We start from the raw sequence: 144,179 nt of genomic DNA on the forward strand, positions 1-144,179 counted from the left end.
TAGAACGATAGATATTTGAACTATCGTCGACGTCAAAACCGGAAGTAAAGGGTGTGTCACATCAAATTGCATCACGGAAAAAATGCTGTAGAAATTTAATTTTTAGGAATTATATCTTCAGCTTTCGCTTTAAAATCAGATAAGAGTGTATAGATCACGTTGTCCATGCTTCACTGTCAATTTTTTGTAAATTTGGAAAAATGTCGTCGAACGAAAAAGAGCGTCGTGAATTAATCCTGTACACTCATTTCGAGAATCCGGAGTTGTCACATCGGGACATCGGTAAGATGCTGGGAATCGTCCAATCCACGGTCAGCAGAGTACTAAAACGATACTTCAAGAACCTAACCATCGACCGGAAGGTGAAGAACGGCAAAAATGGATGCTCCGTCAGTGAAAAAGATCACAAGCGCGTAGTTAAGCAGTTTAGACGTGATCCGAGAAGTTCGGTCCGGGTTGTCGCCAATAAGCTGAATTTGTCAAGTTCATTCGTCCAGCGGACCAAGCAGCGGGAGGACCTGCGTACATACAAGGTTCAGAAGGCTCCTAACCGCGACGAAAGGCAAAACATGGTGGGGAAGACGCTAGCCCGGAAGCTGTACACCGAAATGCTGACGAAGCCGCATTGCCTGGTAATGGACGATGAAACCTACGTCAAAGCGGACTTTCGTCAGCAGCCGGGCCTGTTGTTCTTCTCCGCAGAGGACAAATTCAGCGTTCCGGAGGAGATTCGCAAGCAGAAACTATCCAAGTTTGCCAAAAAGTACATGGTGTGGCAAGCGATCTGCTCTTGCGGAAAGCGGAGCGCCCCCTTCGTGATGACCGGCACGGTAAACGGGCAGGTTTACCTTAAGGAGTGCCTACAGAAGCGCTTACTACCACTATTGAAGCAGCACGAGGGCCCGACCATCTTCTGGCCGGACCTCGCTTCGTGCCACTATTCAAAGGACGTGTTGGAGTGGTACGAAGCCAACGGGGTCACCTTCGTGCCAAAGGAAATGAACCCGCCCAACGCGCCGGAGCTTCGCCCAATAGAGAAATATTGGGCGATTATGTAGCAGGCCCTCCGGAAGAACCCAAAAGTTGTCAAATCGGAGGCGGACTTCAAGAGAAAATGGATTTCTGTTCAAAAAAAAAAACTACAACCTGACGTTGTACAGAACCTTATGGACGGGGTAGAGAGGAAGGTACGAGCATACGGGCTTGGGCTCGAAGTATGAATAAAAAGAAAATGCCAAAAGTTGTTTAATAGTTTTTATTTTACTGTCTAAAATTTTCAAAAGGATCGGTCTACTGGGCGAATTTCTACAGCGTTTTTTCCGTGATGCAATTTGATGTGACACACCCTTTAAGTAAAGTAAGGATTTTTTTTTCTTTATTTATTTAAACAGGCTCACGTGGATAAAGAGCCATCATCTAGCAGTACGTTTTTAAACTTAAGTCTATTTATGATTATAACTACATAACTTATTAGCTTTAGTCTAATTAGCCTATAACTACAGAATAATGTTTCATAAAAAGTATAATTTATTCCTTTGTTGCCTCGTCAGTAATTATCCTTGTCTGGAACAGCGCCTAATGTGGGCCGTAAGAACTACATCGCTAGGTGATGTAGCATCGGTATTCTTCGGTATTGAGTGCCTCCTTGTTATGTTTGTAGCTCCTGTAGTGATCCGATCCCAACGGGTACTAAGTTCTGCTTATGTAATAGAAAAGGAAGGAGTATGGGCAAGTGGGGGTAAGAGAAGCGGACTAAATAATTATATTTGCGCTTCTTAGGAAGACGTTTATTGGGAACATAAAATTAAGATCGCCACTAGCTAAGATATCACGAACCGGCAAAGGCTTGTTTTAAGGATTGAATGGCTTGTATACTGCTAAGACTATCCGAGAAAATAATATATGATCAGAGGGTAAGGGATCAATGGTCTTAATTGTGTGATACATTGCAGCCAATTCCACAACATACACTGAAAAAGGGTCTTGAAGTTTATTGAAGCTAGTATGATGTTCATTAATGATACCAAAGCCAGTGGATCCGTTGATTCTCGAATCATCAGTGAAAAACATTCTTGAAGAATAGGGTTATATTGTGAAGCAAAAACACGAGGCATTATCGACGATCAAAGATGATTTGGAATATCTTGAAATCCTTTTTTTCATACAAAGATCGAAATTAACAGAATATCTTCAAAAGTTCGGGAAGCTAACATTATTGAAGATGTCTGCTGAAGGTTTTATTTCTTGAGAAATGTAATGAGAGTATTGATCCACGAATCTCGACCGTTGGTTCAATTAGAGAAGCTTCTTACAGTTTTCAAAGACTAATGGGTAAAGTAAGGGATATCCCAAATATTTTTACGATATTTTTAATATTTTTAAAAAAATTGTTCGGTACAATATTTGGTGTCAAATGGATGATTTGAAATCAAAAAAAATATTTCAATACAACTACACACCGAATTAGTCCTGGAAATTGCGAAATTGTTTAGTATGCGCAGTACCATATTTCTGTTTTCTGATTTGGCAACCTTTACACAAAGACGTAGTTCTAGGGTCGTTACTATTCTAGCTCACCGGGTTTGCTGTCGATGGTCGGACGCCCTCCAAATCGTTTTTCGTTTTCAGAACATCGACACCATTCATGACGAAAAACTTTGGTTTTCCGCCCATATATGCAAATCTCTGCCAGATCAATAGCTCCCGTGCAAATTTATCAGCGAAAACAAACCTACATTTTGCGGAGGTGATATCTCTTGTGCTGTTGTTAGATACAACTTTTGCTCGGAGAGCTGTCCTCAATCAATTCTTACGTTTGGTTCCTTCATCTAAGTGCGAGTATCATTGGTACTTCGTCAGAATTTGGTTGTACAATTTTCGAGCACGTGTTCTGGCTCTGCATACTCGCCTGTTTGATTGCTTGTACACCCAAAATAATATTTTAGCACATTTTTAAACATCCTGACTTATAACATTAACACGTTGAATGCCACGCCAATCACCGGTGACTGACAGAATAACATATGATAATAAAGGTAAATAATATAAGCTCATAAGCATTCCCTTCCGAACAGAAATACCTTCCACTACGATAAGAAACTATGGTCCTAATACGTTTAAAAATGTCCATCCAAACGCTATAAAACCATGGCACTCAACGCGTTCAATGAGCTTAAAAGTAACAAAAAATATGCTGGCCAATACAGCATAACAAGAGACACAGGGGGTCTTCGTAGCCACTTGGTTACGCGTTCGCTTACCAAGCGATCGATCGTGAGTTCAAACTCAGGGCCCTCAATTGACCATCTTTGTGTTGTTATAGAATAACTACGTCCACGCAACCATCAAATCGAAATCGATCCACGGCGGAACAAAGATCGATTCATTCATACAACTGCTCTGCTCTGCAAGAAACATCGGGCTGCTGTTCTATAAATAACTCAACAATGATCAATATCAACTGTCTCCGCTGTCCGGTCTGCTGAACAATGGAAGAACAGAAAGAATCCCCTTACGCCTAAATGGCTACTACTGTGTAATTTACCATAATGTAATGGAACAGAAAACTTAACGCCTAGATGGCTACTACTAACTATTGTGTAATTTACAATTTATAGAAACATAAACATATGTACATGTACACGATTAAAAGCCGGCTCTGTTACAGCTAAAATACTAATGAGCCTAATAAATAAATAAATGGGATAAAAAAAAAACAAGAGACACATTGCAAGTAAGCACGCATTAACCCTTTTCGCATACTTTATCACATACCCGGCCCTTGTCCGAAAAGGATACCGATTTACGTTTATTCTTTCCTTTTTACTCATAGAAAACACATTCCATGCATATTTTGATGAGATCCAACTTCATTTTAATCTCTCTCTCTATATATATATATATATATATATATATATATATATATATATATATATATATATATATATATATATATATATATATATATATATATATATATATAAGTTATAATCACCTAAGGTTCTGAAAGATGGTTGAACAAGAACATGTTGGATGGTTGAGCTCTAGGCTAGAACTACTTTATTTTGACATTGCTCCATATTTTATATCCAGCGAGAACTTGACTAATCTACCCGCTCGACAACACGTGCTCTGTGTTGATGGTTTTGAAGGTTAAGCCTGGTTTCGCTTATAACTACTCCCTCTTCAAGCGAGGAACGTCTCGTTCCGATTTCTGATGTATGCTGCAGATATTATTTCTGTGTGATTTGCCTCTACGCTCAATCCACAGTGTATCTAAACACAGATGCCGATTATACTTCTAGACAGATGTTCCCTCTGCTGTGTGATCTATAGGTTTTTCCTGCTTCAATTGTGCTGTACAGATATTCCCTCTGTCGCACAAATCGTTGGATTTGGAAGAAGGTGACGATTTTCGCCGGGTGCCAATCGTAAGTTTCTCCGGGTATGATAAGATCGATATTCTCGTAAACAGAATGTTGGTCCCGTCGGTTGCTGCCCTCGGTGCCCGTGGGGAACTGCTTCAAATCGCTAATATTCCCTTAGCGACGCTTCCTTCCCTGAAGTTATGCTCACTTTTTTCCGGTCGCGAACAGGCTCCACTCACCAGCACTAGGAATATATATATATATATATATATATATATATATATATATATATATACAAATGGCTTTCTGTCTGTCTGTCTTGCTGTCTTTCTGATACTTATGCACTCGAAAATTACTGAACCGATCGACGTAAAAATTTGTGTAGAGGGCCGGAGATATGCTACGGGGGCTGCCAAACAAATAAAACGCAAATTTCTGCATAATTCGAGACCTAATCAAGCAACGGGAACCGAATTTAGCATGGGGAGGTTTCAGGGGACTAGAAACGTTTCTATGGTGATTCGACACTTCTCCCTCCTCTCTAAGGGGGTGGGGGGAGGACTAAAAACGGATCGCCAAATGTGTTGGTAAGCGCGAAACTCGGGGATCATCCGATCATCCGATTTGAGATGTCTGGACGAAGTTTGCCGGGTCAACTAGTTCATAATAAACTTGATTGTTTCTATCAATTAGATTGTAATCCTCAAACCGCTCTACAATTTGTTCTTTGACACCGAACTTCTATCTATAACATCGTTATACACAATTCCTGGCGAGCATTCAATCAAAATCTTCAAAAATCACGATTTTCACTTCACTGTACTTATAATAACCAATTAAATGAATTGAATTTCACCTTAACATTGAAATATTAGTTTTTCTCTTGAAATATTAGGAATATAAAACAATATTATTTTTCAAACTCTATATAATTGAGTCCAAAATTGTATATAATTGAATTATATATAACAGAGTCCAATCTGTATAAATAAATAAAAACACATTGCATGTGATTTGCATTTTAAGAGTCCAAAATATTTAAATCATTTTGTATGATTTCACGGACGATCCATGCGGTGAAAATGCTCCGGAGACTATGGCTTCTGTTCTGTACGAGTACATGAGATTTTTGGGCGCTTTCCAAATCATCAAACATAATCAATAGTGTGCTGGAGACAATCCGTGAATTTGAAGCTTTTATGATGTATGAAACACTGAAGCCATAATCTTCCAAGCGATTTGATTTTTATACAACATACTTCAGCATGGATTTGGAAGTGGATTCAAATTGAATATTCTCGTATTGTTTCGCTGTTGGTTATGCTTTTCCAAATCAGATTTACCAGTAATGGTTTTTTGTGGATTCCAAACTCCTGGTTTAACAAAATGAAAAAATGCACATATCGTTATTGGCTACCAACCCTTCTTCTATTCTTTGTTTTTAAGAGGCTTTAAACTTTGCAGTTCATTCTCCTATAATCACATACCAACCCTTATGAATTACATATGTAGTACTCAACCTCATAATCATCATGTCTTCTTGTGGAAAAAAGGTACTTCCGACGTAATTCGACCGGAAAATGATACTTTCGTATAGAAGTTTTAAAGTCAACTTGGAACAACGAGACAAAACACAAACAAAACCTGGTGAAACGAAATCTCCGAATGAAGACGGATGTAAGATCTCGTTGAAGATACAACTGTCATTTTCTGCACGCTTGCAAAATTTTAGTCGCCACTAAAAAAGTTTTATACAAAAAAAGGAACTATGATTCGTCAATGAAATAGAATTTCTTTTAGAAATCAGAATAAGTGCTAGAATACGGTAAATAAATCAGGACGCCTCAAAACAATCTCAAAATCAGGACATGTCCTGCTAAATCAGGACATATGGCATCTTTAAGCTTATTATTATTAGGATATTACTACAACATTGCTTTTCAGAACGATAGAACTAGCCATTCATGGAAGATGTAGAGTACTTTTTCGGGAGTTTTCTTCAATTGTATTTAGATGTACTTCTAAAATATGCGTTCAACTTAAGAATTTATTTATTTTATTGAAACACTGATTGTCTAAAATGTTTTTTTATTAAATGGCTTTTTTTTTTAATTCGTTTATTCTTACAGGCTCAGTTACTTAAGTTTAAAGGAGCCGAATTCTTAAATATAATTTTAAAACTATATATATATAAACAATTTTCTTACATCTATGGTTAGTAAGGTGGAAAACCGATTACTCGCGGTGTACTCGAGTTTAGGAGGGTGACATATTTTTAGGAGGATGGGATATAAGGAAATTGTAACAATGTTGATGAACACTCAATTTATAAATCTATTCGTATATCTATAGTGTATTTACATTTCAACTTATTCTACTATTTATAGCAAGGGGACGAATTACCCGCAAAGGAAGGAAAGGAGGGTATAAGGATGTAGGGGCAATCACACACGAAGATCTATAGTATTAAGGAAAACATATATATGGGACATGTAATCAAGGTCTAACCGAGCCAACACATCTCTCACCGGCACATTGGGCTGTCTTCCTCGGGCCCGAAGGGAGTTTTTTAAATTCGATCTGGCGACCAGATACACCTCGCACGACCAAACAATGTGCTCGATGTCGTGATAACCTTGGCCACAAGCGCAGAGATTGCTGCTGGCAAGATTGAAACGGAAGAGTAGTGCATCTAACGAACAGTGATTGGACATGTGTCGGGAGAAGGTGCGAATAAAGTCCCGACTCAAGTCCAGACTTTTGAACCACGGTTTGAGGCTAACCTTAGGGATAATCGAGTGAAACCACCGGCCCAATTCATCTTCATTCCACTTGCGTTGCCAGTTAGCGATGGTATTTTTGCGGACTAAAGAATAAAATTCATTGAAGGCGATTTGACGCTGATAAATATCGCCTTCAATTGCACCTACCTTTGCTATTGAGTCAGCCCTCTCATTACCCGGAATGGAGCAATGTGAAGGGACCCAGATAAAGGTAATGACATAACAGTGTCTGGATAAAGCACTCAAAATTTCTCGTATTCTCTCAAGGAAGTACGGTGAGTGCTTTTCCGGCCTCACTGAACGGATAGCTTCGACAGAGCTAAGACTATCCGTTACAATGTAATAGTGTTCAACAGGTCGTGAGGCGACGCTGTCCAGCGCCCAATGTATTGCTGCCAATTCAGCAATATACACTGAGCAAGGATTCTGAAGACTGTGTGAGGTGCTAAAAAATTCGTTGAACACTCCAAATCCTGTGGACTCGTTTATAGTGGACCCATCAGTAAAGTACATATTATCACAATTGATACCCCCATACTTTTCATCGAAGATCGTTGGAGCGATCCTCGATCGTTGGTAATCTGAATATCCATGGATATCTTGCTTCATGGACAGATCAAAATGCACAGAGGAATTGATGTAGTCAGGGAAACAAACACGGTTGGGAATATACGAAGAAGGATCAACCTGCATGGAGATGAATTCATGATATGAACTCATGAATCCGGAGTGAAAATTTAGCTCGATCAGCTGCTCAAAATTTCCGTTCACCAATGGGTTCATGACCTTACACCGGATGAAGAACCGAAGAGATAATAAATTGAAGCGATCTTTTAGTGGGAGTAGGCCTGCCAAAACCTCGAGACTCATGGTATGCGTTGAGGGCATACATCCCAACGCGATACGGAGACAAAGATACTGAATTCGCTCGAGTTTAATGAGGTGTGTTTTGGCAGCTGATTGAAAACAGAAACTGCCATACTCCATCACTGAGAGAATAGTTGTTCGATACAACATTATAAGATCTTCGGGGTGGGCTCCCCACCAGGTGCCGGTAATTGTACGGAAAAAGTTTATTCTTTGTTGGCATTTTTTACTCAGATACCTAATATGGGCCCCCCAAGTACATTTGGAGTCGAACCAGACCCCAAGATACTTGAATGACATAGCATGAGTGATCGGTTTACCCAAAAGTTGAAGCTTTGGTTTTGCTTGTCTATGCTTCCTAGAAAAAACCACCATCTCTGTTTTTTCCGTGGAGAATTCGATCCCTAGCCCAATGGCCCAGGTTGAAAAATTGTTCAAAGTATCTTGTAAGGGTCCTTGCAGGTCGGATTCGTTTGGTCCTACGACAGACACCACTCCATCATCTGCAAGTTGTCTTAGGCTGCAATTTTGTGTAAGGCAATTGTCAATGTCGCTTACATAGAAGTTGTACAAAAGGGGGCTTAAACATGAGCCCTGGGGGAGGCCCATGTAAGAGACCCGACTTACTGCCGAATCTCCGTGAGAAAAGTTCAAATGTTTCTCACAAAGCAAGTTATATAACATATTATTCAATAGAGGCGGCAGACCCCGAGAGTGTAATTTGTCCGACAAAACCTCTATTGAAACAGAATCGAAGGCCCCCTTTATGTCCAAGAATACTGAAGCCATTTGTTTTTTTTCGGCGTAAGCCATTTGAATTTCTGAAGAAAGCAACGCAAGACAATCATTCGTCCCCTTGCCCCTGCGGAACCCATATTGTGTATCTGAGAGTAGGCCATTCGTTTCAACCCATCGATCAAGGCGAAACAAGATCATTTTCTCCAACAATTTCCGTATACAAGACAGCATTGCTATTGGGCGGTACGAATTGAAGTCGGACGCGGGTTTTCCGGGTTTTTGAATAGCTATAACTCGTACTTGTCTCCAATCATCTGGAACAATATTATTCTCTAGAAACCGATTGAATAAATTCAACAAGCGATGTTTCGCCACATCAGGGAGGTTTTTCAGCAAGTTGAACTTAATTCTATCCGATCCCGGAGCAGAATTGTTACATGAGAGCAGAGCAAGAGAGAATTCTACCATCGAAAACTCGGAATCAAGATCGCACCTACCTTGTGGTATATCTCGAACAATTTTTTGCACAGGAGCGGTATCAGGACAAACCTTCCGTGCAAAATTAAAAATCCATCGATGTGAATATTCTTCGCTTTCATTCGTTGAAGAGCGATTTCTCATGTTTCGAGCCACTTTCCATAATTTTTTCATTGACGTTTCTCGTGACAAACCTCCCACGAAATTTCGCCAATAAGCACGTTTTTTCCCTTTGATTAAGTTTTTAAATTGATCTTCAAGGGCTAAATACGTTTGAAAATTTTCAGGGGTTCCACGTTTCCGAAAAGCTTTAAATGCATTCGATTTTTCTACATAAAGCTTGGAACATTGGCTATCCCACCATAGATTGGGAGGCCTTCGGGAAATGGTGGAACCTGGGATGGGTTTCGTTTGAGCGCGAACCGCGCTGTCATAGATCAAACGAGAAAGGAAGTTATACTCCTCCAATGGAGGTAAACCATCTCTGGAATTGATGGCTAGAGCAATCGCGTCCGCATATTTTTTTCCAGTCAATGTGTCTTGTCATATGCCATGTTTATAGATTCAGAAGAATTCGACCCAATGGTGATGGAAATTTTGATTGGCAAGTGATCACTACCGTTGGGGTTCTGGATTACATTCCACTTGCAATCTAACGATAGTGAATTCGAACAAAGCGAGAGGTCAAGAGCACTTGGTTTAGCAGGAGGTTTAGGAACACGTGTTGTTTCCCCAGTGTTCAAAACGGTCATATTGAAGCTGTTACAAAGGTCATATATCAACGATGAACGATTGTCGTCGTACTGTTCCCCCCAGGCAGTTCCGTGAGAGTTGAAGTCTCCCAAGATCAATCGTGGCTCAGGAAGGAGTGAGCTCATGTCATCAAGTTGTTTGCGGCTAACCGCAGCTCTCGGAGGCCAATACAAGCTGACAATACAGAGGTCTTTGCCTCTGATGTTTGCATGACAAGCAACAGCTTCGATCCCTCCAATAGGTGGAAGGTCAATTCTAAAAAATGAGTGGCACTTATTGATCCCCAAAAGCACCCCTCCGTATCTATCATCACGGTCCAAGCGTATAATATTAAAATCGTGGAAAGAGATATCATCTCGCGAAGAAAGCCAAGTTTCGGACAGAGCAAAAACATCACAATTGTAGTTATGAATTAAAATTTTGAATGTATCCAATTTAGGGATAAGACTACGACAATTCCACTGTAAAACAGTGATATCTCCGACCTCTCTATTTGAATTAGACATCAAGAGAGATTGTTACGGACCCAATTTAGATAGCAAGGCCGGCCAATAAACAAAATAATGTTATTGAAGTGCAAACGAGCGCATAGAAAATTTATAGCCCAATGAATCACCAGATACGGCCATGTGATTCATCCCTTTCTTATTTTTCTTTTCCTTTTGTATAGCTTCAGACAAGCGGTGCATGACGCACCAGAAAGTAGGGACAAATAAATAAACAAATCTGTGACCCGCACGATCCTCTGAATAGATCGTATTACTCATAGTGTAGCGCAGGCATACAAGATAGGAAATCACGTGTTCATTTGAGACCGTGAGCAGGCAGCATAGACAGATAAGGCGCCTGGAATACACAAAGACAACAAGGCACCAGGCGAAAGATTATTGCTGGTAATAAGCCTGGCCTCGCCCATTATCGAATATACGAAGGGCTATAAACAAAAATAACATTTTAAGCCGACGATGAGTAATAAACTTTCTAAATTGTACCCCTCTAGCGAGAGCGACAAAGGTCCGCAGAGATAAGCGGGTAGTAATAACATGTAGGGAAATAGCAGGCAGACAATCGATATGGGCTCGGTTGTCTGAGAAGGAAAGAGAGATCTCTTCTCTCCTTTATAGTTTTAACGCCTAGGAATGAATTCTTGGGTATATATACTGGGGATTCTGGCCTAGGAAGTCAGTTCAATTTCACAGTTCAAATCAAACAGTTCAATTTCACAGTCCAATTGTTGAGTCCATTTCAAAATTCAAATCAAACAGTTCAAATCAAACAGTTCAAATCAGAAGTCTAATTCGTTAGTTCAAAATCAAAGTTCGTAGTTCAAAGTTCAATTCGTGATCCGAAAATCCACCAAGCGTTGACAACCAGGCGTCACGCATCAGAATCCGGATACACCCAAGCATTGGCAACCAGGCGCCACGCTATAAAAGGTATAACCAAAAGGAACAAATCCCAATCCGAAAAGCAGACCATTTGCTTCGCTTCACCGGACCGCACTGGAGCCGGAAGAGGTTGAAGTTTTGTGGCTGCCCTAGCCGGGATTTGTTCACGCAAAGGGGCTTAGCCCATAAGAGACCAACCAAGTCCAGGGAAATAGATCCCTGGCTTTAATAAATTTAAACCGTGATTCTCAGGCCTCAATTGCCGACATCTAGGGAAATAAGTTCCCTAGATTAATCACGAAGCGCTCGAGAGAGGACGAGCGAAAAGTCTTGCCTTCATAGCAAGCATCTAGGGAACTCCAGTTCCTTAGATTATATTTTGGTGGCTCCAGAGAGGAGATTTAAAACTCACACCTTCGCCAAGAAAAGAACCACGATCCCTCGCGCAAGAGGAGTAAATCGGGAGGCTCAGAATCACGCCTTTTTGAAAAGACTAAGAAGTCAAGAATTGAAATTTGAACTCTCGCGCCAGAGAGTGAAATTGAACTCACGTGTATTCAAACGGGAATCACGTTGTAAGAGGAGATAAGACTTGGAACTCAAGCACTCATAGAAATTGATTTGAACACACGTGCATTCAAAAGGGAATCACGTTTATAAGAAAGAGATAAGACTTGAAAATTTAAGCACTCAAAAAAGATCTGAATTGAACTCACGTGTATTCAAGAAGGAATCACGTTAATTAAAATGGCTACATACGCATATAAAGCCAACCCTAATGGGCACTGCCGTCTGTGTACGGACAAAGACAAGAAAGAGGACATGGTCGCATGCGATGAATGCGATCGGTGGTTCCACATTTCATGTGTGGGACTCACATACCTACCCAAGAAAGATGAAAGGTGGGTATGCCCTAAGTGCATGAGCACAGAAAGGGAAATGATGGAACTGAAAGTCAAAGTCAGACAATCAGTTTCCGGAGACAGCTTGCAAGAAATTTTGCAAGAGAACAGAGCAGCAATGGAGGCTCTGGTAAAGTCCATGAGGACAACGAGATTCGAAGCTGAACCAGGTACAAGTTCAGCACACAATAATGACAGCATCGAAGGTCAAAATCAGGAGGCAGAGCCAGAATGGACTGTCTACCTAAAGCGACAAGCACTCATGAGCTTGCCAAAATATGGAGGTGCGGCCAGAGAATGGCCGAAATTTAAAAAGGCCTTTGATGAGACCACAAAACAAGGTCAATTTAACAGGCTTGAAAATTTGAATCGCCTGCAAACAGTGCTGTACGGGAACGCAGAGAGGAGCGTCCGACAGTTAATGATGGATCCAAATAATATGGACCAAATAATTGATAGACTAGAAGATAATTTCGGAAGACCCGAACTAGTCTATAAAGAACTACTAGCCGAACTCACCAATATCAAAAGGGAGAGTCGGAATTTGATTACCGAGATATCCGAAGCACTGGATAATCTCGTCTGTAATGTTTCTCTTATGGATAGAGAAGAATTCCTGATTGACCACCGATTGGTGGAAGAGATCATAAGGAAAATGCCCTACGGTCTACAGGTGAAGTGGACTGAAGAAATGTACGACGGGGCAAAGACTTTAGCTGATCTCAATGAGTGGCTGAAGCCTCATTCGAGAACCAATAGACTGCTGAATGGCACCAGCAGGCCGCAGCCGCGAGAAACAAGCAGACCGCAGCCGCGAGAAATTAACAGATCGCAGCCGCGAGACACGAGGCCTGAGCGTCGATTTAACGTAAATACGCATCAGGAAAATAGATCGACAATAATAAAACGCAATTGTGAAGCATGTCGGGGAAACCACAAACTCCTCGAATGCACCAGATTTAAGGCTATGAAGCCTGAAAAGCGAAATGAATTAGCCTTTAAGGCAAAGGTATGCTTGAGCTGTCTCGCATTTACAAACCATATGATGCGAGACTGCAAAAGAGCAAAACAATGTGGAATTAATGGATGTAAGTTCAAACATCATCCATTAATTCATAAATCTCATGAGAGAGAATCAAGTGATTCAAATCAGTCGGAAGGACAGCATAGTCCAGATACACAAGCAGATGGTGAGATACACAATCACCAACAACTAACAAAATCCAACGTATTCTACCAAATAGTTCCTGTGACGTTGAAAAATAATGACAAAATCATCAACACGTTCGCTTTCTTGGATGCGGGGTCATCACTCTCTCTAATAGACGAGGAGATTGCGAACAAGTTAGGGCTCAACGGAAGAATTGATCCGTTAATGCTAAAGTGGACGCAGAACGTCACGAGAAACGAACAAAACAGCCGTAGAGTTCAGGTACGAATCAACGGCAACAATGAAAAAGAATACGTCATGAAAGGAGTGAGAACGATAAAGAATCTCCAACTCCCAGAGCAAAGCTTCAACAAGGAGGTGATGGAGAAAAGGTATCCATACCTCAAGAATCTGCCGTTGAGCAGTTACAGCAGTATACGCCCGACGATATTAATTGGACTGAGTCACAGTCACTTGTTAATTCCATTCGAAAGGCGAATGAGAAAACCGAACGAGCCCACAGCGCTACGAACCAAACTTGGATGGTTCATGTTCGGCAACATATCGTCCAATGTGCAAGGCGGACACATCATGGTCATTCAGCAAGAAGATGAAATGAACAAGGCTTTGCAGAAATATTTCTCCACCGAAGACTTCGGCGTTAAGGTAGTCAAGAATCTACCAAAATCAGCTGAAGAAGAAAAGGCTGAACAAATTCTAAGAAGTACTATGAAATACAAGGATGGTAGATACGAAGTTGGACTTCTATGGAAAGATGAGGAAACGAAATTTCCAAATAGCTACAACAATGCAGCAAAGAGGCTGACAACGAGTGAGAGAACGTTAAAAAAAGACCCAGAGTTGAAAAAATGGGCAATAGAAACATTTGCGGATTACGAGAAGAAAGGCTACATCCGCAAACTGTCAGAGGAAGAAATTATGAAGCCGATATCAAGAGTGTATTATCTTCCACACTTTATTGTGCACAACAAAAATAAGTTGCCACCTAAACCAAGGTTGGTTTTCGATGCGGCGGCAAAGACACAAGGTGTATCGTTCAACACGGAACTGTTATCAGGGCCGGATGCTACTACGTCATTGTTCGGTGTTTTAGTAAGATTCCGAGAAGGAGCAATTGCTGTATGTGGAGACATCAAAGAGATGTTCCACCAAGTACGAATCCGAGCTGAAGATCAACACGCTCAGAGATTCTTATGGAGAGATTGTGATAGCAGTAAGAAACCTGATGTATACGTAATGCAGGTGATGACATTCGGATCAACCTGTTCACCGTCATGTGCACAAGCGGTTAAAAACCACAACGCAGAAAAATTCAGAAAATATTGTCCAGTGGCGACTGAAGCAATCATCAAGCAACACTACGTCGACGATTATTTGGATAGTTTCGAAGAGCTTGATAAGGCAGCAGAGATAGTACTACATGTTATGAAAATTCACGATCACGCGGGTTTCCACATCAGAAACTTTGTGTCAAACAGCAGAGAACTTCTGCAAAGTTTACCCTCGGAACGTGTACAAATTTCCGGAATCAAAATGTTCGAAGAAAAGAATTCAATGACAGAAAAGGTACTTGATGTATATTGGAACACCACGTCTGACACACTCGGCTATCAAATCAAATTAGACAAGCTAGGAAGTGATGTTACACAAATGCTACGTTTACCAACAAAGAGAGAGGTACTAGCTTTCGTGATGAGTGTCTACGATCCACTTGGACTCATCTCAAATATAACTGTGCATGGAAGAATCCTCATGCAAAGGCTGCACATAGAAAATATAGATTGGGATGACGAAATTCCCGAGAAGTTGCAGTCAGACTGGCAACACTGGTTAGAAATTATTGAATCTGCTGATAGCGTAACGATACCAAGATACATCCTCGAAGAAAGAACAGGTGAAGTAGAACTACACACCTTTGTAGATGCTTCTGAGAAAGCATTTTGTGCATGTGTGTACGTAAGAAGTATATCTGGAAACACACCACACGTAAGACTTCTATCAGCAAAGTCTAGAGTAGCACCAGTCAAACCATTGAGCATACCACGCCTAGAGCTACAAGCGGCCGTGTTAGGAAGCCGATTAACCAAAACGATAATAGATGAAACGAGGTTGAAAATCGTCAGCAAAACATTTTGGAGTGATTCACAGACCGTATTGTCATGGATCAAGAGTCCAAAACGAAGAAGCGTATTTGTGATGCATCGAGTAGGTGAAATCCTGGAAGATAACAGGAAAAATGAATGGCGATGGGTGCCAACAGATGAAAATCCAGCCGATGAAGGCACAAAGGAAAAGCTAGGAAAATCACAATGGTTTGAGGGACCTGATTTCCTAAAGCTCTCAGAATCGTCATGGCCTTCCATTGAAGAGAAGGAAACAGACGAAGAGTTGAGAGAAACAGTGCTAGTTCACGAAGAACTAAGCAAACTTAGTTTCATCGATAAGTACAAGGAATACTCAGATTGGTGGAAATTGGTGAAGAACCTTTGTGTATTAAACAGGACAAAGGAAAGATTACGTCGTGGATATATTCCAGACATTGAGTACAAGGACTACCAAAGAGCTGAGAACGTGCTCTATAGAAAGATGCAATGGGAAGCATTTCCAACAGAGATGGAAACTTTATTCAATGGCGGAACAATATCGTCAGGACCATTGGTCAGTTACGCACCCTTCCTAGACGAGGCAGGGGTAATGAGAAGTGGAGGACGTTTGAAGAAAGCCATGTCAGTACCATGGACTACAAGAACGCCAATATTGCTCCCACAAAAGCATCCATATACATATTTGATCGTGAAAGCAACACACGAAAGATATTTCCACCACGGCGAAAACACCGTCATAGCAGCATTACGGCAGAAGTATTGGATACTGCATATAAGAACAGTATTAGCAAACGTCAAGAAGAATTGCAATAGGTGCAAAATACGACGTGCAACTCCGGTAGAGCCGATGATGGCAGATTTACCACATTTCCGCACAGAAGCGCATATACCTCCATTTACAAACTGCGGAGTAGATTACTTCGGACCTTTCGAAGTAGCGGTAAAGAGATCGCTCGAGAAGAGATGGGGCGTCATATTCACCTGTCTCTCAACAAGAGCAGTACATATTGAGATGGCAGAAAATCTCAGTACTGATGCGTTCATGGTCGTGTTAAGGAACTTCCAGAACCGAAGAGGAAAGGTCACCAGTATCTACAGCGACAACGGAACGAACTTCGTTGGAGCAGAGCGAGAGTTAAAGTCGCTAGTCAATGAAATCAACGAGAAGATGGGCAAAAATGAAGCAGCAAAAATGGAAATCCAGTGGAGATTCAACCCACCTTCAGCACCACATTTTGGAGGCGCTTGGGAGAGATTAATAAGAAACGTCAAAGTAGCACTAGCAGAGATCCTGAAAGTTTGGGGTAGGAGCAAGCCATCAGCAGCAACGTTGCAAGCTGCATTCATCCAAGCGGAATTTTTAGTCAACTCTCGACCGTTGACACACATACCAGTCTCCTGCATCGACGATGAAGTGTTGACGCCATTCCACGCGTTAATAGGAAGAGCAGGAGAGTATGCCCCACCGTATGCACCAACGACCAGTCAGTATGACACAGCGCAATGGAGACGCATTCAACATTATTCCAAGTTGTTTTGGAACCGATGGAAGAAGGAGTACTTACCAACTCTGTTAAAGCGTAATAAAAATACGCAGAAAGTAGAACCAATCAAAGTCAACGACATCGTCTTAATCACGGACGACGACGCACCACCAGGAAAATGGCTTAAAGGACGAGTCATCGAAACGTTTGTGGCGAGCGACGGGCAAGTTCGCCAAGCAAAGATCCAAACCGCGAAAGGTGTCCTGAAACGACCGGCAGTTAAAATTGCAGTACTGGACATTATCAAGGGAAATGATCCAGCCATCAACTAATCAGGAAGAAGACGTCAGTGCTCGCTACCAAAGCACCAATATCCGAAAGATGCAGCCAACTGATGTAAGCTCGCGTCAGAGCTAAGATGTATGATCCATGGACCAAGCATTGAAGAGGACATCCTTTGGAACCAGGCAACGTGCCGAAGAATTGAAATTTAAAAGTGTTTTTAAACTCTGTTAGAATATAAGGATGAATGTAAAATAAATGATGCTCCGAAAACATGTAAACAAATAGAGATATAAGTAACACAGGTAGCATAGGGTCCGTTCAGGAATTTTATAAATCGAACAAGTAGATTTATCAGGGCCGGAATGTTACGGACCCAATTTAGATAGCAAGGCCGGCCAATAAACAAAATAATGTTATTGAAGTGCAAACGAGCGCATAGAAAATTTATAGCCCAATGAATCACCAGATACGGCCATGTGATTCATCCCTTTCTTATTTTTCTTTTCCTTTTGTATAGCTTCAGACAAGCGGTGCATGACGCACCAGAAAGTAGGGACAAATAAATAAACAAATCTGTGACCCGCACGATCCTCTGAATAGATCGTATTACTCATAGTGTAGCGCAGGCATACAAGATAGGAAATCACGTGTTCATTTGAGACCGTGAGCAGGCAGCATAGACAGATAAGGCGCCTGGAATACACAAAGACAACAAGGCACCAGGCGAAAGATTATTGCTGGTAATAAGCCTGGCCTCGCCCATTATCGAATATACGAAGGGCTATAAACAAAAATAACATTTTAAGCCGACGATGAGTAATAAACTTTCTAAATTGTACCCCTCTAGCGAGAGCGACAAAGGTCCGCAGAGATAAGCGGGTAGTAATAACATGTAGGGAAATAGCAGGCAGACAATCGATATGGGCTCGGTTGTCTGAGAAGGAAAGAGAGATCTCTTCTCTCCTTTATAGTTTTAACGCCTAGGAATGAATTCTTGGGTATATATACTGGGGATTCTGGCCTAGGAAGTCAGTTCAATTTCACAGTTCAAATCAAACAGTTCAATTTCACAGTCCAATTGTTGAGTCCATTTCAAAATTCAAATCAAACAGTTCAAATCAAACAGTTCAAATCAGAAGTCTAATTCGTTAGTTCAAAATCAAAGTTCGTAGTTCAAAGTTCAATTCGTGATCCGAAAATCCACCAAGCGTTGACAACCAGGCGTCACGCATCAGAATCCGGATACACCCAAGCATTGGCAACCAGGCGCCACGCTATAAAAGGTATAACCAAAAGGAACAAATCCCAATCCGAAAAGCAGACCATTTGCTTCGCTTCACCGGACCGCACTGGAGCCGGAAGAGGTTGAAGTTTTGTGGCTGCCCTAGCCGGGATTTGTTCACGCAAAGGGGCTTAGCCCATAAGAGACCAACCAAGTCCAGGGAAATAGATCCCTGGCTTTAATAAATTTAAACCGTGATTCTCAGGCCTCAATTGCCGACATCTAGGGAAATAAGTTCCCTAGATTAATCACGAAGCGCTCGAGAGAGGACGAGCGAAAAGTCTTGCCTTCATAGCAAGCATCTAGGGAACTCCAGTTCCTTAGAATAGAGATAATCATTGAAAGGAGGGGCCATGTTTGCATCAATTGCTGCAAAATTGTCTTTAATACTGGAAGAATTGAGATGACAAGGGTTCTGATGGAGTCGGAAACATTAAAACACTTGAAGATTTGGTCCAAAAGGTCAGACAACTTTATAAATCCCGATTGGGAAGTTGAACTGGACGGAATAACAGGGACAGTTGGGGTTTTTGATGTCCCCTCGAGTGCTGGGCCATTCGAAGGTGAATTATTCCCACGGAAACCAGGAGGAACCTGATTTTGCTTGTCCGCTGCACTCGATTTTTTAGGCATGCTAACAGGGGGTACCACCGGAGGGGCTTGTCCTTGAACTTTGGGAGTGGTCACATTTTTGCGCCGGGGATTCCCTTGGAAAATGAACGGTGTGCCCCCGTTAGCTGTGTCCGCTTCTATTTCGTCAACGGGCAACGTGGCGAAGACATTTTGTGTGTTGATTGGTTGTTGTTGTTGGGCCAGTGGAGAAGCGCCCTTTAAAATATCCGCAAAAGTGCGTTTCGAGCGTTCCTTCAAAGAGCGCTTCTGTTTCTCCCAGCGACTCTTGTAATTTTCACAAACTGAGAGCTCGTGTGGGGATCCCCCGCAATATGGACATTTATGCTCAGTCGCACTGCAGGATTACCCCTCATGTTGCTCTCCGCAAGTGGCACAGCGCTCCTTGTTGGCACAATAATCCGAAGTATGACCAACTGACTTGCATTTGTTGCAAGTCATGGGCTTTGGCACGAAGAGTCGCACAGGTAGTCTCAATTTGTCCACCATAACGTAGTCAGGGAGGGCGGCACCAGCAAAGGTGACTCGAAACGAGTCGGACGGCGTAAATTTAGTTTGGTCCCCATCATGGGAAAGTTTCCCGAGTTGGCGACAGTCCAAGATTTTCACTTCCATTGAGGGGAGCTTCTTGAACTTGCCTTTTCCTTCTGCTTTTATTTGTTCGCTCGTCAGACCCGTTTCAGTTATCACCCCCTCAATTTCTACGTTATGGGAGGGTATAAATGTTCGGTATTCGAGAGTGAAATGTTGATCAGCAACAATCTCGTTTGCGTGTTTCCGTTCATTCACGACAACTCGCAATTTGTTCGGTCTAACCCTGCGAATTTCAGATACAGAAGTGTATCTGGCCAGATCTTTCATGATCTGAATCACGTTAAGGTTTTTTCCTTTCGGTTTTGGCCGGAGGAAAACAACCCAAGGGCCAGTTCCAGGTGCATCTTCTGGATAAACTCTGACACGTGGAGCGGAGACAACAGAGGGGGAAGACGAGGACGAGGACGAGGACGAGGATGAGGATGAGGACGAGGACGAGGATTGGGTTGGATCGGAAGCATCAGAAGGGGGAAGCGAAATCGATGATGGGAGAGGGGGAGTGGAAGTAACAGTGGGTTGAGAAGGGAGGCTTGCTATTTTCTTAGAGGGGGGGCTTGGTAGGATGAGCGGATTCGTCCCCAGAAGAATTATCTTCCTTATGAGGGACTCGTTTATGTTTTTTCCCAGATCTTGTATGAGATTCATTATCGGAGATCTCCATCTCTGGAGATCCTCCACTATTCTCTATTTTACAAAAATTTCTGTCTTATTTCTAAATTATTATTGATTTTAACAATAATCTTAAAAAAAATAGCAAAAAAAAAATTATGATAATAATATCAAACAATGAACAAATGAATTGAATAATAATATTAATAATAAATATGTGTACCTTAATATATAAGTTGTTCCAATAATGCGCTCTACTGCCCTAATCAGGGAGAGACAGAGGCTACGCTACTACGTTTCTATGAAAGATGTAAAATATTAGGCCGTCAAAAAAGTCCTGCGGTATTTTTTTTGAATTTTCATTTGTTCATAAAATTAGTTACAATCATCTGTTTTAAGTCAAATATGCGCCGTTTTGTTCGATGACTTGTTCCCAACGAGATGCCAACTTCATAATACCCCTGTTATAGAAGCTCGCTTCCTTATTGGCAAAAAACTCGGATAGCCAATTTTCACAGGCCTCTTTTGTGGCTAACTTCTGACTACCTAGCTCGTTCGCCATGGACAAAAACAGGTGGTAGTCACTTGGTGCAAGGTCCGGACTATACGGCGGATGCAAAAGAACCTCCCATCCGAGCTCCCGGAGCTTCTGGCGCGTCACCAAAGAAGTGTGTGGCCTGGCGTTGTCCTGATGGAAAACAATGCGGCCTCTGTTTATCAAAGATGGCCTCTTCTTCATGAGTGCTACCTTCAAGCGGTCCAGTTGTTGGCAGTACAGGTCCGAATTGAGCGTTTGGCCATAGGGAAGCAGCTCATAATAGATTATTCTTTGACAATCCCACCAAACACACAGCAGAACCTTCCTGGCCGTTAATGAGGGCTTGGCCACCGTCTGAGCCGCTTCAGCTGGCTTCGACCACGACCGTTTGCGCTTCACGTTGTCGTAAGTGACCCACTTTTCATCGCCAGTCACCATCCGCTTCAGAAACGGGTCGATTTTGTTGCGATTCAGCAGCGATTCACATGCGTCGATACGGTCAAAGATGTTTTTTTTTGCGTCAACGTGTGTGGCACCCATACATCGAGCTTCTTTGTGGATCCAAGCTTCTTCAAATGGTTAATAACGGTTTGATGACTTATCCCCAGCTCTTGGCCGATGCTACGGCTGCTATTATGCCGGTCTTTCTCGGCTAATTCAGCGATTTTGTCGCAATTTTCGACGACAGGCCTTCCGGAGCGTGGCGCATCTTCGACGACCTCTACTCCAGAACGAAAACGTTGAAACCATCGTTGTGCGGTGGAAACTGTATCGGGTCCATAAACTGCACAAATATGTCGGATTTTCTCTTTATTTTGCTCCATATTTGCGACACTATAACTCACGAACGACTTAACCAAACAAAACACTGTCAAGGACTATATTATAGCGCGCAAAAATACCTTTCCAACAAGCTATAGTATGACTCGATACAATAAATACAACTAGAACTACGCGCTTACAACGACACCTCGCGGAAATACCGCAGGACTTTTTTGACAGCCTAATATTAGGCTGTCAAAAAAGTCTTGCGGTATTTTTTTTGAATTTTCATTTGTTCATAAAATTAGTTACAATCATCTGTTTTAAGTCAAATATGCGCCGTTTTGTTCGATGACTTGTTTCCACATCAATTTTTTTTTTCAATTGTATTTGGGAAAGCACACTGGAGCAGATTGACTCAAGACGAGATAACTTTTATAAATAAAAAGCTATTACGTTAAAATTCATTTAAAAAAAATTAAAATAATTTCTAGAGTGGGTGAATGTGAGTTAATGGTGTAGATTTTTGGCGTATTCGTTTCGAGAAGGCATCAGACTGAAATCTTTTCAGAAAACTCTTTTTTTTTGCTTCCCCTGACTGACATTTTGATAACTTTGATACTTTCCTTGTTAGCAGAATATTAGTTTAAGCTTGAAAAAAAAAAAAATGATTGAAAGTGGATCATTTTCATTTCTATGAGTTGTCATGAATAAAAGAAAAACTAACAAACACACAATTGTTCGACGTAAGAAGTGTTGATCAAAATTACCTAACTTGCCGACAATTGTGTCTGTGTTTTTTTATATGAATGATTTATAATCCGCGTTACACTCATAACTGAGTTTCGAAACGGTCATAATCGTTGCTATCCGTTTGGTGGTATCAGACGCAAGCGGCGATATGTACAATAAACTAGCTCTAGTTACGTTTGTTTTAAAAATTATGCTCCTCAAAGCGACACTCTCAGGAATTTTCCCGTTTGTGTACGATTGGAAAATGCGTCGGCTGCGCGGTGGCGCTTTTCTTACCGTTTACTGCTATTTGATAAGTATCGGAGTAACGACGGTCAAATTGGCGCTTATAATGTGGATATCCTATATTGCCAGTTTGAACGAGGAAGGTCCACCATCGTTCGGCATGCTGGTATCGTTTTTTGGTGAGCTGCTGATAAGCATTAAGCAAGTTCTAATGCACCTGCATCTTCTCCGGCAAAAACGTGCAGTGAAAGAGTTGTTCGACAATTTTGTTTTTGTTGCTAATGAATTAAATCTGATATCAACGTCGAAAAGTTCATTCGCCACGACAATGCTCTATCCTGTATACTTGAACATTCTAATGGATATTGCTTCTTTTATGTTGATGGCTTTTGAGGTTTGGTTATATCTAACTACCGACCGAAGGATGGTAATAACGATGATATTCTATATACTCTCCGGCATGAGCAGTTATATGATAATAAGTTTTTACCTTTCATCGTTGTGTTATTTTGAGTTGTGTTTAGTGGCACTTAATGAGTTGCTTTATCCAAATACATTGATGCAAAGGAGGGCCGCAATGGGGAATATTCGGAGATTGATGGATAGTCGCATGAAATTGTGCAACATCTCAAAGAAGCTGGGAAAAGTGTTTGGCTTCGCTTTCCTTTGCGTCTCCGGACAGAATTTCGTGGCAATAAGCGTGTCGCTGTTCTTCATGATCAAACGCTTTAATGCAAACGGTTTACAACTCGAAGATTCACCGATGATTACGGGATTGATTGCAACCTTCTTCGAACTGCTGCAAACAGCGGTAGTTCTGCGGAAGAGCAGTGACATATACGCGATGGTAAGTTGAATTATAAGTGGTTTATCTGGAAGTAATTTATAATTTATGTTCCCGAAAGCGTGTGAAGAGTAACATAAACACAATCACTCTAATACCAGAGTCGATAAATGTCCAGACAACTGCATCACTAGTATTTCTTCAAGAAATTGTTTATTTTCTTAATCCATGTTCAATAATATGGTAATTAACATGTTGAATTATTGAAGACGAGTCGTTAGAAACGTCACATAAAAACTACTTGGTCATTCATTTTCTACCGACTATTACGCATCAAACGATCCATTTTGCTTGCTGCTCGATAGTTGTTTGGTTCAAAATGTCTACCTGGGGAAGAATTTTTCGAGTGGATCGTTTTGTTGTAGTGCAAAACTGCTTACTGTTCTTTTACTTCATATCATTGATAACGGGATTTTCCATACAAGCGAATAGCGGAACAGTGAAGAAGCCGAAAGTGTCCAGAATCTTAGTGGTCTACAATATTTCCTTGGCCATTATCCTTGGAATATGTTACAGAAGTGCCAGTGAGTTGTTGACTGTCGGAGGCAAACGCAGCCCTGTTACGGTTGTCGTTGATGGCATCGAGTCCATGCTACTCTTACAATCGATGATCTTCGGCACAATTAGACGGTACCGGTCATGGAACCAACTGGTGGAAATATACAATGAGTTTAGAAAAATTTCTCATGAAATTGGATATTCTCTGAGAGAAATATGCCGTCCTGTCAACGAAAAGGTCCTGCAAAAACTTTTGTCCAGCATCGCACTTCTCGTAGTTATTGTGGTGGCTGTACTGTGGCGGAAAATAATGGTGGAGAATGTGCCATTGGACTTTTTCACCATACTCTCATCAGTGTATCCGAAAGTGATGATTGTTTATGTAACGGTTTGGTTCTACCTGAACGTGTTGTACGTTCAACGATTTCTGGAACTGCTGAATTCCAAGCTTGAAGCGCTACATCGAAACGTTGCTGAGGCAATTGCTTCGAAGAAATATTCAGAGAGGCATATTCAGAAGTTGCATCAAATTATGATACTACGTAGCCGCGTTGTGAATTTGGCTTGCAGAATAAATCAAGCTTATGGTTACACGATGATGATGGTATATACGTTGATTGCGATGTTGAATCTTAGCCAGGTGTGGATTAGCCTTTATATTTTCTTATGTTGTCTGTGTTCAACGTTACCAAACATACTATATATTTCAGCTGTACTATTTGTTCATCACAATTTACCGATACGTACGTTATTCATCCGACCCATACGAGCGGTTGAGTATTTCGATACTCTTCATGTGCATTTTAAATTTTTACGAGTTGTATTGTGTTGCTGATGTTAGCGAAATGTGCGTGGAGCAGGTATGTGGTTCTTTTCAAAACCTCATCAAAACATACATCCTGTCAATAACATGTCCTACACTATAAACAGGGGCAGATGCTCGTTTAACCGAGTACCATTTTCCTGATTGTTTCAAAATCAAAACACAATTTGCTACGGTTTTTGTACAGATCATCTTCATTATTTAATTGTTGAAGATTCGCTAGAGGTCCGCCAAGGTATTGCAATCTGAACTACAGACTGGCCAATCCAGTAACGAGATATTTTCCTCAGCAAACTAACTTCGACTGCTTGGAGACATGGATAGATACATTGTCATGCTGAAAAATGGTGTCCTCATTCGCGTCGATTTCAATGTGACGGATTAAAATCTATTCCTGAAGCTCCCGGAATCAATTCGGGTTGAGATGAAACAAATCGAATGTTTTTGATGGTAAGAGCAGGCACCCCTCCCCATTGAATCTCAACCCCAAAGTTTTCCTTCGATTTCGCGACGTTGATTTGACCTAAGGCATGCCAGTAGCAGCAACTATAACAGTTCGGTTAGTCTGAATTATTATTTTCTCTTACCAGAAAACAGTACGCCAGTACAGCACGTAAGCTTCGGTTTTCCTCGAAGTTTCTTCCGGTACAAGGTGTAGATTCACGAACCATTACCTCATGATCTGATTCTGCCGTGGATCTGGTTGTATTAAATCGTTATTTAATTGGCAGTATCAGCAGTATCAGCATCTCTCATCGCTGGGTTCAATGGGGTATTGTTCCTGGTAGGAAGTGGCATACTCGCGTTCAAGTCGTGGGTAATATGTAGCTGTTGTTGAATAAGTACCATTAAGTTCTGGATTCGATTAAATCATAAAATCATGAAATTAATTTCCCTAGTTTTTCCACAATCACTCGAAACTCCATTTCCCCGAACTAGACGGAATTCCCGAGCAACAAGTCGGTCATTACTCTTGGAAAAAAAATATTTATTTGTCCTAGGGATCATTGAATCTTTGACATGATTTGCCAGACGAAAACAAGTATATTAGTGAGCTTCACCCTGTAACATGGTGTACTATTTTTCGACACGCCATGACCATATTATGCAGCTCTTTGTAAAATTCGGAACGGGAACACTTCAAACTCTTCATTTGTTCATGAATCTTCAGATATATTTTGTCATTTGTTCTTTCGAATAAACTTCTTGAGCTGTTTCGATGTGAACTAAGTATCTCTATCAGTCACCATTACCAACGGAAATATTACATCCGTTTGCGGTATGTTTTCCTCAGTTTTTTCCACTTCCTCATCAATTCCTTATTGTCTTTTGTCTTCCGAAGTTCGCCCTTCATAATGGCCTAATAGATCTCAATCGGACGGAGTACAGAACAGTTTGGTAGCTTAATTTGGACACACCATCCACAAAATTAAAGTGATGGGCACAAAAGAAATCCACTCCCCATTTGAAATCAAAGTGTTCCAATATTGAAAGTTTTTTTTTTAATTTTCGGTATTCCAGTCAAAACTACGTAAAAGCAGGTATTTAGTAGACCATTTTGCCATTCCAGAATTTATCACAAAAAATAACCTTTTTTCCTAAATAGTTACTTTTAGGGTATGATATAAAAAAATCCACTTTTGTGAATTTGTTGTACCGTTTTTTGTTCATCGATGTTTTGACAGTTTTAGGGATAGATAAACTTTTCTATGGTGGTTCGGCACTCCTTTTCTCTCTCTAACGGGGGCTGCCGTACAAATGAAACACAAATTTCTGCATAACTCGAGAACTAGTCAAGCAAACGGAGCCAAATTTGGCATGTGGAGGTTTTAGGGTACAATAAATGTTTCTATGGTGGTTGGACACCCCTTTCCTGTTCCCTATAGGAGACTGCTAAAACAATTTTGCATAACTGCATAACATCTGACACAAACATAATTTTCGTAGCTGTTTATTCAACTTTTGGTGCATAGTAACGTGTTTTTGACGCGGAGGAAGCTTCCGGGAAATGGGTGGAAATCAAATCTCAACAAAGGTCCGAAATTTGATTGTGTATGACTTCCAGCGTAAGGAGTCTCAACGAAATATTGATGGGTAGTATGATGTAAGCAGTGGTGCGGTCCAGCTGGACATTCGGAAGCATCAGATGCATGGTAGCGTGGTCGATCGACCGGGACCGAAATGTGAGACTTATGCAAGAACGGACACGATGTAAAGAAAAACCCACGAACAACGATTCAGACGATTAAACAAAGGTTGGATCTGGACCTTCCCAATCGCACCATTCCAAGACGCTTGGTGGAACGGGACCTGAAGAGATACTTCGCCAAAAAACGACCCAAAATCAGCAACACCAACAACAAAAAACGACTTCAGTTTGCGCGGAACCATGTCAACAAGCCGCTGGAGTTTTGCAAGCGTGTTATTTGGTCGGACGAGTCCAAGTTTTGGCTGTTTAGCAAGAAAATGTGACTCCGAGTGTGGCGGAAGAGTGACGAAAGTCTTCAGAATCGGCATCTACAACCGACAATGAAGCACGGTGGTGGAAGCATTATGGTGTGAGACTGTTTCTCATGGGCTAGTGTGGGAAACTTAGCGCAGGACAACGGTATTATGACTGCCGATGGCTACATCGACATTTTGTGCGAGAATCCATGCTGAAAATGGGACTACACCTTCCAGCAAGATGAAAACCCGAAGGCCACAGAGAAGAAAACATCAGCCCAAAGCTACGACTTGAATCCTATCGAGAATTTATGAACGATTTTGAACCACAAGGTGGACAAAGCTGACGTTATGACACCTTCGGAATCTCGTGGAGAGTATGTCAAAGCGTTGTGAGTTGATTTGCACGATAAAATACCCTACGAAAAGTATCAGCTCAATCGGAGTTAATTTACTAGTGTCGCAAACGTCAGAAATTGCGTTTTTTTAGAAAACCGAAAAATCACCCAATATTGTACAAGGGGTATATGAAATCGGAATTTAAAAAAAAATTATGCCAAATCTATTAAAATTGCATGAAATGTCAAGATTTACTGTGTTCTAAAAAAATTGCGAAAATTGACAATTCGAATTCGAATTGCCAAAGTAATGACCACTTGAATAAATATGAATTGTTTTTTCAACAAAAATTGTGGACTCAAAATCATAAGAAATAAAAAAATTAAGATATTAAAAACGACAATTTAAATAATTCATTTCTACATGCTGAAAGAAAATTTCAGCAAAATCGGTCAACTAGATTCTGAGATAAATGTACCATTCTTTTTTTAGTGATTAAATTGCCATGTGATAATTGGTTTATGTTATGACTTTGTGACGACTTTTATGTGATGCAATATTCGTATTTAGAAGTAAGCTACATCATTAGGGCCTTAAAGCCCGTTGATGAATTAACAAATAAATAAATAAATAAATAAATTAGCTGAATAAACATGGTTAGAGAAAAAACGCGCTGAAAGATTCGTACAGCAATGCTACTTCCCTTGAGGTGACCCCATTGTTTGTTTCTGTAGCTTCCCAACGAGATGAAATATCAAAAAATCCTTTCGACACAACATTTCTGAAGGTATGAGCCTTCTCTCACGGGATCGTTCGTCATATTTTGGTTGATGTGTTGAGCATGGCAAAAGTCGCAGCACGACTAGTGCCAAAGGAGCTCAATTTTCTTCAAAAATTTAATCGCAAGCAATTGGCAAAAGACATGCTTGAACGATCGAATTTGGTCCCACGTTCATCCCAAGCATAATTACTGGCGATATGGCCCCGTGTGACTTTTTTTTGTTTCCGAAACCCATATAAATGGCATAAAAATTAATTCGCTATAAAAAGTGTTTCGATGACTGGATTGTTCGTTGGAAAAAGTGTGTTGTTTCAGATGGCTCCTATTTTAAAGGAGATATTTAAAATTTAAATGATGACAAAATGTACATCTATAATCTAACAAAGCGTCCGCCGCTTTAGCCGAGGGCTTTGGTTTAGGATTTTGGTTTGTTCCATATTTTGAAATATGTTGCATACGCTTATGTCACTCAGGTATATAGGGTTGGGTTTCAATCAGTTAGTATGTACAAAATATAAAAATGTAATGAAAGTGATTGCACTGCAAGCAAGAACAGAGAATATCTGTGCCGTTATGTACCCAATATTGGCATCGATAGCGTTGGATCCATCCATCGCCGCCCGTAGAGGAACTGAATTGTGCCGACAGTTGCAACATAGGGAGTCCTGTGGAAGATTCTATGATCGTTATTTCGTGTTCAGCGCTCAGTGCTAAACTGAAGTTATAGTGCTTTTCTGCCTTTTTCCCGCATTGTTAGAATTTTGAAATTTCTGGTCTGTACCTGTTGAATGAAGATAATAATTTTTAGTTTACTTGCTTCTCCTATTGATAAGAGATAGTTACTGGAATCACTGAATTCTCATCGACGTTGAATTGCCTTAATGGTGGAATGTTGTATTTCTGTTGTACGTCCTCCAGTAAATCGTAGAATTTCCCGACTGCAATGAGGTTGAATTCTTGTGCCCTGGCGGCACAGGTTGCTTCTGATGTCCGAAAAGAGAGTTGTGGGTGGTGCTTTCGAAAATCAGCCAACCAATCTATTCCAGCTAATTGCTTTTGGCTATTGGAAGGGTGAGGAATATCATTTCTTCCGGCCAAATCATACGCCAGCTTCTGGATTTCTCTTGTCGTAACACCGTAGAATCGTTGTCCATAGCGAGAATATTGCTCCGTTGTAAAAACATTACCAAATGATCGGAACAGCTGGAGCTGCAAAGGATCTGCACAATGTAAATAACGTTCAAGTGTTTTCTACGGGACACAATGCACTAAGAATGCATGTCGCACTGACGTAACACTCTTCACCGCTTCGATTGCCGCGTTCAAGCCGTTCTGTGACCACTTCTTACGAGCGGATGTTCTGATATAAGTCCGCACCATGATTCCACATCTAGCTATCTCCAATTATGTTTACAAATGGTCATACTGCTCCGCCACGTACATTTACGCTCAATAAAAATGAACTGATCTTTTATAAAACACGGCAAAGCAGTACAATAAATCAGTGGAAATGTTCAGAAATAATACCAGTACCAATTGAACTAAAGAGCAGAGTCATTATTTTCAGTATGAAGCGTACAGAACTTATTTTGTTGACTGCTTTTCATATATGGTTTTCGTCATAATCAGTCAGTGTGAAATTCGTTACAATACCTTTATAAAACAATTGAATTCGTATACGATTTTCACGGAGATACTTAATAAGAATATTTCTAACTCAATTGTTTAAAAATTAGTGCTGTTGGTTCAATAACAAGCTCAAACGAAGGGTGGCCCATTTTACCCCGCCTGGTCATATTGCCCCTATCTACCCTACTTACCCATATTCGTTTCTGCATGTAAGAGGGCGTTATGTTTTCATGCTATATTCTCATTATTTTCAGTCCAATAAGACATCCGAAATCCTGCAGCGATTCAATGGATTGAATATGGACGCACGATTACAACAAAGCGTAAGATATCCATACACTATTAAATATAAACTCTCAGTTGAGGTATTACTTTTCTAGATGGAAATATTCCTCATCCAGCTGATGCATCATCCCATAAAGTTCACAGCATGTGGGATGTTTACTCTGGATTACTCGATGCTCTTCTCCGTGAGGATTTTTTCTTATATGGTAAACATAACGACTTTAATATCATTCGTTTTTCTTGCAGATCATTACTTCAGCAACGAGCTACCTCATTATTCTTATACAGTTTGAACTAGCGAACAGTAGCAGCTGTAGCAAAATCACACAATAATGAACGAAGGGAAGCAAAAAAACATATGCGTTTCGATTACCTAATGTTTATTTTTATAGCTCTCATATATATACTTTTCAAAGTGAAATAATTAACAATAATTTATTCTTTGTTTCCTTTTTTTATGAAATATAGACAATTATCAAGTATCACGCTAGTGTACATAGCACATAGGAAAGAACAATCGTAAGCTAGAGTAAATTATAACAGCAAATCTACAAAGATGTTTAAAGAAAAATACGTGTTCAGTTGGCGCGATTTTCACTGGCCATTCCATACTAATCTCTCGGTTATAACGAATCGGAGGCGCTTGAGATATCTGTATCATTCTTCTATTACACCATTCTATTGCAGAAGAAAACGTTGTATGCGTTTTATAGTAACATTTATATATAAACATAATTTGGAATGCTCTGGGTTTGTTCACTCAATTATTATCGTCATGCACTTATCAGTTTTCACATGTCAGAATGCACGGATGATTGTTTAACTCGGACGCAATGGTTCTACGGTTGACTCGCACGTGTAATAAGATCAATAAAAAAAACCTGACACTTACAAAAACAATCAGATCGAGATTTTAAATGCATGCAAAGTAGAGACAAATCGTAAATGTTACCCTATCTCGTTTTCACCCTTACTATAGGATCAATTTTTCTATAACATGGATTGTAAGTTTATTACTTTTTCCTTTTCGCTAACGTGTGGAAAAGATATTCACTGTTTGCCAAAACTTCACTCTCAATGATTCACATAGCAGTATTTTCCTACTCACCCACTACTCAATATTTTATTTTTATAAATCTACAAATCGCAAAAGAAAAGTTAATATTTGAGAAGATCAAGCTTTATCAAATGCTACCCATTAATCTTATCTCGCTACTTTACCGCTACATACCACATCTTTTTCGTAGAAAATGAAGAATCAGTGCAATCGGGAATATCTCGTCTGTTTTCAAGCTCAAGAATAATTTTGTCATGCTACGCAAAATTTCAATCTTGTGGTGTGGGCAGGAGAGGAATCACTTCTAACGATACCATATATTTACACTTTCTAGTTCACGGATTAATATCAGCATTTGCGTGATATGTCCCTTTTGGTCTTTCACTACCCGAGCTCTGAGCCTAGCGAGAGGTAAACAATTATTTACACAACGCTTCCAGGATAATTACAACATATCTCTACAACGATTAACAACGTTGGTCATTTTGCTCATCTCTGCGTTTCTACCGGAGAAAAACGAAATAATCTATGCGAAGATGCATAACAAACGTATTAACAATGATTTACAAATCAAAGTAAAAAAAAACTGGTCTACCGCTGTTACTGATTGGTTGTGAATGCTGAAATATATCGAACAGAAAATAAAAAAAAAAATCTACGAAATTCTAGCGTTGGCGTCGGCGAGATTGATCGAAAGGCGGAGAGAATTCGCCAACTTTCTGCTGTTGTTTTCATGTTCGGCATAGCTCCCATTCGAGGCGTTCAGTTCGTCTCATGCAATTTCTTTCGCGACTGGCAGTATCGCCTCCCAGTATTTCATTTGCTGCAAATGGTAGATTATTTTAATTTGTTGTTTCACATACTATAGGGCAATTCCATCCGAAATCAGATGACCGCCGACCGCTGACCCGACCCTCTCCGATTTTTTTAAAACTTGGTACTTATGGTTGAAACTACCTAGAATCACAATTTTCATTATCATATGACCAATTTAAATTACGACTATTTTTTTGAAATGGCGTTGATCTTTCTTTCAAAAAATCATAACTGAAAATCCAGATGTTTGATTAACATACAATGTTTGTTAAAATTTTTGAAAAATTAATTGCCTACTAAGAAAACATAATATTTATAATGCACTGTTAAACAATTTTCCTAAAAAAATTATTTTAATATGAAAAACTAGAAATGGGCCATATCTGTGATATATCTGTGCAAGGTGGACGTAGGACTACCGTTGGGTTAGCCATCAATAAGTTACAAAAATGTAACTCTTAGACATTTTATCTTTCGAATAAAGTGATTATTATACCACTTCTTTGAGCCTGGAAAGAATTATTAACGCTTAAAAGAGAAAACGATTCCTCCTTGGAAACACTTTCCAGATCATAGTGTTTAGACAAGTGCACGAGAATATTTCCATGTTACTTCTCAATCACATCTAAATGGATTTCCGAGTAGGAACCGGCTTGTAAGCCATAGGTCCGATGGCAGAAAAGAAATATGATGAGAAGAGAAGAGCATTTTGTTTAGGAGAGTGAGCGAGCGAGAGCATTTCCTCGATATTTTGCAATCACTTCTCAATGGGTTTCCGAGCGGGCACCAACTTATATACAGATTTGTGTGATTTCAATAGTCTGTTTTCAAAGCAATTTGTAAGCTCTTGAAACATTTTCTCGAGTCAATAAGTAGCAAGTATATAACTCTTGGACATTTTACTTTTTGTTTAAAATTATTATCATACCATTTCGTTAATCTGAAGCAGAATTATTAACGCTTCAAGAAGAAATGGATTACCTCGGATCTACTCAGCGAAAATAATACCTCCCTTCCCAACAATTGGAAACGACGAACGATTACGATTACATTTTATAACCTGCTTTCATCAATATGATTCCATTGAAATGTTGAAATATCCACTTCCCATCCATCTGTATCGAATTATCATCGCTAAATGCTCCGTTCAGTTCGACTGCAGAAAAGATATGGAATTGGAAGAGAAGAGCATAGTGTTTATGCGAGCAAGCGAGTCTTCCCGTCACTTTCTAATTACAACTCAATAGATTTCCGAGCAGGCGTCAGCTTATATACAGATTTGTGTGATTCCAATAGGCTGTTTCAAAGCAGAACAAGCATATTTGAGCGTTAATTCTTCCTAACCAACTGAACGAAATGGCATGATAACTACTTCATCAGATAGAGAAAATGTCTACCCATTACATACTATTATTGATTTAATTATTGATCCAAAAACTTGTTTCAATATTTCATAAATTGATTTGAAAACAATCTATTGAAATCATACAATTCTGTATATAAGCTGGCGCTCGCTCGGAAATCCATTTGGTTGTAATTGTGGTCTCGCTCACACACCTAAGCTTATGCTCTTCTCTTCAAATCACATGTCTTTTGTGCCGCCGAGCTAAACTAAAATCAAAGCGCCTTGGAAAATCGTTATAGAAGAGACCTGCAAGCTGTGAGTACTTTTTTACACTCTTGCATTTTTGGCGAACGGAATACATGTTCCCGAACACGGGCACGTAATCAAGAAGCTTCGATTCTATTCAGGCCAACCAACAAGTTCAAAAGAGCTGAATTTCATGTGTATCCTTGTATAAAAATTCCTTATTCCTTCATCCCATACCGTCCACTTATCGGCATCTTCTATTCACTCACACACTAACAAAAACTTTCAACGTTCTTTAAAAATATTCCTTCATGCATTCATTGAGAATTAAGGGACGAATGACTTTCGGGTTAAAGTCTCTTGAAAACACAAACAAATCATCATTGAGGAGAATTAATTCAGATGAAACTTCAAATAAATGATTACCATTTTTTTACTAAGCGAACGCGCAACCAATGTGGCTACGGAGACCCCCGTTTAACTTTTTAGTAGCTATAGTCTCCAAAATCTTTGGCTGCCATACTAATGAGGCATAGGTTATCCTAAACCCACATAACCATTTTTGGTTTAAACCACCATGTTCTGCCTATCGTTTTAGTGCATGACCATAAAGCAATGTTGACCTTACTGATTATTGAATCTAAGTGTGCGTTTCAGTTTAGTTTAGCATCTAGTATTACACCTATGTATTTCACTAAAACGCTGAATTTTTTTTCCTATCCTCCAAGATGTTGAGACTGCAGATGCTGTTTCGCCTTTTTGGTGAAAGGAACAATTGTTGTTTTTGAGAAATTTATGCTTAAACCTTCTGTGATACACCATGATTGTGTAAGGATGTTAGCAATCTGCATCCTACTCGATATCAACTCGTCGAACTTGTCACGTACCATTATAACTAGATCGAAAAGCGGAGGTGATAGAAATCTTTTGTTGCAATCACACATATCGACCCGCCCATGCAATTTTTTTTTTGACGAAATGAGAATTTTTAAATTTTTATCACAAGCGTGTGTAACGCTTGAATTGGTAGGCAAAGCAGTATTTAGATAAAGGGCACTTGAACATAAATACCGACTTTATGTAATCATGGAATACTTTCTCTGTGTTTTCATGCTATGATGATGAATTTATTGGTCTGAATGATTTTAGGAGTGATTTATCACGTTTCTCAGTTTTCGGGATGAAGACAAGTTTAACGAGTCTCCATGTGGAAGGAATGTGCTCTAGTATCAGACTTGCCTAAAAAAATCTCGATTAGAGATAGAGTTAGCTTTGATTCTTCTTTCGAATCAGGGCTGGAAAAATTCCACCTGCACCTGTTGATTTATATGGTTAAACGAAAATCACCCGTTTTCTAATCTGGCCATCAAGAAAAACAATCCAGCAACTATGCTTGCGACCTTGTTTGCACTTTCAGGCAAATCTTTTTTGAGTTTTTAGGGATTAAAAAGTAAACAATTCAAAACGACTTATGTTCATCGTAAAACGATCCTTTTCACTTTTTTACTTCATGTTTCAAAAACAATCAAAAAACCTTCAATTCCTGCGTGGAAAAATTGGATGTACAGTTCAAGTTCAAAAAAAAAGATCAGCAATATAAGCAAATAACAAAAAGCAATTCTTTAGTATTTGATATGGCCCTCTTTGGCGTCCAGCACTGCCTGTAGGCACCGTGTCATCGATTCGGCGAGATTTCCTGATCACAGATGGAATATCCTCTCAGATTTCCACAAACGGCGTTTTGGTCGAGCTTTGTTCCTTGGATTTTCATTCTTCAGACGGTTTATGATTTCCCACCATAGATGCTCAATAGGGTTCAAGTCCGGTGATTGCGGAGGGTTTTTGAGTTAATTGGGGATATTATAAAGCAGCCACTCGCGCACAACGAAAGCGGTGTGCTTGGGTCATTATCCTGTTGAAAGTAGTAATCACGAGAGACCCAAATTATCCACAGAAGATTGTAGGTTAGGTTTCAGGATATTCAAATAAGCCATCTTGTTCAAAGCCGAATCAATGAACTCCATGGTGTCGTCCTAGTTGGCGCCATTGTATCATACATCAGCTGACTCTCACCGCCGAGTTTTACTGTGGGAACCAAATGCTGAATCTAAAGCACCGTTCCTGGTTTCCTTCACACCATCTGTGTTACATCCGATTCGAAGAGATTTTATTTTCGACACATCCGTATGAAGGACCTTGTTCCAGAACTTCTTAGGTTTGTTTACATATGCCTTAGAATACTCCAATCGTTTTTTTTCATATTCACCTTTGAAATGAAAGGTTTTTTACGGGCAAAACAACCTTTCTTATTGTTCCTGTATGCTACTCTCCGGATGCCAAGATACTTTTGCGTCTTTTACCGGGAGATTTTTGATGTTATTTCTGATATTTCGCAATTACTTTCTTCGACAACACATACCTATTATCAATTATAAGCGTAACAATATCCGTTTCTATCCTTTAATTGTCATTTTAATCAAAAAAGGTTCAAACATCAACAAAAACAAAAATGAACACTGTGGTTGGGTATTCATATATCATAAATCATGTCCGTAAGATATTAGAAAATGCACACTGCTGTTGGACACTGCGATTGAGATTCCGACATTTTACTAACATTATTTTAATTATAAAAAATTGATTCTATCTCGAGAATGGATGGTCCTTGGATAAAACGTTATATTAGGCTGTCAAAAAAGTCCTGCGGTATTTCCGCGAGGTGTCGTTGTAAGCGCGTAGTTCTAGTTGTATTCATTGTATCGTGTCATACTATAGCTTGTTGGAAAGGTATTTTTGCGTGCTATATTATAGCCTTTGACAGTGTTTTGTTTGGTTAAGTCGTTCGTGAGTTATAGTGTCGCAAATATGGAGCAAAATAAAGAGAAAATCCGACATATTTTACAGTACTACTATGACAAAGGCAAAAATCTCAAGCTGCCAATAAAATTTGTGCAGTTTATGGACCCGATACAGTTTCCATTTCCACCGCACAACGATGGTTTCAACGTTTTCGTTCTGGTGTAGAGGTCGTCGAAGATGCGCCACGCTCCGGAAGGCCTGTCGTCGAAAATTGTGACAAAATCGCTGAATTAGCCGAGAAAGATCGGCATAGTAGCAGCCGTAGCATCGGCCAAGAGCTGGGGATAAGTCATCAAACCGTTATTAACCATTTGAAGAAGCTTGGATTCACAAAGAAGCTCGATGTATGGGAGCCACACACGTTGACGCAAAAAAACATCTTTGACCGTATCGCCGCATGTGAATCGCTGCTGAATCGCAACAAAATCGACCCGTTTCTGAAGCGGATGGTGACTGGCGATTAAAAGTGAGTCACTTACGACAACGTGAAGCGCAAACGGTCGTGGTCGAAGCCCGCTGAAGCGGCTCAGACGGTGGTCAAGCCCTCATTAACGGCCAAGAAGGTTCTGCTGTGTGTTCGGTGGGATTGTCAAGGAATAATCTATTATGAGCTGCTTCCCTATGGCCAAACGCTAAATTCGGACCTGTACTGCCAATAACTGGACCACTTGAAGGTAGCACTCATGAAGAAGAGGCCATCTTTGATAAACAGAGGCCGCATTGTCTTCCATCAGGAAGCTCCGGGAGCTCGGATGGGAGGTTCTTTTGCATCCGCCGTATAGTACGGACCTTGCACCAAGTGATTACCACCTGTTTTTGTCCATGGCGAACGAGCTAGGTAGTCAGAAGTTAGCCACAAAAGAGGCCTGTGAAAATTGGCTATCCGAGTTTTTTGCCAATAAGGAAGCGAGCTTCTATAACAGGGGTATTATGAAGTTGGCATCTCGTTGGGAACAAGTCATCGAACAAAACGGCGCATATTTGACTTAAAACAGATGATTGTAACTAATTTTATGAACAAATGAAAATTTAAAAAAAATACCACTCGACGAAACGAAAACCCTAAAATCTCGTGTTACAAGACGTGTCAGAAATTATCTTTTGGTTTCCTAAGAATGAAAACCTGTAAAATGTGAAATTTTTCGTAATGTAAATGTATTTTTTTATATTCTATCGTTTAACGCATGTCCTTTTCATTGAAATCCAATGGCGACGGCGGAGAGTTATCCTTGGAAAACCTGGAAAGGTAACCGAGAGAAACCTATATATTCTATTACTCATCGCACGTACTTTTCATCGAAATATCTCTCCACGTTATCTTTGGGAACCTGAGAAGGTAACCAAGAGAAATCTACATATTCTATTATTTATTACTCATACTTCGTATTTCAATTAATAAAGAATTAACTAATTAAAGTTGAACGAGTTAAACAATTAAAGAATGTTATATTTTTTACGCATTTTTCTACAAATTTACATCAAAATGACACCCAGCATCGCTCCACTGGATCCAAAGAGTGAATCAACTATAAATCAACAGTATATCGTACAAAAACTATACAAAAGTGAACCCTAACACACTAACTAGAAACTTTCTACGTCAAATTAAAATTTATAAAACTTAGCCTTTCACCTGCATATCAGACACTCACTAAAACAGATACACTTTTCTATACAAAAAGCATAATCCTTGTGATCCACTTCCAGTATCCGAAATCTGAATCAAAATCAGGAATATACTTAAGAAGCGGGGGTTTTCAATCTGAATACTTCATCAGAAATATGAATTAGAAAATTGTAAACCAAAATTGAAATACAAAATTTTATAATAAACAATTCACAGGATATATTTGAAGCTGCATCAATTATATACACTCTGGGCCTGATTCTCGAATACACTTCGAATATACTTCACGGTGGAAACGGAAAGAAACGTATCCGCGATGACAACGGTACGGTGTCGACATCTGGATACGAGATCAGTTTCCCACTAAACTTATCATTATAATATCAAATTATCTTCAGATGAAATTTTTGTATGATAATAATCTCATACAAAAATTTCAATCACATGAAGAAAACAAAGTATTCCACTCACATTGAATACAAGTTTGATACGAAGAAGTTAATTTTCATTAATGATTTTTTATTTGAAAAGTGCTCATTCTGCCTGAAAACTCATTATTATCTTTTGCATCCGCCGTATAGTACGGACCTTGCACCAAGTGACTACCACCTGTTTTTGTCCATGGCGAACGAGCTAGGTAGTCAGAAGTTAGCCACAAAAGAGGCCTGTGAAAATTGGCTATCCGAGTTTTTTGCCAATAAGGAAGCGAGCTTCTATAACAGGGGTATTATGAAGTTGGCATCTCGTTGGGAACAAGTCATCGAACAAAACGGCGCATATTTGACTTAAAACAGATGATTGTAACTAATTTTATGAACAAATGAAAATTTAAAAAAAATACCGCAGGACTTTTTTGACAGCCTAATATATAGTTTTCCACGTTGAATCGCATGTAGATTATGTTTTTATGATACTTTTTTTAGATGGGCACCACTAAACTTTAAACTTTGATAAATGAGAAGGGTTTTCCAATAAAAATTTACAAAAAAAAATATCGAAGGGGAAATATTCTTTCTTTCTTTGTTTTTTAAGAGGCTTTAAACTTTGAAGTTCATTCGTCTCTAAATGGGGAAGTAGTTTGAGATATAAAAGTTTTCAACATTGAATTCATTTTTTGAGTAAGGTTTTTTTAACAGTGCATTTAAAGTATTATTTTTCTTAAATAGCTCATTGATTTCCCAACAACTTCGTCAAACACAGTTTCAGAGATCTGGATTTTCAGTTACGATTTTTTGAAAGAAAGATCAATGATTTTGAATACGACATTTTAAAAAAATCACTCGTAACTTAAATTGGTTATATGATAATTAGAATTGTTATTTTGGGTGGCTTCCATCATAAGACATTGCTCTATACTTAAATTATTTTCACTACGTACCTGTTGTTGGTGTGCCATCTGATCCTCGAGATACTTTATAATAGTCGACTTGAAATCTCGTGCACGCGCCAATTCGAAGCGCTCCATTTCTTTCTTAATTTCGTTGGAAATATTGTCGAATTCCTTCTGGCAGCGCTGCACTTTCCCTTCCCACTAAAATGAGTATAAGTTATACATAATACCAGCGTTGATAGTAACAAGTTGTACGTACCTCTTCAACTTCCTTCTGTGCCAAATCCAACTTATCTCTCCGCTCCTGAAGCTCCAGTTTGGCTTTGTTTTCTCGCTTCTTGGTTAACTGCATTTGAGCGTGCTGCCAGTTTTGGAATACTTTAACTCGCTCGTGGAACACATCCTTTATTGCTCCAAACAGTCCAATGTAGTCTTTGATTGTTTCCGACAAAATGTACAGATCTGAATTGGCTTGCTCCGAGCGCAGTAACTCTACCTTTTCCTCAACGTCGGCAAGCTGCGAGAGAGCTTGTGATAAACCTGTATGTTCCTCACATGTACTCAATAGAGCAGCCGATTTTGCTACACCTCCTGTCAACGTGGCCAGTTCCCGACGATGTGTGACCAGCGCTTTGATCGCCGAATGGAGCTTCTGCATGTGTGCGTCGATTGTTTCTACTTCGTTGATTTTATCGTTAAACCACGGATCTGTTTCGTCCATTTTGTAGGTAATTTTATTCACCGTCTCACCAACCTTGTTGAATAGTCTCATAACACCGGCCCCGCTCAGAGCGGCCGTGTTAAGGGCCCGAGGCAGTTCCTGGTCACTTTCCAGGAAATTTATGAAATCACTATCCTGACAGAGGAACGGATGCTGTGCTACGCGATTCAGAAAACGTTCCAACGAAGCACGCCGGTTCTCCACCCATTCTAGATTCAGCCCGGTGCCGGGATCACTTTGCGGTTGACTGCTCATTTTCACTTTGGTGGAACCGATGATGTTCTTCTCTGGTGCCGGGGGTATGATACGCCCAAGTCGAAGATACTTGCTGACGAGCAGATCGTGCAGCCCGAGGAAATCACTGAAGCGGCGCATTGTGAAAAACTGTCGCTTCTTGAACTTGAGTATATTCGTTTTGGTGGCAACCCTGAGTAGAGACAAGTGAATATAACTTAACTGTTTCGAATGTTTATATGGAAAGAAATCGCTTACTTGTACGCCAGATATGAACCCATGCCATCGCCAACCTTCTGAGGTTCGGACACCGAGATTTCGACGAACATGTCACCTGCCTCATCCGTTGGAACGTCTTCCAGCACGGGGGAAAGTGGCTCCTGTTATGGTGAGAAATGTTTAAGTAGATTATTCTTTATTCGAATATTTTGCATTTATATTCTCTACAACTATTAACATCGTTATCTGTTTTGCCCCCTTGCAAATACAGTAGAACCCCGATTATCCGCGATGCGGTTTATCTGCGAAAACGAGTTCCTCAGTAATTCTATGAACTTTCCCTAAATTTGTTAATGAGTGGTAGGTTTTTGTTTTTTTTTTTTGTTTTGATCATAATTTTCACATTATTTGACCACTGTTGTACACGACCATACAAATGGATAGTTTAATGATTCATGTATTGATGAAACATAGTTTCATGCTGAAATATCATTTTTTTTGTGTTTGCAGCTCATTCTTAGTCATTTATTGCGTTATCCGCGATTTTCCGCGGTGAGTTAGCCAGACTATTCATCGGATAATCGGGGTTCTACTGTAATACACTACTGCAAGCGTCGTTTTTATTTCTCACGGTTCTGAAGCTCATTTTTAGGAATCATAAGAAGAAGCTCATTTTTAGGAATAGATCTCATTTTCTTCGACGATTGTTCACTTTAGCTATGAATCTATAGTGGTATGTTTTTTGACGTAGGAATACATTTTTCATGAGCTTGAGCTTGGATAGACTGTACCATTCGTAGTTGCTCTCCGTGATTGACCTGAACCAAACAAATTGCACAAAGCACACACAGAATGACGCTTGGGACTAGCAAATCATTCTCGTTGTGCAATTTTCGGTGATTCGAGCTGGTGGTCAATAACAACGCCGGCCACGTCCTTACAGTCACCAGGGGAAGGGAAGGAATGTTAGTATGATATTCGCCGCCCGAAGGCCAGAAGGGCCGCCTCTATAGCGTGGTTCCCTAGCGTATGGAAGGGATATTTGTTAGTGGGATAGGTTTAAAATCACGATTCACTAAGGTGAGTGATGGAATTATGTGAACGCGAACTATCGACCACTCGACGAAACGAAAACCCTAAAATCTCGTGTTACAAGACGTGTCAGAAATTATCTTTTGGTTTCCTAAGAATGAAAACCTGTAAAATGTGAAATTTTTCGTAATGTAAATGTATTTTTTTATATTCTATCGTTTAACGCATGTCCTTTTCATTGAAATCCAATGGCGACGGCGGAGAGTTATCCTTGGAAAACCTGGAAAGGTAACCGAGAGAAACCTATATATTCTATTACTCATCGCACGTACTTTTCATCGAAATATCTCTCCACGTTATCTTTGGGAACCTGAGAAGGTAACCAAGAGAAATCTACATATTCTATTATTTATTACTCATACTTCGTATTTCAATTAATAAAGAATTAACTAATTAAAGTTGAACGAGTTAAACAATTAAAGAATGTTATATTTTTTACGCATTTTTCTACAAATTTACATCAAAATGACACCCAGCATCGCTCCACTGGATCCAAAGAGTGAATCAACTATAAATCAACAGTATATCGTACAAAAACTATACAAAAGTGAACCCTAACACACTAACTAGAAACTTTATACGTCAAATTAAAATTTATAAAACTTAGCCTTTCACCTGCATATCAGACACTCACTAAAACAGATACACTTCTCTATACAAAAAGCATAATCCTTGTGATCCACTTCCAGTATCCGAAATCTGAATCAAAATCAGGAATATACTTAAGAGTCGGGGGTTTTCAATCTGAATACTTCATCAGAAATATGAATTAGAAAATTGTAAACCAAAATTGAAATACAAAATTTTATAATAAACAATTCACAGGATATATTTGAAGCTGCATCAATTATATACACTCTGGGCCTGATTCTCGAATACACTTCGAATATACTTCACGGTGGAAACGGAAAGAAACGTATCCGCGATGACAACGGTACGGTGTCGACATCTGGATACGAGATCAGTTTCCCACTAAACTTATCATTATAATATCAAATTATCTTCAGATGAAATTTTTGTATGATAATAATCTCATACAAAAATTTCAATCACATGAAGAAAACAAAGTATTCCACTCACATTGAATACAAGTTTGATACGAAGAAGTTAATTTTCATTAATGATTTTTTATTTGAAAAGTGCTCATTCTGCCTGAAAACTCATTATTATCTTCGATACTTCACTAACTCGTAAAACTTAGTTCAATGGCGTGCCGTTTATTTCGTTTCCACCGTGAAGTGTATTCGAGAATCAGGCCCTCTAATTATTGGATAGGTAAGCGATGTCAGGAACCCCCAACCAGAATATAGAAATGCATTGTATATTAATAACTAGCTGATCCGGCAAACTTCGTCCCGCCCAAAATTTGTTTTTGTTATCAATACCTTCAAACATTCACGTTTTCTTACTAAGCGCAAGTTCATGAGTCCAATCGCAGAACTGGTTGGAGTGGAGTGTCTAACAAAAAAAAATTACGCGCTATACTACATGATTAACGAATATATGTCTCTTTATATAAAAATATTTACTTTTAGCGTCAAAGCCATATATACGGAGAAAAATATAAATTTCTGTTATGGTTATGATCCATATCAATCGAAGCAGATTGATTATTCTAAAAGTTTCACAGAAAAAGTTCAAACTGCACATTGCGATTGTATAGCCGGATTGTGCGAAGTGTGCTCCCATTTAGGCTTCGTGCTTTTTGCCCTAAAATGCTGGTCTCGTGAAGAAGTAAACTATAATGAATATTCGTTTGCAGAGATTTCTAATCGGTGGTTAGTTTCGCCAAAAAAGCAGATGATTATGTTGAAATTAAGAGCATATTCAGCCAGAAAGATCAACCAACCCTCGGATATGATTTCCGGGTACCTGAATGCTCTGCGGAGAAGTGAAACATGTTTATAAGAAAATTGATCGGAAACGAAGAAAATCCATCAATTGGATCAACAAAGATCAACCAACCCTCAGATATGATTTCCGGGTACCTGAATGCTCTGCGGAGAAGTGAAACATGTTTATAAGAAAATTGATCGGAAACGAAGAAAATCCATCAATTGGATAATTCATGGAAAATACAAGGAAGCATTCGAACGTGAGCTCGAGCCTCTGTATCTTGAATCTAGGTTCGAACATGCTGATAATCCTTTCCTGTTATTTTTTCGATTCAAATCTAGTAGGAAAGTTGCTCAATGAACATCGCGAAATAGGTGTTAGTAAGTTAAGCAATATGCGTCACACAAAAGCTCTTGTTCGGTAAATAGCTTGCCTAACTGTTTGACAAAGTTCATGTCAGTTCTATGAAATATTTCACGCTAGAAGAAAGATTGCAACTATATTTAAATCATCTACAAGAACGTCAATTGATTATGAATTCGCTTCTGCTGCATAGAAGCTACGAATGTAAATAAATGATGTTTGCCCAACAGATGCTCTGCATGTATGTGTAGCAAGAGCCCTATAGGCACTTGAACGAACGTGAAATGCCCGAACACACACAATGCTAATCCGATGTTCTACACTCGACGGCTATCTGAACTAAAACATGCAATCAAAAATGGGTTCGCCGGGAGATTATTCTAATTAAACCTAATTATTTCCGTAATGCTTCCATTGCATTTGAACGGATTTCATAGAACTAAATTTCACCGAGGTACAAAGTGCATATTTTCGCGGAACTTGAGCACGTTTTTATGAAATAAAGTTAACGTAAATAACTATTTTTGCCGCCAACGGATTTTGGCGATTTAAATTTCGAACGAATCGAAAATTCCCTAAGATTTGTTTAATATCTAGGAATTTTATTTTTTATTCCGATTAAAAATAATAAAAAGAGTTATTGTTCTATTTAGAACACAGTACCGAAGTATACGATCCTTTAGCAAGTCGGACGGCATACTGCGATTCTAAACTATTGCGCCACTATCTGAACAAATTTTTACAATTATAGGTTTTGAGGTTTGGATATTTAGCGCACAAAATTATAACTCGTATACACTGAATTGTTTTTTTACGCGATTGATGCATTTGCGCAAAAAATAATGTAATTTCGAGCAAATGGCATTATTTCGAGAGAATCGCATCATTTTTATTTCAAAAATTGGTACACGAAGCTGCTGGCAAGGTGAACTAAATAAAATTAAAAAAAAATCTTTTAAGTTGTCATTCATAGCATCACATACTTCCGGAATTATCTTAGCTATGAATACTTTTGAGATTTTAAAAAATATCGACAACAATCTGAACGATATTCCAGAAGCAAGGCACATCAATGTCGTTTTTTAATTTCACTCTTGCAGGTATAGCATCCCTCATGAGTGTATCTTGGCGTTGTATTTTTGGACCAATGAAATCCAACAGTGTTTCCACTAATTCAGGTGTTTTTCTCAACACTGCTCTATACTCCAGAGGATCATCATCGTAGAGTTCCTTTAATATTGTTTTTGTTGCTCCTTTTCCTTGCATCCAATTCCTGGCCCGAATCCCTTTGCCTTTCTGCTTTTTCGGATAGTACCTTCAGTTCGAAGAAATTCAGCACAAAGTATTTTCAAACACGGTCAGCGTGTATTTCGCGATAAAATTGTGCAACTAAATAAAATAAATGCAACTGAAAACCTGAGACGAATACGGATCGAATTCGGATCAATCATCTGTCAAATTCGGACCTGATTGCTGTTTCTGACTAAAGGGTGTGTCACATCAAATTGCATCACGGAAAAACGCTGTAGAAATTTAATTTTTAGGAATTATATCTTCAGCTTTCGCTTATAATCAGATAAGAGTGTATAGATCACGTTGGCCATGCTTCACTGTCAATTTTTCGTAAATTTGGAAAAATTTCGTCGAACGAAAAAGAACGTCGTGAATTAATCCTGTGCACTCATTTCGAGAATCCGGAGTTGTCACATCGGGACATCGGTAAGATGCTGGGAATCGTCCAATCCACGGTCAGCAGAGTACTAAAACGATGCTTCGAGAACCTAACCATCGACCGGAAGGTGAAGAACGGAAGGTGCTCCGTCAGTGAAAAAGATCACAAGCGCGTAGTTAAGCAGTTTAGACGAGATCCGAGAAGTTCGGTCCGGGATGTCGCCAATAAGCTGAATTTGTCAAGTTCATTCGTCCAGCGGACCAAGCAGCGGGAGGGCCTGCGTACATACAAGGTTCAGAAGGCTCCTAACCGCGATGAAAGGCAAAACATGGTGGGAAGACGTGAGCCCGGAAGCTGTACACCGAAATGCTGACGAAGCCGCATTGCCTGGTAATGGAAGACGAAACCTACGTCAAAGCGGACTTTCGTCAGTTGCCGGGCCTGTTGTTCTTCTCCGCAGAGGACAAATTCAGCGTTCCGGAGGAGATTTCGCAAGCAGAAACTATCCAAGTTTGCCAAAAAGTACATGGTGTGGCAAGCGATCTGCTCTTGCGGAAAGCGGAGCGCCCCCTTCGTGATGACCGGCACGGTAAACGGTCAGGTTTACCTTAAGGAGTGCCTACAGAAGCGCTTACTACCACCATTGAAGCAGCACGAGGGCCCGACCATCTTCTGGCCGGATCTCGCTTCGTGCCACTATTCAAAGGACGTGTTGGAGTGGTACGAAGCCAACGGGGTCACCTGCCAAAGGAAATGAACCCGCCCAACGCGCCGGAGCTTCGCCCAATAGAGAAATATTGGGCGATTATGAAGCAGGCCCTCCGGAAAAACTCAAAAGTTGTCAAATCGGAGGCGGACTTCAAGAGAAAATGGATTTCTGTTAAAAAAAACTACAACCTGACGTTGTACAGAACCTTATGGACGGGGTAAAGAGGAAGGTGCGAGCATACGGGCTTGGGCTCGAAGTATGAATAAAAAGAAAATGCCAAAAGTTGTTTAATAGTTTATATTTTACTGTCTAAAATTTTCAAAAGGATCGGTCTACTGGGCGAATTTCTACAGCGTTTTTTCCGTGATGCAATTTGATGTGACACACCCTTTATTTGATGGACATCTGAAAAATCATCTGGCACCCCCGGTAAGCCAATGCTGCAGTATCTAGTTTCGCGTCAGCAGCTCACACTGTGTGAACGGACAAGGCGAGTCAACCAATTGTCAAGCGAGTTCACCGGGTCAGTAGCTGCTCATTCTCAAGTCTGCTACTAGCAACGTATAAATGGGCCTTTAGGCGTGTTATCCGGCATAGAAATCTCAACTAGGTACTACTAACAAAATGACGCAAGTAATACCTATGTTGAGAAGGCAACAATTTCACTGGGAACGTTCGTGCCATCCAAGAAAAAGAAGAAGTACCTACGTTGAAAAGGCAAAAGTTCCACTGGGAACATTAGTGCCACCCAACAACTATCATTCAATAAAATTTTCAAGCTGCCGCAAAGATGTTTAATCAAATCTTTCTCAAAGAGGGGGGCTGCCATACAAATGAAGCATAAATCGCAAATAGAGCCAAATTTTGCATGTGGAGGTTTTAGGGGACAATCAATGCTTCTATGGTGGTTTGACACTCCTTTCCCTCTTTAAAGAGGGAGGGACTGAATAACTCCAGAACTATTCATGCAAATGGAATGAAACCTGGCATATAGAGGTTTTAGGGATCGGTAAACGTCTCCATGGTGGTTCGACACTCCTCCCCCCTCTCTAAGGGGAGTGAGGAAACACAAATTTCTGTATAACTCAAAACTTAATCAAGAAAATGGAACCAAATTTGGCATGTGGAGGTTTTAGGGTGCAATAAATGTTTCTATGGTGGTGCTCTCCACTTCCCTCCTCTCTAAGTGGAGAGCTTCCATACAAATGAAAAAACTGCATAACTGATGAACTAATCAAGCAAACGGAAACAAATTTGGCATATGGAGAATTTAGAGGGCAATAATTGTTTATATGGTGATTTGACTATCCTTCTCCCTTTCTAAAGGCAAGCGGGCTGGCAAACAAATGAAACATAAACTTCTACATAACTCGAGAACTAATCAAGCAAATGGAGCCAAATTTGGAATGTGAGGGTTTTTGGATACGAGAAATGTTGCTATAATGGTATGACACCCCTCTCTCCTCTGAAATGGAGAGGGAGTTCAGTAAAAATAATACACATATTTCAACCAAACATGACAATTGAAAATTTTCGGAAAACTCTGAAGGAAAATGGGAAAATTAGGAAAATTCAAATACGCATATGTTCTACAATTACATAGTGACTAACATTGTTAGTCCACTTGATGTTTGCGCTAATGAAATTGATTTTCTTTCGAAAGTGGAAATGGATTTTAATGTGATAAAACGCACTCCTATATCTTCTCCTATCTGTATAAAAAATGGAATTTGTTGATAATAGCAAAACTCGAGAAACGAATTGTCCGATTTAGGACTGCCTTTATTCTATCATATTTTCTGTATCAAACATTTATTCCATGTAACGGAGAAACATGTTATTACCAAGTGGTTCAAAAATCTACGAGAATTGTGTCTGAAAATAATCTGATATAATAATGAAGAGTTTTTGTAGAAGTAATAGGAAATTTATAGTAAAATGTAATATTAGAGGGTATAATAGAAGATCAATCAACGAACAGTTCTGCGATTGGACCCATGAACGTGTGCTTAGTAAGAAAACGTAAATGTGATAACAAAAAATAAATTTTAGGCTGGACGAAGTTTGCCGGGTCAGCTAGTTGAACATATATCAGTGCCTGACAAAGTGTCGGTTAGCCCCTTATGATTTTGAGCGCTAGCATTAATTGATAAAGAAAAGTAATTCGTTCATTTTTATTAATTCGATTATTTTCGCCTTAAATAACAAAACTTTCTTTATGTAGTGGATTATTATGAGAAAAGTAACCGTTTTCCCCAAGCCCCGGGCAAGGGGATATGATCCGCGAGTCAAGATGTGCTACAAATTTAGCTGTCATTGCCAAACCTATCAAATTACTCGGCGAACTCAAGGCAAATCTATGGAACAAGGTGCGCCCATTCGCTAACTAAAAAAAGAATTGTTTTTTGAAAAAAAAATTACATAGAATACATATTGAATACAGAAAAGTAAATTTTCATTCATTATTTTTTGTTCTAGAAGTGTGTTAATTTCGTCCTTAATTTCGTTTTCAAAATGGCGCAAATCATTATGGTGCCTTCAACGCAAAGACAATAAATGAAACGCTTGCAGCGTAAAACGTAATGAATATAATGAATATAGCAATGAGTATTTCATAAAGTATCAGTATATTCCACAAATTGTGCTCAATCGTCTTAATTTACTTTTGTGTATTTTTTAAATGGCTGCAGAAAACCACTTCACGTTTTGACCCACCTGGTAGTATGTTAAGTGCCTTGTTTTACACCAGCTTGAGAGTTTGGCAGTTCTCGCGAGTGACAGTGGTCGCAAATTGCATTTGCGACCAGGACATGTTTGACGCTGTCAAATCCTATGTGCTAGTATACGGATGCCCTCAGGCTGGTTTTCCCCTTCTGATTATTGGATCTTTTTTGACATTTCTATTGGATTCTTTTTGACAACCAATTTTATTCTATCCGCATGACCCATGGTTTAAGCATTCGAAATAATTCATTTTTTCCTGCAAGTTTCTGTTTAAGTTTTAATTTAACCTTCCATATATTCCGGTTAGACGTAGTCCCACGTAAAAGAAATGTACTGACATACGATAAGTATTTCAGTAAATTTTTTTTGTGCACCTAGTATGCCCTTAACTCAATTCAATTCAACTTCGAGAGAATGGGAGTCTTTCACATGAACGATCACAGCAAAGAATAAATGTTTTAACCCCTTGCGTATTATTTAATACGTCACACATCATGTTATTTCACTACTCTGCTGAGCGTTCTAGCGCCCTATGTTATGCACGTACACCATGAGTGAGACTCGATGTTGTACGCGAAGGGGTTAATCAACTTTAAGACAAGGTTCCCTTACGGGGAAACCAAATTTTAACCCTATTAATAAAAACCCGACATGATTAATAAGCTCCAAATAGTAAAACTTCGCTGCCCGGCTAATAACGAGTAATAACATGTGCGTGCTTCTATTTCACGCTAAAAACCACCGATGATACTGTCGAGTCCTTGCACTAATAATGGTAATAGCGACCCGGCATGTGGGGTGAAATCGACATGGCATCAAGGTACTGTTAATTTAACTAACAACTCTTTCAGAGTTGTGCTCATTCGTGACTAAAATCTTTGACATTCTTGATAACAATCAGTTAACTAATTTTCAATTTAATCCATTGTTTCGAAAACAGGCGTATCCTTTCAGTAAAAATAATTTACTTAGTACAATGTTCGTAAAACGCCCATGTTCTGTTAATCTCAGCGCAAAGCGATAAACGATTTCGGAAATACTCTCTAATATCAGCCCGACATACTTATACACATTTTGTATACTATTTGTTTTCCTCCGCACAAACGCGAAGGGTGATTCATCACCCGGCTATCAACAAACGATGACGTCTACACATTTTCGCTTTCAATCTTCTCAAACGATTCAGACACACAATTATTCCAATTGATTCAGTCGGCTGATCTGAGACTGGTGCAGCTTCAAATGCATTCCCTGTTCAATACACACCCTCTTTAGAAAGTATAGCGAAAATACAAGCAATTCGCTGATTGGAAATATACGATTTTTTCTTCTCAAACCATGCAAAACAAACCTGAATGGCCGATTCGAAGATATCGTTCTCATTTTCATCATCCGGCGAGGTGATGTCGACATTGTCGAACAGTGGTGGTTGCTGGCCTGCTTGATGCTGCTGTTCGTCGCCAGTGCCGTTGTTCTCCATCATGCACTTGACTTTCTGCTATCAGTAACGGTGAGAGGAAATGGGATACACTTCGATGGCCCGAAGTACACTGGGATACGCCTAGTGGAGCCCAAACGGAACAGGATAGCGCACTATGTTCGCCAAGCAAGAATAATGTGCCGAAATGCTTTATCCTTGGCGTTTCTCCTGATTTTTGCAACGAAGTGATAGTAAAGTTTGATACGGTACAAAAATACGGATGCACCCTTTGTCAGCAAAATAGCAATTTATGTGTCAACATGTGAAAAATTGATTAAAGAATGGGAGAAACTTTAGTCTGTCAAACTGCTGTGGCAACTACGGGTAGTTCTGTGAATGTAGGTTGCCTTACATTAAGGGGTCCATCCAAGGTTATGCACTGACAAGCACCATTATTTGCATTTTTGGATCGGAGTAGATGTGAAAATATGATTTTGTTCGCTCGAAGCAGACGATTTCGAACGAAGCGAGGAGAAGAAATGTAATTATACCACTACAATTTTATGTTGTTGTTCACTTTTCATAATTGTAGACTTTTTTGCACAAAGCCGCATCCAATATAACTGTCGCCTCAGGCCGAAGACATAGGCCGACAACATAGTGAACGCGATGCGATGCTGGCGTGGGCGCGAGCTCGTCTGCGGGAAAGCTCTTTCGTTCACGCAAAATGCAAATCAAATGTAAACCGCCCGGATCTGACACAATAAACGCGATGCAATGCGGAGTTCAATGTGGCGAAACCGTTTGTAGAGTGTTTTGCCGCTAGTGAACGCAAGTGATGGTTGCCAGACGATGTTCATAAATATCTTCACAATCGAACTCATCGAACGCAATAAGTGGGCTATTAAATTATTATTTTCGTTTTCTTCGATAAATTATATAATTTTATTCTAATTTACATAATGCATATTATGGAATATATCGCAAACATACAATTTATCAGTTAAATATCTGACAATTCAATTGTTTACAAAAAGAAGGCATGTAATCATATCTGCCATCCTTGTGCTGGAATGTTTACATTTAGAACGGAGTGGAAGGAAATATCAAAAAAACGCGCGATCTTAAGCGATCAGTAAAAGTTCGGCTGAAAAGTTCATAAGGTTGGTGGATCACACCATTGAGGGATGCCGGATCCATCGCCTGAAGGAGATTTCGATGGCGATAGCTCAGGAATTGCACTCTGTAAAAAAACTGGTTGGAACACTTTAACGGTAGAATAAGGCCTTGTTCTCACTGCAGCGGGGCGTGTGACGCTTACAATTAATCGTTTGTGTTCTTACCGATGTGTTCACACCAGGCTGACGTGTCGTGAGCGTATTTTTGACGTGTGGCTGGCGTGCAAACGAAAACACTTCACGCCGGCGATATTTGTACTTTTCCGCTTCTATCTAGCATATGTTTGTTTGTAGTAGTGACATAATTTAAATTTTTTTGTTTTTTTTTAATTTTTTACGTTTTTCACCCTCCGAGTTTTTAGCCGGACACGTCCAATGATGTTGGAATATTGAAACATAAACCAATTTTAATTTTTTCATTCAAAAACACACATTGACTATTTTCATAGAACACACCGAAGACACGCCGCTGACACGGTGCAATGTGAGTGAATTAAAATATCGTGGCGATAAGTGAACACGCCACGGTAGCTGAGGCCAGAAAAAATCGACAGCATCTGGAGATGGTAGCCCTGGATCTAGAGAAGGCGTACAACCGAACCTGGATTCCATTAGTTCTTAAAACACTGGCTGACTGGGGGGTAGACGGTAACCTGCTGCACTTTGTTCAAAACTTCGCGACAAACCGGACCTTTGAGGTAAAAGTCGGGAACACCAGCTCCAGGCGCTTTCATGAAGAAACTGCTATACCTCAAGGTTCCGTCTTAGCCGTCACCCTCTTCCTGATAGCGATGAACAGCCTGTTCCGGGTTATACCGAAGGGAGTATGCGTATTCACGTATGCGGACGACATCCTTTTGGTAGTGGTGGGGAACACGCACAGGGCACCACGCATCAAGATCCAGGCAGCTACCAATGCTATCGGTAAATGGGCTGTCGAACGAGGTTTTCGACTTTCGGCGCAAAAGAGTGGTGACATGGTGGTATGCAGTCACAAACACCAAGGTTGCAATTCGGGAGTCAAAATCTACAACGACCGCATTCCCCGCCGTAGAACGTTGATAATCCTGGGAGTGGTGGTCGATTGCAACCTGATCTTCCAGCACAATTTCGACGAGGTGAAGAAAAGCTGTGCCACCCGGTTAAACCTCTTAAAAACCATCTCCAAACCTCACCGGAGTAACAACCGAACGATCCGTTTACGGGTGGCCAAAGCCATCATCAATAGCCGCCTCGCCTACGGTCTCGAAGTGACATGCCTGGCCAGAGATAAACTCCTAAAAACTCTATCACCGATTTACAACAATGCACTACGGATTATCTCTGGTCTGCTACCATCAACACCAGCAGCCTCGGTATGCGCCGAAATAGGAGAACCTCCGTTTGACATTTTTGTGGACGCGGCGATAGTTTCCAGAACTGCGAGCTTTCTCGCTAAAACCAGCGGAGGTAAGGAGACACACCTGACTGTTTTAACGAACGAAATCTTGCAGCAGGTGACACACTCAAACCTCCCATCGATAGCTAAACGCCACGCCACGCCAGCTTTGGTTTGGGACTAACGACTGGAGGTTGCCGGTGTTCCAAGTGGATGATACAATCAGGAACAACTTTCGAGCTGGGGCAAGCTCTGTGGGTCTGAAGCAAACCTTTTTCGAACTTGTCTCAAGAAAATATCACAATTATGAAATTCGCTACACGGACGGTTCCAAAGGGATGCAAGGAGTTGGTTTCGGGGTAAGCGGTCATAATAACTCTCTTATTTCCAGCAAGAAGCTCGTCGACATTTGCCAGGTTTTCTCGGCCGAAGCTGCCGGTATATTTGAAGCTGCCACTATACCGTCAAGCAAATCGATCCTGATAGTTACCGACTCGGCTAGCGTCATCGATGCCGTTGGCGCGGCTATAACTAGGCACCCATGGATACAAGCTATCAGGAGGTATCTGCTGCCGGATACAGTCCTCATGTGGGTCCCCGGACATAGTGGCATAGCCGGCAATGAAGCGGCCGACCGTTTTGCTGGAATCGGTCACCTTGGACAACTTTTGACGCGCAAAGTACCGCTAGACGACATCAGACTATGGATCGCCAACACATTCAAAACTTTTTGGGCGGAAAAATGGTCCGTTGAAGCGACGCTGTTCCTCCGGAGAATCAAAGGATCCATCACCAGATTCGAAGACGTCAAAACGATGAGAGAGCAACGAATCTTATCCAGGTTAAGAACCGGCCACTGCAACATGTCACACAACTTCAACAGAGGACCCTTTCATCCCCTTTGTGACTTGTGCGAGGTTCGCAATTCAGTCGAACACATCCTCTGTATTTGCCCAAAGTATGAGAACCTCCGGAACTCACACGGGATCAGCGGGAGCATTCGAGATGTGCTTGGCGACGACCCTTCACAAACAACTGCACTGCCCTGTTTTTTGAAAGATGCCGATCTGTACTTTAAAATTTGAACAAAAAACTTGTGATTAAATCGAAGATCCTTGTTCCTTCCCCTTCGCGATAAGGGGAACAAGAACAGTCGGCATCTTCGAGTGGCGCGGAATCCCCATCTGTGGCCTGGGGCCATCGCAAGCGGACATCCTCGTCAAACCAGGGGAAAAAAAAGCTCAATTGCGTAGAAATTCTCGTGACGAAATCTGTTTTTGTTTTATTGTTAATCGCTTGTCCGTATGTGCATGTAAAATGGATAGTAAGCGCACTTTGCGGCGTGGTTTCGGCCGTTTTTACTGAGACGAACCAGCCCAGGAGGCTGAAAGTCTCAAAAATAAAGAAAAAAAAAAAAAATGAACACGCCACGTTGACGCCCCGCTGCAGTGAGAACATGGCCTAAAAGCCTTTTGAATAATTTTTAACACTGGTTTATTAAGCGATGTTGCTTGGTTAAACGTAGGAATTTGAATGAAAATATATTGGAAGGGAATTTATGTATGCACCTATTTAGTTGTATGTGTTCGTTTCTTATGCATTGCGTCGGTATATACTGTTTACGTCGCGGTATATTCGGGGCTGGATGTGTGTGTGCCATACACCACACACTGTGTTCTGAAAGCAAGGGAGTGGGTCGTATGGGAATAGGATTGGATAGTTAGAAGGGGTATTACTTTATGTTACCACTTGCTCTCGTTCGCACTGTCGGTCGCAAACAAAGGTTGACGTCTAGATTGCGTTTCTTGCAAAAATTTACTTGACTATCAGAAAGCACCATCTTTCAATGGATACGTGACGAAATTTGACAGCAATCGGTCGATTGGTTCGTGAGTTTCAGCATTGAAAGTGAAGCAACTTTTGTTATTGTTAAAAAAATGGAAAAATCGGAATTTCGTTTGTAATTGCTGGAATTGGGTTTCGAATTGCTTTCGCATCCTCCGTATTCTCCAACCTGGCTCCCAGCGACTTTTTTCGGTTCAGGATGCTTGCTGGCAAGAAATTTAAGACCGATGATGAAGTGATTACCGAAACTGGGGCCTATTATGAGGAAAAACCGAAAGTACTACTACCCAGCAAACATTAAATCGTATAACTTTGCACATGTTAAGTTACATATAAATTTGTATCAAATCACAATCGCATAAAATATCAATCAAAATATTAATCATGTATATCTAAACTCGCATAAAATGCAAAAACACGATTTTCCATGTCATCGATGGATTGAGTGGTAACATTGTCGGATCAAATCGAATATTAGTCCAAAAAACATCGCATACCATTATATACGGCTTTATATGCGTAAAAAATATGGCATATACGTATATCGCCTCCACTTTTGCGTGTATATGCTAGTTATATGCATCATATATCATACAAATGTGTCTTGGTTGTATGTATATCGCCTCCAATTATGGCTATTCATACGACTTAATGTTTGCTGGGTATGTACTATAAAAATGGTATCGAAAGGTTGCATGATCGCTATGATCACTATATCGCCCTCGAATATTTTAGGACATATTGAAGTTGTTCTCATGAAAAGTGGATTAATTAAAACTTCAATTGAGCATGGCGAAAAGATTATGATCACACTGAGGTAAGAAAATATTCATAAATAATCTTTACTCTCGATATTTGAGTCTCTTTCATCTTCACGTGGTTTTTCGACATTATTTCAAAATCCCTTGTTCTGTGCTTTCTGGGTTTCTGGGAACGGGATTATCGTTTAATGCGTTTAAGAGATTAAGATGCGTCGGGAGATCAACGGTCGCTTAATTTATTATGAAGACCTGTTTTGCACTATAGAACAAACTACAAACTCGCTCGGCTGCTAAATAAGTATTCAGTCAATCAATCTAGTTTTCGATGAGTCGTGTAATGTTGGAATTTTTGTCTCTTCCTTTTCACCGAAAATTCGTTTTCAGAGATGTGGGATAATTTCCCGCTCTGAAGTACAACGAGAATGCTTTTTCGACTCGCATTTAGTACTGAAAATATAGCGTGAAAAATCAGAACTAACTTTACCAACGTTAGCCTGTTAAGACAGCGTCTAAACGACCTGCATTTGGACAGCGTCTGAATCGTAAAAATATTAACCCATCTCATGTTCAATTCACGATGAAATACGATGTCACCGCATGTTTCCATGCAATATTTTCAGCTGCACTGAAGAAGCGAAAAACCATTATCGGCATCAATAAATCACTGAAAGCTGAAAAGTTGGTTATGGCAAACAAAGTGACGGTGGAATCTTTAATGCAATCAAGCTATTCAAGTTGATGTAATACTTTCTGGTCAAATTTCTATTTATGCAATAAGTATCTTAAGTGCAAGCGCTCTTGATGCGGGTCAAATGGGAAGCTCAGCAAGAAAAAATCGGTGCTCAACATGTTAATACGGTAGAAAATGACTATAGATTGGTAACATTAACCAAAAAATTCAATTTTTTTTTCTCAGTGGATATATTGCAGTTCTAAAGTTGTACTAAAAAGTTTAGTCACAATCAAAACAAAAACATAAACGAACTCTACCTTCTTTTATCAGATAACATGTTACTCTAACTGTTATCTCCAACTACTTAATTGTGGCGCATTGAGGCTGATGCGACTGTTGGCGTGGCGCACCAACTTTTAAACAGTTAATTCTGGTCGCTCGTTTAGAAGCTGAAACAATAAACGTATAAACAAGTCCTACGAGGTAAATCAACCTGGGTATACTCTTGTAGGCCGAGTGTAATGGGTAAACGTAGGCGTGGTAATCGCGGTGCGGGAAACGTTTACTCTGATGCTTCACAGCACTTGACACACTACGTCACGGGAGGTGCTGTTGCCCACGCGAACCTGTCCGCTGCGGACTTTGGCATCATCACCACCCGTCCCGCCCGCCCTGTTAGTCTGTACGTCGAATTTTCGACAAGTACGCCGGTTAATGTTCAATTCCAGGTATTGAATGCAGAGCAAAAGCAGATATTTATATCACCACCAATGATATCTAGCTCTTTTGTCCAACGCCGGCGTTTTCGTTTACCCAATGGTACAGACTTTGGGGTCTATACTGCGCAGGTCACTGTTGTCAAATCATCTGCGAATGGACCCATATTTACAGGTAGAATAACATATTGGGTAACCATGGCTTACAAACCAGAAATCACTTTGTAAGTATGTATTCGGGGTAGTGATTTCAATATAGAAAAATTCTCTATAAAAACATCAACATCAAATATGAGACTAATCCCCCTCCAGGACTCAAATTATTAGGGAAAAAAAAAAAAAAAAAAAAAAAAAAAAAAAAAAAAGTTCTCAAATGGGGATCAACATAGGGTAGGAGCCTGCCTGTTGGTCTCAAATGTTCCTATCTCACGCCTCCACGAAGATCATATGACGACATTTTTAGATCGGGCGTGAACTGGAAACACACACCTGGTCTTGGCTCCGAGAACGGGTGTCGAAAGTGGCTAAGTGAGGGGGTGCGAGCGAGTCAGAGCGCTATATCTCTCCCGGGGAAGGCCTCCCGGGTCATGGAGGCCTTGCCAACCCGCTGTCTCCCGGGCAAAGGAGATACACCCAATAAAATGGAGCTAAGGTCAAGACGAATACTACGAATGCGATCACCCGAGGAGGGTCCCCGAACTGGAGCTGGTCCTGGAACGGGCGTAAGAGCGAGCGGCCAGCGGCTGGAGGGCGATGTGCAAGAGCGGGCCACCAGCCGGGTTCAACCCGAAGAGCTACCGCCACACGGAAACAGCAGCCATCGACATCACCAACGAAACGCTGCGCCTACGAGGCGTGTTGCGACTGTCAGACGACAGTCGTCCACACTTGTGGGTACTACTAGGCGACGGATCATGTGGACACACGAAATGAACGAATTCGTGATCCGCGCCTATTACATCTGCACTGCTTTGGAGACGGACATGAGCGGTCGCCCTCGAATACTAACAATGTTCGAGGAAGCGTATCCAGAGTTCGTTGGGAGGCTTGATCAGAACGCGATGAACGCGAGGCGTAGAGCGATAGTACGCAACAACATGCTCTCCCAAACGCAAATCGACGAGATCAAGCAGCAGGTGCAGAGAGAAATAAGCTCCAGGAACAACAGAGCAAGCGATGTGTCGAGACGAAGTTCAGTACGGCTGAGCAATTCATTCGCGAGTGGGGCACGCGAATCAGCACCAGTGGAGGCCACAGTACAACAACCCCCTGAGCCGGAAGACCCACAGCCAGATCAACAACTACTACGCGATCTGGTCTTCCACTACGACGAGGCGATCTTACAGTTCCGCGACACAGACCCATTGTCGCGCCCTAGGATCCCGAAGTTGCAGCATTCCCGCAGGTTGACAAGTGCAGTAAAGCTCATGAACGAGCACGTTCTTCCGCTGCACTTGGTTGATGCTGAGAACATGGAGGAGCTGCAACTGAAAGTTTACTGCGCTGCTGTGGCGACCGCCAAAAGTTTAGGATACCGTATTAGGCCAAGAGGCGGACTGCTCCAACATCTCCGTGAAAGGCGTGAGCCTCCATGGCGAAGGAGATTGGAGCAACGGATCCTAAACAAGCGCGAAGACTGATGGCGTACAAAAGAGGCAGCAGATCGGTGAAATTATGTCGCCAAGTTGCTGTGATCGTGCGGCCTACTGAACTTCGCCAGCTGGGAGCTCACCAGCTGACGGAAAAACTCGACACACTGGTACAGCAATTGAGCGTCCTTACAAAACGGCTGAAACGTTACTCTGACTCTGCAAAGCGCCAGGAACAAAATCGGATGTTCAGAGATAACGAGAAAGCGTTCTACGACCACATTAGCGACGAGAAGCCCGACTACCGCGAAGGTTTGCCAGATATTAGCGATGTGACGAACTTCTGGGCTGGTATTTGGGAGACCCCAGTAGAACATCGCGACGGGCAAATGTGGTTAAGACGGGAGGAGGAGAGTTGTGGTGAAATTGGAGAGATGCCAGCTATCATCGTCGGAGAGAACGATGTCCGCGAAGCCTCGCGGTACCTGAGGAACTGGGCAGCACCGGGCCCCGATGGTGTTCAGAACTTCTGGCACAAGAAGCTGACCGTCGCACATCCAAAGATAGCTGAGTGCTTCAACAAGGTGCTACGTGACCCACACAACCTTCCTGAATTCGCCACCCGTGGCGTCACCTTCCTCCTCCCGAAAGACAGCAACACATTGAACCCATCAAAGTACAGACCGATAACGTGCCTATCGAGTCTGTACAAAATACTGAGCAGCATAATTACCGCCAAAGTTTCTGCTCACTGCGAACAGCATCACATCATCGCAGAAGAGCAGAAAGGATGCAGGAAAAATACGCATGGCTGCAAAGACCAGGCCATCATCGACGCAGCCATAGTCGGCCAGGCGGTTTATAACCAGCGGAACCTAAGCATGGCCTATATCGATTACAGGAAGGCTTATGACTCCATACCTCACTCGTTTCTCGTCCGGGTATTGGTGCTCTACAAAATTGATCCCTTCGTCGTTAGGTTCCTGCAGCATGCGATGAGGCAGTGGAGTACGTCTCTGCACCTCAGTGATGGGGAAAATGTGTTGCAGTCTAGAACGCTGCAGATAAAGAGGGGGATATTCCAAGGCGACTCTTTCAGCCCGCTTTGGTTTTGTCTGGCATTGAACCCCCTCAGTAGGACGCTCAATAGAAACGGTCATGGCTATAAAATAAGGTATGGCGACGGCGCCCACGAAGAAGTGACCCATACCTTCTACATGGATGATCTCAAGGTCTACGCTGATTCACGTCAGCGTCTAGGTGTAGCTATCCGGGTTGTCGAAGACATAAGCAGGGACATTTGCATGGAGTTCGGCCTCGACAAGTGCCGCTGTGTCCATCTGCTGAAAGGGCAGCTTACCGAATCCGGAGGTTACGAGGTCTATGACGGCGAGTTCATAAGAGACATGGTTCGTGGCGAATCCTATAAATATCTTGGATTCCGACAGCTCACCGGGATTCGCCACTCCGACATCAAGACGGAGCTGCGAGACAAGTTCTTGAGTCGAGTGAACTGTGTCCTGAGGACTTTCCTCAACGCGGGGAACAAGGTACGCGCGATCAACACATTCGCGGTTCCCCTGCTGACCTTCAGTTTTGGTGTAGTCAAATGGAGCAAAACTGACCTAGAGGACCTTGAGAGGAGGATGAGGAAAGCATTCAAAGAGGCCGGAATGCACCATCCTCAATCGGCACTGGAGAGAGTTTCACTGCCACGCAAAGAAGGGGGAATAGTCGACATATCTGCACTGTGTGTTGCCCAGGTACGACAACTGCGCGAGTACTTCGTAGAACGCGCCAACCAAAACGCGCTATACCGGGCTGTCTGCGCCGCCGACAGAGGATACAGCGCTCTGCACTTGGCGCAAGCGGAGTACCAACTCAACTGCAATCTGCAGACAGTGGAGGAGAAGATTGCAGCTTGGAAGCAGAAGGCAGTGCATGGTGCCCACCCCCATCAACTGGACCGGCCACACGTCGACAAGGCCGCATCTAATCTGTGGCTAACGCGTGGTGAACTCTCTTCAGTAGTAGAAGCCGACATGATAGCCATCCAGGACAGGATAATGCCGACGAGAAACTGCAGGCGGTACGTCTGGCATCAAGACGTTGATGACATTTGCCGGATGTGTCATCAACCAGGTGAAAACATAGAGCACATTATGGGAGGCTGTCCCGTTTTGGCCAACGCAGCCTACACCGAGCGCCACAACAACGTGGCCCGTATTGTTCATCGACAAATGGCGCTCCAATGTGCTCTACTGGAAGACAACGTACCAAATTACCGGTACCTGCCTGCACCTGTCCTGGAAAATGACCGTTTCAAGCTGTACTGGGATCGCACTGTTCTGGCCGACCTCTCGATCCACCACAACCGGCCAGATATAATGGTTTACGACAAGAGCGACCGCAAAGTCACCATCATCGATGTCGCTATTCCACTGAACCAGAATCTGGAGGAGACCCACGGTCGCAAAATCTGCAAGTACCGACCATTGGCCGTGGAGCTCAAGGAACTGTGGGGGCTAAGGGAGGTCCCAAGAATTGTTCCAGTCGTTCTCTCTGGAACTGGAATTGTCCCGAAGACACTTCTGGAAGCGCTAAAGGTGTTGAATATGGAGAAGGAATTGGCCGGCATCCAAAAGTCGGTCATCCTTAGCACCTGCGCGATTGTCCGACAATTTCTCGGTCAGGACTGAAACAGCACGAGCATGCAGATACGTGCATTCCGCAGAGCCTAGTCCCCCTTTGGCATTCAGAAGCCCGGGGGCAGGTGAAAATTCTGGCTAGGTTCGCCTAGTTAAGAAGTGAGATAAGTCTGCCAAAAAAAAAATTGGTTGGTTCTCAAATGGGGATCAACACTAGGGTAGGAGCCTACCTGTTGGTCTCAAATGTTCCTATCTCACGCCTCCACGAAGATCATATGACGACATTTTTAGATCGGGCGTGAACTGGAAACACACACCTGGTCTTGGCTCCGAGAACGGGTGTCGAAAGTGGCTAAGTGAGGGGGTGCGAGCGAGTCAGAGCGCTATATCTCTCCCGGGGAAGGCCTCCCGGGTCATGGAGGCCTTGCCAACCCGCTGTCTCCCGGGCAAAGGAGATACACCCAGACAATGGAGCTAAGGTCAAGACGAATACTACGAATGCGATCACCCGAGGAGGGTCCCCGAACTGGAGCTGGTCCTGGAACGGGCGTAAGAGCGAGCGGCCAGCGGCTGGAGGGCGATGTGCAAGAGCGGGCCACCAGCCGGGTTCAACCCGAAGAGCTACCGCCACACGGAAACAGCAGCCATCGACATCACCAACGAAACGCTGCGCCTACGAGGCGTGTTGCGACTGTCAGACGACAGTCGTCCACACTTGTGGGTACTACTAGGCGACGGATCATGTGGACACACGAAATGAACGAATTCGTGATCCGCGCCTATTACATCTGCACTGCTTTGGAGACGGACATGAGCGGTCACCCTCGAATACTCGCAATGTTCGAGGAAGCGTATCCAGAGTTCGTCGGGAGGCTTGACCAAAACGCGATGAACGCGAGGCGTAGAGCGATTGTACGCAACAATATGCTCTCCCAAACGCAAGTCGATGAGATCAAGCAGCAGGTGCAGAGAGAACTAAGCTCCAGAACAAGCAGAGCAAGCGATGTGTCGAGACGAAGTTCAGTACGGTTGAGCAATTCATTCGCGAGTGGGGCACGCGAATCAGCACCAGTGGAGGCCACAGTACAACAACCCTCTGAGCCGGAAGATCCACAGCCAGATCAACAACTACTACGCGATCTGGTCTTCCATTATGACGAGGCGATCTCACAGTTCCGCGACACGGACCCTTTGTCGCGCCCCAGGATCCCGAAGTTGCAGCATTCCCGCAGGCTGACAAGTGCAGTAAAGCTCATGAACGAGCACGTTCTTCCGCTGCATTTGGTTGATGCTGAGAACATGGAGGAGCTGCAACTGAAAGTTTACTGTGCTGCTGTGGCGACCGCCAAAAGTTTAGGATACCGTATTAGGCCAAGAGGCGGACTGCTCCAACATCTCGGTGAAAGGCGTGAGCCTCCATGGCGGAGGAGATTGGAGCAACGGATCCTAAACAAGCGCGCCGCAATTGGAAGACTGATGGCGTACAAAAGAGGCAGCAGATCGGTGAAATTATGTCGCCAAGTTGCTGTGATCGTGCGGCCTACTGAACTTCGCCAGCTGGGAGCTCACCAGCTGACGGAAAAACTCGACACACTGGTACAGCAATTGAGCGTCCTTACAAAACGGCTGAAACGTTACTCTGACTCTGCAAAGCGCCAGGAACAAAATCGGATGTTCAGAGATAACGAGAAAGCGTTCTACGACCACATTAGCGACGAGAAGCCCGACTACCGCGAAGGTTTGCCAGATATTAGCGATGTGACGAACTTCTGGGCTGGTATTTGGGAGACCCCAGTAGAACATCGCGACGGGCAAATGTGGTTAAGACGGGAGGAGGAGAGTTGTGGTGAAATTGGAGAGATGCCAGCTATCATCGTCGGAGAGAACGATGTCCGCGAAGCCTCGCGGTACCTGAGGAACTGGGCAGCACCGGGCCCCGATGGTGTTCAGAACTTCTGGCACAAGAAGCTGACCGTCGCACATCCAAAGATAGCTGAGTGCTTCAACAAGGTGCTACGTGACCCACACAACCTTCCTCACCCTTCGCCACCCGTGGCGTCACCTTCCTCCTCCCGAAAGACAGCAACACATTGAACCCATCAAAGTACAGACCGATAACGTGCCTATCGAGTCTGTACAAAATACTGAGCAGCATAATTACCGCCAAAGTTTCTGCTCACTGCGAACAGCATCACATCATCGCAGAAGAGCAGAAAGGATGCAGGAAAAATACGCATGGCTGCAAAGACCAGGCCATCATCGACGCAGCCATAGTCGGCCAGGCGGTATACAACCAGCGGAACCTAAGTATGGCCTACATCGATTACAGGAAGGCTTATGACTCCATACCTCACTCGTTTCTCGTCCGGGTATTGGAGCTCTACAAAATTGATCCCGTCGTCGTTAGGTTCCTGCAGCATGCGATGAGGCAGTGGAGTACGTCTCTGCACCTCAGTGATGGGGAAAATGTGTTGCAGTCTAGAACGCTGCAGATAAAGAGGGGGATATTCCAAGGCGACTCTTTCAGCCCGCTTTGGTTTTGTCTGGCACTGAACCCCCTCAGTAGGACGCTCAATAGAAACGGTCATGGCTATAAAATAAGGTATGGCGACGGCGCCCACGAAGAAGTGACCCATACCTTCTACATGGATGATCTCAAGGTCTACGCTGATTCACGTCAGCGTCTAGGTGTAGCTATCCGGGTTGTCGAAGACATAAGCAGGGACATCTGCATGGAGTTCGGCCTTGACAAGTGCCGCTGTGTCCATATGCTGAAAGGACAGCTTACCGAATCCGGAGGTTACGAGGTCTATGACGGCGAGTTCATAAGAGACATGGTTCGTGGCGAATCCTATAAATATCTTGGATTCCGACAGCTCACCGGGATTCGCCACTCCGACATCAAGACGGAGCTGCGAGACAAGTTCTTGAGTCGAGTGAACTGTGTCCTGAGGACTTTCCTCAACGCGGGGAACAAGGTACGCGCGATCAACACATTCGCGGTTCCCCTGCTGACCTTCAGTTTTGGTGTAGTCAAATGGAGCAAAACTGACCTAGAGGACCTTGAGAGGAGGATGAGGAAAGCATTTAAAGAGGCCGGAATGCACCATCCTCAATCGGCACTGGAGAGAGTTTCACTGCCACGCAAAGAAGGGGGACTTGGAATAGTCGACATATCTGCACTGTGTGTTGCCCAGGTACGACAACTGCGCGAGTACTTCGCAGAACGCGCCAACCAAAACGCGCTATACCGGGCTGTCTACGCCGCCGACAGAGGATACAGCGCTCTGCACTTGGCGCAAGCGGAGTACCAACTCAACTGCAATCTGCAGACAGTGGAGAAGATTGCAGCTTGGAAGCAGAAGGCAGTGCATGGTGCCCACCCCCATCAACTGGATCGGCCACACGTCGACAAGGCCGCATCTAATCTGTGGCTAACGCGTGGTGAACTCTCTTCAGTAGTAGAAGCCGACATGATAGCCATCCAGGACAGGATAATGCCGACGAGAAACTGCAGGCGGTACGTCTGGCATCAAGACGTTGATGACATTTGCCGGATGTGCCATCAACCAGGTGAAAACATAGAGCACATTATGGGAGGCTGTCCCGTTTTGGCCAACGCAGCCTACACCGAGCGCCACAACAACGTGGCCCGTATTGTTCATCGACAACTGGCGCTCCAATGTGCTCTACTGGAAGACAACGTACCAAACTACCGGTACCTGCCTGCACCTGTCCTGGAAAATGACCGTTTCAAGCTGTACTGGGATCGCACTGTTCTGACCGACCTCTCGATCCACCACAACCGGCCAGATATAATGGTTTACGACAAGAGCGACCGCAAAGTCACCATCATCGATGTCGCTATTCCACTGAACCAGAATCTGGAGGAGACCCACGGTCGCAAAATCTGCAAGTACCGACCATTGGCCGTGGAGCTCAAGGAACTGTGGGGGCTAAGGGAGGTCCTAAGAATTGTTCCAGTCGTTCTCTCTGGAACTGGAATTGTCCCGAAGACACTTCTGGAAGCGCTAAAGGTGTTGAATATGGAGAAGGAATTGGCCGGCATCCAAAAGTCGGTCATCCTTAGCACCTGCGCGATTGTCCGACAATTTCTCGGTCAGGACTGAAACAGCACGAGCATGCAGATACGTGCATTCCGCAGAGCCTAGTCCCCCTTTGGCATTCAGAAGCCCGGGGGCAGGTGAAAATTCTGGCTAGGTTCGCCTAGTTAAGAAGTGAGATAAGTCTGCCAAAAAAAAAAAGCCCCCTCTTGTACAGTTTTTACGTCAATGATATGGATTATTGTCTAACTAGAGACTGCACGCTGAGACAACTTGCAGACGATGGAGTTATTTCCATCACGGGTACTAATCCCGTCGCTCTGCAAAAGTCGTTGCAAGATACCATGAACAATCTGTTCACGTGGGCCCTCAAGCTGGGTATCGAATTCTCTACGGAGAAAACTGAAATGGTCGTTTTTTCTAGGAAGCACGAACCCGCCCAATTCCAGCTTTACCTATCCGGCAAAACGATCCAACACTCTATGTTTTTCAAATACCTGGGTGTATATTTTGATTCTAAATGTACCTGGGGGAGACACATTGCGTATTTGAAACAGAAATGCCAGCAAAGAATCAATTTTCTCCAAATAATAACCGGAACATGGTGGGGTGCCCATCCAGGAGACCTCATTCAGTTGTACAAAACAACGATATTGTCAGTGTTAGAATATGGCAGTTTTTGCTTCCGATCAGCTGCCAGGATTCATATTCTCAAGCTGGAGAGGATACAATATCGTTGCTTGCGTATAGCCATGGGGTGTTTGCATTCGACACATACGATGAGTCTCGAAGTTTTGGCAGGAGTACCCCCGCTTACTCTTCGGTTCACAGAATTATCCTACAGATTTCTCATCCGTTGCAAGATCATGAATCCATTGGTGATTGATAACTTCGAAAATCTACTCCAGCTGACTCCTCAGTCAAGTTTTATGTCTTTATACCATGAGTACCTTACCCACGACGTGCACCCTTCACCAGGCATCTCCAACCAAGTTTGCTTCCCATACTTTTGCAATTCCTCTGTCATTTTTGATCTGTCCATGCGACAAAAAATCCATGGAATACCAGATCACCTACGCTCCAATGTTATTCCGTCGATATTTTCGGAAAAATATGGGAAAGTTGGATCTGATAAAATGTTCTTTACTGACGGTTCATACATAAACGGGTCCACTGGCTTCGGCATCTTCAATGAAAATTCCAGTGCCTCTTTCAAACTCAAAGATCCTTGTTCCGTGTATGTCGCAGAAATGGGTGCGATATACTATGCTCTAGGGATCATTGAAACACTGCCCATCGACCATTATTTTATTTTTTCAGACAGTCTCAGCTCAATAGAGGCAATCCGCTCAATGAAAGTTGATAAACGCTCATCTTATTTCCTAACAAGAATAAGACATCTATTGAGTGTTTTGGTCGAAAACTTATTCAAGATTACCTTAGCATGGGTTCCCTCTCATTGCTCGATTCCGGGGAATGAGAAAGCGGACTCGCTAGCTAAGGTGGGCGCTTCAGAAGGCACACTTTTTGAAAGGCAAATTGCCTATAATGAATTTTTTCACATTCCTCGTCAGGACACACTTGTTAGTTGGCAGCGCATGTGGAGTGAAGATGAGTTCGGTCGTTGGTTACACACGATTATCCCTAAGGTCTCGACGAGTGCATGGTTCAAGGGATTGAATGTAGGTCGTGATTTCATTCGCGTGATATCTCGGCTTATGTCCAATCACTACAACCTAAACGCGCATCTCTATCGCATTGGGCTCGCAGCAAACAATCTTTGTGGTTGTGGCGATGGCTACCACGACATCGAGCATGTTGTCTGGTCGTGTATCCGGTTCCATGCTGCTCGCTCTCAGCTCTCTAGAGCACTGAGAGCAAAAGGCAGACAATCGGATATCCCCATCCGGGATATCTTAGGTAGCCGGGATCCTGATCTTCTGCTTCATCTATACCTGTTCCTCAGAAACGCCGATGTCAACGTTTAATGATGTTTCCTTCGTTGTGTCCCCGTTTCATATCCCTCCTATCCAATCGATAAACTTTTACTTAGTCGCGGCAATACATACACACACTCTTTACAGATGCACGGGCCAAAGGTTGTGCAGTCCACTGATGATTCAACAAAAGCCAAAGGTTGTACCGCTCATGACAACTCTACACGAGCTGATGATTGCGCCGGCTAGTGACCATTCTATCCTGGATTCCTCGAGAAGACGCACCACGCTAGATATGGGGTACAGACTAGGGGGGCGTTGCTGATTAATGGTCAGCTGCATCCCAATAGGAAGTATCCCGTGTCGGGCACAGGTACAGATCATTGAAGACAGCAACATCACAATTACGAAAACACTTGTAATACTAACCTCGAGCCAACCGCGAGTAATCGGTTACATATTACTAACATAGTTATAAGGCAAACATTGTCGAAATATTGAACTCCCGGCCCCGTCAGGTTGACGCCATATGAGCCTTAATAAAAATATATATTTTGGATAAAAAAAAAAAAAAATAATGCTTTGAATGCCCACGCATAATAACAGGGACAGTTTCGGCAGCCCAATATCAATGAGAGTTGAATCAAGTTGAATTAGTTTTAGATAACATCAATCCTACTTTGATTTGATCAGTAGTGTATCCAGGGGGGGGGGCTTAAGGTCAAAACCTCCCCCAGAGCCTAAAATTTTCATTTACATCCTCTTTTTAAAATTTGTTCGACACAAATCCTCCCTAGACCGAATTTCTGGCTACGCCACTGAACGATGAATAAAATCTGGTTTGCCGCGCTACTATAGTGTTTATCGCCACTAATTCTCAATCACTTTCCAATTCTCACCATCAATGACTGCTCTGTTTTCCGTTCTCTCTATGCATCTGTCAAGTCACCAACAGTCCGTGCAACCAAGGATCAATACTCGCAGGTGTGAATATGCGCATCTATTAAGATTGATAGAAATTGTGTAGCTATAAAAGTATTTATATAATAATGAACCCTACATCCCACCCTTTCTTTAAACAGTGGACCACGAATACTAATCAATACATCAGCATTAAATAGAACGCTTTTTAAAAAGGAACATGTAAAATTTCGATCTAGCACTTCTATCCCTTACGGATCTTTCGTTACAGTTCATGTCCTTATTAATACGATGATCTTCTTTTTCTATTGACGATACTGGACAAAAAATCCAATTTACAGTAACTTGGAACAATGTCTTTTAAATGCATTTCTTCTAATTTGCATTTCGCTAAATAATGATTTCAATGTAACATTTGCTCTGATTATCTGACTTACTTCAAATTTGTGTGAAAAATAAGCACTTACTTTGTTTCTCTTTTTCATTCGACTAAAACCTCAACACCAACTTGTATTCCACTTGGTATTGTCTATGTCTTCTGATGTCTGCAAGCTCTCCCCTCCCCTTTCACAATTCGATCTCGATTCCTGATCTAACCGTCTTCAATTTCCAATGGAGGAATGGTAGGGATTTTTTTTGCATATAAACCTGACGCAGACCAAGACGCATCAATCCTGATTAGAACTGTTCAAATCCGTTGTTCCGATCTCGAATTAAATCGTGATGAACAACAATCAAATATAATTTTTTTTAAATTTACAGTTTTTTTTTTTTACCCGAGCATTACAATCGAGATCACATTGTGCTATGTACATTATAAAACCAACTGTTTTATTTAGTAAGGGTTTTTTCGGTTATGAAAGCATTTTTGTTCGACAAAACGTCATAACTATTAAATCAACGGGACCGATGAACCGCAAATACGCTAACCGGTCCAAAAAGGTGATAAGCGTTAATTTAAGTAGGCATAACAACACGAATACACTTCAATCAGTTTGTATGTAATACCATCATCACAGAATCCAAATTGCATCTGGAAACGTACGACAGCTTCCAAATCGCATCGCAGATAAATCTACATGTATAGTGCACAATTGTTCATCGCTTCACGTTATTCGCACCTCAACCTGTTTTGCTTTCCAAAACTTGAACAATGTTTTTTTTAATTTTTTTTCGTCCGTTCGACATCACCACCGTAAGATAAAATGGAAAGGCATAGAGAAGAAAAACCTTCCAAAAATGTTTGAGTATGTAATGGCGGGTTTACATTAGGGAGATCTATAGCTATAGATGGATTTATTCACGTGAATATAGGTGTAAACGTGTGAGAATAAATATGATCCACTTATTCGACATCACCACCGTAAGATAAAATGGAAAGGCATAGAGAAGAAAAACCTTCCAAAAATGTTTGAGTATGTAATGGCGGGTTTACATTAGGGAGATCTAAAGCTATAGATGGATTTATTCACGTGAATATAGGTGTAAACGTGTGAGAATAAATATGATCCACTTATTCGAGGTATATATAACTTGAATAAATTCAGCATATGTAAACGCTTGTGAATTTCTCACTGGTGAGAAATCACTAAAGTTGGATGCAGTTCTACTTCAGGTGAATAAATTCACCGAAAATATGAATATATTCATTATAGAAGTTCACGCTAGTATAAACAGTTGATGCGATTTCTATAAATCTCATCATATTTCTTCACATGAATATATTACTAGTCTAAACCCACCCTAACACATTATTCTTCACATTATCCCATTTCATTCCGTATCGTTCACTCCATATGTAACCACCATTGGATTCAACATCTTGTTAATAAAAATTGTATGAAAACCAAAAACATACTGAATTCTTCTTTTTATCAGTTCAACATCCTAATTCCACCATAGAACCAGTAACCAGCCAAGAAGATATATTATAAACTCATTGTGTAATCAATCCGTCATTTCGAAGACTCGAAATTGCTAGTGTCATCGACTGCTAACCCACAAAGATCACAAAGATCAGATCATATCAGGTTGTTTCAAAAAAAATCTTACTCTCAAAGCCCAATCGCTTCCTAAGTGCCTGACACCATGCATATTTATCACCAGCTTAATGCTTTCCACACAGAAGAGATGCCTCATAAAGTGCGCGTTGCTATAGCCGATATCCATTATGGCGTTCATATACTCACACGGAGCAACTGCGCCCATCATGCGCTATTGCTATCGCTATCATACGTAGGTTGGCGATGCTCCGTTTAGTCTCCACCACTCGGTGAGTTCATTGCATGCAGCCTTCATGCCCGCTATCGTGTACCTCTCTTACAAGATCCACTCTGTAACTGCATCACTTGCACCCATTATGAAGGCCGACGAGACTCCGCCTTACGTTCCTTACCACATTGCATGCACCCATCATGCTTTCGTTCGTACGAAACCACCAACGCACAGATGGATAAAAACTTTTGCAACGCCCTGAAACACTGCAATTGACTTTCAACCCGCCAAGGTCACAAACACTGCATTGAAGCAAGGCCGTGTACTTGCCACGGCCATAGTAAACTGCATTTAAGCAAGGCCACAATAAACTGCATTTAAGCAAGGCCGGCATCCCGCCACGACCACAACAAACTGCATTTAAGCAAAGCCGGCAATCCGCCAAGGCCACAACAAACTGCATTTAAGCAAGACCACAATAAACTGCATTTAAGCAAGGCCGGCAATCCGCCAACGCCACAACAAACTGCATTTAAGCAAGACCACAATAAACTGCATTTAAGCAAGACCGGCATCCCGCCACGGCCACAACACACTGCATTTAAGCAAGGCCGGCAATCCGCCAAGGCCACAACGAACTGCATTTAAGCAAGGCCACAATAAACGGCATTCGAGCAAGGCCGGCAATCCGCCAAGGCCACAACAAACTGCATTTAAGCAAGGCCACAACAAACTGCATTTAAGCAAGACCACAATAAACTGCATTTAAGCAAGACCGGCATCCCGCCACGGCCACAACACACTGCATTTAAGCAAGGCCGGCAATCCGCCAAGGCCACAACAAACTGCATTTAAGCAAGACCACAATAAACTGCATTTAAGCAAGACCGGCATCCCGCCACGGCCACAACACACTACCACACAGGCAACGACCGGCACCCGCTAGTCATAAACTATTGCCACCACACAATCGACTGGATACTCGCTACGAGCGTAAGAAATAATAAAAAAGAAAGTAAGAAAGTAATAAAAATTCAGCACAGTCACATCGGTCGCAAATTTCTTTTGTTATTCCTGTTCTACATTTTTTTTTCGTGATTGATGACCCCCACTTTGCAGCTCTTTTCTATTCCTTAGGATTTCCGCTCATTTCGAAGAGGTGTCTACAACAACAAAAATGTTGATTATTCATACTAATGGAACTTACTTGGAATATCCATCCCATCCTCGTCGCCAATTATAGTGTTTATCGCCACTAATTCTCAATCACTTTCCAATTCTCACCATCAATGACTGCTCTGTTTTCCGTTCTCTCTATGCATCTGTCAAGTCACCAACAGTCCGTGCAACCAAGGATCAATACTCGCAGGTGTGAATATGCGCATCTATTAAGATTGATAGAAATTGTGTAGCTATAAAAGTATTTATATAATAATGAACCCTACAGCTACCACTGTGTCACTCTGTCGCTGTCATTGTGCTTGGGCCTTAAAAAGGTCTGGCTCGCATTCGAAGTATATTCAAAATTTACAGATTGCTCAAACTAAAATCGTGCGTAACGAAGAAACGCAAATTTACTTGTGAATAGCACACGAAGTACTATTATACTTACCGTATTGAGGCAGCTCGTATTGAACTCTCTAGTGATTTCCTCCCACATGCGAACTTTATCGTCGTTCCTTTTAACGTCGCTGACCTTGCATTCAATTACGTCTTTTCTATTCAATGCTAATCTCAGCAGCAATTCTTCTTCCGCATCTGTGAAATTAATCGAGCGGACTCGCTTTTTGTCTCCGAGTTTCGGCGTCATTTTACTTTACCTTTTTGTTCAAAGTCCCAACGAGTTGTTAAAAACAGAAAAATAGATTCAATTCTTCTACTACTGATACTATCTCATAAGAGCCAAAGTCTTATTTATAAAAATGACTGTTTCCTGGTGTTATGTGTTGAGAAATATGTAATTCTCAAGGAAACATTCATCATTACTGTGAAAAGAAAAACACATGCTGTTGCATAGAATTGATGAGTAAAGTAAAAAAAAACATAACAACATGGAAAATCCATGAAAATCATTTATTACATTTACGAAATTGGCCCTCATTAATGATCAATGTCGAATTTCTCGATTGCGTATCACATCAAAACAATCATCGTCGGCTTAAAGTGACAGGTCAAATGGAAAAATAGGGCGACCAAACGGGAAATATACCTAAGCGCGGCTTACGGTAAGCGAGCCTCTCAGATTGCTAAACCGGGGTGAAGAAATGTAATTTTTTAAGTCTCGCTTAAATGTGCGGCTTAACGTTAAGCGAGGCTTACCGTAAGCCAGGTTTAACGCGTTAAGCGGGGCAGGTGAAGAAAACGGCCCTAAGATGCGTCGGGAGATCAACGGTCGCTTAATTTATTATGAAGACCTGTTTTGCACTATAGAACAAACTACAAACTCGCTCGGCTGCTAAATAAGTATTCAGTCAATCAATCTAGTTTTCGATGAGTCGTGTAATGTTGGAATTTTTGTCTCTTCCTTTTCACCGAAAATTCGTTTTCAGAGATGTGGGATAATTTCCCGCTCTGAAGTACAACGAGAATGCTTTTTCGACTCGCATTTAGTACTGAAAATATAGCGTGAAAAATCAGAGCTAACTTTACCAACGTTAGCCTGTTAAGACAGCGTCTAAACGACCTGCATTTGGACAGCGTCTGAATCGTAAAAATATTAACCCATCTCATGTTCAATTCACGATGAAATACGATGTCACCGCATGTTTCCATGCAATATTTTCAGCTGCACTGAAGAAGCGAAAAACCATTATCGGCATCAATAAATCACTGAAAGCTGAAAAGTTGGTTATGGCAAACAAAGTGACGGTGGAATCTTTAATGCAATCAAGCTATTCAAGTTGATGTAATACTTTCTGGTCAAATTTCTATTTATGCAATAAGTATCTTAAGTGCAAGCGCTCTTGATGCGGGTCAAATGGGAAGCTCAGCAAGAAAAAATCGGTGCTCAACATGTTAATACGGTAGAAAATGACTATAGATTGGTAACATTAACCAAAAAATTCAATTTTTTTTTCTCAGTGGATATATTGCAGTTCTAAAGTTGTACTAAAACGTTTAGTCACAATCAAAACAAAAACAAAAGTAATTGAAATTTCATTGCATATTTCGTTTGCTTCGAAACGATTGTTCAGCTAAAGCATAGGAATGTCCGAAACCCAGAAAAAGACAGGCAACATTCTGTCTAACATAAGTCCACCTTCGGAGCTGCCAACTTTCATCACAGCAGTGGCCCCGGGAAGTCAACAATCGGGCTCGAATCCCGATGGCCTCGTCCAGCTTCCACCAGCTGTAATTGATGACGATGTATCCAAGAAGGGATCAGAAACGGATCCGTTCATTCCGACTACGTTCAGCCCGGCAATTCCTTCGAATAAAGATACCAGTATCATTGGAGGAGGATATGCGTCATCAAGTGCAGAAGATGTTCCACCGAAGGTGAATCAGGAATTTGCAGGTATGGTACTGAATCCAGATCCACTGGCTGAGGCTTTGAGTCCCATTACTCACGGAGGATCGGCTTTGTTTGGTTGGGTGAGGGAAGCTGTTAGTAACAATGGGATTCTGCAGAAGGTGGCCGAGAAAGCGAAAAGTTCCGTCGATACGATTGTGACGACGTTGGATCCGCAAATGAAGGAGTATATTAGTAAGATTGAGCTTATACGGTAGTAATGGCCCATTGATACCACAGTGGGTATGATTTTGAATTACAGATTCTGGTGGCGATACCGAAGTGATTGTGGCGTCAGATAAAGACGATAAGGTTCGTCCCATTCGAGAGGCATTCCAAACGGTTTTCGGTAAAGCTACAGTCATGTGGGTCCATTCAGGTAATTGGTGCGAATTCCGATTAATACTTTTTGCTGCCTTCCAGAGGTCTTCAAACACAGGTAATTGGTATGGCTGCCCAACCCAATGGTTTTGCGGCTGGGTTGAAGGGTGCAGAGTCTCGTATAAACAGCATCCGTGCTGATAATCCTCGCGTGGATGACCATTTACCTGTAGTAGCCGTGGAGAATTTTCTGGTTGAGATTTTTCCCGATCAGTGAGTGATAGATTCTTACCAATGAATAGAAAAAAAACTATTTCTTTAATTCTTAAATCGCAGATGGTTTGATGCTGGCGTGATTGTTTTATACGACTACGCGAAGAATATACTGTTGAAAACGGTTACACAAATGACACCAGTGCCACTGCAGATTATTACCTCTATTCGTGCCGATACTCCGGAGGATTACCTATTCAAGGAAACTGGTTTTGCCGTTACGATCGGCAGCGTGATGGCAAAAAATCTAAATGTTGACAAATTTACGCATCTGCATCCGCATTTGTTTTACTTGTTATCTGTTTTCTTACAGGTACCGCACAATGAGTGGCACAAGACATACACTTCGGTGAGCCGGTCAGATATGATTCTGAATGCAGCGAAAATCATTGCCACGCTGTACAAGCAAGCTGTCGCAGAGTACGTGAACACTGTCGGTGCTTCTTTTAATTCCGGGGAATAAGATTCGTTTCCTGCCAGCCTGTCGACGGAGTGCAGATGTGGGCACTACTAGGAAGCTGGTTGTATGAAGTCTATCTCAATAATGTTGATGCGCTCGACTTTGGTCGAGCTAAGTGATATAATGCATAATTGCTATCATGAACAGCGTTTATTATGATTCTCCTTTCGGAAAGATGTAAAACTGTGCTGTATTTTTTATTGTTTACAGATAACCTTGTTAGAATTACCCAAGTTACAAATATAAACGATACTACTCCTTAAATATCAGTACCACTCGATTCTACATTTATTCATTTCGTCAAATATTTTGCCTGATCCAATCTACATAGGAGGTAATTCTGGTGAACACTCCTGGAGTTCCTTTGTCACATCTTTCTCCGTGGCTGTAGAAGCCTACAACATGAGGCGTGACTTTCGTTTCTCCAGTGAATTCGGCATCGCTAGGCTGGAACCAAGCCAGCTGATCTCCAGCGTTGTAACATGTGTTATTCGGATTGAAATCCAGCTCGTCCACACATAGCTGGTCAGCATTTATTCTGCCATTATAATCTCGTTGGCAATCGGTGTTATACATCGGGACAACCTGTCTCGAGGAAGACGATGTGTTTTCTATAAGTGAGGAAAGTATTAGTATTAGATATGATTAATAAATATTTGATGTTATCATAAATATAGACAGTCAAAAATTCTTCTCATTAGTGGCAAGGCGCTTATATATTAGGCTGTCATCTCCCTCTCTAAACTCTGCGAAGCTTGTGAACATGATAATTCGATTTTTCGCAAATTCAGAATCGATGCCACAAACTAGTGGTATCGGAATGTTTGACGCGTCATGGTACACGTTAACTTGTTTAACTTTAGGCACTAGATAGCAGCATTATAAATAAATCGGATAAGATATTAAAACGAACTAAGGAAAAAAAATGCCATTTGCGAATTCATGGATTTTGGCGCCCCAAAGGGTCAGCGCCCCCGGCAAAAGCTGGGTTTGCTACCTTTGCTACATTACGCTGCTGGATGTGAGGCTATCGAGATGCATTAGTTACATGGTTTAGATAAGGTACATCGGGTCAAGCTGAAACGATTTTTCGAAGTTCAACTTGAAAGTTATCTTAAAAAATCACTAAATCACTGAGTTGAAATCTGTTTGCAGCATATATAAGGTATGACAAATGACCTAAGATAAATTTGGTCGATTTGGCCGTTTGGCGTTCCAGTCTTTACATGATTAGCAAAGGTGCGCTGAACTAGAGCATTCAAAAAAGTGGATAAATCAAGATCATATTTTCGGCTGAACAAACCAACATCAAATACCCACAGCGATTTTCACAATCTTCTTTTGATCCTAATTTCTCATCACTCGGGAAATTTTGCAATGCGAGAAAAAGGTGGTTATCGCTTGGTTCCAGGTCCGAACTATATTATGAATGCATTAAGATTTCCCAACCAAGCTCTCCTAGAGTTTCTGGCAAGTCACTACAGACGTGTGCGTGGCTGTGCGTTGTCCTGATGGAACACAACACTTTTTCTGTTGGACAATTCGAGCCGTTTCTGGTCGATCGCTAGCTTCAAGCGGTTCAGTTGTTGACAATAGAGACCTGAATTTAGTGTTTGGACATAAAGAAGCAACTCATAATGAATGAATTCTTTCATGTCCCACCATATACACAATACAACCTTCTTGGCCGTTAGTCCTGATTTGGCCACCGTTTGAGCAGGTTCACCACGCTTTGACCACGATTGATTTCGCACAATATTGTGGAATTTCATTTATAATTTCATTTTTAACGCTGTTATCCTTTTGGTTTTCCTACTCTATCCATCCCTCTATCTCTCTCCAATGCTCTTCACCGAAAATATATTTAAGTTAAATAAACCTTAACGAAAACAACGAATAACTTCATTAGTGTCATTGATAGTGTGCTGCTAGCTAGAAATCGCTAGCAAAAATTAATTTTACTAGCATTGGTATGTCGCAAACAAAAATGATTTTCGCGTGTTAGGCAATAGAACCACCGACATCAGTATCCCAGTTACGCCAAAATTTGCACTCATGCAGACCGCAAAATGCTACTAGCAACAAAAGTGAATACTCTCATTCTGTTCAAATATTTGAATCATCCACCCATTTTCGGTTATACGGTCTTGAATGGCAAGTAGCATGACACATTGTGGTTCATTGGATATTGTCATGTGACAATGACAGACAGTTGAATAGTGACCAATATTGAGAATTTAGCTTTTGGCGATGCGCGATTAAAATTTTAATGCGTTGTTCCTCTTGCTTGGACGCCATTTATACAACTGAAGAGCAAATGCCAAAACCTAAATAGAGGCATAATTGGATTGGCATAAATAAAATTTCAAAAAGTTACGGAATACGTTTTGGGTTTGGTTTGAAACCCCCGATTTTCGGTGATTTTTCGTTTATCAAAAAAAACTAAAATTTTTACGTCTGTGACACTAATAAATGAAGTTCGAATGAGCTAATATTTTGCAAAGGGTTTATTATCGTGCAAATCAACATTTCGCAGCAAGTTCCGAATGAAAAATCGAGACTATTTTTATTGGTACCCAAAACCATACGTTTTGTTTCGTATTCCGAAAAAAAGTGTCGAGTGTCGATTGTTGACAAAAAAAAATTCGAGATGACACTAGATCTCGACGTTTCATGCAATTCAAGACATTTGACATCAATTTTTCGAAAACCCCGATTTTCTTTACTCCCCCCTTGGTGATTTTTCGATTCAAAAACTCATACTTTGACCGCTTTGCGCCGCTCTCCCTTAAGTCCGATTGAGCTAATATTTGGCATAGGGTGTTTTTTCGAGGTGGTGAACATTTTTTATGAGGTAATTTTTTGAAATTAGAGATGACCATTTCCATTGGCACCCTACTACATACATTTATCAGATTCGAAAAATCATGCATGCAGCAGGAATAACGTAACGAAATTGTTTTGAATGCTCAATGAAAACCCCTTATAGCACCAAAGTTCAATGTCGTTTTTCGTTAGTTTTGCATCTTACATTATTCATACCTCTTTCCGTTAACCTCAAATTAAGCGGGGTGTGAGTGAGATTCATCCAAATACAAGCTGGAAAGACCGTAGTCGTAGGTATTATGTTCCGGCTCAACCGCAGCAGAGCAATGTTATCTGTGTGATCATTCTTTCGGTAGTTTGGATGAATAATAGTTTTTTCGACCGATATGGTCGTCGTATTATCAAGTACCACTTGCACATCGGTTGTTGTATTTCGTGGTGTGCAGCTTGCTGTTGTAACAACCATCCGTTTTGTGATGAGAGAAGCTAAGCAGTGGCTAGGATTGTCTCCGGCCCACCTTACTGTGATCTGTTGGTGAGTTTAAATATTTATTCTTCTGTTTTGAATTGTAATATATTTAAGCTTACCACATGGGGGAAACTAGAGAGTTCGTCTAGCGAACTTATTGTGGGATGTAATGTGCTGTATTCTGTACTACAGCTATCTAGTTCATCTTCATGATCAGCTGGTTGATTTTTGTGGATGAATCTCATTGGGCAACATACTACACTGCTGGAAGAGCAAAAGCTCACCCTTCGTTTAGCTTGAAAATCATTCCAAACTTTGGAACATTCACTGTAATGGGTGCAGATTCCGGTGATATCCTCATCGTAATCAAATTCGCACGTATCGTTCTCTTTCCAATCCGGATTGATGAATTGTATTGTAGAGTCTCCATCATGGAAGTTCGGAAGCAAAACAGTTTTCATCCAGTCAACATGGGTAAAAAGTCGCGTTGAAACGGCGGCTTCCCCAAAGCCACAATCTCTGCCAAAAAGGTTGAGTCCGTATGCGTATTGATAGTACCGATTGGTTCTGAACATTGGAAGCTGCATTGGAGCTCCGTACAGTAGTTGACACGAAGTTGGCAGCAGAAACAAGGGGTCGCCCACACAAAGATGTTCCTTGGTCAGTCCGCGAGACAGCCGTGATCGGAATTCTGATGGAATTGTACAATTTTCCTTCGTATTGACGCTTAATCTTACCAAAAGATTGATTTCCATGGGTTCTGTAAGTAGACCGATATTGTGAACTACCGCTGAATGAAAGGTTTTTATTCTTACCAAATGCAGAATATTGCTCTCCTGTATTGAATCTGTTTACATCGATTCGACCAATACCGGACACTGCTAGTTGGGGACTGGGAATGGCCTGTGAATGCCAGATGCAAGCTGGGCGTAAGTTCTCAGAAAACTTCAATCGTTTTCTTAACTTAAGAATTGCTATGTTGTTGTACAATGAGTACTCTCTATACTCAGGGTGAACATGTATCTCTGCTATATCATATCTGTCCCATATGTTGTCGTATACTACATATGTTGGCGCAACTCTGGAATGCAAGTTTTAACTGATAGATATAGCCATCTGTTCTCCGATCATATTTTACCCATAGTTTGAGGTGCATTCGGCTAAAGTTAGGACGGTATCATCTGCAATTAATGTTCCACTGCAATTCTCGCGGCGAACATTATAATCCTGCCAGCCAATATCGACCTGTTTTAGGAAGTGTTGATACATTTACGAATGTGGATAAATAAAATAAATATATCTACTTTGTGGCTAAGCTCATGCCTTGCGAATGCGATGTGCGCGTTATCACTATCAAGATCTATACGATCTTTCGAACGGCCAATAACGACATCTTTTTCGTAATCCCTTAAGTATACGTAACGGGTGGCACAGCTAACTGGTTGCAAACTCCAATCTAATAAACATGTATTAAATATAGTTATTTTCATTGAAAAATGTGTGCGTCCACTTACAAAAAACATTACTTTCCTGCTTTTGCATTGTCTCTGATATCCAGTCGAAATAAGCTGAGACCCGTGTGTAAACGCCGGGCGTTGATAAACCACAAGCGGTACCAAATGATGTTATTCCAACAACAAATGGTGACATTTTACCGTTGTGAAGGAGTTTCACTTGGAGTGGGCCTCCCGAGTCACCCTGCGGAGAATGGATTATAAGCGGACATCTTGATTGGAAAGAAAGGTTCTCTGAGGTTTACTGGACAAGTATCCATCCGTTCGTCGCCAGCACATATCTGCTCTTGGTCTCTAATGCCATCTCTAAACCTACGGTTAGAGCCATCGTAGATTTTATTACATTCGGTGTTGTTCACTGGCTTTAGTCCGACTTTAAGCAATGTCGGGGTTCGTTCTTGTGCTGGAATCGTGTTATATTGCGTTACAGATGGCATCATATGATTGAAATGTTCTTTTACCAAATCCAGTGTTACCCCAGCCCGTGGCCTCCAGTGTGGGAAACCGAACCTCTTTGTCTGTCCATAAGCACGCAGGAACCACGGTGGGATGGAGACTAAAATTTTAGGTTCGTTTGGAATTATCTACTATACAAATATTATATTGAATCGGACCTTGTGTCGACAAACTTCCACAAATGTACCGATCGTAATAGATACTCACGTAACGTTAGTCTCCAACTTCAGTAGTGCGATATCGTTGTACACAGTTGAAAATCGATACTCCGGATGCGTGAATATCTCAACAATCTTCAACTGCTGCGCATATTGATCATCGTCGTCACTAAGGATATTAATATCCCCGAACCGCGCCACGTCTGGTGCCACCCCGCTAGCGATCGAGAGTGGTAACTTATGCAATTATCAGGAATATCATGGAATACTAACTTATCGAGGGTGCAGTGAGCGGCGGTCAGAACATAATTCTCCCAGATCAAAGAACCACCACATTTCCAGTCTACGGTACCGTTCGCCAGTGTCCACCCGATAGCTGCCATATGAGCAAATTCTGTAGGGTACGCCGGTGTGCCAAACGCTGGTTTCACCAGTCCCTGGCGTCCATATTTGTAATATCGAAGATGACAATCTTTGTGTGAATGGAACCTCAATTATTACTCTCATTTGAACAAGCTGATATATGCTTACCGTCGAGCGAAAGACGGTCATTCGGGAACATCGATGTTTCCAACCTTTCATCGAATGGGCTGATTGGGAAAAGCTTGCAAAATCCTGCAACGAAATCGTGTTTCAGAGAACGTATTCCATCAATTCAATGAGTTTCTCAAATCTCACCATTCTCGATTGACACAATTATGAGTACGAAAATTGAAATGCACGCTAAAAATGCATTCATGTTGTAGCTGATCACGAGACGACTTCTCGTAACTATGGTAAATGATGCCCGTTCAGGGTGACTGTTGTGTGGGAACTGAATCAATCGCCATAGAGCTATTGCCTGGGAATCACAATCAGGATAAGATGTTTCGTGTTCAAGTGTTTATACTTTGCATTTCCACTTTTTTAAGCCACACTGCGTCAGTTCTGCGAATGCTCCGAAGTATGTGACAACACTGAATCATTTCGAAGCACAACGCACACGTTCAGTATTAAGGCTGTACAGCGGATACTAAACCGGTTTGATCATTCTGAGAAAAAAGATCGAGCAATTACATTGATGATATAGTATTTGTTTTGATCATAGTAACAGTAATAGGTGTTGATCATTCGTGATTTGTTGTGAATGAACCAGTTCCTGTGTAGATCTGGCAGGTGATCCTCCTGCTACTCTACAGCCTGTCCCTAGTTTTGCTAGAGCAGTAAAAATCGAAATTATCATATTTTAGAAATTGAATGCTTCAATGGTATGCAGCTAGTAGCTCGCTGTATATGTGAACAATTTATATGAAGCGTGCATATGAATGGATCATATGATCTGTATTGAGTGTCTTATTTTGTGGTTCGGGGGAATCACTGAAATTTATTCCGATTCATTGTTTTTTTGAAGCCGTTGAAAATGTGGCTCCTTGAAAAGGATTTTCGCTAAAAATCTACAACTACCTCTCCCTGAGAAATAGTTGATTATGTGTATTATATACCATAGTTATGGGAAACAGTAGACTGATCAAGTGTGGAATGGAGATCTCCGTTTTCTACCCGCTTATAGAAATGGAATAGTATATCAGTATTCTATTTGTAGCAAACTGTATGTACTATTAACTTTATGTGGCATGATGGAAGATGCTTATTAACAAGTTCGCCGCCGCCTCACAAATATGACGCTTTCCGTATTCAATTTGAATGGGAAGCGGACCTAAGCCGCCGCGGTGATGCAATCCGAGTCGGCCACCGACTCACCGTCGTAAGTGGCGGCCTCTCGCAAGCAAATCTGTTTCCCGTCGATAACCCGGTTAGTTTGAAACATAGGAGACGATCCTCCAGTAAGGTTCCACCGAGCGTTAGCGAGTGTAGGACGGTATCATTTGTCGGTGTATTACGTTTGCCCAGTTAATCTTTGCTTTGAAATATATAATTCATATTTCGACGCAAACATTAAGAAGTTTCTCTGTCGGGTGGGTGATTTTAATTTATTCCCAAGATTATTACCAAAATTTTAATCCTTTTTAAATATTTCTTTCTTTCTCATTCGGAATTATGTACCATTCGGTTAAATTTTCTATCCAGATAAAAAATATTCGAATGAATGAATTGTTTCTCGTGAATGCTCTAGAATCTCGCTGTGTTATAATACTTGTGTGTTATAATAATTTCATCCCCTTCAACGCTGTCTTTTTTTTAAACATATTTCAATATTCCATCTATGAGTCATTCGGGTATTTTTTACATTCGGGTGACAGAATTTGGGGTGAATGTCTTTCGGGTAAATGTGACACAATCTATGCATTATCATTATCGGTCAGAATTGAGACGCCATCTGCCATCTGCAGGATTCAGACGCCACCAAAGCATGATGGCATGATGTTGAAAGATTCAAAATACACGACATTGTTTTCCATGTTTCGATTCAGCTTCCGCTTTTAACGTAAAGGTCACTTTGTTTGTGTTCTTAAGAACTCGAACAACAAATTCTTCCACGAGGACCGTGTCTTTGGAGAAGACTCCCCAGCAGCGATGCTCTTCTTCGTTGAATTCTAATATTTTCTGCGATACACTTCCAGTTATTGGGTTCGAAATCTGATCGATCGAAATCTGATCTGATCGAAATCAACATTAACGAGGAAATATTTCTTTTCGGGTTTTTATACAATCCACAGGACTGCGATTTTCACAACAGATGAATGATATTCTGAGCGATTTAAGGTATCAGTACACCAGAATAATATTGGGGGTGATTTCAATACCAACCTTTTGAACAGATTATCTAATAAAACTAAACGTTCTGAAAATGTTATGGCCAATTTTGCTCTAGAATCGGTGGGTCCTGAACCAACTCATTTCTTCAACATTGGATCTTCACAAATTGATTTGGTTTTAACTCATACTCCTGATAATTTAATTAAGTTTAACCAGGTTAGTGTACCTTCCAAGTCAAACCATGATTTACTGTTTGCATCTGCTGATGTAAACACAGTTGTGAGGGAACATCAAATTTGTTTCCGTGATTATACTCGCATCGATCTCAGTTCAATTATTGCTCTATTTAACATGGGACTTGTTATACAGTAGTACCTCGATTATCCGCGAGCGGTTGATCCGCGAAAGTGAGTTCCCTGGTAAATCTATAAACCTTCCCGAAATTTGTTAGTGAGTGGTAGAGTCTTGTTTTTTTGTTTTGGTCATGGCTTTCACATTATCTGATCAGTGATGTACACGACCTTACAGATTGATAGTTCAATAATTTCTGTATTGATGAAACATAGTTTTCATGCTAAAATATATATTTTTCGTGTTTGTACCTCATTTTCAGTCTTGTATTGCATTATCCGCGACTGTTTCGCGTATAATTGGGGTTCTACTGTACAACCATGAGTATCTAAACGATATAGTTAGAACCCTTAATTCATCTTCGAAAAACGTGCTGGAAAATTGCGTGCCGATGAGAACAATTAAAATGAAAAAGAAAGTAAACCCTTGTAACCCAATTTGGATACCGCAGCCATGATGAAAACCTGTGACTATGTAGGCCTTATTTTGGATGGTTTCGGTACTGCTGTGCTCATTATGCTGGATTTTTTCAAAGTATTTGATAGAGTGTCGCACAATAATCTACTTCAAAAATTATCTGCAATTTGGCTTCGATCGTAATACTGTTCAGCTAATTAACTCACTAACTTAACTCGCAGATGACGTTCAAATTTATTTTGATTGTTCCGGCTTATCAAACTAAGATGCTTCGTTATTAACGTATTAAATTTGAACATGGGTATAGTACTGGTCGTAATTATTGTTACTTGAGGTAGTAGTGAAGTGAGATTTTTGTGAGATTATATGCAGTATATTCATAACTTGTGAGATTACTAAACATGGGTTTCAATGTGTTATGGCGGGTTTACATTAGGGAGATCTATAGTCATAGATGGATTTATTCACGCGAAAATAGATGTAAACGGGTGAGAATATATTTGATACATTTCTTCGAGGTAAATATAACGTCTTTGAATAGTATAAATTCAGGCATATGTAAACGCTGGTGAATTTCTCACTGGTGAGAAATCACTAAAGTTGGATGCAGTTCTACTTGATTTGAATAAAATCACCGAAACTATGAATATATTCATTATATAAGTTCGCGCTAGTGTAAACGGTTGATGCGATTTCTATAAATCTCATCAAATTTCTTCACATGAATATATCCCTAATCTAAACCCACCCTTACCTTCATATACAGAATATGTGAAATTTTTCTTCGTATGATATCTTTCGAAACAGTCCCTAAAATACAGCCCTGGTTTTCGCATATATTAGGCTGTCAAAAAAGTCCTGCGGTATTTCCGCGAGGTGTCGTTGTAAGCGCGTAGTTCTAGTTGTATTCACTGTATCGAGTCATACTATAGCTTGTTGGAAAGCTATAATATAGTCCTTGACAGTGTTTTGTTTGGTTAAGTCGTTCCTGAGTTATAGTGTCGCAAATATGGGGCAAAATAAAGAGAAAATCCGACATATTTTACAGTACTACTATGACAAAGGCAAAAATGCATCTCAAGCTGGACCCGATACAGTTTCCATTTCCACCGCACAACGATGGTTTCAACGTTTTCGTTCTGGTGTAGAGGTCGTCGAAGATGCGCCACGCTCCGGAAGGCCTGTCGTCGAAAATTGCGACAAAATCGCTGAATTAGCATAGTAGCAGCCGGTCATCAAGAGCTGGGGATAAGTCATCAAACCGTTATTAACCATTTGAAGAAGCTTGGATTCACAAAGAAGCTCGATGTATGGGTGCCACACACGTTGACGCTAAAAAACATCTTTGACCGTATCGACGCATGTGAATCGCTGCTGAATGGCAACAAAATCGACCCGTTTCTGAAGCGGATGGTGACTGGCGATGAAAAGTGGGTCACTTACGACAACGTGAAGCGCAAACGGTCGTGGTCGAAGCCTGCTGAAGCGGCTCAGACGGTGGCCAAGCCCTCATTAACGGCCAGGAAGGTTCTGCTGTGTGTTTGGTGGGATTGTCAAGGAATAATCTATTATGAGCTGCTTCCCTATGGCCAAACGCTCAATTCGGACCTGTACTGCCAACAACTGGACCGCTTGAAGGTAGCACTCATGAAGAAGAGGCCATCTTTGATAAACAGAGGCCGCATTGTCTTCCATCAGGACAACGCCAGGCCACACACTTTTTTGGTGACGCGCCAGAAGCTCCGGGAGCTCGGATGGGAGGTTCTTTTGCATCCGCCGTATAGTCCGGACCTTGCACCAAGTGACTACCACCTGTTTTTGTTCATGGCGAACGAGTCAGGTAGTCAGAAGTTAGCCACAAAAGAGACCTGTGAAAATTGGCTATCCGAGTTTTTTGCCAATAAGGAAGCGAGCTTCTATAACAGGGGTATTATGAAGTTGGCATCTCGTTGGGAACAAGTCATCGAACAAAACGGCGCATATTTGACTTAAAACAGATGATTGTAACTAATTTTATGAACAAATGAAAATTCAAAAAAAAATACCGCAGGACTTTTTTGACAGCCTAATAACTGTTCTTCCCCTTTGTGTGCTCACCTAACCGGTTTGATTGACGGTACCGTCAATTTTTTAGATGGATTAAAGAAGAGAGATTACTCATCGTGTAGTTCATTCTCGTAAACGGCTACTGTCAAAATTCAGCCGAATCGGACTCATAGTTTAGTTTTGTCCGTGTGTGGAAGCGGGCGTATCCGCGGATTTTAGAAAAATGGAAAAAAATTGAAATTCCGCCGTCGACACGGCCAACGACTTTTCTTTGGGCCTGATTCTGGAATACACTTCACGGTAAAAACGAAATGAAACGTATCCGCGATGACAACGGTACGGTGTCGACATCTGGATACGAGATTAGTTTCCCACTAAAAGTTATCATTAGAAATCCGGGCACAGATTGGAAGAGAATCTGGAAAAATATTGCAACGAAACAACTATCGTCGAGTCAACGAAGTAGTTTATATTTATTCGTTAATGAGAAGAGCATAGAAAATTAATGAGAATAATCCAGCGAGCGGATGGCGAACACAGCCTGTACTGTAATGCTGCGATAGAAACGCTGCAACATAAATTTAGTGAGTGCCCTCGCGTAGCACCTGCTTGGGCATACGTACAACTGAGAATAACAGAAATACTCGACGGATGGCAACGACTGTCATTCGAGGAACTAATGAGACCAGCGCTGTTAAACATAAGACCAAACAAACGAAGCCAAATTCTGAAAATTCTAATACTATACATCTACTATGTTGATGGAACAAATAACAGAATCGATATTGGTGCACTTTCGTTCTATTTAAGATGTGAAAGTTGAATTTGTATTACTGTCAATAATATTTTATATAAATTAAAATAAACGAAATATTTTAATAGAAAAAAAAAATATCAAATTATCTTCAGATAAAATTTTTGTATGAGATTATTATACCACACGAAGAAAACAAAGTTTTCCATTCACATTAAACACCAGTTTGATACGAAAAAGTTAATTTTCATTAATGATTTTGACGTGGGACTACGTCTAACCGGAGTATATGGGGGGTAAAATGAAAACCTAAACACAGAACATGCAGGAAAAAATGAAAGATTCCGAATGCTTATAACTCAAACATTTCTTACTGGATCGGAAAAATGTTTGCATCAATTGACAGGGAATATTTCTACGCTTCTATCGCAATTAATAAAATGTTATTTTCCATTAGATAAACAATTGAATAACTGTAAAATGTTAAGCGTTATCTAAACGACATAACTGCCTCATTTTAATTGGCCCGATCTACGATTTCCCTAACACAGCCATCAAACCCAAGCAGCCTTGGGTAAATCAGCATTGCAAATACATGAAAGTCGGGGGTATTTTTGTTCCGACTGAAATGTGTTTGCTTAACACAGACTTCTAAACCAAAATGTCTGGGAAAATCGGCTCTGCAAATAAATGCAAGCTTCGAGTACTTTTGTACTCGCTTGCCTTTGTGCAAACTAGAATATGTTTCCTTAATACGGTCTCCTAAACTTAGGAGCCTGGGAAAATCGTGCATACACTAGAGACGAATGAACTTTCAAGTTTTAATCCTTTATAGTATAAAAAGTAGAAGTTGAAGTTTTTGATTCATGCAAGTCGGGGGTATCTCTGCACCCGCATTTTTTTTGCACTCCGCAAAGTGTTTTCCTAGCACGGATTACAAAAGCGGGTACGAACACAAGGGTTTGGCTCGGTTATTCATTATTGTATTGAAGGATATACCTTCATATCTTTCGCTCACTGAATTTCTTCGCATACCATTTGATGATTAGGCAAAATGTTGTTAACCATTTGCTGCGATAACGCCTATTGATTAAATAATATGCGTTCGACATACATGTCAAAATCGGAACTGAGTGCCTGAAGTTCATAAAATCAAGCAAATTCGCGGTTTGAGAAGTACGTACACTTGAGAGATGCAAACTTCAGAAGGAAATGTAAAATAAAATAAACGCTTGATAATTCTCCCGTTCACATATTTTGTTCTAGGCATACTGAACGTAAAAGGACTGTCATTAAATTTACTTGTAATGAAGAGCATTATCTATCACAATGTATGAATTGACCTTACATGACATTATACACTCTTTTTACTCACAAAGCAAATATATTGAATTCAATTAAATTCGGGAATTGTTTCATTCCATCAAAAATTTAATAAATACAAACAAATGGTTGATAAGCTAAGGCAGTCCCACGTCAACCTTGCGGTTATATCATAGATATAACCCACCCATTTTTTTTATTTGAGAAGTGCTCATTCTGCCTGAAAACTCATTATTATCTTCGACACTTCACTAACTCGTAAAACAATGGCGTGTCGTTTGTTTCGTTTCCACCGTGAAGTGTATTCGAGAATCAGGCTCTGTTTGTCAGGTTTTCAAACTTGAAAAAGTCACTCACCGGGCAGAAATTTAAGTCGGATGAAGAGGTCATCGCCGTTATGGAGGCCTACTTTACAGACCACGAGAAAACGTATTTATTAGATGGATTAAAGAAGTTAGAACATCACTGGGTCAAATGTATCGAGCTTAAAGGAGACTATGTTGAGAAATAAATTGCCACTTTTCCAAATTTTTTTGTATTTTGTAGGATAAGTATATATCGGACTGCCCTCGTAGTTTTTGCGTTAAAAATTTTCGAAAAAAATAGAAAGGAAACGCAAAATAAAAAAAAATTAAATCAGAGCTACACTCAACAAAAAAATTAGAGGAACAGAGTGTGAAGTCGAAAATTTTAAGTGATTTTTGACATGCTGTAACTTCGTGAAAAATCAACTCATAAATATCGATGAGATGCGCATCGTTTTGAAGCTACAACTTTCAGGTATTAGAATATTTTTATCTTGGTGTGTGTAGGTGTAGTGGGCTACAATATCGAGAAGAAATGAAAGATCGATTTTTCTTTGTTTTTTCAAGAATATTCTGGACTAACACAATTTTTTGCTAACCAACTCAACAGAAAATCCAATTAACCTTATCAACCAGCTTTCATTTCGATCCAAGAACGTTCCTGTAGGACTTTCCCACACAGAGATATTTCAGTTTGAATGAAAAATCACCCCTTTGTCTTTGATAATTCAATGAACAACCATCACACCGCAAATTGAATGGCAGTTTTGGAAACTCCAATAAATTCTGCACAAGGATAATTTGTGACTTTGACGAGAATAGAAATAATTTTTTTTGCATCGATTTAAAAAAAATACCAAAACCAGGATTTTTATAGTGCTTTACAAAATTTACTGTAATTCTGCAAATATCGCAGTAAGTTTTGATATTTCCAGAAAATGTTTAGCCTATTGTATTCCCTAAACATCTGTGAACGTTTCATATTGATTTTTCACGAAGTTACAGCATGTCAAAAATCACTTGAAATTTCCGACTTCGCACTTTGTTCTCCTAATTTTTCTGTCGAGTGTATATAACCTAGGAAATTTTGGGAATTATTTATGTTTGCATTAAACATATTTAATCTATCTTTCTAAAACATTTGATTGAAAAAATATATTTCAAAAACTTAAATTAATTAGTTATACATGAATAACCCAATGATTTGTCAAAAACAGTGCATTTCAAAACCAAACAGTAAAAAAAAAAATCACGCGTCAGTTATGATGAAGAGCATGCTGTACAAGTGTGGTAAGGAGATTTTATTTGTAACACGCTTCTTGGTGGAACAAAAATATAAAGTTTGATATTAAACCATCAAGACTATCGTAACGCTGAAATTGATAAACTTAATTAGAATTACGTACGAATAGTACTTACGAATTAGTACGAATTTTTATATACAAAGAATATCAATCAGTTATTCGCATTTATGATTAAAAAACTAAAAACCCTCATTCAGAATCTGAGGGAGGATACACTTCTTTCGCAACAAATAAAAAAAAGTGTGAATTCTGTATATCCGAGGTAATTTCGCATGTTGCTGCATAAAAGAGTATCATGACAGGAATGAGACTGCACATAGAACCGAACTTACCTCGCATGAGAACATCTTTAAAAACTGGATTAGGAAGTCATTTCAACTACTTAGGAGAAGATCAAAAATACCCAATTGAAACCGTTTTGGACCCGAGGTTCATGTTCATGTTCAGTTCTTGAAATGGAAACAGCTTGGCATATCGTTAGATGAATCATCAGAGAGCAGCAGTTCATCGCCGTCTTCAACACATTCTAAACGAAGCAAAAGAGACGAAACTGAATCAAACCTTATACGCGAAACTCACGACATATTTTGGGACTGTTTCAACGAAGTGGTGAATGAAAATAATAATCAGCGTTGCGTTCAGGAATAAAATCTATTTGATGACGAATTCGATTGTTACGTCAAAACATTTTGAATCAATCGCAATACCAATACTTGGTGGTGATAAAACTCTAAGCAGTACCTCAAACTGGCAAGTTTGCTTGAGTTTATTTTCTAGCTCCTTGTAGTAGTGTTTATAGCGAAAGACTGTTCTCTGAAGCTGGTCTGGCGTACGAAGCAAAACATTGTCATCATCAACTGCTGAAAATTGATTATTTATTCACCATAATTTACCAGTGGTTAATTTTGAGTACTGTTTCAAAATAATACTGTCAATAAATGAATGTAATGAGTTAATATATTAGGTGTACCGCTAAGTTTCTTCGGTATTACAACAGATGGCATAATTTGATTATTATTCCAGTGAATCAAATTCCCAGACATTCGTTTGAAAGCTACTCTCATTGCGCGTCTTTTTCAGTATATGTCAAAAAGTTGAAGCGTAAACAACATAGTTTTTTGCCACTTCGAATATGTCGAATTTCTCACCAACGAGAGTGTTTTTGCGGTGAGTGTTACTTAATTTCTTCAATATGACGAAAAAAGCTGCGGAAAATCATCGCATTCAGGTGGAAGTTTATGGTGACCATGCTCCAATTGAGAAAACATGTCAGACGTGGTTTGCACGGTTTAAAAGTGGTAATTTTGACATGGAAGGCGAAGAACGTTCCGGACCGCCAAAAAAGTTTGAAGATGAAGAATTGGAGGCTTTACTTGATCAATATCCGTCATAAACGCAACAAGAACTTGCAGATACACTTGGAGTAGCTCATAAAATCATATCCGATCGTTTAAAATCAATGGCAATGATCCGAAAGATAGGATATTGGGTGCCGTATGAATTGAAGCCACGAGACGTCGAACGCCGTTTTTCCACGTGCGGACAAATGCTCCAACGGCATAAAATAAAGGGATGATTTTGCATCGAATCGTTAATGGCGGTGATAAGTGGGTTCATTACGACAATCCCAAACGTCGGGTAACATATGGATATCCCGGCCATGCATCAACATTGACGGCCGCGCCGAATATTCACGGCCAGAAGGTCATGCTGTCTATTTGGTGGGACCAGCTGGGTGTGGTGTACTATGAGCTGCTAAAACCGAATGAAACCATTACGGGGGACCTCTACCGACGACAATTGATGTGTTTGAGCCGTGGACACGATGAAATTATTTTGCAGCACGACAATGCTCGGCCGCATGTCACGAAACCGGTCAAAACATACTTGGAAACGCTGAAATGGGAGCTATCTCATCCGTCGTATTCTCTATTGCTCCGTCCGGTTACTACCTTTTTCGATCGATGCAACATGCCTTGGTTGACCAGCACTTCTCCAATTTTGATTAAGACAAAAATTGGATCGATTCGTGGTTAGCCGGCAAACCGGCCAATTATTTCCGCAAGGGGATCCGTGAATTGCCAGAAATATGGGAAAAAGTTGTGACTGGCGATGGGCAATACTTTGAATATTAAATTTGTAACCATTTTTGCAGAATAAAACATTAATTTTTGAAAAAAACCAAGAAACTTACCGGTACTCCTATAAAAATTGATTTTTAACAACATTTTATGCATTCCAATATTCAAACTTTATTTTAAATTATGTATGAGTGATGTTAATGAGCTATTTTGTTAAGACTTATTTAATGTTAATGAGAATTTTTTTTCTAATATCCGGTATTCGGCCGTCCCTTTATACTGCTGAAAAGCATAATGTCACTTCTAGGTGAATTAATTCATTTTTATTCAACATTCCTCTCGTGATAAATTTCTATGTTTCGAATATTATAAACCTGTTCGTTTCACCCCCACCACATGTCCGTTTTTTGGCATGTTGTTTTGTTTTTAATGGATTGTGCCCAGAAGACGAGCGGATGATTCCGCGCATGGTGTATAATTGTGGTTTAACTATAGGGGAAGACGGGGTAAGACCGCCCCCCTATGAAAACTAATTTTTAGTTAAACGTCCTCTGAGATTTTCCCTGTTTGTAGTGCCTCATAGCATTGATTACATAATGATATACTACTAAAAATGAGTAGCTATTGATTTTATCATTTTTTGGCTTTTCTTTCATTAATTTTTGAAATGATAAAAAATTACTGTTTATTTTGTTGGTGGGGTAAGAAGGACCACCCGCGGGGTAAAACGGACCATGATGACGTAAGACGAACCAAGACTATTTTCAAATAGTTTGTTCCAGTAGAAATGTTGTCTAAGGTACTACATGTTTTAGAGTTGTTCATAAACTACACAAAGCTTCTGTAAAGGTCATTCATATTTCACGTGCAGAGTTTAGAAAAGATAATGTCGGATTGCACTTTTAATCATTATGAATGAATGAGGTATGTTTTTCATCGCGAGTGAAAAGATGGTGTTTTATTTGATATGAAAACCATTCAATATCACGACGTATGGCGCTTCTACCCCGTCGAAAATGTTCCGTCTTCCCCCCAGAGCACTCTTTGCATTATTTTGCACTTTACACGCATTTTATATTACATTTTACATACCTTTTCACGCAGGAAGAACCGGAACAATCTACTGAAGGACTGGGCCACTGGCAACAAACGGAATATACCTTTTTTGCTGGAAAAATCTTTATTTTGGTTGCCTTGAAAATTAGATCACTTGCAATGGCAATGGACGAAAGCTTTGTTTCATTTACAGTTTTGATATTGTGTGCGCTCAAATGTTGCAAGGTGTTTCAAAGGTGACAAAAATATGCTATTAATGCTTCTTGCGTAGCATATTCATCAAAATACTGAGCATTTCTTATAAAACTAGAAGTGGTCCGTCTTACCCCGCCGGGTGCTTCTACCCCGTCTTCCCCTACTTGGTTGATATTTAATGTAACAGGGCGAATGAAAAACAACAGCTAAACAAGTGTCAAGTATCTGACGCAAATATTGGTCCAATGTTCCCTACAATCCATTGTACTCAACCGTTATAGGCCCTTATTCATGCTCTTTGTCTTTTGAAATCTAAAATAAAAATCTACTCTTTTGAACCGGCTAAACCAGCATTTATAGGTTGAAATTGATGTAGCATGGTCCCTATTGGCTTATATTTTTTAGCGGACCTTCTGGTTAACTTCTGGAGGTTTCAACACTACAGCCATGATTGGGAAGATGTAGAAATCAAACAACTGCAAAACCGCATAGAATAATATAGTGCGAAATAAAATGTATAAGAAATTATACAGAGTATTTCAGATTAAACGCTCACGCAAAAAAAAAATCGAATAGCTCCTTATAAATTTTGTTTTCGCTCCGTCGATGGTAACACTGCATTCGGGACGATAATATTCGGTTACCCGTTCAGTCTGATCGGATAGTTTTTAGTGTCAAGATATACAATTTACAAGAACGTGTATTTTTAGTGAAATCGTATTACTCGATGTCGTATGGTAAAAATTTCAATATTTCTCGTCGTCGGTTACTTCATCTGGGGTGCGTGAAGGACCGTTGCTATGTTAATAATAATGAATATTAGGACCGAGGTCATATTCCATTATTCCATGCAAGATTATTCTCGGCCGTTGTGTAGCCTGCTTAGAGCACTCTAATTTGTTCAAGGTAATCGCAGCTGGGCAGGTGGAAACACCGCACCCGATAAAGGGCACAAAGTGCCACCGTGTATGTGCACCCAGTCTTATAGTCGCAGCAATACCAGTGACCTACTGCCATCATTAGGAGTAGCACCCGTGCTGGACAAGAATGAAGTGGAGCTGGAATTACCGCGGCTGCCGGCACCAGACTTGCCCTCCACTGGATCCTTGTTGTAGGATTTATCCTCAACTCATTCCAATTATAAGACATCTTTAAAGATTCTTATAGTGTTATTTCTCGTCACTACCTCCCCGTGCCGGGATTGGGTAATTTACGCACCTGTTGCCTTCCTTGGATGTGGTAGCCATTTCTCAGGCTCCCTCTCCGGAATCGAACCCTGATTACCCGTTACCCGTTGCAATCATGGTAGTTCTCTATACTACCATCAATAGTTGATAGGGCAGATATTTGAAAGATCCGTCGTCGGTGCGAGACCGTACGACGAGGAGGAATTTGAAGAAAAAATAACTCGGATTTTCAACAGCATCGAAGTCGTAATGTTAGAGTTGTGCATGAAGAATTTTGTTCACCGTTTAAAACGCGTTATCGATAAAAGAGGTGATCGCATTGAAGATGTCCTAAAATAAGCTTTATTTTCGGTTTTGGTTTTTATAAATCGGTTTAATTTTGTAGAAGTTAATTAAATTTGTTGCGTGAGCGTTTAATCTGAAAGACCATGTAGTTGACAAGACACGGTCGTATTGTGTTTTAAGGAAAAGGTATGTTATATTTGATAATAATCTTGAAATACCCGTCATTACTGTTCTCTTTTTTTGGTGGTTCTACTAGGCAAATTGGCGAACGGAAGGCTGTAGTAAATATGTCTGTGGTAACCTCAACTATCGCTTGAGAGGAATGTCAATCATGTGTCAGTATTTTATAAATTTCACCGGTATACCCGCATTAAGTTCATTCTTTCTAAAAATCGAGGAGATCAGGAAGCTGTAGCAAGGCTCCTGAAAAACTGATTTTAGACTACAAACCTCTTCTTAAACATTTTTTTCGAATGATATATATATTATAGAATACAGTATTATCCCATATGGAACAAAAACTGCAATTAAGTTGGCCTCCGTTGGTTTACGCTTTTTCGTGACATTTACAAATGAATGAAATTAATTTCTACCATCCGTGCAGTGCTATTTTCGTACGGGAGTAGTCAAAGGGATAGAAGAACACCTGCAGGGCTAGGTGATCTACAAAAAATGGGTTAAGTATCCGTGTGAGAAAAATAAAGAAACTTTTTGCCCTTACTAATCGCATTAGCAGGTGGAAAAAAGAGATAATTCGCAAGCGGAAGCTGTTTTCCCGCTTTCGTAATAAATAAGGGCCAGTTAACGGATGCGAGTAGCAAAAGGGGCATATTTACAATTTTTATATCACATCCACGGATTACGTAGATTATTACTTGTATGTAGGTGGGCGTGTTGTACGTCAAACTACAAGCAATGTACGAGGCCCTTTATCAATCGGCTTTCGTTAATTGATGCTAAAGCGACTGAAAACTCTTAAAAATGGCAGACTCGATTGGCAATTGCTTTGAAGTCAGATAACTTTCAAAAGTATACATACATCATTAACATGGAGAATGAAATTTAACCTCATTGACACCATTTTTATTAGTTTAATTGTTGGGATTCGATGGCTAACATTTTTCCTATCGAAAGCGAGGGAAGTCCGGGAAAATCAAAACCGGAATAGAACGTTCTGGAAAAGAGAAATGCAAAAGAACCCCGCGATATTGCAATATTTATTCTGACCCAATTAAAACTTTTCCGTTCAGTGAGCCACTCAGATCTGACGGCGAGTTTGACAAGAATGTCGTCCCTAGGGGAACTTTTTATTCGTTCTTTGTCAGCAACGAATTGGTGACTTCCGAACCATGAGTGTTTAGCGATTTCAGTCATCACCAAGCGCATCGTCGTTGCTCCACCAGAATGAATTTGAGGCCAAGATATTTTTCTCATTAAATATATTAATTCGCTTCCTCATTTGTATACTCGAGTTTTGAACTTGTCAATCGAAATAAAATCTAGGCGTTTTGATTTATATTGAATTCCGAATCTTATGATGATGATGAAGATAGTGATTCTGCGCTGAGAAGGCAATATTCCTATGTAGAACGCGATGCCGTTCAAGGAGAAATGGTAACAAGTTCGATGAATTGCTGTGCTCGCTTTCAGGCTCCTCAGTTTTTCTCTCCCCCTGCGACTGATTTTCCGTTTCCAGTCGTCTACCCTCTTCCAACAAAGTTTCAATAATGTTATCAATGAAATTTATACTTGCAGATCCATTTTACTCTAGCATTTCCAAGCAATTTTTTGTAAGTTTAACATGAATGAAAAAATAGGACGCTTTGAAGCGTGAATCACTGCGAATTTCAGATAGTAAATATAAGTGATTTGGAGAAACCTTCGAGTAACAATGAAATGTTTTAGACTTATCTTCCTCTTTGGAAGATAGATTATGTTATTGAGCAACTACGGATTCAATGCATTCGTTTGATATTGCATTATAAATTCTGTCAAATATATGTCAAAGGTGAGGTAATTTGAGTTTCGAAAATAAAAAAAAAAAATAACACGGGTCCATATCTGGAGTATACGGTACTTGTTCAAAAACATTCGTACCATTTTTGGTCCAAAAATGATCTATGTTCTCTCAAACACCTCATAACGCCCAGGTAATATACTCCGTTTGACCCTTCGGAAGCTGTCTATTTGGAATTCAATGAACAACATCATATTAAAAATCTTCGAGCAAACAGAAGTGACATTGTTATTAATGACGTTGTAAGCAAACTAAATGACAGATCGCTCACTAAATTGACATTGAGATGTCAGTAACAACTTAAAAAACACACGAGAAAATGTTCAGCAGGAACATTTCGATCATACTCAAAACGTACTGAACCAAGCTTAGTCAAGTGGTAAAGAGCCCGCTTTAACACAATGGTACTTTTGTTTTGGCGTCATATAATTTTTGTTGTATGGGAGTGTTGGATTATGTGTTGAATAACCGTGGTTTGCACTTGATTAATTTCTTCTATCATCTGGAGAAAACGGCGACTGAATAACATCAAGAGCACAAAAAAATTACGGAAATGATTTTTTTTTATCCAAAATATATATTTTTATTAAGGCTCATATGGCGTCAACCTGACGGGGCCGGGAGTTCAATATTTCGACAATGTTTGCCTTATAACTATGTTAGTAATATGTAACCGATTACTCGCGGTTGGCTCGAGGTTAGTATTACAAGTTATTATTACAAGTGTTGTTTTGTGATGTTGCTGTCTCCAATGCTCTGTACCTGTGCCCGACACGGGATACTTCCTTTTGGGATGCAGCTGACCATTAATCAGCAACGCCCCCTAGTCTGTACCCCATATCTAGCATGGTGCGTCTTCTCGACTCGAGGAATCCAGGATAGAATGGTCACTAGCCAGCGCAAACATCAGCTCGTGTAGAGTTGTCATGAGCGGTACAACCTTTGGCTCTTGTTGAATGATCAGTGGACTGCACAACCTTTGGCCCGTGTATCTGTGAAGAGTGTGTGTATGTATTGCCGCGACTAAGTAAAAGTTTATAGATCGGATAGGAGGGATATGAAACAGGGACACAACGAAGGAAACATCATTAAACGTTGACATCGGCGTTTCTGAGGAACAGGTATCGATGAAGCAGAAGATCAGGATCACGGCTACCTAAGATATCCCGGACGGGGATATCCGATTGTCTGCCTTTTGCTCTCAGTGCTCTAGAGAGCTGAGAGCGAGCAGCATGGAACCGGATACATGACCAGACAATATGCTCGATGTCGTGGTAGCCATCGCCACAATCACAAAGATTGTTTGCTGCGAGCCCAATGCGATAGAGATGCGCGTTTAGGTTGTAGTGATTGGACATAAGCCGAGATATCACGCGAATGAAATCACGACCTACATTCAATCCCTTAAACCAAGCTTTCGTCGAAACCTTAGGGATAATCGTGTGTAACCAGCGACCGAACTCATCTTCACTTCACATGCGCTGCCAACTAACGAGTGTGTCCTGACGAGGAATGTGAAAAAATTCGTTATAAGCAATTTGCCTTTCAAAAAGTGTGCCTTCTGAAGCGCCCACCTTAGCTAGCGAGTCCGCTTTCTCATTCCCCGGAATCGAGCAATGAGAGGGAACCCATGCTAAGGTAATCTTGAATAATTTTTCGACCAAAACACTCAATAGATGTCTTATTCTTGTTAGGAAATAAGATGAGCGTTTATCAACTTTCATTGAACGAATTGCCGCTATTGAGCTGAGACTGTCTGAAAAAATAAAATAATGGTCGATGGGCAATGTTTCAATGATCCCTAGTGCGTAGTATATCGCAACCAGTTCCGCGACATACACGGAACAAGGATCTTTGAGTTTGAAAGAGGCACTGGAATTTTCATTGAGGATGCCGAATGGGTGAAAACGGAAATGATGTTCTACGTAAAAAAAGATTCATTACAGATTCAATAGCCAAAGAAAAGAAAGTCGTGGTCATAGACTTGGTAGGACCAAGTCAGTATTATAAGCTTTAGGATAAGGGATTAAAATTGAAATCTAAACACTGAACATGTAGGAAATGAAGAAAGATTTCGAACGCTTATAATACGTCCATTTCCTTATAGATCGCAAAGATGTTTGTATCAATTTTTTTATCCCATTTGTTTATTTCAGGCTCATTAGCATTTTAGCTGTAACAGAACCGAATTTTAATCGTATACATGTCACATGTTTATCATATCTTTAATTAGTACATTACACAGTTGCCATTTTTCAGCGTAAGAGTATTCCCTTCTATACCATTGCATATGGTACATTTACACAGTAGTCATTTAGGCGTAAGTAGTCCTTCTGTTCTTCCATTATCCAGTTAGACCACCAGACAGCGGAGACAGTTGATATGATCATTGTTGAGTTATTAATAGAACAGCAGGCCGATGTGTCTTGCAGAGTAGAGCAGTTGCATAGATGAATCGATCTTATTTCGACCGTGTATCGATCTCCATCGCTGATGATTGTTGCGTGGATGTAGTTATTCTGTAAGAACACAAAGATGGTCAATGAGGGCCCTGAGTTTGAAACTCACGATCGATCGCCTACTAAGGTTTGTATCAATTGATCGAAAATAATTCTGAATGAAGAATTATTTATTTTGAGATGAATAATTGTAAAATATCAAGTTTTATCTACCGTACTAAATCCCACAATTTGATTGGTCCAATTTGTGTTCCTCAAATTGTACCACTCAAAAGGAATAACTATAGTAACAGTGGAATACAATGTGAATACATCAAATTGCTGCGGAAACGAACGCAGCTGCCCACCTTGCATCTTGCATATTATTCTATCCAAGAGGAATAAGGAAAATAAGACCCACACACGATCAAGCAGACAACAGTCTTTTTTGGTGCTGATGTTAAATACAACGGTTTCGTTCGATACAAAGGAAGCCTGAAGAGAAACGGAACATTGCGTCGCAAGCTCCACCCCTGTGTTATTCTCCAGCAAGCCAATATGGATATAATTCGCTACTCCGCTGCGAGGCAATCATTCATTTTTTAACCGGGAATCGCCAGCAACAGTTGCGGTAGTGATTCAGCAACACCAACAGAGACATCAGAAATGGTAAAAATCAAATTTTATTTTTATCATTTATTGCTATATTGTTTTTGGGCTTATTGGTAACTTTCACTGATTTATCATTCAATTTTCGCGCATTGTTTCCGAGTTGAAAAGTGCAGCTGAGAGATGTGTTCTTCGGTTAAAAATTTTAGGGGGAAAATTTGGCTTGATTCGGTTCAAACTTTCTGTTGACGCTCTGCAAAATGTGCTGCATAATATAATTTGTGAATTATTTTTGTGGGATTTTGCTAAGAGACTCGAAAACAACTTGGATAATCAATGAGTTCAATATTTAAGTGTTGTTCTACAGTACATGTTAATGCTAAGATTAAGCGATAATTTGAAAATGTTATTGTTCCGCTCCTTTGACAATGGTATGCACAGCTCATTGCAAGTAATTAGATTGATTACATTTCACCTGCACTGTGCAGAAATATGAATAAGAAGCAACATAATGAGCTATGTATTTACTAGTCGTTTTTCGGAACGCTAACTAACGCTAACGCTAACTCGATCGTTTCTGAATAGATAATGAAGATGTTTGCAATTTGTAATAGTATAGAAGCCGTTGCAACCAAAATGAAAATCCTTTCATACGAAATTTCCATCAATAATGGGGCTTACACGCTGCGTCGTAGTCGACCTACGGTAATCTGTATGTCAGACTCATGGTCATATTTGACCCCTCACAAACGATTGATTAAGCCTCGTGTGATGTACCATGCAGTATTTCATAACTTCAAATGAATAAAAATGGAATGGAGAATGGAGGACTTGATAGATTACACGCCTTTTTCGCGATTCTACCGAAACAAAACAATCAACTGAAATCACGTGGGCCAATATCTAATATCTATTTTTACAACTCTTATATGAAGCACTGACATCACAACGATCCCAGCCTCTTTCATTATTCGATTCCTGTTTAGTCCTGTAAACATATGTGCTCTACCGTTGGGCTGCCAAAAAAAGTCACCAACAAAGGGACAGATTTGTAAACGACACATTGTATGAGGGTTTTGGAAAAATAAAATTTAATTTGAGTTCACTTTCGTTGCCCTCCTCGCCCCGATAGGCTCATCGTTGTTGCTACTGGTTGCTAGTGGCTATTTTTGTGCTACTTTGTGGGGGGATAAAAAAGGTAAAATTATTTCCACGAAGCGAGCAGAATGATCTTTTTATGATGTGGAGTGCTGCTCGAGTGCTACTAAGCTTGAAGCCAGGGTAAAGAGGATACGCATCAAGGGTACCGTAATTTTAGGTAAATAAGCCTTATTCCCTCCTGGAACAACGACCGTGAGCAGTTCCTATTGCCATGATAATAATGTCATGGTCACACAAAGGACAGGAAAAAATGTTGGATAAAAGGGGACAGTACTGAGTGGTGGAGACATCTGCGTTTTCATTACTTTCTTTACCTGTCCATTCTCACACCCCACACGTCTACAATAAGTTCGTTCCGTGAATGTATCGTATGCTTAAACCGTTTTTTTACAAAAAATCCTTTCACAACATAAACTGAGAAAAAAGATTATATTTCAAAACTCAACCTAATGTTTTCATTTAATTCATTTAGTCTCATAGGCTAAGTTACATAGGCTTGAAAGAGAAATTACGTATACTGTTAATATGATTGGAAACCAGGAAGAAGGAAGAACAGAGATTGAGACAATATTGATGGTTACATGTGAAGAACGAATGATAAAAAGATAGATTTGAGACATGTAATCAAACTCTAGCCAATACATCCCACACTTACACATAATGCTGCTAATGCTGCTAAAACTCCGAAGGGAGTTTTCTAAATTTGATCTAGTGACAAGATATACCTCGCACGACCAAACAACATGCTCGATGTCGTGACCATCATGCCCAGATGGACGAAATATACACGGGTTGGTTGGTATATTAACCTGCATGGAGATTAACCCATTATATGAAGGCATGAATCCTCGATAGCAGCTGCTCAGAACATACGATCACCAATGGGTTCAAGACCTCTCACCGGATGAGAGTAATCTATATAAATAAAAATGTAAGGCTAAATCTGTTGCTAAGTAGCTAAGAATGCTGAACAACTCGAGAACTAATCAAACTTAGCATATAGAGGTTTTAGCGATCGATAAACGTTTCTATGGTAGTTTGACATTCCTCCTCTTTTTTAAAGAGGGACTCCCATACAAATGAAACACAAATTTCTGCATATCTCTAGAAGTAATCAATCAAATGAAGCCAAATTTGGGATGTGAGGGTTTTTGGGTACAAGAAATGGTTCTATGATAATATGACACTCCTTCCTCTTCTGGAAAGGAGAGAGGGTCCCATAATAATAATGCACATATTTCAACCAAACATATTCCAACCAAACATGGCAATTGGAAATTTTCGGAAAACTCTAAAGAAAAATGGGAAAATTCGAAAAATTCAATTCGCATGTGTTCTACAATTACATATTGACAAGCGTTGTAAGTCCATTTGATATTTGCGGTAACGAAATTTATCTTCGCTCGAAAGTGGAAATGGATTTTAATGTGATAAAATGCACTCTCATATCGTCTTCTATCTATATGAATAAAAATGGATCGCCGAATGTGTTGATCAGAACAAAACTTGAGAAAAGAATTGTCCGATTTAGGGCTGCCTTAAATTCTATCCTATTTTCTGTATCAAATATTTATTCCATGTAACGAAGAAACATGTTATTCGCAAGTGGATGAAAAATCTTGCATTAGAATTGTGTCTGAAAATAATCTAATATTATAATGTCGAGTTTTGGTAGAAGTACTGAAATTTTATATTAAAAAATAAATTTAAAGGGAAGATTAGAAGATCAATCAATTAACAGTTCTGCGATTGGACCCATGAACGTCCACTCAGAAAACGTGGATGTGATAACGAAAAAATAATTTTGGGCGGGACGAAGTTTTCCAGGTCAGTCAATACATATATAAATATAAAAAAAAATCAAATTCAAAAAGACAAAAAAATAGAAATGTTATCTCAAATATCTCGAGAATGGCTGCAACACAGAAGGATATTGATGAAGAGCTTTTTCATTTTAAATCACATCGGGATTCATAATTATTGGCTAAAAATGATTGTTAACATACAAAAATTCGAAATTTCGAAAATTCATTAAAATTTGATGTTCCACAAAGTTTGTCAAAAATAGTTTAGCATCTTGGACCCATTTTTTAAACATTTTTCACATGACTTCCATTTTATACGAAAAAAAATTAAATATATATATTGATATATTGTAAATTAAAGTTTTTTTTTGTGAATAAAAAAATAGTACTATTTTTTTCTCAGTATATTTTTTTTCATGTTTTAACATCAATACTCTATAACTATTTCTGAGATACTATTTCGGTACGACTCATAGTTTTTGTGATATAAATTATCAAAGATTTCTCTTACTAAAATCAATACTGCCTTTTCAAAAGTTACACTCGAGTCAAAAAATTCCCAATTGCTGTAGAAAACTCGTATTTCCTCCAACCCAATCGGAATACAAACTCTCATTCGAATCAAAAATATTCATGTTTTGTCACTTGTCGATTTCATTTGGAATTCCTCATGAGGAAGATATCAAAGAAAATCGATTTTTTAATGGGAGTACGCGTATGGAATCGTGTATTTTATGCTTATAATTTAGTCAAAATTCAGGCATGATAGATTTTCAAGTTTCAGTTTTCCTAACTTCGATTAAGAACAGGTTTCAAGTTTCGAATTAATTTAACGAAATCATTGTCTCAGCAATCCAATGCTAAATCATCCTCAAATTTTGTGGCGTCCCTTTCTGTAAAATAAATGCCGGTTCGAATAATATTTACTCAGCGACAATGCCGCTAGAGATAATGTTTAATCTGGCTGAAAAGTTCGCTGGCTGAACACTCGAGCTTTATCCATAGTAATTGACAGCGCGTCCGCATTACATTGAAATAACCATCAAATTCGTCATCAATCATAAAGCTTTCCAAGGGGGGAAAAGTCATCAATTACCATCATTGCTATCGCAGAAGTGGTGCCTCGGGGTTGCGTTTCCTGGTGGAAAACAATCGTTCATCTCGAGTTTGTTTTCTTTCGCCCGGGTGTATTATGATGAGGGTACCTCTTTTACTACTGCTCACAACTACATCCTGGAGTGATGGAACCAGTCCGCGAAAGTCATCATCGTGGAAATATACCACACTCCGAGTTTTCGATGTGCCGCCGGCGGAAACGATGAACGATGAAAGAGCACTTCCGCCAACTTTCTCGTTCAAGGCTTAGCAGCAGGATTGCGGGATATGTATGTTTATGATTGCGACAACTTTGCCACAAAGTGACAAGTATGGCTGAATTTGCGGCCTGACGGTGTGTAAAATATTTACGTCTTCTCCACTTAACCTCGCTGGTGGTTGAATTTCACATTCTGCATATCAAAGTTCTGAGCTGCGGGATATATGGGTACCCATCCGCTTTGTCGGTTGAGGAGGTTTATGAACACATAGGATTGTTTCTGCTTGAGGGGAACGCTTCTATTCAAGCAGTTTTACACCAAAGTTGAACACGGCGTAACTAAAAATTATATTTATCTTATACTAAGCAATTGAAAGGAGACGACCTGAATTGTAGTTTTTTTTCTTTTTTGGCTTAGTGTGAAGACAGATTTTGACTTTAATTTTTAAACCGTTCGAGCCAGCTGTCAAAGTATTTCCGATTTATTTTATTAAATGATGTCTCATCTTACGAAAATCTTATCCTACTTTTTTCTTGTTGGTAAAATCCTTCCCGTCATTTCTGTAAGTATGTGATAAGTATCCAATTGCGATACAGTTCAATTTCAGTACAAGAAAAGCAATGATTTGAATTCCACTACTTTGATTTGATTAATTTTTGTGTGTTAAAATTAAAAGAATCTCCCATACTTTTTGACATGTTCCCTGTTATCCGGACAATCGTTCAACTTGCCTGAATTTTCAGAAATGAACATTAATTTTTCTGATTTTCGTACTTTTTATATTATCAGAATGAAAATTATCCGTGAAAAATATGCTAGGATCCCTGTCAAAGTATTATTGGTTGAAAATGGGAACGATAATAATAGCTCTCCGGTTCGCACAGGTGTAATTCTTGACGGATGGATGCAAAATAGTTGGAGTTGGCACCGCGATTTCAGATAGCAGTAAAACATTATAAGTGTAAAGACATTGTTCATTTAGGCATCTTTGCATACCTGAAATCTCCTGAAAAGATGTAAGCTACTTTTCGAAAAGGGCAAAATTTTTATTTTTCATTTCTTGCAATAAAAAATAACTGGAAAACTATAATATCTGAAAAACTCTGCGCAAAAGATGGAATGTAGGAAATTGATTAAATTTTCATTTCATTTTCAAACTACACAGAAAAAAAATTATTTATAAATTGAAACTCATTTTGAACTCTCAAAAAAAATTTGAATAGCCCTTATAACATCCAAGAAGTCACCCATACATTGGAAGATGAGTACTTTTACAGGGAAAAAGGTTTTGTAACAACTTTTTCATTTAGCGTTATAGCGTATTCGACAAAGTTTTAAATCTCATTAATATAAGCTTATGTCCAAGACGTCAACTTTATAACTTCTATAGTTTCTGGAATACATGGCATTTTTGTATGGAGACTCCTGAAACAATAATGTTTTACTCATAGCATTTTTTTTGTCTGTAATTTCCCGCGTTAGAATAAAATTGCAAAAGATGTCAATCGCGATAATCTATATATATAAAAATGGAGTGATGTCTGTCTGTCTGTCTGATTCTTATAGACTCGGAAACTACTGAACCGATCGACATGAAAATTGGTATGTAGGGGTTTTTAGGGCCGGGGAAGGTTTTCGTGATATTTTGAGACCCCTCCCCCCTCTCTAAGGGGGGGCTGCCATACAAATGAAACACAAATTTCTGCATTACTCGGAAATTAACCAAGCAAACGAAACCAAAGTTGGCATGTGAAAGTTTCAGGGTGCAATAAATGTTTCTATGATGGTTAGACAGTCCTTCCCCCACTCAAAGGGGGGGCTGCCATACAAATGAAACACAAATTTCTGCATTACTCGAGAATTAATCAAGCAAATGAAACCAAATTTGGCATGTGGAGGTTTTAGGATGCAATAAATGTTTCTATGGTGATAAGATACTCCTTCCCCCACTCAAAGGGGGGGCTGCCATACAAATGAAACACAAATTTCTGCATTACTCGAGAATTAATCAAGCAAATGAAACCAAAGTTGGCATGTGAAAGTTTCAGGGTGCAATAAATGTTTCTATGATGGTTAGACAGTCCTTCCCCCACTCAAAGGGGGGGCTGCCATACAAATGAAACACAAATTTCTGCATTACTCGAGAATTAATCAAGCAAATGAAACCAAATTTGGCATGTGGAGGTTTTAGGATGCAATAAATGTTTCTATGGTGATAAGATACTCCTTCCCCCTCTCTTAGAGGGGGCTGCCATACAAATGAAACACAATTTTTTGCATTACTCGGAAATTAATCAATCAAACGAAACCAAAGTTGGCATGTGAAAGTTTTAGGGTGCAATAAATGTTTCTATGATGGTTAGACAGTCCTTCCCCCACTCAAAGGGGGGGCTGCCATACAAATGGAACACAAATTTCTGCATTACTCGAGAATTAATCAAGCAAATGAAACCAAATTTGGCATGTGGAGGTTTTAGGATGCAATAAATGTTTCTATGGTGTTAAGATACTCCTTCCCCCTCTCTTAGAGGGGGCTGCCGTACAAATGAAACACAAATTTTTGCATTACCCGAGAATTAATCAAGCAAATTAAACCAAATTAGGCATATGGAAACTTTAGGGTGCAATGAATGTTTCTATGGTGGTTATATACCCCTCCCCCTCTCTTTGGGGTGGCTGCCATACAAATAAAACACAAATTTCTGCATTACTCGAGAATTAATCAAGTAAATGGGCGGGACGAAGTTTGCCGGGTTAGCTAGTTTATACATAAAAATGTTACGAATTAAACATTACTAGTATTTTTTTTAAAGAAAACATGAAAAAGTTATTGTTGAAAAAACTTTTTCCCTGTAAAAGTGCCCATCTTCCGATGTATGGGTGACTTGTTAAAAATTGTAAGGGCTATGCATATATATTTTTTTAATAATTAAAAAAAAACATGTTTTTGAGAAAAATTAATTTGAATTTTCAAAACATACATATTTTTTAAATTTGTTTGATATTTTTTAATGCAAACATAAATAATTTCCTACATTTCATGTTCTATCTAACATTTTGTAGATCTTATACATTTAGAGTTAATATTTTTCGAAAAAAATTTAAAAGAAAACTCATATTTTCGAAAAAAAAATCGTTCAAAAACAGTGTGAAAGCTATCTGTCTATAAAAATCATCTTTTTTGTTTTCCCAAAAATCGGCACGAACTTTCCGGACAACCCCATATAACTTATCCTGATTTCTTCCTGAAAATTATAGTTGGAAACCCTGCTCATACTGTATACGGCCCAAAACATATCAAATGTATTTATACTCGAAGCAGGATGTCAGATTGTGAATACAATTCGCAAATCAGATATCAATCGAAAGAAAGCTAGATGACTTAAGACCGAGGGATCACGCAATTTTTGACGCAAAAGAAAGCGATGGTTTATGGAAAACAACACGCGAATCCACCTATCCTACCACTCGTTGGTTTGGTATATTTCTACTACACCTGAAATGAAAAAAATAGCACATTTTTTGACATCCTCATACATTATTTTCGATGAGCTTAAAAATATCATTAAAAGATACATCCGGGGAAGCCACACAATCCTTACACATACTGATACAGCATCTACTCAAGCGTTAGACGAATTGGAATACATAGCGAACTCGATTATGTACTGTCTCCGATTTCTTTTCTCTGTATATACTCGAATCCTGTGTATAAACGAATCACAAAAACATATATTTTTATTTGTTTTTTATACATGTATATTTTTTTAAAATAAAAGAAGAATTCAATTTTTGATTCATCTTCTTAAAGTCATGAAATAGCTTTCTCATGCAAAAAAATCCATATTTTTTCCATCAGATGATAGAGAATCATATTAGATGAAAAAATTCTTTTACGCATATGTTCGAATTTCAACATATAACAGACATATAGCAACATATAATAGTAGGACAATTCTTATGCTTCTATTTGAAAAATGAAAAAATTTACATTTTACAAAAAAAAATTATGAATACAGGATACAGTAGTGAAACTTCCTAATAATCAGGAGGAGAGGAGAAGGCGACCAAGAGAGTATCAGCATCGAAAAACATTGCCGACATTGGAGCAGCCGCCACACACACACACACACATACACGCGTGGAACTATTTTCGTTTGGTTGCAATTTAGCGTCGCGAAGATTCCGGAAATGACATCTTTCCGGAATCTTCGCGTTGCTGAAAAATAATCTGCTAGTTCCCCTGGGAATTGAAAAAAACATTCAAGTGAAAAAGTTTATTTTGATGTTTTCTATCCATATAACACTGTGACCAAATACATTTGGTTTTGTGATTTTTCAATCTAGTGCGTTCAACCTAAGATCATGTCTTTCGGCAATTTATTAGAGGTACAATGAATCTTAAGGAATTATCGCTCTACGCGCACTGGCAAACGATGTTTACTCAACAATTTCTCAAACAAGAAATGGGTATTGTGAGAAAGAATTAGCGAACGCAAAAATTATGTAGTCTGATTTGATGCAACAGATATTTTGTCTATTGGAAATGGAATACAAATCAAATCACAATACAAACACTGTATTATGTATTATACAACTTTCGTGTGATTGCTTCTTTTGCTGAAAATTGTGCCTTCAACGTAACGCTCTCGTTTTCGAAGTCCCCCAAATATTCATTTATTCATTCATTCACAATTGATTCAGATGCAACTAAAAACTAATGATCACTAAATCAACGACAGTCCTACGTCACCTTTGCGGTTATACCACAGATATAACCCACTTCCTGTTTTTTTACGCGGGGGATACCTTGTAAAAAAGCCGCGTAAAAATATCTATAAGCACTAAGTTCCGTCATATGCTTTAAGGGAGCATGAGAGTGAGATGTGAGATGAGAGAGCGATGTGATATTGATCAGAAATATCTTTAAAAAATATTTAAAAAATCCGCGTAAGAAAAACGCGAAAAACTACGTAAAAACCATGTAAAAAATCTTGGCGCATACTTATGTAATGTTTTATAAGATAAGATGTTTTATAAAATTTCATTCAATAATGTGATGTAATATTCTCGTGCAATGTTATGACGATGCCAGTGGTTGTGTGGTTAGCGTGATGATGTGGAACAGCAGGTTTGACCCCAAATTGGCATCTTTTGTGATTTTTCCATGACATATGCAGTAGATGATTAACATAATATAACTTTTCATTCAAAACAATAGCCATTAGGATGTAGCTTCCCCATATAGTGGGTAACCGCACCTACTGAATGCAACATTCCACACAACATAATGAAACAGCTTCATCAAAACTAGTGCTCTCAGAAAGAGCGTCAGATCCGTACGGGAGCAGAGTATCGACTAAACTCGTTGATTTTCCGAGACGATCTCAATTCATATCCTAGCTCAATTTATATCCTAGCGAAAACACTCAGACCGATGGTATAGATGAGTAGCTATGATTGCCATTTTGCCACTGATTGATAGGGAAGCTACGGGGTACAGATGCTTGGTTGCTGTTCTCTATTACTAATATATTAATATTTATCTAATCTAAATTAACCTCTATGAAAGTTGTTTCTCTACGCTGCTTCCACTGCAATTTTACCCATTTCACTATTGAAAAACAACTTTGCATGTATGAATTGACTGACAAAATAATCCGCCATCAACAAATTGAGTTAGTTACATTCAAAATATTTCATGTTTCCAAATCTTGGTAGTAATTTATTACAACCTTTGCTACATAAATTTACGTTAATTTATTTATTCGGAATATTGATTTAATGCATTTTAAAGTGTAGAAAATTTTACATAAACTATAATTGAGAATCTACGACAGTTACTACACAATTGTACAGATATTTCCTAGATGCGATGCAAATGTTCTATAGATCCGTGTACATAATAACTTTGGGACACTATATCAAGAATGTTGGATTGATACTCGAAATACTCACTAAGTATCTTTTCATTGCTCACTTGCGCTGCTTACTCAAGTTGATGGATCCGAAAAAAGTACATTTTTTCGACATTCGAGCATTTTCTCTGTCTGTCAGAACTGTTGACATACAAATTAACGCAAACGTCGTAAAACACATCGCGATGTGTCATTCCGCCACGCTCGAGGCGATGAAAATATACAGCGTCGTAGCGAATGTGCCACAACAGTTAGCAGCTCGAGCGAAGTTTACGCTGTATACGGAAATATAATTATCACCACCTTCAGGCCAATTGCGTTATTTCACAGGAAGGAGAAACCGAGAAATGTGGAACACGAATCCCACATTTCACTGTGTTGTCCTGGGTGGTACTACTATTACCGAACGAATTTCATCAGGGACCAAGCATTGCAGGTGTTGGAATCGGTGGTGAAATTGTTCAGTTTGGGTTGCGGAAATAATGAAATTGTACAGCAGGAAGCCCTCTTCATCCTGATAGCGCCCGGTTGTTTGTTGGTGAAGTGGATAATATGAGACTAGAGCAAAGTGAAATTTGTGGCGGTTTGTCTGTTTTGGAAATAATTAATTGTGTAGAGGTACGGCATGGAAACAGTTTATGTTTTCCAGTGAACAATATCTGGTTTGAAGCATTCGTTTTAAGCTTTTAGACTTTAAAAAATTTAGTGGTACTCATCCCGTGTATATTAAAACGAAAATTGAACACTGTCAGGGGAGGAATGTTACGATGAGTCAGAATTCATCAATAAGGATGATTTGAAAAAATAATCATACGTCCTTTTTTACGCTCACGGTTCTCACTTGACGGTGGGATCCATCAGACACCACCACAAAGGGGATTACTTCAAGGGCATGAAACGAACAGCCTGTGTTGAACGTTTCAATTTATGTTTCTTGATATAAGGGTGCGTTTTGTTTACCTGAAAATTCATTTCCACTTTCGAACAAAGATCAATTTCGTTAGCGCAAACATCAAATGAACTAACAACGCTTGTCACTATGTGATATGAAACATATGGGGATTCAATTTTCCGAATTTTCCGATTTCCTTCAGAGTTTCCAAAAGATTCGCTTGTCATGTTTGGTTGGAATATGGTTGGTTGAAATATGGGTTATATTATATTTTGATGGGTCCCCCTCCCCTTCAAGAGGAGGAAGGGGTGTCAAACCATCGTAGAAACATTTCTCGTACCCAAAAAACCTCACATGCCAAATTTGGCTACAATTGCTTGATTAGTTCTCGAGTTATGCAAACCTATCCCCCCTCCCTTATTTAGTGAGAGGGAAGAGTGTCGAACCATAATAGAAACATTTATTGCCCCTCACAGCCCATTGCCCCTCCATATGCCCAATTTGGCTCCATTTGCTTGATTAGTTCTCGAGTTATGAAGAAATTTTTGTTTCATTTAAATGGCAGAGTTGGCCTGAAATGTGTCTATATAATAACTTTTATGTTAGTTATTTTTTTTCTTCTGAATTTCCTCTGAGATCTCCCTTCAGTTTCCAAGGGTCCAACTAATTATTATCCACGCTCGAGATTTTGAAAGCTAATAACTTGAGCATTTCTTAATAGATCGCAAAGATGTTTGAATCAAATGAAAGGAATTATTTCTACGCATATATTAAAATTAAAAATCTGTTATTTTTCTGCAGATAAACAGTTGAATAATTGTGAAATGTCAAATGTGAAATGTGAAATGTTTGAGGAGAACAAGAATGAATCCATTGGTGTTTTCAGGGCTACCAAACCTTAAAAAAAAGTTAATAAAATAGTGATATCCGAATAATAACATATAGGCTTTCTGTAGTCCTACGTCTCTCCGGTTATGTCCCCGACATTACCCACCCGTCTTTTTTTCGTTGCACGTATTTCGGAGATTATTAGGTGAAATGACTATTCATGACTACCACATTCCGATTTTTGGCATCCCGATTTATTACTTTAAATGAGCCTAAAAATGATGGAAAATGCCGTATTCCCCCATACTGGTATATCATTTTTATAATATACACTGCGTTTCACAACTATAGAATCACTATTTTTTTGAGTTTCCAGAGATATGTAAGAAGTCGGTTGAATTGATGTATACAGTGTAGAACACAATAACTATCTTCATTTATAAACCTGGCCATTTTAACTTCATTGTTGTGTTCAGGTACGAAACATTCAAAAAACTAACATTCCAGTGTTTCATAACTATAGAACCAGATGTAAAAACTCACACTCCTATACAAAATTTACGTCAATTTCACATGAATTACAATAAGTTTCTAATTTGTAAGTCATCTTTAGTTCTCAGTCAGTTCAAATATCTCATTCGGGGTGGTTTCGACACAGCTGCGCCATGTTGTAGTGTGTATTTCCTTCTACGCAGAGGATACTACAGGTCGGACTCGATTATATATAGTCGACCATTTTTTTTTCAACAATTATTTTCAAATCCTATACATAATCGAATCTTAAGAAAATAATTGTGTCATTCATGTAATAGAAAAATAGCTTTTTTGTGATTCGATTATGTATTGGATTCGAAAATTAACGTTGAAAGTTAAATTGCGATTATATATAATCGAGTCCGACCTGTACTCGTTTAAGCTCTTCAAATCACTCATACTGCTGCTAAGCTGCATCTACTATTCGTACGATCACTCCCCACACGTTCTCTACAGGGTTTTGATCTGGTAAACAAGCTGACCCGTCCAGAATCTGAAGCCCCTATTCATGAAACCCTGCCCTTCTGGATTTTATGAATTGATGCCAAATTACTCAATTATCACATTGTTTTTCATGAAAAAACAGAAGTAAAGTACTTCGTTGCACTTCTGACTATTCATTCGAGTTGATGGTAAGCTATCTGAACCAGGCATATATGCTATAGCAATATAAGAGCAATATGAGCGAGCGAAACAAGAGACACATTACAAATAAGCACGCATTAAAATTTTTCGCATACTTTGCCACATACACGACCGAGAAAGATATAAATTCTTGTTTATGCTCTCCATTTTACTCTTAGAAAACACTTTCCAAGTTCATTTTATAATGCAGTGTAATATTATCATGCATTTATGCAACATCACCAGTGGCTATGTGGATAGCGTGGTCGTGTAAAACTTTGCATTCCAGCCGGCCTTGGTTCGATCCCCGCTGAAATTCTTTGGACTTTTTTAGGTACAATTCCAAAAGAGATGATAAAAGAAAAAGAAAGGCTTTTGAAACATATGCTTTTACACAAGCTTATAACATGAAAATCAAACACTTTAATCCGAAAAGTGGACGTAAATCCGGTTCTAGTGATACCGAAAGTCATGAATTATATTCGTTGGCATTGATCAACCTATTCGTGACTAGACCAAGAAATTTGGTATCATCATTCGAATGATCCAGCGAATCAAGGAAAAATTGATTTGAAAACCAACAGGATGCTGAAAGTATCCAAATAAACTCCGGAACAGCAATATCGTGCTAAAACGAGGGCTCCAGTGTTTTATTGGTGTATTCTGGATAATTCAAATCGCCGCATTTTGATGGAGGACTCTAGAACACTGCCGGGGCCTCAGTTTTACACTAAATCAGTTGGCGGAGGAAAAATTTGACCAAAATGTGCTAGTCTGGCAAGCCATTTGAACATGTGGCTTACGATTTTCTACTTCCTCACGAAATGACCATAAATTCTCAAATTAATTGGGACAACCTTTTCGCATTGTTTTTATTTTTGGAAATTTTAGATTACTTTTAGATTTACACCATGAGGCATTCCATGTACCGGCTATCGATAAACATAATTGCTTATTTGTATTGAATTGAACTGAGATTGTGATTTTCCGGGTTTGACGTGTTATTTCAAGCTCTGGAGCTTGATCTATCAATTGAAATGTATATATTTCCTTATCAATTATAAGCAATATTCATATTTTTATTCTTCCAATGTATTTAGTGGTTCAGGGCTAACCCAGACAATATTGCTGGCCCTGAACCATAGATGTAGTCGAAAGCTTCATTTTTTCTTCAAATGTCTAGGTGTATAATTTATGGCGATGTTTACTTTTGATGTGTTTTGTTATTATTGAATATTGAATTTCATTGTGAATAATATTGTATAACCATTGAATTATCTATCAATAAATTCATCGGTTTTGCAAGGACTTTGGTGATGAGAGACGAAATGAATAGTGTACATAGTGTTTTGTCTATTGCACGTGCCACCTCTACCAGTGATGGAATATGTTGCATTTAATTAATCAATCCCTCGATGGGTTATCAAGTGTAGTTGAACTTCTGGGTGATTCAACTAAATATTATTCACATTTTTTCATTAGGGGCGATAATCATCAAAGCTGCATCATCAATGCGCTCGGACGTTGCACAACTGCAGTTTACGTTCATCGTTCGACTAGTTACACCCGATACAATCAAACTGCTTAGTTAAGGATGAAACGCAATGTGGAGAGTATTCAATACCTTGTGATTCTCGCTGTTCTTCTGAGTTCGGGTTTGTATCTATCGTTCTGATGGCATCCAAAGCTTGAATGATTCTTTTTTCTTACGTTTCAGTTCAAGGTCAGGATGGAGAAATCTTGATGCTTCCTAATGAGCGTTCTTCCTTCGACGGTAAATACCTGGAGAATAACAGAATCAACAGGAAGTGGAATGTGATGCGCATTTAATGTTGCCCTGTATGTAACTATAATACAGAATCAGTATGCAATTCACTTCCTTGGTTGAGCACGAAACGATTGAGTGCGACTTATGCGATCAAGTGTCTTTCCCCCTACAGATTGTCATATGCGATTCCATAAGTTAGAGGTTGTGGGAATAGTGAGGCCAGCGTTTGGACATCCAGCTCGTCTGAAGGAGTTTGCTCACATGGGAGCTATTGGATGGACCCAACCGAACGGGAATATTTCATGGAAGTGTGGCGGAACGTTAATATGGGCAAATTTCGTCCTCACAGCGGCACACTGTGTCGTTGATTCTGAGTAAATAGAATATTTGCATTAACTGGATTTTGTCTCTGGATTTCATTGCTTCTTTCAAGAAACCAACCTCCAAACGTCGTCAGATTTGGCGATTTAGACATTGCGACTACTGATGGAGATGAATACGCGCAGCAATTGAAGATTGTTGCAATTTTTAGACATCCTCAGCATCGGTTTTTAGCACATTACCACGATATTGCTTTACTGAAGTTGGAGCGGAATGTCGAGTAAGTGATTCGTGGAAACTTTTAACGACAATAATAACGACACGTGAAATATTATTCAATCTGTAGATTCAGTGAAGTCGTCGTACCAGCATGCCTTTGGACAGATGAAGAAGTGAGATTTAAAATTTTGGAAGCTACTGGCTGGGGCCGAACAGGATATGGTACGTGTGTCGTTCAGCAGCATTGAATTATGACATTTGGTCAAACTTTGCAGCTGACAATCAGACACCTATATTACTGAAAGTGTCATTGAAGCCAGTCGATAATGAAGAGTGTAGCAAGGTATATTCAAATGGGACAGATCGTAAGCTACGACTTGGACTTCAAGATCACCAGATATGTGCTTTCGATGAAAAGATGGATACGTGTGAAGTGACAAAAATGATAAAATCCCCGTTCTCAACCATCTGATTTACTGTTCATTAATTGCAGGGTGATTCAGGAGGTCCTCTTCAAATCAAGTTGATGCACAATGCAAGAGTGACACCTTTCATCGTTGCTGTAACTTCTTTCGGAACCGCTTGTGGAATGTCTGCTCCGGGAGTTTATACTAGAATTGGGCCATATCATGATTGGATAGTCGAAACAATGCAAAAAAATGGTGCAATACTTCCAAGTAGATGAAATGTCTTTTTATAACTATCATTTACAAACTATAGTTGATATTTTCGTTTCAGATGATGTTTTTAATGCCACGTTTTGTGCCATACGATTTGCTTATTTTCGTGAGTATGAGGATGTTATAATTGTGGAGCGTACACCCGATTATGTTTCTGTGAACTCCGAATTGAGTCATATGTCCTTGGCCGATGGACTACCATCATACGTTGTGCAGTTAGCATGGAATGGACAAACACATGATTGTTACGGTGTAATAATCGATGAGGACACTGTATTGACGCTTGCACAATGTGTTACCAAAAATGGGTAAGTTGATCGAGAATAATTTGTTTTTACATCAATTGTATTTTCTCGCTGTTGCAGAGAGCGCGTTTCTCATATTAATTATTTGAATAATATTACAATGGAGGTATCGAGAATTCACATTCATCCAAACTACAAACAGGGAAGTAGTTATAATAATATAGCTATTTTACGATTGCAAAAGTTTCTCGACTTCCAAGATCTCGATCCGCCCTGTCTATGGCAAGAAAAGACTATATCACAAGAAGTTCATGTACATGGATCCGGTCGTCGCGACATTAATTTCTTTCTTTATATGGATGAGCACATTGAAAAAATAGGTAATGGATGTAATTGTATCATGAAGAATATTATTTTGCGCTATGCTAAATTCCAGATCCATCGATAACGATTTTAACCCCACGAGTCCGTTTCCAAAACGCTTCGACTTGTATCATCCCCAAAAGATATTTTCCGTTACTTCGTAATGGATTAACTGACGAACATATCTGCAATGGGCAGAATTTGTTCCTGGTGCCGAAGTCCTGCGATCTTGTGACTGGTGGAGCACTTCACACTTCGGATTATAAACATCAAAATTTCTATCCCATGGTGTACGGATTGAATTATCTGGGTAGGGAATGCGGTTTCGGTGAACACGCGATAGCGATTAGCGTGGCAAATCACGCAGAATGGATGAAGTCCGTGCTTTTTCCGAACTATAAGCAATCCCACGGTACAGTACAGTTCGTCGATTCGGATCATCAAGAGGGCGACCCTTGTCGTAGATATGACGGACGCGCAGCGCGTTGCGTTCCGGTTTCAAGGTGTTCAAGAGGGTGGAACCAATTTCTGTCCAATGGGACGATTGAGTTGTGTGCTACCAGTTCATTAGCTTGCTGTCCACTCATTGATATCGTGGATACTGAACATAACGTAATCGATCCGCAGCTCACCGAATGTCCAAGTTTGGTGAAAGATCTCAACGTAACATCGCCAGCGGGTTCACTTGTATGGTATTGAGATTGATTCGCTAACCAGATATTTAAGTGATAGTTTTACAGGTATACATTGGCTGGCTAACAGAAGGAAGTTTGGAATTTAGATGTCTTGGAACAATCATAACCAAAAAGGTAATCCTAACTACAGCCAGCTGTATTGGGAATGAATTACCTGTCGCCGTAAAAATAGAGGACAATGGTTTTCAGAAAACACATCGAATCAACGAAGTAATTGTGCACTATGCTTACAATGCAACCGATGGCACTAACGATATTGCAAAGATTCGATTGGAAAACAATCTCATCTGGAGCTCATATATATTTCCTACCTGCTTATGGACCAATACAACGCATGTGCCTCTGGTGTTATCGTTGGTTTTTCCCGGTAATCCTGATATATTTGGCAATGCTTAATGGTAACACTTTAACACTCCTATTGACGTTACAGATGATGACGGTGATATAGCATTCACCAGAGTAGTGGCAATGTATAACACCGATTGCCAGAGAACTCATAGGTATATCATTCAGGGATCTCAGCTTTGTGCGAGGGATCCGCATAATAACTTTACTTGTAATACTTTGACTGATCTACTACGATACGACAGCCCGGACAGAGTTTCCTATGTTGTGGGATTATCTACAGATGACGATAACTGTGAAAACACACACTACGCGGTGTATACTAGAATTTCCAGTTTCGTTAGCTGGATCGGAATGAATGTGTAAATAGTAATCAGTATCATCAGTAAACAGAAATCATCGTAAGACAATTTCCCTACCAAATCAACCGAAAAATTCCGATTTTCACTCGATCCTCTCTGATTTATTTAAGCCTTGTATATACATAGGATGGTCAATTGCCCAAAGTTATAAATTCCATTTTCACAATTTCACAGACTTTCGTAGGTTTCATTTATTTCTACAATATATCACTCAATTTTTCTCAACTCTATGGATTTTTAAAAGAGGGGGATATATCATACTTTTTTCAGGAAAGAGAGATAGAGAGAAAATAAGGAGAGTGAGACAATATTGACAATCACACAAGAAGATCGATAGCTTTAGGAAAAACATAAATTTGGAACATCTAATCAAGGTCTAACCTAGCTAATCCATCTCTTATCGGCAAACTGAACCGTTTCCTTGGGCTCGAAAATTCGATCTGACTACAAGTATATCTCGAACGAACAACTAACGTGCTCGATGTCGTGAAGGTCTTGACTACAAATTTGATTCATTGGTGCTGACACGGTTGAAACTAAAGAGATATGAATGGACATGAGTCAGGGGCAGGTGTGAATAAAGTTCCGACTTAAGTTCAGACTGTTGAACCTAAAATAATTGGATGGTGCAACCGGATCAAAATATTTTCGATCCATTTGCGCTGCTAGTTCGCGACAGTATTCTGATTGACTAAAGCATAAAATCCATTGAAGGCGATTCGAAGCGGATAAACGTCGCTTTCAACCGCGGCCAACTTTGTCATTAAGTCAGCCCTCTCATTGCCCGGATCAGAAGATACGTGACAGCGTTCGGCCTTTCTGGACGCTGCCATGTAAAAGTGTTTGAAGGCGGCATTCCATCTACTCAACATGCTACATTCTACAAGTCAACGGTAAACAACAGTGGATATGATACTTGCGCCATTTTTTATTTTGTTTCCACTTCAGCCACTACACAGAGTTATGCGAATGCGAAATGAAGAACAGAAGGTGGGAAGATTCACGAGTTTTGGTTGTGTTAAACTTTGATTGTATAAGTAGTCTGGATGATTGGAAGTTCACATATCAGGCATACCAGTCAGTTACTCAAATGTTACAACATTGAGTGTGTCAGCGAATAAATTTGAAAGAGGATATATAGAAACTAATTACATATTTCCAAAATATATTTTTCGCATTATAAAGAAAAACAGAACATGTCACAAACTAAAATGTTTATTTTTTTCTTTGATTTCTTCTTATATCAGAAATAGTATTCTAATGTCTACTACGTTTGGATTTTAGAGCAACTTCATGGAAGTTTTTCTCTTGTCAGCAATTGTAATTACTTTGTTCACAATTAGGGTGTTGAACACTTTATTCGTCTAAAACTAAGACACAAGCGGAAAACTTTTCGTCTCAATCTAGTTCATACGGAGTCAATTAAATTTATTTTTCAAGTGAATTTTACATGAAAAAACTTGCAACCTTTTTTCCCATCCACTGTTGAATGTTTCTCCGTTAAAGGAACAAAAGATAATGGGACTCTGACTTTGTTCATTTACGTTTTTGGTCGACGAACGAGAAGAAAAATTGAATTGAAATTATGTTTAGAATACCTCAATAATACTGAAATTTCAGTTTCTGCTAAATTGTCAGTTGGGCTTTTATAATATTGAACGCTAACATTGTTTTTGAGAAAAAAAATTGTTCGTTCATTTCATCTGCTTATTTTTACTTGTAATAACAACAATTTTCCTATGTAGTGGACTATTATAAGAAAAGCAACATGCATAAACAAAATCTGTGACGTCACAGATTTAAAAATCTTCCCACCTTTCATTTTCCATCTCGATGCGAATGCTCAATGTTCCAACATATCTGCTCTGATGTTATTATTCTATGATCAAATATTGTGTTGTTCCATTATTGTGGTGAATAATTGTAATCGTCAATAAATGACGTAGTTGCTCCAATATGGCCATACATGCAGTGCTACACACGCCGCACCGTTCCGCAGGCCATTGGATAAGGCCAGCATTGCTCGACAAGACCAATTATGTCGTAAATAGGGACACTCCAATGAGTAAGAACCATTGACTTGTAGCATGTTGAATAGATGGAATTTCGCCTTAAAAGGTCGCGAGACGACGTTGTTCAACGCTCAGTGGATACTTTACATAGCTCTCTGATAGAAGGTAATCTGTAATTCCGCGAATTTTTTTACTTTATGGAGACAAAATGAACAGAGGAATTTATGCAGTCAGAAAAACAATCACATTAGAGGTGAAGCTGAATGGAGGAAAGCCCACGATATAATGACTTGAATCCAGATTGACCCGATTTAGCATCTGTATAGGACCCATTCCAGCGTGAGGTGACAAGGCTTTGATTCATATAAAAAAGGTTTTTTTTCTTGTTTTCATGCATAAATCACACGATTTCCGAAAAGCAAACGATGTCAGAGTAAAATTGGAATAATATATTATAATATAATATATTTTCTACAGAGAATCATCAGTTGGAGAATATTATATACTTCTATTAGCATGTTGACAGGCTAATACATTAGTGTACTGACTTTTTGCGGTTTTCGACTCTTGAACATTAATGTTGTATTTTCAGTTCCGTTTGAAAACATCTAAGTAAACTTTATGTATGATTTGTCAAAAAAAAATAAAAATATATATATATATATACATACATATACATATACATAAAAATATATATATACATATATAACTCAAGATCTTCGATGGCCTTTTGGGATTTTTAAAAAAACACTACTCGACTACGTTCCTCGACGTTTACTACTATATTCCTTCTTGAATTCTGCCCTCTCCCGCGCTTAAATTTAGCGCTCCAGGATTATTTGTGATATCGTGTAATTGGATAAATTTATTGTGGGAAAAGGGAAGGAACAGTAGGATAATGATTAATGAAACGTCCATCCTGAAAATAGAAAAAGATATTAGTTCATATTCTTTTAATATTCTCTTTATGAATTTCCCGTCCAGACCTATCGAGAATTACTCTTCCTTTGTCCTCAACAGCTTTGGTCAGGTGATATTTTTCTTTAGTTTTTCCTTTAATTCCTTGAATCAGTTTATACTGTTTTATTTTCTTCTATGGGAGGTTGTATTTCTCTACCTTTATTATGGTATTAGATTAGTTAGATTTTTATTTTGCGTTCTTTCATTCGCCAAAATAACCTCATCATAGAATTTGTTCTTTTCTTCTAGCATTAAATCAATGTCGAGAGGCCGTTCGTGTCCATCTTTCAAACCGTAAAATATTTCTCTAGGTTTCAATCTTGTAGCTGAATGTATTGTATTGTTGTAAAGAGTACAAGCTATTAGGAAAATAGCTTGTACTCTTTTTCATTTTCTTTATTGTTTAGATTTGTGTATTGAGGTTTAATGCTATGGTTGCAGCTATGGTTGAGTGAAACCTTTCGACCAGTCCGTTGCTTTCACTATGATTCGCGGGCACGAAATGCATCTGGACATTCAAATTACTAGCTAATCCTCTAATTTCTGCGGAACGTAAAGCCGGTTCGTTATCACTTACTATCAGTCCAGGTGTACCATATGTGGAGAATAATTTGAGCAAGGCTTTCCTTATATCTGTAATTGTTCTTGATTTTATAGGAATCAATGTTCCAAACCTGGAAAATTTGTCAATTGCTGATAAGAATATAAAGGGTTGACTCAAAAAAATGTCAGTATGCACTATTTCAAAGGGTTTTTTAGTGTGTGGTGTAGAACCAAGAAGAATTTTATATGGATGTCTATCATATTTATTGACATTGCATACTTCACAAACTTTAATGAATTGTTGAATTTTGAATTTCATTTTTGGAAAGAAATAACGTTTCGAAATTTGTGTTTTATTTTCCCAAACACCTCTGTGAGCTGATTCGTGTGTTTGTTCAATCACTAGATTTTGTTCTTCCGGCGTTTTTAAAGCGATTAAAAATTTTTGGGTAATAACTATTTTAAATGATTTGCATCTGCTGAAATAATTTTTATATACTATCTGTATACTGTTTATCAAATTTTCTGGACAAAGTATGCAATTAACGCGCCTTAGATCCATGTAATCTTTGAATATCCTAATTAGTATTGGGACTCCAAAACCAACCTTAGTTATTGTTCTTCGGAATACTTTTGGAAAAATTTGTTCATATTTGTCAGGTTCATCTGGACCAATTTTGAGAACAATCTGGTTACTAAATGTGTTCAGTGGTAGTTCTGTACATTTGATAAATTCGGTGACCGGAATAAATCGCCACAGTAAACAACTGCAACAGAAACAACCGCTTAGAAAAAGTGTAGTAGGCTAGAAATATTTGGCGCGGGAAAAACATCATGTGCCTCACATTTCTATTATAAATTTATTCTCTTGTTCTCGTTTTTCGAAATTTATTCTGAGGACAATGTAATGGGGACGAAGTCCCCATTTGGCGAGGATAAGGAATCGAGGCGGCCCATGCCGCCAAGATGACGCAATCCGAGTCCACCGCCGACCCGCCGTCGGAAGCGGCGGTGTCTCGCACGCAAACCTGGGATCCACTGATTGCCCGGTTAGTTTGAAACATAGGATACGATCCTTTAGCAATGTCCGACCGAGCTCTAGCGAGCGTCGGACGGTATACGTCTGCCCGGGGCGTTACGTTTGCCTGGGGCGATACGTTTGCCCGGTTAATTCTTGTTTTGAAATACAATACCGCGCCACAATATTTATAGCCTACTACACATTTTATAAGCGGTGGTTTCTGTTGCAGTCGTTTTCTGTGGCGATTTATTCCGGGAACCGATAAATTCAGAGTCGTCCGTATCAGCTGAGTGCATGCTTATGTCATCAGAGGAATCATTTTCATTTACATTCAATTCGTTTCGTATTCGAGAAAGACTGTCAGCAACAGTGTTCTGTTTTCCTGGTCGATACTTAATTTCGTAATCAAATTCACTTAAAGAGAGACGCCAATGAACTAATCTGTTGTTGGTGTCCTTTAAATTCAAACCATAAGTAAGGGGTTTATGATCGGTGTACAAAATGAATTTGCGTCCATAAAGATATGGACGGAAATATTTACACGCCCATACCACTGCTAGAAGCTCCTTTTCAATTGTGGAGTACTTTTCTTCAGACTTATTCAATGTTCTGGAAGCAAAGGCTACTGGTTTATCGTTTCCAATAGGACCTTGCGAGCAAACGGCTCCAATGGCGAAATTAGAAGCGTCTGTTGTCAATATGAATGGTTTTGAAAAATCAGGATATTGTAAAATATCACTTCCAGAGAGAATTGTTTTACATTTCTCAAAAGTAGTAACAAATTCTTTTGAGTGTGTAATCGATTCTCCTTTTCATAAAGCATTTGTGAGGGGTTTTGCTATTTTAGCGAAATCTCGAATAAATTTTCTGTGGTAACCTAGTATACCTAGGAAACCTCGAAGTTCCTTTTCATTTTTTGGGATAGGCCATTTCCGAATGATATCAATTTTATCCGGATTTGGTTTAACTCCATCGGACGTTACAATATGCCCAAGAAAGCAACTTCCTTATGAAGGAACTCACTCTTGTCCAATTGTATTTTCAAATTATGTCTCTGAAGAGTTGCAAATATTTTCGCCAAATTGTCAAGATGCTCTGTGAGGCTAGTTGAAAAAACGATGATGTCATCCATGTATACGAGGCAGATGACACCAATATGTTCCCTTTGCACGTTGTCCATTACGCGCTGGAACGTGGAAGGTGCATTTTTCAACCCGAACGGCATTCTCAAAAACTCATAGTGCCCGTTTTCGACACTAAATGCAGTTTTAGGAATATCCTTTTTCTCTACTTCGACTTGATGAAAGCCGGAAGCAAGATCTAAAGTTGAGAAATACATACAACGTCCCAACTTGTCGAGAACATCTGTGATATTGGGTATCGGATAACGGTCATCAACCGTTTTTTCATTCAATTTTCTGTAATCTATTACTAGGCGCCACTTTTTGTGTCCGGAAGCATCCATTTTTTTCGGGACTATCCACACAGGTGACGTCCACGGACTACTGGAATGTTGGATGATGCCCTGTTCAAGCATTTTGCAAATCTGTCGCTGTACCTCTTCCCTATGACAAAATGGGTAACGGTATGATTTAGAATGTATAGGCAAATCATCCTTTGTTTTTATTTCGTGCTTAATGGCACTAGTAAAAGTAAGATTCTCGCCTTCAATGAAAAATACATCCTCATTTTTATGAATTAATTTTAAAAGTTTGTTTCGCTCCTCATCATTTAAGTGCGAAACTCTAAGTTGCTCAAAAAGGGATTTTTTCATGACTTCGCCTGATGGACATGCACTTCTGTGCCCTGTTTCAAAATTGTTGATCTCTGGTGTCAAAAATGTTTTGTCTAGATTAATCGAGCATGGCTCGTTTGAATAATTTGTAATCACAACACGAGCGTTTTTGTCTGATATACTGTATAATCCGGAATGAATTACTGCTTGTGGTTGAATGAAATAATCACTTTCGAGAAAAAAGTCTCCGTTTTCGGTATCTATTGTGAGATTAATTATTTTAGTTTCATTTGAATTTAGATGGACCTTCTTGATATCTGGATATTTTCGAAACATTTTAATTTTTCCATCGGGAAATTGTAGTTCGTTAGTTTCGGTCAGAATATTTGCTTTTACATTTTTCAAGGTTTCATATCCAATTAGTCCATCGAAAAATGAATGGAACCGAAATACGAAAAATGTTTGTTTTTCTATTCCCTTAATTTGTGGGAAAGGATTAAGTTTGGCATATCGATTTATTTTGTGCGTACCGCTTACATTTCGGATGCGCATTGGTGCTGTGATTTTGCATTTGTCAATATTAACGTACTTGGGATCGATGTAATTTTTATTGGCTCCCGTATCGATAAGGAACCGTAGGGGACCTTTTGTTGTTTCAAGTACGATATATGGGATGAAATTATTTATGTTGGTGGCCGTGAATATTCGACCGTCTGAAAATTCAAATCATCAGTTTCATTATCGTCTTGTTGTTCAGCTATCGGCTCGTTCGTCATTTCTGCAGTATCATCAGTTTGATTTTGTTGTGACCCTGGCATATTTTCTTCTTCTGTATGTTCGTAATAATATTGCTGCTGATCATATTCATGATCATTGAACTCGAGTGGATAATTTTTATTTTCAGCGTTTTCTTGTGGAATTTGGTAATTCGGCCTGTTTATATAATTTACTCGCCGCGATCTTATCGATGGATCAACTTCCATAGGTATTGGCCTTGGTTGTGGTATATGTCTTGGAGCAAATGCATTTTTGTTTACAAATTGATTTTGGGGAAATTGAAGTGTGTTCTGGGGTTTTTGAATGTTAAATGGATTGGGTTTGTATTGGAAATTTTGCTGCTGTGGTCGCGGTGTGTATTGTTGGAAGGGGTTATGGTTTTGTCTCGGGGGAAATTGTGGGAACGGTTTTCTGTATTGGATTGGATATGAAGGGAAAGATTTTGCATTATGGTTTGGTGGATATTGTGAATTAGGTTTCGAGGGAATTGGTGGAGGTTGAGGTTTAGGAGTATATTTCCCAAAATGATAATTCTTTTCCTGTAAACATAGCCGTAAAGCTTCTTTCATATTTCGGAGAGCTTGCGCACGTATAATTGGACCTAATGGATCTTTCAAGCCTGACAAAAAGACTTTCAAACCCATTTGTTGGTAAAATAAATTTTTGGCAGTTTTCACTTGCACGTTCAGTTCGTTTATATTCAGAAAATTTACTAACAATGATACAATGTGAGATATTTTCCCATAAAAATCCTCAACTGATCCAATTTGACTGATTCCAAAGAGATCTCTAGTAAGAGAAATTTCATCTCTTCGGTCGCTGTAATGAGTAATTAAATTCGATTTAATTTCTCTCCATTCTAAATTTGTGCCGTACAGTTCTAAAACGTTATCGGCATCACCGACAATTTTTGATCTAATGGCTTGGGTCCAAATAGTGTGCATATTTGTTCCTCGCACAGAATCAATTATTGGGATGAGATTTTCGATTGATCGTATGAAGGAGTGGAGTTTTACGGGATTGCCGTCAAAAGACGGTAGGTCCCGGAGAATTTGCGGTGTTTGTAGGGATTTGAGGACACTTTCAATTTGTTGTCCTCTAATTACATTGTTTGCTGCTGCTGCCTGGGCGGCGGCGGCTTCGTTCGCGGCTTGCGCTGCTTGTTCAGCTTGTTCTGCTTGCGCTGCGTGTTCGGCTTGTGCTGCTCGAGCTGCGTTAACAGCTTCGGCAGCGCCTTGCGCTTCAACTCTTAATTGATGAATTAATTCATCTCGATTTGCCAACTCTTGTTGCAAATCGGCAACTTGTTGGTGAAGATGGCTCATTTTAATTTTTTTAAATTTTTCCTTGGCTGGCTGGGAGGTTTGATGCTGCTGATGAAGCGAGATACACGCTTGGGGCGGTTGGCGTTTGTTTCCAAGTTGGGTTTGCAGTTTCGTCGTTAACTTATATATATATATATATATATATATATATATATATATATATATATATATATATATATATATATATATATATATATATATCGGCATGCATTGTGTGACGTGATAACATGCTCTGAGTGGAAAAAAAACAATCTCCGCAAAACGTTGTCACGTCACAAAATCAATGAAGTGTATTGAATATAAATTTCACCGTTTTGTAGCAAGATATAAACTGTTTTTCATGTTAGCTTTATCCTGAATATTTATCACTTCCTTCTGAGATTTTCCCTTCCCCTTCTGAAGTTGGGGAAAGTGGTCCTAACCCTACCGGTGGTCCTCATCTGATTGTATCTCATGTGCTTCTTACGGGATTTTCAGTAGTGCCAAATGAAAGGTATCGCAACGCTGACAATATCATAATTGGTGAATTTTTCTTTGCTTTCTTCATTCTAGAGTATTAGCTGTCATTTTGCGTTTTTTATTGCTTCAATAACAGAGAAAAATGTTTTTTGACCTATATGGAAAATGAGTTCAATGGGCAATTTTAAGTGCTTATGGTCTGTTCATCAAAATAAGCTGTCTAGATTGAATCTATCTGTTGCTGGAAGAAGTCGAAGTGGCCTGAACCGATCCCAAAATGGTGGTTCTGAATTGACCCCCAGTTTTTACTTCGTAATAATTCAACACGTTCACTCTGGCGCTTCCCACCAATGGCTCGCACAAGCCTGGCTCATTGGGCGGCGCTAACTACCGAGGGAACGCATTTGATTGCTATCAGAAAAACAATATTTAAAATAATTTAAAAAAAATGGATTTTACTTCCGTAATTATTGATTGTAAAAGGTTCTTATTATTTTCATGGCTTTAGACTAGAGGGCGCTATATAATCCCCAGCTTCCGAGAAAAAGTTTAAAAAAGTATACCGCCATCTAGTCCAAAACTACGAAAACAATAAAAAACACGTACAACCGATAATTACGAAAATAAAATCTATTTTTTTTTGCAAGTTAAATATTTTTTAATAGAAGGCTAGCTTCTTGGCTTCAATTTGGTATGTCGATGTCGTTCAAAAATTACATTTAAAAAAAAAAAAATTTTTGGGAAAAAATGGAAAAAAAAATCATTTTTCGGACCATTCTAAAATTTAAATGGGCACTCTGAGAAAAAATTGAAAAACATGGCTCTAATGTTTTGCCATAAAGAACAAAATTACCACTTTTGGCGAAAATCTGAGAACCACTATATCGGTTTGGCAAGGAATGGCTGAATAGTAAACACACAATTCTGTTGAGTGTGCTTATAAAGAATACGGTATGTTTTATAAGCAACAACAACAAACAAGTGGGTTGAATTTTATGTAGCAAATAGGCAGGCAGATAACCGATGCGGTTTCGGTTATCTGAGTAGGAAAGGGAGATCTTTTTTCTTCCTCTTAATTTTAAGCTAGAGTAAGAATTCGTGTGTATATAGGCCGGATTTTTACTCTATAAGTTAGTTCAATTCGTCAAGACAAAGGTTCATGAAAGCAAGCAAAAAAACAGTTCAATTTCGGAAGCAAACCATCAGGATCAAGTCCTCCGAGTCCAGCCAGCCGAACCGAACCAGTCAAGTACAACATCCGCAACGCCAGAACTCCTAACAGGGAAGGAGTTCTAAAACAGTGGTAAGAATATCCCAATCCGAAAATCAGCCCACTCATTTCACTTGGACGGACTATTCTGGAACCCTCGGATTCTGAAGGATTAGTGGTTGCCTTATTCGGGATTTGCTGAAGTCTAGGGGCTTAGCCCTTAAGAGAGTCCTTAAGGCAAGATTTCGAAAAGTAACAAAAATCCAGAGAATTAAGTTCCCTGGTTAACATGGACATTACCTGGGCATTTTTGTACCTCCTACCCTCTCTGAAGTTGTCCACGTGGCATGTGGTCTCAATTTTGATGCGAATCTTTTGGATACTAGTTATAAGTTTGTTTTTCTGAAATATTCTTCATTTTCATTTGAAATTTTGGTACCTACGTATTAAGTATTAGATAGCAATTTTATTGTCCATGCGACCTCCCGACCCCGAAAACCCCTACATACCAATTTTCATGTCGATCGGTTCAGTAGTTTCCGCAGTTATTTATATTTTGACAAGCGACAGCTTCACTGAAGTACAGGGCGACTCAAAAGTCATGAAATTCTTCAAAACATAAGGTGACTATCAATACGGTATCAATATTCATTAGTTATGCTACCAAACAAGCAGGTAACTACTTTACCCCACGTGGCCACTTTGCCCTCACTACCCCTATATTTCAGAAACTTTATGACGCTTTAAGATTATGGGATCGGCTTCAGAGCCTTCCTTGGTTTGAGGTTTGCTCGTTTGTTTTTTTTTCTTTCTGTATTGTAGTGACTTTCAACATTTTGGCTGGTTCGTCACTTTACTTCCATTTCGAAAGAATGTTGGGAGTGAGAATTGAACTCGTGACCTTTAGGTATGGATGTTACCACTACGGCAGATCGTCTCCTTGTTCGTTTGTTGTTGTTGTTGGTTTTGTTGTATGAGAGGCATTTTTAGAACACTTTTGTGATGAGAGTCGAATTGAATAAGGTTTTTTCTACCTCCGCGCGTGTCATCTCTACTAGAAATGAAACATACCGCATCTAATTAAATTAATCTGTCGAAGTGTTATCAAGTGTAGTTGAACTCATGCGTGGTGGTTCGGGTACATATTCATAAATTATTAGCATTTATTGATTAAAGGCTACATCACATCGTCAATGCACTCGGCAGCTGTACAACTGTAGCTTACGTTAAGTGTTCGAGTAGCTCCAATCGATTGAATCAAGTTAAGTATGAAGCGCAACGTGGAGTGTATTTGTGACTCTTACTATATTTCTATGTTGTGGTTTGTATCTATCTAGGAGCATCGAAAAAGTGAATGATTTTTTTTCTTACGTTTCAGTTGAAGGTCAAGATGAAGAAATCTTAACGCTTCCTAATGAGCGTACTTCCTTCGACGGTAATTATCCGGGGATCTATAAAATTCATTGAAACAGAAAGTGGTCCTCATTTAGTGATTCTCTGAATACTAAAAGGGAAAACATATTATATTGTTAGGGAAGTATTTTTTTAGCGAAATCATGAAAATGATAAACGGTTTTCATAGTGTATTAGAATGTGATCTTGTTATTCGCTTGGTTGATTGATCAAAGTAGCATGCGTTCATTAATTTGCTGGTGTTTTATGAGTCACTACAAATACAAACAATTTCAAGAGTTTAGTGTGGAAAGAAATGCACATTTTTCACTATCCTGTATGTGACTTGAATACGAAAATCTGACCACATACTACAAATAACTTCCCAGATTGAACACGACATATGAAACTTCAAGCGATTGAGTATCTTTCCCACACAGATTGTCACTTGCGATTTCACAAGTTATATCGGGTGGGTTTGGTGAAACCAGCGTTTGGACATCCAGCTCGGTTGAAGGAGTTTGCCCACATAGGAGCTGTTGGATGGACCCAACCGAACGGGAATATTTCATGGAAGTGTGGCGGAACGTTAATATGGGGCAACTTCGTACTCACGGCGGCACACTGTGTCGTTGATTCCGAGTTAGTAGATAATCTGGTCCAGTTGGATCTAGTTTCTTGATTTATTTATTTTTTCAAGGAACCAAGCTCCAGACGTCGTCAGATTTGGCGATTTGAATATTGCGACAACCGAGGGAGATGAATACGCGCAGCAGTTGAAGATCGTTGCGATTTTCAGACATCCTCAACATCGGTTCATAGCACATTACCACGATATCGCTTTACTTAAGTTGGAGCGGAATGTCGAGTAAGTGATTAATGGAAACTTCTAACGACAATAATAACAACATCTAAAATAATATCCGATCTGCAGTTTCAGTGAAGTCGTCGTACCAGCATGCCTTTGGACAGATGAAGAAGTGAGATTTAAAACTTTGGAAGCTACTGGCTGGGGTCGAACAGGACATGGTAGGTGTGTCATTCAGCAGCATTAAATTATCACATTTGGTCAAACTTTGCAGCTGACAATCAGACACCTATATTACTGAAAGTGTCACTGAAACCTATTGATAATGTAGAATGCAGCAATGTATATTCAAATGGAACGAATCGGAAGCTGAGACGTGGACTTCAACCGCACCAGATATGTGCTTTCGATGAAAAGATGGATACATGTGAAATGACAAAAATTATATGAATCCTGTTCTGAACCATGGGACTCTAATTTACTGTTCATTCGTTGTAGGGTGATTCAGGAGGTCCACTTCAAAACAAGTTGATGCACAATGCAAGAATGACCCCTTTTGTTGTTGGTGTAACTTCCTTCGGAACCGCTTGTGGAATGTCTGTTCCGGGAGTTTATACTAAAATAGCGCCGTATCATGACTGGATAGTTGAAACCATGCTAAATAGTGGTGTAATACTTCCAAGTAGATGCAATATCTTTTTAAAATATAACTTAAGGACCGTATCGTTAATTATGGGTACACTCAAAACACAGCTTTATTTCAAATATTGCATTTATTTTTCAGTTCTGATATCAAAATATTGTATCTTATGAATGAAAGAAAGGAGTAACAGTAAAAAATAATCAAGATTCTGATTTTCGCGCCAATGATCGCACCTGCTTCTTGATGTCCCTCATTAGGTTCTGGACAACCGTCTCATCGACTTGTTTGCTCACATTTATCCAATCCTTTTTGAGCTGCTCAAGGTCATCGGCTGCCTTGTCCTTCTTCCGCAGTCGTCCCTTCATCAAAGCCCAAAATTTTTCAATAGGTCTTATTTGCGGACAATTTGGAGGATTCATCTCCTTTTCCACAAAATCGACATTATTCTCGCGATACCAATCCAAGGTCAAACGTGCATAGTGGCATGATGCCAAATCAGGCCAAAATAGTGTCGGACCAGTGTGCTTTCGGATGAGCGGTAACACACGCTTTTGGAGACATTCTTTCCGGTAAATTTCACCATTCATATTCCCGAGAGTGAAGAAAGGAGATGATTTCATGCCACATTGACAAACAGCTTGCCAAACCAGCACTTTCTTACCGATTTTTTCGCAAAAAATTGACTTCTCCGCGTTCGGGACATCTGTTCCTTGCTTTACAGTGTAAAACTGTGCCCCAGGAAGAGTTTTGTAGTCCAGTTTGACGTAGGTTTCATCATCCATGACGATGCACAGTTCGCGTTTGCTTAAAATCCCATCGTAAAGCTTACGGGCACGGGTTTTCACGGAACTTGCCTGAATTTGGCTGCGTTTGGGACATTTTTGCTTTCTATATGCCTTCAGTGAGTTACGTTCTTTGGCACGTTGAACCATACCGATTGATGTTCCACACTTTTTTGCGCAATCCCGTATCGATAATTCCTTTTTTCTTTCAAATTGCCTGCAAATCTTTTTATCCAAGTTTGGCTTGGATGGCCCAGGTTTTCTGCCGCGACCGGGTAGATCCTTCAATGTATTATACATACCAAATCGCTTGATAGCGTTTTGGACCGCATGGACGCTTACTCCTTCCGCCTTCGCCAATTTTCTCATTGATATTCCTGTTTCGGAGCAGTATCTGGTCACAATGGATTTTCGTTTTTCTTCTGTTAGCCCTCTCATGATTGCACTTTTAGGAAAAAACGATCTTTTAACAATGCTAACTGAACGCTAACTGTGTCAACAACAGGAGAAAAATAAACAGCTGTCAAAACAAGCTATAGTCTTTTTCAGACGGAGACTCTAAGGCGTACCCATAAATAACGATACGGTCCTTACAAACTAAAGTTGATATTTTCGTTACAGATAATGTTTTCAACGCCACATTTTGTGCATTACGTTTCGCATATTTTCGTGAGTATGAGGATGCTATGATTATGGAGCGTACTCCCAATTATGTTGCCGTGGACAGCGATCGGAGACATATGTTCTTGGCCAATGGACTACCATCATACGTTGTGCAGTTAGCATGGAAAGGAAAAACAAATAATTGTTGTGGTGTAATAATCGATGAGGACACTGTATTGATGCTTGCACAATGTGTTACCAAAAATGGGTACGTTGAGCGAGAATAATTAGTTTTTACATTAATTGTACTTTCTCGTTGTTGCAGAGAGCGCGTTTCTCATATTAATTATTCGAATAATGTTACAATGGAGGTATCGAAAATTCACATTCATCCAAACTACAAACAGGGAAGTAGCTATAATAATATAGCTATTTTACGATTGCAAAAGTTTCTCGACTTCCAAGATCTCGATCCGCCCTGTCTATGGCAAGAAAAGAGTATATCACAAGAAGTTCATGTACATGGATCCGGTCGTCGCGACATTAATTTCTTTCTTTATATGAGTGCGCACATAAAAAACATAGGTAATGGATGTAATCCTATAATGTAAAGTATAATTTAACGCAGTGTAAAATGTTTCCAGATCCATCGATAACGATTTTAACCCCACGAGTCCGTTTCCAAAACGCTTCGACTTGTATCATCCCCAAGAGATATCTACCATTGCTTCGTAATGGATTAACTGACGAACATATTTGCAATGGGCAGAATTTGTTCCTTGTGCCGAAGTCCTGCGAACTTGTGACTGGTGGAGCACTTCACACTTCAGATTTTAAATATCTAAATTTCTATCCCATGGTGTACGGATTGAATTATCTGGGTAGGGAATGTGGTTTCGGTGAACACGCGATAGCGATTAGCGTGGCAAATTACGCCGAATGGATGAAGTCCGTGCTTTTTTCCGAACTACAAGCAATCCCATGGTACAGTACAGTTCGTCGATTCGGATCTTCAAGAGGGTGACCCTGGCCATACATATGATGGACGCACAGCACGTTGCGTTCCGGCTTCGAGATGTTCAAGAAGATGGAACCAATTTCTGTTCAATGGGACGATTGAGTTGTGTGCTACCAGTTCTTTAGCCTGCTGTGTTCAGTATGTTCAGTATCCACGATATCAATGAGTGGTATCGTGGATACTGAACATAACGTAATCGATCCGCAGCTCTCCGGATGTCCAAGTTTGGTGAAAGATCTCAACGTAACATCGCCAAACTTGCGGGAAGTGTTATCTAAAAGGCGTATCGAGTAGACGCAATACTGGTGCACCACGCTTACAATACAACCGACAACACTAACGATATTGCTATGATTCGATTGGATAGAAATCTCATTTTGACCTCATATATATTTCCTGCCTGTTTATGGACCAATACAACACATGTACCTCTGGTGTGTTGTATTTCCCTGGTAATCCTATTATATTTGGCAGCATTTGTTGGTAATATTTTAAAACTTCTATTGATGTTATAGATAATGACGGCGAGACAGAATTCACCAGAGTAATGGCAACGTATAACACCGACTGCCAGAGAACTCATAGGTATAAGATCCAGGGAACTCAGCTTTGTGCGAGAGACCCGCTTAGTAACATCACTTGTAATACTTCGACTGATCTACTACGATACGACAGCCTGGACGGAGTTTTCTATGTTGTGGGATTATCAACAGATTTCGATAACTGTAAGCACTCACACTACACGGTGTTTACTAGAATTTCCAGTTTCGTTAGCTGGATCGGAATGAATGTGTAAACAGTAATCATTGTAAAGAACAGGAATGTTCGTCGATAGTTGTTTCTGATAACCGAAATTCGTGAGAGCTCAATACAATTTTCCCTCTCAGAGCATTAATTCATTTATATGAGGTATATATGTCAGCAGGTAAATTTTCAGTAAAATATTCTACTTCTGCTATATTTCATAACTTTTTAAGAATTATGCAAACCAAATGGCCCTTATAACGGTCTCCTATATTTGAGTGCCAGAGAGTGTTGTTGTTGAATAAGTATTAAAACAAGTGCTTAACACTAGATTTACGGGTCGAGCCAATTTGACTCATTAAAAATCGGTTTCGAAAACAGAGTTCACATGTAAGAAATGTTTTCCATGATTTTTTTGATAATAAACATTTCATTTTATTGATTTGGAACTACTTTCTTTGCAAAAACTTCAATTTTCTTGTGATCTATATTGGCTCACTTCAGTAAAAATAGGTATATAATCAACATCCGTAAGTCTAGTGTTAAATTTGCTTCATGACTCCTCTACAAGCAATCACAACAAACTAGCTTTCGTCGATTTCATCGGAAGTAATAAAAGTTAAGTTGCGTCAAAAGCAAACAACGCTCTTTGATCTCCGTTGTTCACCAACATTCGATTTTTTTGTGCTTCTCATTCTCAATTTGTATACCTTCCTTCATTCTCGAGTGCTCAGCTCGGAGAAAAGTTCTCTTTCTCTTCCAAAGTCAACTACAAACTACGGGGAAAGTATTACACAAGAAGGTTTTTTTTCAAGTGGTAGCTTGTTCTTCTGCGTAAATTGAATAGAGGCCACAGAACAACGGATTAAGGTCAGATGGTCTCAGGGCTTCTAAAACAGTAGTATAGCGTTTGCAACGTAATAACGCAAATAGGGGCATATATATTAACGCAAAACCGACACCTTGCGAGAAAATATACAAATTAAAAAAAAAAAACTAAATCAAGTCTTATTCAAAATTCCTCCCTTTCATCAGTGAGTATCGGCGAAAATAACTCAGGTAATAATGAATGGTGAAGAGTCTCACTTCCCACCTGGAAGACTAATATGGAATATCTGCTGCGATAAAGCGAAAGAGTTCATAGATTTTACAAGCTTACAAAGCATAGCCAACATCGTAGCGGAGGATAATTTTTCTGTCTTGAATTTCTTGAACTTGAACAGGTAAGGGGAACATGGAGAAGCAATTGTGGTATAGAAGGAGATGGAGTAGAACACTTTCCAGCACTCCATGCCCAAGGATACAAAAGAAACCTTTCCGTATATTCCTACACATGGAATATTGTTGGCAGATAATCCAATGATCCGATTCAGGGTCTCTTTCAAACGGCATCAATTTATAAACAAGTTGATTTGTTCCCAATCCTATTATCCGTTTCGAATGGAACGAACTAATGGGACGATATTGATTCACTCTATTGATGTTATTTGTGCATGATGTGGGGAGGGGGGGAGGGCGGTGTGGTTAAAAGAAGCATTCATCTTTAAGTAGAAAATGATTCATAGAGAAACAACTTATACAAAGAGTACATCTCTGTTAAGCTTTTTAATTGATTATTTCGTGAAAATTAAAAAAAAAACATCTTATGACATGTTGATACATTACCCAGCGCATTTTTCCATCAAAAATGATATATTCGTATCATCATCACTTAATACATTCTCAATAAGGAACATAACATTCTGTGTAATACGTTACAATCACACATATAGGGCGTGCTCACATTTTTTGAAGATTGGACTCGGGAATGAAATTTTACTTAACATTTTTGCACGGCGAACTAGAAGGTTTTTCATAGGTTCCCTGGAATATTTTTCCATTATCTTTAGATTCCAGCAATTTTCCAGCAATTTGACCGATAGAATCATATCAAATTGCTTTCAGGATGTTGTTGAAACGGTCCGATGCGACGGAGTTGTCAAGTAAAATTTGTGAGCTCTTGGGCAATGGCCACCATTTTAGTGTTAGATTACTTGCCGATGAACTGAAATTGACTGATACAGACCTGTAATACGACACGAATAATTGGAAAATTTTCGGCAATAATTGGACATTTTTGTAAACATTCTTTGTGCAATTATTTTTCGTTTTAACTTGTTAACATTATGTTGTGTTCGTTGATATGTCCAATCACAGGTCACAATCTTCTCTAATACAACACTTAGTGGTGCCTCGGTATGTCGAACAAGAGGCAACTCTCTGTATGTGTAATAACAATTTAGGAGCAATATGAAAGAGCGAAACAAAAGACACATTGCAAATAAGCACGCATTAATCCTTTTCGCTTACTTTGCCGCATATACGGCTGTCGTCGCGAAAAGGATACAAGTTCATGTTTCTGCTCTTCTTTTTCCTCTTAGAGAACACTTCCCATGTATATTTTAAAGATCCAACTTCATTTCATAATGTGGTATAATATTCTTACACGTTTGAGCAACAACACTAGTGATTATGTGGATGGTGTAGTCGTGTAAAACAGCCTTACATTCCAACCGACCTTGGTTCGATCTCTGCTTGGTGCATCGTTTGGACTTTTTTTTTATACAATTCCATGTTGACGTTCAGTCTGAGAGAAAGAGAGGTCTGCTCCATACACACAATCATTTCAATATCCTTGAAACAGGTGCTTTTATTTGTTCATATCATCCTTCAGCACACGAAAAAGCACTTTCTCTGCCAAAGATGATATTTTTTCCGCCAACGCTAGTTTGGGTGTAGTGGCAGCTGTAGCAGTTCGGGCCATCCAGATTAAACTTCTTTTCGTCAGGAAAAAAACGCCACATTTTGCCTTTCAAGTACTTTCTGGTAAGCCTGCGGCCGGTATGTTTCGGTATGTTTCGGATATTCTTCCAGAATACATCATTTTTTTCAAACAACTTTGATTTTAGAATAATTTCCTATTATCATAACCTGTTTTTTTGTTTTACTCAAAAGACGTAGTCCTACGTCAATAACGCAAGTAATTATATGTCGTTGAGACGGTGGTTTGTGGTATTGAAGAAGCAAGAAGGAAAACTTATTAAGGCGCAGATCTGATTAAAAAAATATATTGAAACCGACACGTCAAAAATGCATTAATTTCTCAATCAGATGGCTATCCTTTACAATTCTAGAAATAAAATAATGAAGAACTAGCAGACCAGACGACGAAGATCGCCCAAAATTATTTTTTAGTTTTCTCCCGAAATTGTTCATTCACAATCAAATAACGGACGAAGCCTTTCGAATTTCAATTAGTGAATGAATGAAATGCTTTTCGTATCTAATTGAATCTCACACCTTTTATTCGAATCACGATTAATTACATTAATGTTGATCTATTTCGGTTTCTAACATGTCAACGAAATATAATCTACAATCAGATATCACAGATAAATCTACCACTTCCGAGGACTGCTGTTTTGGCTCATTTGGTCATTCCAACATTGAAAGTAAGCCACAGTACAAATTTCAACCATTGATTTTCATTCACTCTCTTCATTTGAAAATGTGAAACATGGTATAACTCTTGGAAATACATCATCATTTTCGCCCCACAATAACGAAACATAACCTCAATGCCATCACCAGAATTCCAATTGGAGAAATGTATTCGCATTAGACAAACCTCCTACTTCAGAAAACATGCGTAATCTTTTTTTTCGAGTTTCCTTTTTTTATATTCAATTTTCTCCAATTTATTCTATCATTCTAATTGAGGTGGAGACGAACACAACGATATAAAGACATCTCAAAATCTTCTTTATTTATCGATCTTTTATGATTTTTTTTATTAATTCGTTTATTTTTACAGGCTCAGTTACATAAGTTTGAAGGAGCCGAATTCTTAACTATATTTTTATTTCTATATATAAGCAATTTCCTAATTCTATGGTTAGTAAGGTAGAAAACCGATTACTCGCGGTTGACTCGAGTTTAGAAGGGTGACATTTTTTCTTTCAGGACAAGGATGGGATAAATGGAGATTATAAAAATGTTGATGATCGCACTCAATTCTTAAATCTATTCGTATATATATATATATATATATATATATATATATATATATATATATATATATATATATATATATATATATATATATATATAGTGTATTTACCGTGCAACTTATTTTACTGTTTATAGCAAGGAGACCTCTCTTTTATGATGATCAGAATATACTTTGTTTTACTTTCAGCGAATTGCTGCTGTGACGGATGTTTATGAAGTAGAAATAAAAAAATGTTAACTAGCATCATCGAGATAAACGCAGGCGGGATCAAGAAACGTAATTGGGAAGAGTATTCAAACGTTGAAAGCAAAATGCCGCAAGGTAAAAGAGGGTACAATTTTGTTTGTGTACTTCCCAGCTCGAATCGAAATGTTCTGTTTTAAACATGATGTCCTTTTAATGTTTATGTATATAATTCAAACTGCTTCCAGCCGATAATGTGGTATCAAAGCGAAAAATAATTGCCGCCGTCGGGGTATGCAGAATATGGACTTTTTACGGATTGTACCGAATTAATTTAATTCTTTTGATAATTGGATTTTTGTTGGTGAAGGTTAAGTTATGATTCAGAGTGATTTTTTCAACAGTTGTGTAGCTTGAGGTGGTGTTGCGTCTGCAGGAGAAGTGCAAATTTTGGGGCATAGAGCTTTCAACCGAAGTGAAACACAGATGAATGGTGTCAAAGGGCACGATTTCTTATTTGTTCGAAAGACAATTCTTTGCCATTTAAATTTCAATATGATTTCCAGTATATGGCTCGGAGGAAGCCAATTTTTGATGTTCCTTCAATTCCTTTCTGTAGCAATGGAGGCCGTATATTAGTAATAACGAAACGAATGTTGTCTTTAAAGCCGCCAATCGTCTACGGCCTTTGATAAAAACGAACCAATGATTCAACGTTAGCGTTAATATACTTATGTTTTGAAAGAAACTGATGTCCCTTCAACGAATGAGGCTAAATAGGCGTAAGACATATACTATTACAAGTGTTAAAAAAACGACAGCATGGAACAATTAGTTTTACGAGTTTACAATTGGAAAATGAACTTTTTCATGTCTTTTCATTACTGCAATCTATGAAATTTCTTAAGGAGTCACGTATTCATTTTATTTTCATTTTACCATACAATTTTTTTGCATGTAATACTATACATCAAATTCTATTTTAATATTTGCTCTTATTCGTGGGCTGTTCCGTAACTAACAGTGAAAATTCAAAAACTGCAGAAGTTGTTACCAAGTGGATTAAGTGCAAAGGTGTTTTTTTCATGGCATGATATATTAAACTATTAACCTTTATTTCTTCAAAAATATTCAGTAGTGTTATCAAATTCAGGAGCAAAAATGGATATTTGTTGATTTCCGTATATGACGAAGAGGAGCTGCAAAATATGTCTTCAACACACATCCGTGACACTTCGAATTCGCTTTCGTTATCAGACAAAGAGTAAGTATTTATTTTACGTCTGGTATTTTGCATGTAAATTAAATTTTTCAAATTCCTTTCAGTTGTATGAAATACTTTAGACTTAGAAAGCAAGCTATCCATTATCTGGTCAACACAACAAAAACCCGATTCAAGGTTAGCTACATGAATACGGTTGCATTACAAGTCTTGAAAATATGTGAATCGCAACGATTCCTTGCTACAGAAAGTTACCAACAATGTGTGGGTAACAACATGTATCTAGGTTCGAGCCAACCTATGGTTTCATATGTTCAAGCATAATTTCTTGAGGTGGTGGAAGATAAGTTTTGCCAACTATGGATCAAAGCATGAATGTCAGAGGAAGAGAAACAGAATTAAAAAAAAAATGTTTGAATCAAAGTGCATTCCCAGGCATCACTCAAGTTTTAGTTTAGATTGCACGCATATCAGGATTATTTCTCCTGGGAAAGATATCTGACGTAATTGTTATACTAGAAAGGGATTCTACAGCCTGAACCTTTTGATTGTAAGTTTAAGTCTTGACAGATAAGTTTCATTATATTGTTATTTTTGATAAAATTTACTTGTGAAAGTTATATGTGTCATAGAAGGAACACTTACTTTCTTCCTCCACAAATATTTGGGAAATAGAAATTAGTTCAAACTGTCTGTCCTCTCATTCCCAGCCAATTATGTATGCGCTGGAAGTGAATTCTACATTGTAAATGTAAAATTAGTAAAAAGAATATACTTATGTTTTGAAAGAAACTGATGTTCCTTCAACGAATGAGGCTAAATAGGCGTAAGACATATATTATTACATGGGTTAAAAAAACAACAGCATGAAGAATTAGTTTCACGAGTTTACAATGATAAATATAAATTATTCTGGATTGAACACTTACCTTGTATAGGCTATTCTGGCAGCACCAAAAAACAAATACTTATGACAAAAAACGAACAAATCAAAACATACAACAAAAGCAACAATCAAACTAAAGCTAATCGCTCGAAAAATTATGACAGTTGTACCGATAGCGTTTGCTCGGTCGGTATATATAATAGCAAAATATCACTAACGAGCAAAATTCCTACCGACTCGATTGGTATAATAGGGTTCATGAAAATCAAATCATTTAGAGATGGAGCACTTTATTTTGGCGGATTGCAAGCGGATTTTAAAATACCCGCAGTTTGCAATGCCAATTTATTCAGGCTTCTTGGTTCCGAGGTGCTCGGAAAACACAACCCGATCTGCATATACGAGGGCAGTCCGATAAGTACTTAGCCTACAAGAAAAAAACAAATTTTTGGAAAAGTGGCGATTTATTTCTCAACATAGTCTGCTTTTAGCTCGATGCACTTCTCGAGGTGTGCCAAGTAGGCCTCCGGGGCGGCGATGTCCTCATCAAATTCCTGCCCGGCGAGTGACTTTCTCAAGTTTTGAAACAAAAAAGTCGCACGGGGCCGAATCTGGAGAATATGGTGGATGAGGCAGCAGTGCGTAGTGCAATTCTACCAATTTGGCCGTGGCAACGGCGGAGAGTGAGCCGGTGCGTTGTCATGGTTGAAGGGAACTTTTTTCTTCGCCAAATGGGGCCGTTTTTTCTGCAATTTGGCGTCGAAACGGCCCAACAATTCGGCATAGTAGAGACTTGTGACCGTTTTGCCTTTCTCCAGGTAGTCGATGTAGATCACACCTTGTGAAATTCGGAGCACGTTTGCCGGGTGAAATCCACTGTTTCGACTGTTCCTTAGTCTCTGGTGTGTACCAGTGGATCCATGTTTCGTCGACGGTCACGAAACGACGCAGAAACTCTTTCGGATTACGCTGAAACAACGTCAAACACTGCTCTGAAGAGGTCTCATGGTTGCACTTGTTGTTCGGAGTGGGCAAACGCGGCATCCATCGCACCGACTGTGCGATCCATCGCACCGACTGCATGCCCAAAATTTCATGCAGGATATGACCCACGTGGTCTTTTGAGATGCCTACTGTTTCAGCTATCTCGCTCACCTTCAATCGGCGGTCTGCCTATACGAGATCGTGGATTTTTGTCACGTTATCCTCCGTGGTAGCCGTTTTCGGGGCACCTGGGCGTGGCTCATCAAAAACCGACGTGTGATCACGTTGAAACTCGTTAAACCAATTTTTGAAGGTCGTCATCGAAGGAGAAGAGTTAGCATAGAGCGTATAGAGCATCCAAGCGCTCTTTGATTTCGCTGCGCGATTTGCATTCCAAAAACATGAATCGAATCACCGACCGATAGAGAAAAGAGCAATTCCATTTTTCTAAAATCCGCGGACACGCCCGCTTCCACACACGGTCAAAATATCTCTTGCGATACTGATACCATCGGGCGATGTGGCTAAGTACTCATCGGACCGCTCTCGTATGTATGTACGAACAAAAGTGCCCCCGGCTTGCATGTATTTGCAAGGCCGATTTTCCCAGGCTCTTCTGAAGTCTGAGGTGGGGGAACCGCATTCCGCTGTTACTCTGGTTGCTCCAATTGGTCGTTACAATTTGAGGAGCACAAATTAGGGCAATCAAAACGTGGGAGCTAGGGCGTTTAGATAATGATTGGCATTTCTCGGTTATTCAACTGTTTGTTTCAAGACAAATAAAATTTTATTCATTGTGATAGAAGTGTAGAAATATTCCCTAACAATTGATGCAAACATCTTTGTGATCTGTTGAGAAATGTTCGAGTTGTAAGCATTTGAAATCTTTCATTTTTTCCTACATGTTCAGTGTTCAGATTTTCATTTCCGCAGTTACGTACGTTTCCGGCAGCATAATCATCAAACATGCTTTCGTTTAATTCATTTTAGCGATCACATTCGACTAATTATATAAATCATTGAAATTTACAATACATTAGTTACTTTTTATTAAACAACAAAAATATTCACTAGCAATAATTTATATGACAGGACAACGATTGAGGGTTCATCTAGTACCTCTATAAAAGTCACACATTATATGAATTTCTCAATAATTTTATTAACTTCGTTAATTGTTGTATTTATATTCATCTCCCACACAAAAAAAAAAGCTTGGAATTGAATATGAGTTTTAATCAAGATTTTTTAACTTTTTTACTTTTACTTTTAGTTTTTTTACTTTTTTGCTTGGAATTGAATATGAGTTTCAATCAAGATTTTTTTACCATGTTTCCTGGATTTGTTTTCCATTTTCGTGTTTTGGGCACATGTCGGTGTCATTTTTAGATCCAAGTCTTCTCTATAGTAATGAAACAACGCAATTATTCATTCTGATTCAAGTTTCAGATGCTTCCGAGGAAGTCGCATCCTCAAGTTTTTTGTTCCATTGTGAGTGAATACAAAATTGTGCACAATCTTCTGTAACTCAAAATACCAGCCGCAATATCTTTCCACTGTTCTGTGCTGTGGTGAAAAGCATGTATATACTTTTAGAAAATAGATCATGAATCTGTTTGGTGACCAAAAATGCGAAAGATGAGCAAACGTTCCATTAAGGGGGTGCCCTACTCTGAAATATCGAAAAACAACAGATTTTTGTAATTTTTTTAATGTTGGGTAGTGGGGCATTTTGGTGATTGGTTAAGGTTCATTTGAAGAGATGTATTTTTTTTTATTTTGTGGATGCCAATATAGTGATTATTGTGCTGTTGGCATTTGGGCACGCGAAACTACGGTTCCTTGCTGGTGGTACGTTTTTTAAGAATCTAGTGGACCAATCAGGCTGAAATTTTTTCTCAGCATGTAAAACTGAATTATTTAAGTTCAGGTGGCCTTGACGTTATTAAATTTTGCTATTATAAAAACAATACTGTGACACTGTTAATATACAAGCGGGTTGACAGATCTACATGGAACGCACACGTGTTCATACAAAAGAAATACCAATTCCAGCATTATACGAGGGTCGTTCAAAAAATAAGTTTTAGTGCCTTAGAAATCGCGGAAAAATAAAGTTAGGACAAAAAACAAGGTGATTTTCGTAATCTACGTTTTTTTTTCTATTTTTCTACATAATCGCCGTAACGTTCGAGGCATTTTTCATAGCGTGGCACGAGTTTTTCTATTCCGAGTACGAAGTGCGTAGCGTCCAACTTTTTGAAGTACGATGTAACTGCGTCACGAATTTCTTCAGTGTTATCGAATCGTTGACCGCCGAGCGCCTGTTTCATCCCCGTAATGGTGAACTTTTGGATCGATTAAAAACCACGATTAAGAATAAAAGGCCAGGTTTATTGACGAAAGAAGTGTTCCTCATCCATGATTATGCGCGGCCCCATTCTGCTCGCGTAACTCAATAGCAATTGAAAAAATTCAAATGGACTGTGTTCGAGCATCCTCCTTACTCCCCAGACCTCGGCCCTAGCGACTATCACTTATTCCCGGTGATTTAACAGGCGTTTGGAGGTCAATGATTCGATAACACTGAAGAAATTCGTGACGCAGTTACATCGTACTTCAAAAAGTTGGACGCTACGCACTTCGTACTCGGAATAGAAAAACTCGTGCCACGCTATAAAAAATGCCTCGAACGTTACGGCGATTATGTAGAAAAACAGAAAATAAAACGTAGATTACGGAAATCACCTTGTATTTTGTATTTTTTGAACGACCCTCGTAATATTAACCCACAATATGAATCCTTATATGCTTCAAACCCGCAAAACAAAACACACGAATAGAATACGTTTAGCCTATGAAGATGCCAAGTATAAACATGTATGAGTAATCAAAATCTTGAATCAAAACATACAAAACAACATTAACAGCAGAAACATGATTTTGCTATCAATCAAATTCGCGGTGGAACTGGGAATCCCTACCATCGATCGGGGATAAAAGACAGATTGGCTCGATAAAGTGAGACACACGCACGTCTCCAAAACCGGTTGAATCGGTTAATCGCTTCCCAACGTAATACACACGATGTTCGAATTAGTGCTTTTGCGCGACTTTGTTGTTCAATGCCAGTTCAGTTTA

General features: G+C 39.6%; 9 protein-coding genes across 12 annotated transcripts in view; 7 read left to right on the top strand and 2 right to left on the bottom strand.

Annotated features, from left to right (window-relative positions):
• Positions 1 to 12,120: 12,120 nt before the first annotated feature.
• On the top strand, positions 12,121 to 17,367 carry LOC129773108 (uncharacterized). Its single transcript, XM_055776661.1, has one exon. The coding sequence runs from the start codon at positions 12,121 to 12,123 to the stop codon at positions 17,365 to 17,367; it is 5,247 nt and encodes a 1,748-aa protein (XP_055632636.1).
• A 6,509-nt stretch (positions 17,368 to 23,876) lies between these two features.
• Positions 23,877 to 30,820, top strand: LOC129773109 (putative gustatory receptor 28b). The gene is made up of 5 exons (XM_055776662.1): positions 23,877 to 24,695; positions 24,766 to 24,915; positions 30,327 to 30,395; positions 30,453 to 30,542; positions 30,604 to 30,820. Exons 1-5 carry the CDS (start codon positions 23,877 to 23,879, stop codon positions 30,688 to 30,690), a joined length of 1,215 nt encoding a protein of 404 aa, XP_055632637.1. The 3' UTR covers positions 30,691 to 30,820.
• On the bottom strand, positions 30,717 to 72,447 carry LOC129777676 (sorting nexin-2). 2 transcript variants are annotated; one of them, XM_055784093.1, is made up of 5 exons: positions 72,164 to 72,447; positions 40,851 to 40,972; positions 39,897 to 40,785; positions 39,686 to 39,838; positions 30,717 to 32,237 (listed from the first exon to the last, which is right to left on the bottom strand). In XM_055784093.1, the coding sequence occupies exons 1-5, from the start codon at positions 72,359 to 72,361 to the stop codon at positions 32,187 to 32,189; spliced, it is 1,413 nt and encodes a 470-aa protein (XP_055640068.1). In that variant the 5' UTR covers positions 72,362 to 72,447; the 3' UTR covers positions 30,717 to 32,186. The 2 variants fall into 2 exon arrangements, with proteins under 2 accessions (XP_055640068.1, XP_055640069.1); XM_055784094.1 differs by lacking the exon at positions 72,164 to 72,447 and adding an exon at positions 50,559 to 50,977.
• A 1,208-nt stretch (positions 72,448 to 73,655) lies between these two features.
• LOC129780001 (protein PRRC1-like) lies at positions 73,656 to 75,388 on the top strand. The gene is made up of 5 exons (XM_055787834.1): positions 73,656 to 74,257; positions 74,325 to 74,427; positions 74,486 to 74,656; positions 74,720 to 74,909; positions 74,970 to 75,388. Exons 1-5 carry the CDS (start codon positions 73,759 to 73,761, stop codon positions 75,117 to 75,119), a joined length of 1,113 nt encoding a protein of 370 aa, XP_055643809.1. The 5' UTR covers positions 73,656 to 73,758; the 3' UTR covers positions 75,120 to 75,388.
• Positions 75,376 to 81,592, bottom strand: LOC129779998 (uncharacterized). Its single transcript, XM_055787829.1, has 13 exons — positions 81,218 to 81,592; positions 81,071 to 81,154; positions 80,813 to 81,011; positions 80,589 to 80,756; positions 80,387 to 80,481; positions 80,171 to 80,328; positions 79,926 to 80,109; positions 79,716 to 79,867; positions 79,550 to 79,656; positions 79,227 to 79,492; positions 78,531 to 79,171; positions 78,159 to 78,471; positions 75,376 to 75,727 (listed from the first exon to the last, which is right to left on the bottom strand). The coding sequence occupies exons 1-13, from the start codon at positions 81,276 to 81,278 to the stop codon at positions 75,417 to 75,419; spliced, it is 2,739 nt and encodes a 912-aa protein (XP_055643804.1). The 5' UTR covers positions 81,279 to 81,592; the 3' UTR covers positions 75,376 to 75,416.
• A 28,498-nt stretch (positions 81,593 to 110,090) lies between these two features.
• On the top strand, positions 110,091 to 117,855 carry LOC129779999 (uncharacterized). Of its 2 annotated transcripts, XM_055787831.1 has the most exons (13): positions 110,091 to 110,422; positions 114,165 to 114,337; positions 114,400 to 114,456; positions 114,623 to 114,824; positions 114,884 to 115,051; positions 115,118 to 115,212; positions 115,266 to 115,423; positions 115,484 to 115,667; positions 115,729 to 115,978; positions 116,036 to 116,295; positions 116,352 to 116,965; positions 117,019 to 117,340; positions 117,404 to 117,855. In XM_055787831.1, exons 2-13 carry the CDS (start codon positions 114,277 to 114,279, stop codon positions 117,682 to 117,684), a joined length of 2,652 nt encoding a protein of 883 aa, XP_055643806.1. In that variant the 5' UTR covers positions 110,091 to 110,422; positions 114,165 to 114,276; the 3' UTR covers positions 117,685 to 117,855. The 2 variants fall into 2 exon arrangements, with proteins under 2 accessions (XP_055643806.1, XP_055643807.1); XM_055787832.1 differs by lacking the exon at positions 110,091 to 110,422 and having other exon boundaries at positions 114,089 to 114,337.
• Positions 117,856 to 128,915: 11,060 nt separating this feature from the next.
• On the top strand, positions 128,916 to 130,553 carry LOC129773110 (serine protease snake-like). Its single transcript, XM_055776663.1, has 8 exons — positions 128,916 to 128,938; positions 129,009 to 129,043; positions 129,101 to 129,157; positions 129,555 to 129,756; positions 129,815 to 129,982; positions 130,049 to 130,143; positions 130,197 to 130,349; positions 130,421 to 130,553. The coding sequence occupies exons 1-8, from the start codon at positions 128,916 to 128,918 to the stop codon at positions 130,423 to 130,425; spliced, it is 738 nt and encodes a 245-aa protein (XP_055632638.1). The 3' UTR covers positions 130,426 to 130,553.
• LOC129780003 (clotting factor B-like) lies at positions 130,376 to 133,890 on the top strand. Its single transcript, XM_055787837.1, has 5 exons — positions 130,376 to 130,604; positions 131,969 to 132,218; positions 132,276 to 132,535; positions 132,595 to 133,420; positions 133,484 to 133,890. The coding sequence occupies exons 1-4, from the start codon at positions 130,454 to 130,456 to the stop codon at positions 132,972 to 132,974; spliced, it is 1,041 nt and encodes a 346-aa protein (XP_055643812.1). The 5' UTR covers positions 130,376 to 130,453; the 3' UTR covers positions 132,975 to 133,420; positions 133,484 to 133,890.
• A 10,227-nt stretch (positions 133,891 to 144,117) lies between these two features.
• Positions 144,118 to 144,179, top strand: part of LOC129780002 (chymotrypsin-C-like) — a 1,747-nt gene continuing 1,685 nt past the window's right edge. For both annotated transcript variants that reach the window (XM_055787835.1, XM_055787836.1), the window contains exon 1: positions 144,118 to 144,179. This exon is cut by the window's right edge. In XM_055787835.1, coding sequence (XP_055643810.1) covers positions 144,164 to 144,179 — 16 coding nt within the window. In that variant the 5' untranslated portion in view covers positions 144,118 to 144,163.

Source organism: Toxorhynchites rutilus, chromosome 3, assembly GCF_029784135.1.
Source record: "Toxorhynchites rutilus septentrionalis strain SRP chromosome 3, ASM2978413v1, whole genome shotgun sequence".
NCBI lineage: Eukaryota > Metazoa > Arthropoda > Insecta > Diptera > Culicidae > Toxorhynchites > Toxorhynchites rutilus.

Bases quoted from the DNA above. Each gene is read 5' to 3' on its own strand.
- LOC129773108 (XM_055776661.1), top strand. From the start codon at position 12,121: ATGGCTACATACGCATATAAAGCCAACCCTAATGGGCACTGCCGTCTG.
- LOC129773109 (XM_055776662.1), top strand. From the start codon at position 23,877: ATGTCTACCTGGGGAAGAATTTTTCGAGTGGATCGTTTTGTTGTAGTG. The intron at 30,396-30,452 runs GTAAGATATCCA...TTACTTTTCTAG, and splicing joins ACGCACGATTACAACAAAGC to ATGGAAATATTCCTCATCCA. The intron at 30,543-30,603 runs GTGAGGATTTTT...TTTTTCTTGCAG, and splicing joins ATTACTCGATGCTCTTCTCC to ATCATTACTTCAGCAACGAG.
- LOC129777676 (XM_055784093.1), bottom strand. From the start codon at position 72,361: ATGACGCCGAAACTCGGAGACAAAAAGCGAGTCCGCTCGATTAATTTC. The intron at 40,973-72,163 runs GTAAGTATAATA...TCACCATAACAG, and splicing joins ATACGAGCTGCCTCAATACG to GAGCCACTTTCCCCCGTGCT. The intron at 39,839-39,896 runs GTACGTACAACT...TACTCATTTTAG, and splicing joins CACAGAAGGAAGTTGAAGAG to TGGGAAGGGAAAGTGCAGCG.
- LOC129780001 (XM_055787834.1), top strand. From the start codon at position 73,759: ATGTCCGAAACCCAGAAAAAGACAGGCAACATTCTGTCTAACATAAGT. The intron at 74,258-74,324 runs GTAAGATTGAGC...TTTGAATTACAG, and splicing joins GCAAATGAAGGAGTATATTA to ATTCTGGTGGCGATACCGAA. The intron at 74,428-74,485 runs GTGGGTCCATTC...GCTGCCTTCCAG, and splicing joins TTCGGTAAAGCTACAGTCAT to AGGTCTTCAAACACAGGTAA.
- LOC129779998 (XM_055787829.1), bottom strand. From the start codon at position 81,278: ATGAATGCATTTTTAGCGTGCATTTCAATTTTCGTACTCATAATTGTG. The intron at 80,329-80,386 runs GTAAAAGAACAT...ACACGATTCCAG, and splicing joins CTGGGGTAACACTGGATTTG to CACAAGAACGAACCCCGACA. The intron at 79,868-79,925 runs GTAAGTGGACGC...CATGTTTATTAG, and splicing joins GCAGGAAAGTAATGTTTTTT to ATTGGAGTTTGCAACCAGTT.
- LOC129779999 (XM_055787831.1), top strand. From the start codon at position 114,277: ATGAAACGCAATGTGGAGAGTATTCAATACCTTGTGATTCTCGCTGTT. The intron at 116,966-117,018 runs GTATGGTATTGA...ATAGTTTTACAG, and splicing joins CATCGCCAGCGGGTTCACTT to GTATACATTGGCTGGCTAAC. The intron at 117,341-117,403 runs GTAATCCTGATA...TTGACGTTACAG, and splicing joins GTTATCGTTGGTTTTTCCCG to ATGATGACGGTGATATAGCA.
- LOC129773110 (XM_055776663.1), top strand. From the start codon at position 128,916: ATGCACTCGGCAGCTGTACAACT. The intron at 128,939-129,008 runs GTAGCTTACGTT...CGCAACGTGGAG, and splicing joins CACTCGGCAGCTGTACAACT to TGTATTTGTGACTCTTACTA. The intron at 129,757-129,814 runs GTTAGTAGATAA...TATTTTTTCAAG, and splicing joins CACTGTGTCGTTGATTCCGA to GAACCAAGCTCCAGACGTCG.
- LOC129780003 (XM_055787837.1), top strand. From the start codon at position 130,454: ATGCACAATGCAAGAATGACCCCTTTTGTTGTTGGTGTAACTTCCTTC. The intron at 130,605-131,968 runs GTAGATGCAATA...TTTTCGTTACAG, and splicing joins TAGTGGTGTAATACTTCCAA to ATAATGTTTTCAACGCCACA. The intron at 132,536-132,594 runs GTAATGGATGTA...AAATGTTTCCAG, and splicing joins TGCGCACATAAAAAACATAG to ATCCATCGATAACGATTTTA.